Source organism: Crassostrea angulata, chromosome 9 (genome assembly GCF_025612915.1).
Source record: "Crassostrea angulata isolate pt1a10 chromosome 9, ASM2561291v2, whole genome shotgun sequence".
NCBI classification, from domain to species: domain Eukaryota; kingdom Metazoa; phylum Mollusca; class Bivalvia; order Ostreida; family Ostreidae; genus Magallana; species Magallana angulata.
The window spans coordinates 35,769,026-35,871,259 of NC_069119.1; the positions used below are offsets into that span (position 1 = coordinate 35,769,026).

At 33.4% G+C, this 102,234-nt stretch overlaps 5 protein-coding genes, 2 long non-coding RNA genes and 1 pseudogene across 15 annotated transcripts in view; 3 read left to right on the plus strand and 5 right to left on the minus strand.

The window, feature by feature from the left end:
- Window positions 1-7,996: 7,996 nt before the first annotated feature.
- Window positions 7,997-10,197, minus strand: LOC128163804 (uncharacterized). Its single transcript, XM_052827472.1, has 2 exons — window positions 10,127-10,197; window positions 7,997-9,836 (listed from the first exon to the last, which is right to left on the minus strand). Exon 2 carries the CDS (start codon window positions 9,823-9,825, stop codon window positions 8,149-8,151), a length of 1,677 nt encoding a protein of 558 aa, XP_052683432.1. The 5' UTR covers window positions 9,826-9,836; window positions 10,127-10,197; the 3' UTR covers window positions 7,997-8,148.
- Window positions 10,198-14,762: 4,565 nt separating this feature from the next.
- On the minus strand, window positions 14,763-23,000 carry LOC128163403 (uncharacterized). Of its 2 annotated transcripts, none has more exons than XR_008240784.1 (3): window positions 22,811-23,000; window positions 15,408-15,859; window positions 14,763-15,102 (listed from the first exon to the last, which is right to left on the minus strand). It is a non-coding gene; the product is annotated as an uncharacterized LOC128163403 (long non-coding RNA). The 2 variants fall into 2 exon arrangements; XR_008240783.1 differs by having other exon boundaries at window positions 15,403-15,859.
- On the plus strand, window positions 16,368-31,318 carry LOC128163402 (leucine-rich repeat flightless-interacting protein 2-like). Its single transcript, XM_052827010.1, has 12 exons — window positions 16,368-16,699; window positions 23,741-23,827; window positions 24,148-24,201; window positions 24,325-24,423; window positions 24,858-25,028; window positions 25,977-26,069; window positions 26,344-26,491; window positions 26,777-26,826; window positions 27,926-28,034; window positions 28,263-28,342; window positions 28,780-28,884; window positions 28,993-31,318. The coding sequence occupies exons 1-12, from the start codon at window positions 16,616-16,618 to the stop codon at window positions 29,095-29,097; spliced, it is 1,185 nt and encodes a 394-aa protein (XP_052682970.1). The 5' UTR covers window positions 16,368-16,615; the 3' UTR covers window positions 29,098-31,318.
- Window positions 31,319-33,144: 1,826 nt separating this feature from the next.
- On the plus strand, window positions 33,145-35,044 carry LOC128164115 (tripartite motif-containing protein 3-like; annotated as a pseudogene).
- A 7,680-nt stretch (window positions 35,045-42,724) lies between these two features.
- LOC128164116 (uncharacterized) lies at window positions 42,725-55,677 on the minus strand. Its single transcript, XM_052827863.1, has 7 exons — window positions 55,521-55,677; window positions 50,242-50,388; window positions 48,450-48,563; window positions 46,947-47,120; window positions 46,095-46,318; window positions 45,614-45,846; window positions 42,725-42,919 (listed from the first exon to the last, which is right to left on the minus strand). The coding sequence occupies exons 1-7, from the start codon at window positions 55,570-55,572 to the stop codon at window positions 42,883-42,885; spliced, it is 981 nt and encodes a 326-aa protein (XP_052683823.1). The 5' UTR covers window positions 55,573-55,677; the 3' UTR covers window positions 42,725-42,882.
- A 9,983-nt stretch (window positions 55,678-65,660) lies between these two features.
- Window positions 65,661-73,966, plus strand: LOC128164121 (uncharacterized). Its single transcript, XM_052827867.1, has 5 exons — window positions 65,661-65,755; window positions 69,080-69,237; window positions 71,363-71,455; window positions 72,041-72,223; window positions 73,672-73,966. Exons 2-5 carry the CDS (start codon window positions 69,099-69,101, stop codon window positions 73,896-73,898), a joined length of 642 nt encoding a protein of 213 aa, XP_052683827.1. The 5' UTR covers window positions 65,661-65,755; window positions 69,080-69,098; the 3' UTR covers window positions 73,899-73,966.
- LOC128164124 (uncharacterized) lies at window positions 71,303-72,096 on the minus strand. Its single transcript, XR_008240902.1, has 2 exons — window positions 72,011-72,096; window positions 71,303-71,471 (listed from the first exon to the last, which is right to left on the minus strand). It is a non-coding gene; the product is annotated as an uncharacterized LOC128164124 (long non-coding RNA).
- Window positions 73,967-81,532: 7,566 nt separating the features above from the next.
- LOC128164102 (integral membrane protein GPR155-like) overlaps window positions 81,533-102,234 on the minus strand; it is a 25,287-nt gene continuing 4,585 nt past the window's right edge. Inside the window, exons 1-18 of one of the 8 annotated variants that reach the window (XM_052827843.1) lie at window positions 101,437-102,234; window positions 99,884-99,956; window positions 98,795-99,648; window positions 97,730-98,044; window positions 97,088-97,202; window positions 95,944-96,109; window positions 95,150-95,305; window positions 94,475-94,558; window positions 94,039-94,256; window positions 93,623-93,716; window positions 93,003-93,291; window positions 91,297-91,350; window positions 89,340-89,659; window positions 88,885-88,980; window positions 88,088-88,152; window positions 86,481-86,528; window positions 83,825-83,965; window positions 81,533-81,862 (exon numbers count right to left, since the gene is read on the minus strand). The exon at window positions 101,437-102,234 is cut by the window's right edge and continues 324 nt beyond it. In XM_052827843.1, the coding sequence (XP_052683803.1) occupies window positions 81,628-81,862; window positions 83,825-83,965; window positions 86,481-86,528; window positions 88,088-88,152; window positions 88,885-88,980; window positions 89,340-89,659; window positions 91,297-91,350; window positions 93,003-93,291; window positions 93,623-93,716; window positions 94,039-94,256; window positions 94,475-94,558; window positions 95,150-95,305; window positions 95,944-96,109; window positions 97,088-97,202; window positions 97,730-98,044; window positions 98,795-99,194 (2,796 nt within the window). In that variant the 5' untranslated portion in view covers window positions 99,195-99,648; window positions 99,884-99,956; window positions 101,437-102,234 and the 3' untranslated portion in view covers window positions 81,533-81,627. Of the gene's footprint in view, window positions 81,863-83,824; window positions 83,966-85,295; window positions 85,514-86,480; window positions 86,529-88,087; window positions 88,153-88,884; window positions 88,981-89,339; window positions 89,660-91,296; window positions 91,351-93,002; window positions 93,292-93,622; window positions 93,717-94,038; window positions 94,257-94,474; window positions 94,559-95,149; window positions 95,306-95,943; window positions 96,110-97,087; window positions 97,203-97,729; window positions 98,045-98,794; window positions 99,649-99,763; window positions 99,957-101,436 lie in introns of those variants that run through there. The other 7 variants (XM_052827842.1, XM_052827841.1, XM_052827840.1 and 4 more) reach the window with 7 other exon arrangements.

The window sequence follows — 102,234 nt, forward strand, 5'->3', positions numbered from 1 at the left end:
ACTGTTGGGAGCTTAATTAAAAAAAGCGTATTGAACATCGGGGCAAGATTGAAAACATCCCCCAAGGAGGAAGGAAAACATCCCCCAAGGAGGAAGGACCCCCTTGGTGACAGCAAGGGACTATAAAAAGTTAGAGTGGTTAGTAAATGTTAACACTGAAGAAACAATTTACAAGACACTACATTAAAATTCAATGAGAATAGGGAAAGACCAATATCAAAACGTACTTTGCAGTTTCATTTAATTACATAAAAAAGGATAGGCCTTATACCGAAAATCAGTTTCAAAGAAGAAAGTAGTTGTTATAGATGTGAACTGTCGGAAACGTTTGTCTTGGTGCCGTGAAAAGTGAAAACTGACTGTACAGAAGAGAATATATACTGGAATAAAGTGATCTTCTCAGACGAATCTAAGATAGTGTTGGGGCAAGAATCTTGTGTATATGTGTGGAGAAAGAGAGGCGAGGGCTGGAGACCTTATTTTGGTGAGGGCGCGGAAAACCAAGCCATGTTACGATGTGATGGTCTGGGGATGTCTCATGCACATGCATGGAGTCGGCACTATTTCTGCAGTAGACGGTAACATTAAAGCATATAAATATCAGCAGATACTAGATGACAATTTTTGGCCCGTTTTAGCCCGTCATTTTCCAACTAGAAAATATGTTTTCCAATACGACAATGCCCCGGTGCAAAGTGCGCGTTCTACCCAAGATTATTTACACAGAAATAGCATAAGAACAATGAGCTGGCCGGCACAAAGCCCCGACATCAACATCATTAAAAATAATTGACTTTTGATTTAAAAAAAACTTCAGGGAAGAGTTGGGAGAATAGAAAACAAAGAAGACGTGTTCCATGAAATCCAGCGCATCGATCTGGACTGAGATCACGTCTGAATACAATCAATGTATATAAAAAGCCTATATCAGACAATTCCTCGGCGATTAGAAAGTGTTATACGACCGAAAGGTCATCTTACAAAGTATTAGAGACGCGAAGTTTTAGATATTAAAAATAGTTTTAAACATGAAAAGTGCAGTTTGAAGAGTGACCTAATTCCGTCGCGAATGTAAACACGCCGCCATTTTGTACGAATACTTATTGCATCAAGAAAAAAGGTAGGCCTAACACAAAAAAGAAAACGTAAAATTTTAGCCGATAACTGGTACAGTCCGGTACATATAAACTTTTTCGTTTGCACAAAGTCTGGTTTAGAGGAAATTCGAGACATTCCGTTCCAAGTTCGCTGGCATAATAAATTTCCACAGGTATAAACCACACTGTACAATATAAACAGCATTTGAACAAACCTGTACTTTAATATCTTACATGGGGAATAATTGGCTATCTAAATTGGTAAAAATCCTTTGTTTTTCTCTTTCCACGTCTTTCTATGACCTATCAAGTCTTCCTGCTCTTCAATTTGGCAAGACTATCGTCTGTTCAATATACGTCACAGTGATGTTTGTCGTTTCGACATCCAACAGTTTCGACCCCAAGTCGTTTTGGTCCCGATAAAGAATAATTCAAAAATTTCAACGTAGAATAATTATCCCTCTTGCTGTAGAATAATTGGATTTTTCTGAAGAAAAAAGACCCATGGGTTATTTTTCTTCGTGTTAAACATGTGTAGCAGGTCAGTACCGTATAGGTTTTTTATCAGTACTTCGCGTTGTGTTTTTTTTTTGTTTTGAGACTGAATTTGACCTCTACATTAAGAATTAAACTTTACTAAATTATAGATAAGGTATGAAAACGACTTTAATCTCAATATAGATAAACCAGATATAATAAGCCAAAGTATATGAAAACCAAGATTAACAATCCTTCATAAATTTATTATCATTTAATATTTATTCATTTGATGAGATATCGGCGCTTCTGACTGGTCGAAAAATTTCTTTGATACCTGAATAATTTAATTCTGCTTGTAACATGCTTTCTGATTGGTTGAAAAATTTATTTTATATCGTATAAAGAATGTTGCCTACGTCATAGTAAGACGAACGTCAACAACGTATTAATCCGCCTGACGTTACGTTTGAATTTTGTGCAATTTGATGTCGTTTTATAGAACAAATGACTGTTTTTATCAACAACTTATAGCAAAAAAATTAAATTATAAGGAATGAATTCATATTTATTAGTTTTATACGATATAAAATGGTTTGGAACAGTTTACGCTTTTTTATAAACCGCTTCGCGGTTTATAAAGCGTAAACTGCCCCAAACCATTTTATATCGTATAAAACTAATAAATATTGAAATCATTCCTTAAGGACGTTGGATCCTGCGATTAAAAGTCTCTAAGTTTTTTTCTAAAGTATTTTTTTAATATCTACACATATATCTAAACCATAATTCAAAACAAAATTATGGGGTCTATATGCTACTTTCGGTGCTACGGTGTATTTAATATGACCTTTCTGCACTGAGAGTACAAATTGCACATAAATCGCTTTTCCCTCTATAATTTTTTATCGAAATGAACCATGGTATCAAATACAAATTTACATTATTGGAATTAATAAAATTAAAATTATCATAATGAAAAAGTTTGCAATTTCTTCACCTTATTGATATTTTGACCTTTTTGCACTGAAAAAATAATATTCTTATCCATGAACGATTCAACATGCAATTAAATAATTTAAAAGTCTCAAACCTTTTCTCAAATTATGACAGACTTGTCAAAAGAAACTTAAATATTCAAAAATTAAAACCAAAAGTATGGGTCTATAATGTAAATTTTCAGATATGGCCTGAAATAAGCTAATTTTAGGGAAAAATTGGAGTTGATTTTTTCTTTACTTTTATGCACTTAAACATGCCAATATATGTCGATCGAAATATTGAAATATTGTTGAAATATGTTTTTTGAAACAATACGAAGATATCCCAATGCATAAACTATCTGAAACTTTTGTCTGCACAGAAAACAAAAAAGCTAAAATTACGGTACTCTAAAACAACTGAGTAATGAAAAATGTTCATTTTCTTCTTAAAAACCTTCCGCCACAAAATATAGTCCCTTACTACACTCTCTAAATATGGAATTTTTTCTTCACTATTTTATTCGATAGAGTTTATTTGGCATTGTAAAAAAGGAATTTACAAGTAGAATCCATATATGACACAGAATTTCCAGACTAGATGTGACACAAAATGGCTACCCAAAATCAGAGGATCGAACCTCTTTAAATCAATAAAATTTTTGCCGGATCTACTTTTCTCAACTGTTCTGATCGAACACTATTTATAGAACGGTAATTTCCAAGATAAACAATGTCAACAAAATGTAAAGTTGCGTCTGTTTTATTGTCAGCAAACAAAATGCAACCTTGTGAATATAAAAACTTGAAAGTTTAACCTTCAAAAATATATAAAACACATTGTTTGATTCACGAAATAGAAAATTAAGCGTCTTCTCACGATTTTGTCTGCTTGAGATCAATCAACATTTACAGCAAGGCTGGCTGTTCCTTTTTGCAGGAATATTATAACGAACATATAGGCCTATAAACTTTCACGGTAACACTACTGTTCAAATTTGGTAACGATAATTTTTAAATTTACACACGTAGATGATCGGTTATCAGAATAAGCGTCGTAAAGAAAAGCTATGAGTACTCAGTAATGCATCAACTTCTTCGGCGCATTCCAAGCGGCAGATATACCATTTAAGTACATCACTGGCTATCTAGTTACCACAGCGTTTACAAAAGTCGCTTATACATACTATTCTTTGTCGACATATCAGCTATTTTCGTCCACGATCGCCTTCCCTTGGATGGTTATGTCCAGTTGCATATTCCAGCGATCTCACATGAAAACTAGTTTTATTACGAGTTTTTCTGCACAGTGAATAATATCACAAGCTATCGCATGTATTTTCCTTTCGTTTTCAATTCAGCCGGTTCAGATTTTAACTCACTATTTGTGTTTAATCCATTAATTCAGCACAATAGCTCTGCATCAGCTGAAGGCGAGTCCATTTTGAATATTGTTGCTGTTGTTGTTTTGTATTCATACGCTCCGCTTCATTTACATTATTTACATTTCTGATCAATGACACTTCACATTTTTTTATTTGAAAATGTTTTATTAAATGATAAGAAATGAAGATAATAATTTTTCTATTGATCGACGTAGCAAAGAAAAAATTGACCGGAAAACTTTTTCATCAATGCGCTACGCGCATTGATGAAGTTTTCCGGTCATTTTTTTCTTTGATACGTCGATCAATAGAAAAATTATTATCTTCATTTCTTAAATTATTTAATATTTTTTCATTTGATGAGATATCGGCGCTTCTGATTGGTCGAAAAATTTCTTTGATACCTGAATCAATAAAATTTTTGCCGGATCTACTTTTCTCAACTGTTCTGATCTAACACTATTTATAGAACTGGAATTTCCAAGATAAACACTGTCAAGAAAATGTAAAGTTGTGTCTGTTTTATTGTCAGCAAACAAAATGCATCCTTAATTGTGAATATAAAAAATTGAAAGTTTAACCTTCAAAAATTAACAAAACACATTATTTGATTCACGAAATAGAAAATTAAGCGTCTTCTCACGATTTCGTCTGCTTGAGATCAATCAACATTTACAGCGAGGCTGGCTATTCCTTTTCCAGGAATATTATAACGAACATATAGGCCTATAAACTTTCACGGTAACACTGCTGTTCAAATTTGGTAACGATAATTTTTAAATTTACAAACGTACATGATCGGTCATCAGAATAAGCGTCGTAAAGAAAAGCTATGAGTGATGCATCAACTCCTTCTGCGCATTCCAAGCGGCTGATATACCATTTAAGTACATCACTGGCTATCTAGTTACCACAACGTTTACAAAAGTCGCTTATACATGATATTCTCTGTCGACATATCAGCTATTTTCACCCACGATCGCCTTTCCTTGGATGGTTATGTCCAGTTGCATATTCCAGCGATCTCACATGAAAACTAGTTTTATTACGAGTTTTTCTGCACAGTGAATAATCTCACAAGCTATCGCATGTATTTTCCTTTCGTTTTCAATTCAGCCGGTTCAGATTTTAACTCACTATTTGAGTTTAATCCTTTAATTCAGCTCAATAGCTCTGCATCAGCTGAAGGCGCATCCATTTTGAATATTGTTGCTGTTGTTGTTTTGTATTCATGCGCGCCGCTTCATTTACATTATTTACATTTTTGATCAATGACACATCACATTTTTTTTATTTGAGAATGTTTTATAAAATGATAAGAAATGAAGATAATAATTTTTCTATTGATCGACGTAGCAAAGAAAAAAATGACCGGAAAACTTTTTCATCAATGCGCTACGCGCATTGATGAAGTTTTCCGGTCAATTTTTTCTTTGATACGTCGATCAATAGAAAAATTATTATCTTCATTTCTTTAATAACAAAATAAGAACACAAGTCAATAGCAAGTACTTAAAATCCCCCAACCCTAAAACCTAACTTTAACAGGGGCCTCAAATAGACAGACGAGACGGGGACTCGGGAGAAAAGTAGCTATAGTCTGTCCCAAGATATTTTTGCTGCATATTTGAACTATTTTTAATAAAAATGCACATACCTGTGACTGAAGTGCAATTAAAATCGATGGGAGGGAAAATTCCCAAGATAACTTTATTCACACATTATCATTTTTCCCTCGTAACAATTCACAGGAACGAAAACAGATTTCCTACGGAGATTTATAATGGGGAATGTTGACATCTTTTCTCCATTCGGAAATACTCGGGACCCCTCGCGCAATTTTTCAACGTTAGCATCCGGGCGTCTTCATCTCCTTGGCAATGGAAAAACCTCGTAGACTTTTTATTTTTAGCCGTGTACTGATACCCGACAAGCTAGAGGGGGCGTTTCAAAGGGGAAATCTTGGGATTTTTTTATACTATTGAATGAACATCGTCTGAACCAAGAGGTATTTATTAATATTGAATAATTTAAGAAAATATGCGGCAAAAATATCTTGGGACAGACTATAACGAAAACCAGCTGTCTCCCTCCCTCTCTCTGCTTGGAGAAAAGTAGCTCTTACACGACTTTTTATATGGGAAAGAACAATAGAGAACTGTCATTAAAGTTATTGGCTATCGTGTAAAGTGGGCGTTACCAAAGTAATAGAATAAATCACATCGGGATCGGAATACTAATAATAATAAATATAAACGAAATCCCGATCTACCACATTCCCCCCCCCCCCCCCCCTTAAAGACAAATGCTATGCATTTGACTAAAATTAAGTAGTGCATTTCAATCAAATTCCATAAAAAAATATACATTATACAAAATAAGCAATGACAAAATTTTGTTTTATAGTGTCTTGTATCTCGAAATAATTTTAATGTGTTGACGCTCGTAAAAGTAAGATACATGTTAATGTAACTCGTTAAGATGACAATCATACCCCGATTCAATACGTCAGTATCTTGTTATAACGGAAGGATTTGTATTTTTAACGATATACCCCTTCTTTCACTTTATGTTTATTTGAAATATGAATTTTAATTTCTATTACTTTCTGTAAACTGCTGTAAAAATTACAATCGTGTGAAGACTTTCTCACAAATAATTTAAAATTATGCTATAAAACTTTAATCTATAAGGGGGTCATTATTCTACAGGGGTCACTTTTCTTCATGTAGAGTGTGCTCATTTTTATGAAAATGACACTTATTCTTCAGGCAAAAGGGTCATTTTTCTACGAAGAATAAACTTTCTAAGCATGAAGGCTTTAGTACATGTAATATAACAATAAATCCATGACTCAGTCGTTGTGTTGGAGCGTTAGGTCCTCCACAATAGGTCTAAATGTTAGATCTTTTGGTTTAATACAATTAATGTATGCCTTATTTTGCGTTTTGATGGGATTCGTAATTGGTTTTGACTTCTTAGTATGTATCTTAGGAAGTCCATGAAAGATAAGTTCCCGTAAATCAAAATCAGTTTTAAAAAATCAGCTTTTTGGTTGTTATATTGGAGGAAACCTGGTCTTTTATTTATCGGTTTACATTTTGATTTCTTTTTTAATCATTGCAAAATATTTTTAAGCAATTATAAATACCATTCAAAAAATGAAACCTGTCTTTTATGGACCTCCTAAGATACATATTAAGTAACAAAAAAAACACTTTAGTCCAACACAACAACTGAGTTATCTTATGGATATATTGCTAAATCCTTTTTGCTCAGAAGTAATAAGTTAAGTTTATATTGATGTACCACTTCACTTTAAAATCAATCTGCAAGAGTAGGCCTCAGTAACTTTGTGGACACTTTCCATTGTTTGTAGGGGATTGAGGGCTCCATGTCAATAAACCAATATGTTATACAAAATTGATGTACATTAGATCATATGTAAGAAATATATACTCATTATAGTCGTTTAAGTGACATTCAATACTCAATAGATAAATTTGTATTTTATGGAATTAAAACACGGCTATTTTAATATCAGTAATATATTTAATATAGTTATAAACACTGATACAGGTGTTTTGTTTTGTGTTTACATGAAAAATGACAATAACAAACCGTCAATCATCTCAAAAAACCATGAAACGAAATACAAATTCAAAGCAGAGCAACACGGACCTCTAAAAAGATGGAGGATCAGGTGCCTAGGAGGAGTGAGCATCCTCTGTTCACCAGTCACACCCGCCGTGTGCTCTTTGTCGTAATCGGGAAAAAAAGGAAAAGTCCGTAGACAATTAGGTGATTATTTATGGTCTAACAATTAGTATGAAAAATAGGTATAATAAGTATAAATTAATATAATGAATATATCTACAAGTTGTGTACACTTACGTTTATACAGTTTGATTGCATACCATATATATTATGTTTACACATTTTAATTACATGACATATATATATATATATATATATATATATATATATATATATATATATATATATATATATATATATATATATATATATATATATATATATATAATATGTACTTTACATGCAGCAATTTTGTTTGCATATCGCAAATCTATATGTTCTCTGTAGATGTAAATTGTCCATGTATAACATAACTCAGTCATATATATGTACCACATGTTTAAAAAGAGTGTATGTTTAGATATCAAATGCACATGTTTAAAAACAGTTTATTCACATGTAATACTGAATTTTCTTCACATTTCCTGTTTTATATTCAGCCACATAAAGATTGTCTTTGGTGTCCACACTTAAACCCCGTGGAGTCTGTAAATGACAGTTGTCAATGTAGCGGAGGAACTGTCCGTCCTGATCTAGGATGTGGATACGGTGGTTGTTAATGTCTGCTGTCAGGATCCGACTCTGGCTGTCTGTTGTGATTCCGTATGGTACAAATGATCCCTTGGTAGTAGACGGAGGACCACTGTAGGTAAATCGCAGTTTCCCGGCCTGATTGACCACTACTATTGCATGGGCTCCATTATCGGAAACACAGATATCTAGGTTCTTGTTTTCAGTGATGTATTTAGTGTCATTAGATGAATAGAGAGGTTTTCCTCTGTCATTGTATTGAATAATTTGTGTCTCTATAGAGCCAGAGTAACGCACAACTTTTGTTGGTTTATAATCATCACTGTTCATGATAACTAAGAGTTCACCAAAGAAGGTGCTACAGACACCGAGAGGTTTCCACCCCTGTAGTGTGATCACTGTTTGTATCTGTGCATTCATCATCTTTACTTTATTTACAGTTTTATTTTCTTCATCAGTATAAACAAGATCTCCATTCAGTGTCACTGCTATGTCTAGTGGCCGCATCCTTGACTTGGTTTGGATGGACATTACTAGATCCCCCCAGATGTTGAAGAGCTTTATCATGTTATCACCACCACGCGTCCATATCTCTACATCATTTAGACACGCCACACCATATAATTCATAGTTATACCATCTCTTAAGACTTGTGATGAGCCGGGGTTCATCTATCAGGGACCGGTCTTGGGTAGAGGACTCTGCTCCCTGTATCGACAATCTGTAGTCTTGTTCCTCTCTTGGTAAAGATAATTCTGACAGAGAACCAAACTGCTCTATCATCTGATCTGTATTGATTTCCTTAGGCCTAAAGTTTGGTAAGGACACTTTGAGTTTAGGGGGCAATCGTCTAAATTCGGCATTCCTGGATTTGTGTTCGGAGACACGACACACATCTTTAGAGTCTAGTAACTTCTTCACATCAGCAATGCTTTTTGTGATTTCAGAAATTGTGTGTGTGATTTCATCTTCCGCTTTAGTTAGGACAACCAGATGTTTGGACTCCATTTCCTCCACCTTAGATATTAAGTTTTTGATGATAGTGTCTACTTCTCTGTGCCAGAATTCTCCATGTTTGTTGATGGCTGTTGACAATATCTTAGAGATTTTACCAAGATCATCTTTTTGCACTGAGATATTGGATGCCATCTCTTTGTATTTGGGATAAATTGATTTTTCTAATTCTTGCAACTCTCTTTGTAGAACTTCTTTCTTGATTTCAATTGTTTTCAAAATACTAACTTGAGAGTGCCCTAAATGTTTCCTTGATAAAACACACAGTGTGCAAAAGGGAATGTCACATTGTTCACAGTGGAGTTCACACTGTTGGTCAGGGTGTGTCATACACTTAGGATAACTCAGAGTGGTCAGATAATGTTGTAGTGACACCACTTTATGAACTATGGACGAATCAGAGAAATGTTTCTCTACACAGTCTTTACACAGATTTATATGACAAACTTCACAGTACATGGGGGCATCAGAAGTTTTACACAGGGTGCAGCGTACAACATCCTGGGCGCTGTTCCAGGGGTCCATTATCAGGAAACCTTTTTTAATAGGTAAAAGAGGAATATTATAATTTCAATATACCTATATGTTTATGATGGATAGTTTTTAAACTGTTGATACTTATGCTCATTTTATCTTTGTCAGATAAACAGGTTTATTCATAGACCGTTTCTAGAGGTTCCGTTTTATTCATTACCATACATTTCTAGATTTACATCATCAATGTTTGAAATTACAATGGCAGATTATAAAATAAATTTTGTTCAAATAATACATGTAGTTAAATTTTTTTACTCGAATAATTAATTAAATCAGTCATAAAACTTACCTTATCCTATCCCAAGTGTAAACTGCAAAGCGTCAAATTCCAATATGGCCGATTCCAGTATTTAATGTTCCTGGTCCGGCAGTGCAAGAGATAAGGTTATTGATTTATATGACATATTCAAACTTGTTTAAAAACCTAGTATACTGATATTACAGTCCTGAAATCAGGTTAACCAAAGTACTCAATCAAAAATAGTTAGGCTGATCTCTGTTGAACAAAGTAAATTCAACATTTGATTTAAGTGTAAAAACACACAAGGGCTATGTTTTAAGATTTTTTGAAGTTGCTTTGCAGGCACGTAGCATCGTTTTTGGAAAGTGGGGGGGGGGGCAGACTCATCCAAAAAATCTTGACAAGCAAAAAAAAAAAAGAAAAAAAAAAAGGAAATTATGACTTTCCCATAATCTTCAAAATCCAAATCCGTGGGGGGGGGGGGGGGGGGGGGGGGTGGATATAACTTCTAGTTCAATCCTAATTTCCTTATTTTCATTTAATTTTTTACATGCTCCCAAAAAAGTGGGGGGGGGCCTACTCCTTGTTATTACATTTTTTATATGTAAATTTTAAAAAAAAATGGGGGGCTGCTGCGGAGAAAGGTGGGGGGGGGGGGGGGGGGGCCAGGGGGCCCTGGGGTGGGGGGGGGGGCAGGCCCCCCTGGCCCCCCCCCCCCCCCCCCCCCCCCCCCCCCCCCCCCCCCCCCCCCCCGATGCTACGTGCCTGCTTTGAATTTGTTTAACATGCTTAGTTGCTATTAAAAAGCAAAATGTAGCGATGATATATAAAATTTTATATGTTTAGATTATTCAATCATATATCACAGTTTATTCAAATGTATTCTTTAGATTAGTATGTATTAACACGAGCATATTTAATTTTTAAACAAAATATCTAGGTCTCGAATTATTATATAAATCCTTCGATCATGCATTGGAATATTTTGAAAATTGTGTATTTATAGCGTATGTATATCAAGATTATCGCTATGTCTTGTAATTTTCATTATTTCCATAATATTGTCATAAAGAAGAAAATCTGTTACTAGTATTAGTTTTCATGATTTATTTTCCTAAATTCGATATATCAGTCCATGCGTGTTGTATATTTTTACGCCACATGACGTCATAATTCAAAATTACATAGCTTCAGGCAGATGATAGATGTCGAATTAAAAAGTAACAAAACAATGCAGTTGAAAAGTGTAGAGTTGTTAAAGTAAAGCATTTGTTTACTGTTGTTTTATTTTTATTTTTTCATGAATTGATAAAAATATGCTCAAAAATAAAATGTTTCTTAGTCTTGTTAATCTTTAAGGAACTTTCTCCGTGCGTAAACTTGTTGACGTCTTGTAGTAAATTTGTTGTGCGGCTCACCATTACAATTTTTATTGAAAATATTGAGGTTTAACAAAAGACGTGGTAAAACATGTGATAAAAAGAATCTCTCATGATTTGCGATAGTATATGACTTTTAAAAAAAAAAACAACATATATACCATCGCAAATCATGGGAGATCATATATAAATCATGTGAAAACTGCCATGACTGCTTAAGAACACGACTGGTAATCGTGAAATTTTCTAGTTTTGATTTATTTACGGTTAGTTTGTTTAACCTGAATTAAAACATTATTGTATCTAAAGGAATCTTGCATAAAAACGATCATTTCAGACCAAAGTCAGTCGCATTAAAAACAATTTGAACCATTATGGATATTCCTATGGAATTGTAGTCTTCTCCAGTAAAACATCAGATATAAAAAAAAAAGGAGAGAACTTCATTATTACAGCTAGCATTAGATAGTCCCTCCTTGTATACCTTTTAGAGTTTGGAATTCAGTAAATGAAAGTGATATATTTGTATGCATGTATTGTGCTTCAGAAATATCCAATAATTATAACCCCTTAAAACACTCACAAAAAGATGTCTAAAAATGTAAAGAAATTTTATTTAAACCGCCTAGAGCAAATTCAAATTCGGAGACAGTTCAAATTCAGAGCCAATTCATATCCTAGGTCAATAGTCTTTGTTGTACCGGAACTGAGTATGTCAAATGAAAATTAAAACAGAAAATTCAAAACGTTCTAAATTAGTATGTAAAATCAACTAGTTTTTTCTTTTAGATTTAAAGGTAAATCTAATTTATTTAGTACGAATAATGCGTTTATTTTTAATAGATTTAATTTGCATGCAAAACAAACATGTAGAACCTCCTAATTATTTACTAGTAGTGCTTTTTCATGTATTGACTACAGTTTCGATCGATTTTAGGCAGAAACAAGCCAGATCAAGAAATGTTAACATTTTTATTCTCAAATGTCCAAGATGGCCGCACATCCTCCTTAATGACAACAGATGATAGAGAGGTTGTCTGTTGTCGTTGTGTTCGGTACCCTGTCGAGTCATCTCTCTAGTCACGTACAACTTTTGTTTGTTTACCATCATTGTCCAACCGAGGTCACCGATGGAGGTGATACAAACACCTTCAGGCCTCCACCACGGCAATACTTTCTTCTTCTCCCTTCTTGTCACTGCTACACCCATTGATCTGTTCCCTGGCTTTGTTTTGATTAACTTCACTTGTTCTCCCTTAATGTGTAAAGTATCATTACGTTGCCATTACCACGCGTCAATATTTCTGTATCATTCAGACAAGTCATACCGTATAAACAATCTAATTAAAATTATATGTTTGATCCGCTCGCTTGATCGCGTCAATATTTCTGTATCATTCAGAAAAGTCATACCGTAGAATCATTAAATTTCGTGGGGGGCAATTTTCGTGGATGGCTTAAATTTTACAGGTTCGTTGGGACGTAAATTCGTGTATTCTTATATACATGTATCCACAAAAGGAAATATGACTTTATTACCCTAATTTATCAATTCGTGGAGGATACTATTTCGCGGATGAGAGGTACCCACGAATTTCGCGAAAATTGAGCCACCACGAAATCTAAAGATTACACAGTAAACAATCTAATTAAAATTAGATGTTTGATCCGCTCGCTTACTTTTTTATAAGTAAATACCGTTTATCCTTTCATCAACTCGAGATTGAGCGTGGCAGATTTTGTAATATCCATAGAAATGAGAGAGTTTGTAGACTATGTTCACTATTACAGATTGAAGATGAGTTTCATTTTATTTTGATATGTCCATTTTATAAGAAAATAAGAAAGTTGTATGTAAAAAAAATATTATTATGAAAAGCCTTCTGTCTTTAAACTTATTCAAATACTTTCAACAAAGAATATGAAAGAGTTTTTGTTTTGAGAATATACTCTTCATTATCCTGTTTACTTTTGTCATGTACATTTCGCAGACTGCTATGTGCACACGCAGTCTAATACAAGATTATGATGGTCTTTCTTTTTTGTTTTTTTTTTTGTTTTTAAAAAAATGTTTACATATGTTTGTTCACTTTACTTATGTATATCTGTTAATCCTATGAATCGTATGGTTCTTGGTAATAAACAATACAATACTTGCTACACAATGGGTGCGTTCAGAGTATTTCTAGTAGTACCAATACCTGTTTGCAAATGGTAACAATACATACTATTGGTGCAATTGGAACCATATAAACGAGTTTTGGGGTACAAATAGTGGGAAATTTACCAATGTTAACAATGGTACCTTTGGTGTACCATTGTTTACACTGGCTGCATGATTATTTAGCGGAAAATGTCAAACCAAGATGCAATATTTTCGCCTCTTTGATCATTTTGCACCAAATGGATATATTCAGAAAAATAATTTATTTACTATAAAGTATTTTTCTTCTAAAAATTTTTCTTCTCCTGCAAAAGTTTTAAACGTGCGTAGATCTTTGAAAAACATGGCTATAGTAAGTCATTACTATGTGATTACTATAATACCATCAGATATACATCCGATGATTTTAATACCGTTTGTCCAATGATACATTTGAAAGTGAATGCTATGTTAATGCCAACAACAATTCAAAGGACCCTACCCCTAATGTTGATAAAAAAAACTGATCATGTTTTGTGGAAACTACGTTTGAGAGTTTCGATTTATGGCTGGTCGGTTTTAGAGCATCTTTAAAAGAATTGTTTTATAAAGTTCCGGTATATTCTCCATCTTAAGAAATATTAAGGCCGAATAGGTAGCTTACATTACAACCAAAGAAAACTCAATTCCAAAATGTTTTTGTGCCTTAGATGGCGGTCATATTCCAACCAATGTCCCCATAACACCTGCAACATGCCTACATGAACATATACGGAAAGAAATTTTATTCAGTTGTTCTTTTTGTATGCTACAGTGCTTATGAGGAATTGTTCCGCTACATCAAGAATTAAGGTGGGAAAAGCTGTGAAATTAATTAATCTGTTGCCTTCAATGCATACACAATATCCGCCATTTTAGTGACGTCATAAAAAGTTACCATCGCTAACAGAGCTCTAGATCGTCTGAAGAAATGTCTACCTATGGTAATTTTTGTCGGCAACACTGGTACCGTTGGCATAACAATGGTAAAAAAAAATTACCAGTGGTAACTTCTGTCTGCCAACGGCAGTACTCTGAAGGCACTCATTACTGAGTAGCGAGTAAGCGAGAGGATCAAGCATCTAATTTTTATTAGATTGACCGTATAAATCCGTGACATATTTTAGCTGTGATGACCCGGGATACATCCATCAGTGATCAATCTGAGGGAGTGGACTCGGTTCTATGGGTCGAAGTGCAACACATTGTAACATTGTCTACAACGGAGTTGAACTCTGTTCACATTGTTGATGCGGTGATTGCCACACTCAGTATAGTTCAGAGTGATATTAAATATTGTTTAAGTGACATCACTTTATGAACTTTTGAGGAATGAGATAAATGTTTCTCTATACAGTCTTTAAACAGATATGTATGATAAACTTCACAGTACATGGGGCCACAGACTCCTGACACAGGGTGCAGCGTACAAAATCCTGGGCGCTGTTCCAGGGGTCCATGGTCTAGAAACCAATTTTAGGAGGTATATGAGAAAATCTTTATAATCAATATATTTCTCTGATACATAACAATGTACAGAGTATATACTGGTATATCTACTAGTATACATATGTTTTATCTTAGTTGATAAACATCTTAATTATTAATATGTTTCAGAGATGTTGTGTTATGCATTACCATACATTTGAAGATTTGAAAGTCATGGCAGATTACAAAATATATTTTAGTGCAAATGGTGTTTTATTTTTATGACTTAAAAAGATAAATAAAATTATTTTTAAAAAAAATTCTTAAAAACTTACCTTACCCTTTCCCTTGGGTAAACTACTAACTTCAAAATCCAACATGGTCATTTGCAGTGTTCGCTGTTCCTGGTCCGGATATTTGTTTAAGAAATAAAGTGATTGATTTAAATGTCAAGTACAATCTTGAACTTGGATAAAGAAAAGTTTCAGAAAATTAATGTCCTGAAATCAAGTAAACAAATGTTATTTAAAAACTGAGCTTATTCTCTATTAAACAAAGTAAAATCCAATGCAGTAGATATATATATTAAAACATGCAAAGATTATGTTTTATGATTTTTTGAAATTAAAAAAAAAATTAATTAACATGCTCAATTACTGTAAAAAGCAAATTTTTTTCTCAAGGACCGTTTGGTTAGAAAAGTTGAAACTTGTGTGGAAGCATCCTCAGGTATTGTAGATTCAAGTTTGCTAAATCGTGATCCTCAGGATAAGGTTGGGCCACTTATATGTGCTGAAAATTTACATTGGATTAAGCAGTAAAAAATCTTTAGAATATTGTAACGTGTTTCCTTAAATCTTCTTAAAATCCATATGGCCAGAAAAAGAGAACTTGTGTGAAAGCATTCTAAGGTAGTCAATAGACTCAGGTTTGCTTAAACCGTGTGGGGATGTTGGGGACACGATTGAGCGGAGAAATTACGATGGAATAAATAAAGAATTTTTTTTTAAATCTTCTTAAAAACTGAAACAGCAGGTTGGATAAGACAAACTATTTTAAAAACCCTATGATATTCTATTTGATCCGCGCCTTGAGTCACCAAATGGACAAACGGGGGATAACTCTAAGAAAATATAAAATATCACGGCATTCCCAATTTGCCGTTTGTGAATAAAAATAGTACGAGTTTTATTTTCAATTTGCCGTTAGCGTTAGTTCATAAATTATTTCTAAATGATTGATAGTCTTTGATTGAAACTTTTTTTTGTTTAGTGTTTTACGACATAGGCTATCATAAAGCGTTTTCATTTCCGGTTGGAACCCCCGAAAAAAAGAAAGATGGCTGAGATATATTGCGGAAGAGAAAATTCGAAAATGAAAGTCACATGCACGGCTTTACAATATATTTTGGCGTAACGGGATATCAGAAATATGTTTCCATATCTTAAAATTATCGAATAATGTAAATTGATTGTATAGTTTGGTTCCGAAACATTGTAAAAAGTTAGCTGTACTTTTTTTTCTGCTTGATAACACCCATTTATAATAATGAGCTCTACATCTGGGAGACAGCGGGCGTCCACTCGACAGTACTCGGCCGAGGAACAAGCCCTAAACCAGATTTCTAAAGAGGTAAGTCTGATAGTGACTACGTTTGAATGGTTGTACTGAATGGTTATTTTACATCAAACACACCTGCATAGACTGAGGGAAAATGAGAGAAGCTGACTATATTGTTTTTAAACTTAAAGACAATCACCTGCCACATTAAAATCAGTGCCCAAACTGTAAACTAGATTTCTAAAGAGGGGAATTCAGTTGATGGTTATACAGGATGATTATATTATGGTTCGTACTCGTGCAGACAGAGAAAAATTGAGAGAGCTAAGCTTAATTTTAACATGTAGACATCAACATAACACTCAGCACTATTATCATCAATGAAGTGGACTATGTTCATATAGCTGATCAAAGTAGAACATTCTTCATGAAGTTTTTAGACTGCATCCCAATGATCCCAATGTCTTGAGAGAGAACACTCTTTCATTATTAAAATGCTGATGTCCTACTAAGTTGTCCAAAAGACAGTAAGATTATTCTAACAATCCATTCATTAATAGCGAGCTCTACCGGCAAGGCGTGTGTGAATAGAAAATTCGGACTATAGTTGCACATTCATTCAACGGATTTTTTTTGCGTCAGTAAATCGGACCAGTAATGCATCGTTTTAATCGTCCCAGTAGTTCCCTGTAATCATGGCAATTTTTATCACTTCACACTCTCACAAGAATCAGCAAGACAAATTTAGACAGTAAAAACAATAACGATGTAAGCGACATACAGTCAATGTTACCTCTAAAGTTCACCTCAGTACACTTTCAATCAAAAATAATCGTGTGACGTCACAAACGTTTACACATTGATCCGATATATTTTTTCGGAGTCAGTAAATTTTGACCCACAATTCATAGTACCAATGGTTTCCAACCTCACGTTCCAACATCACGTTCTCCTGAGAATCAAAGTAAAACCTTTGAAAAGCTTATAAGATGTGTAATTTTAAGAACATCATGCTTTTTAAGTAAATAAAACAGTATACTTCGCATACTTTTATTTCTCAGGGGAGTTTTAAAGAGTAAGACGACACTTGACCAACCAATCGTAACTACTCGGCCATTTCCGTCACCGCAAATAACTATCTTTTTATCGGTTACGGAAAAGGGCGAGCGTGATCCGAATGTTAACCAACGTCAGCTTTGACGTCACAATAAGCACTGATAAGGGGAAATTACTCTAATTGAAGTTATTGTAAATCTGCTGAAATGACCAAAATCCTCTTAAAATCTTGCAAAGGCTAAGATAAAGAACAGCTGACGAATAAGGACATTTCTTCAGATACAGGAAACAGTTGTAAATTGCACTAATTTGGATGAATGCTCACAAATATTTTATTCACTATATTAAATTACGGTAATTTCCTGAAACGTAACGTTATACGTAGCAGCGCCTTTTTTTAAAGGGGGTGGGTGAGTGGATGGCAGCCTCATCCAAAAAATCTTTGCAAGCAAAAAGAAAAATAAATCATGAAAATTCTAATCCTTCAGCTCTTTAGCAGTTCAATGGTTTCTTTATTTTCACTTCCATTTATTACATGCGGGGGGGGGGGGGGGGGGGGGGGGGGACAACACCATGTTCTTTTAACATGATAAGCAAATATTTTTAAGCGTAAATTAAAAATAAAATTAAACATTAATTATTTGTTTTTAAGTGGAGGGGCATATCCATGTTAAGTCGATTTTCTATGTATAAATTGACAAAAATGAAAAAAATTTTAGCATGGGGGGAGCTCTATGATGAGTCAAGTTTTATATGTAAGTTTAAGAAAAAATGTCTACTGCAAAAAAAAAAGGGGGAAATCAATCATAATCACAATCACTTTAAAAGAGGAGATGCAGTGCAATGAATATATATTAAAATCTTTATTATTTAACAACATTGTATCTGAGATTAAACTATTGTTCTACATATAAATAAATAAATTATAATAAATCTTATAAACTATGAATAATGAAAATTTACTGAAAAATAGGTATGTTTTATGTTTTGGCATTCAAATTTCACGTTGTTAATTTTATTTTATTAATTTATTATAATTCATTGTTTGATCACATGCTGTGCTCGCCCTAACGGTCGCACCGTAAAACATATTACTATATTCATGATAAAAATAATAGAAAATTATTGTATGAAGTATCTTCATGATCTCATAAACTTTTTACGAAAAATCCAGCTTACGCTCTGAAGTCTTTCATACCCCCTTGCCTGAAGAACATAATGAATTTAATGATTATAATCAGATGTCAGCTAAAACTGTGTATCCGCAGAATGAGTGGATCAAACCCATTTGTTATTGATATTTGACCATAAGATTTAACACAGGTACTTGGTATCCATACCATACCAAAGAGTTAGTTCATACTATACCAAAGACTTTATTTAGAATTACCTGTAAAAACAAAGTTTTATTTTATACCAATAAATTCCACTATCATGACTTCAAGATCTGCATTTATTATTATCGTTATTAAAGTCAAAAGGCATATAAGTTATTGTCACTTAGTATATTTAAATGTAAACTGACTCCTCAGACTTACCATTAAACTTTTTTTTACTGTTTAAACAATGAGATATAATTGCAATATGTAGGTGAAATGACATCATTTCAATCAATTTCTATGACTACCAAAGTACAATGTACGTGTCGTGTCAATGATATGAATATTTCGTATTGCATTGTTTGATAGGTTCTAATTTTCTTTTTTAAATTAGGCTAGTTTTAAATGTTGGTTAGGACTGATTACAAAAACTAATATAATTTTTCCTGACATGATAATGAAACAAACCTGATTTTAAAAATGTATCAAACCGAAAATCGAAGCAGTGAATCGAAAATGGAATCGGACATAAGTATTAAGGGTCCTCCACACACCTGGGAAAAGTTCTGCCCATTCTTCTAAATTACCTAAATATATGGATTTTAGTATGTGTTCGATTTGAAAATGACCCCAAAAATCTCACTGTTTGGGAAAAAAATCAACTTTTAAAATTTTACTGCTGTTCATGAAAATAAAAACCCCTGCAGTATTCGAACCTGGACCTGAGAGTTGGTAGACTAAGGAACACCCACTGCGCCATAGAGATAGACAACAAATAATGGTGGTATAAACTGTTTCACAATGGGCTAAAATTGCCATGTTGTGACATACTGTCATAAAAAGTAGAAGTCGGGATGTCGAGAATCCTTAAACAGAATCAATGTCTCGGTGAATCATTTCAGCCCTAACAGTTATAAGTGGTAAATACAATCTTCTCCTAATGTTGTGCTGCATAATATGTTACTTCTAAAAAAATTACATGAATTAAATCAGGTCCACATTGATAACAAAGAATTTATCAGGAGTATGTTTATGGGATGAATGATTGTTTACTTTGATATTTGTATGAAAAATTCATCTTTTGAATAAGCTTCATCCTTACTTGGTTAGGAATGAATTCTAAAATAGCCCCCGCCATTTTTCATCTTGACTGTGTTTTGTGTGTGTTCTTTTTTTTTTTTGAGGGTACATTAAATATATGTTATTCTACTTTCAAGTATGATGGACAGTGTTGTCTCTCATTTTCAGTTGTTAATGTGTTGTTATTGATTTTGATCGTGTTGATCACATGCAATCAGAACATTACGATCCTTGCCTTTCTGAAAGTATATTGTAGTCAATCATGTAAAAAATGAAAAGGAAGTGTGAATTTTTACAAGTCAATGATAATTTAACTATGTAAAAAGTGACTTCCAACTGATTTTTATGGTAGCCATTTATTTAAAACAAGGAATCATTTAGTCATGTATTATTTGCACAGGGAGTAGGGGATCAAACACCCTTTCTTCAATTTTAGCATTTTCCCTCCATCCTTGCACTGAATATATTAAAAAAATCACTCCAACTTTTTTTTGGACTGTACAAAATATTTTCAAAACATATCCTGGTTGATACTAGATGTATTCAAGTGTATGAAGTGTTCAGATTTAAAATTAAATCGAAAATACAAATTGAATTGTATGCATAAAATGCACGGTCAGATTCAAATTGTGTCAACATTGCCACCCCCCCCCCCCCCCCCCCCCCCCCCCCCTCCCCAATTAATTGTTAAACTGACTGATTTCAGACTTGATGTCTTTCTCATCTACTCCTTCTTTCTCTCCATCAGTGCAACATGAAACCTCCTTTTTTTTTTATAAAATTTTAACTGATGTAAGAAAGTTTTTAATCAAACATGAACTTCCTACCAGTACATGTGGTGTAAATACAATTGTAGAAAATATATATTTTGAACATATTGAATAAGTTGTTTATCTCTGCAGACATATAGGAGATATGCACCATGCATTTGAGTGCACCTTTATTTCCTTGATGTACTATGCAGATATGGATATTTTAGAGAGAGAGAGAGAGAGAGAGAAGGGGAGTGAGAGAGAGAATTCACTGATACATGTACCTTTTTATTATTCCCCGGATTTTGAATATGAAAAGTTTGCAGTGCTTTTTTTCTTGTAAAGATTACCTGTATATATATGTATGTTGAATCTCTCTTTGGTCAAGACTTTCAATTTAAAATGTCGTTACCCATAAAGAACCTCATAAACTTAACCTGATAATGTCAAAATGGGGGGGGGGGGGGTGTTGAGAGGAGAGTAGATGTGTAAGGAAAGGGGGCGGGGGGTTAGACTATGTTAGAAAGCTACATGTATTACCGACATCATGAAGCACGTACAACAGCATCTGATGAGCTCAGATGTTGCTGATTAAAAAATCTTATTTAATATAAAAAGTAAAATGTCTTGAATGATTTATTTTTAGAAATTTATCTGTGACTTTTATGAGAAAGTGCAAAAGATTCCCACATCTGAAGATGTGTGCTTTTGCTGTGATACTAGTGAGACAAAAAGCATAGGAGTTAGATATTGAATGGTCATGTATAAACTGAATTTAAGCTTACACCATCCAACACTCACCACCCTGAGCGAGAGAGAGAGAGAGAGAGAGAGAGAGAGAGAATAAATGTTGGCATTTACTATTTTAGTGTTTCATTACCAAGATATTGATTACAAAACTTCATTCATATCATCACTCAATCATAATGTTTTGATCCAATTGATCCAATGAATGATGGCATGCTAATTTCATTACAACGTAATGCAGTCTGCTGCGTACATAACATATCCAGTCTAATTTAAGGAGTGTGGAATTGGGCTGTTGAATCTAGATTAGAATTTATCAACCCCATGTTTACTTTGTCGTGCCAAGTATATACATATATACTACAGCAATGAATTAATATCCCTAGTCTTGTCGAGGCCGGTATACTTTAGTATATATATACGTATATTGCCTGCATGGGCTGGTAATCTAGATCCACTAACAACTCCCTGAGCCAGTGTTATACAGTGTCATTAATGTGATGCCAGACATTCAGCCAACATTATCACATGTATAAATACACCTGCACGGCCTTATCCAAGCTGTGTGCAATTAATTCATTCAGGAGAAATATGAGTGGCTTTTTTGGGGGTGTGGATCATACAATGGAGGGGATCTAGATTTTACCACTTTATGAGGAGTTTTGATGGGATCCTTTGGGGAGGGGATCTAGATTTTATCACTTTATGAGGAGTTTTGATGGAATCCTTTGGGGAGGGGATCTAGATTTTATCACTTTATGAGGAGTTTTGATGGAATCCTTTGGGGAGGGGATCTAGATTTTATCACTTTATGAGGAGTTGCGTTTTATATGAGTAGTGTGGGCAGGGGCTTCATGTGCGGGAAATGAGTTTTTATCTGATTTTTTTACTGCAAGATAACATGTGTTGTGGCGATGATAATTCATCAGCTGTTATCAGTAAGTCATAATCAGAACATCTGTATACCGCCATTATACAAATCATTCTTTTATGCTTGTGCAATAAAGCCAAGATGTTGTGTTTTGATAAAGAGAAAAATTAAAGGAAAAAGAACTGTTAAATCATTTGGCTTATATTTCACTGAGTTTTTTTTATTTGAAAACAGAACACAGACTTTATCAAAGAGAAACAGAATATGCATACATGTCAAGAATCAGATTTCAGTTGAAGTGTAAAACATTAATTGCAAAAAATTGACAAATGCTGTATGAATATTGTGATTTACATACCAGCAAGCAGGTTCTTTGGTATTACGTCATTCAAATTTACATACAATGCGTCAGATGTTTTATGGTTGTGTGTTGATGTAAACAAATGTCTGAATTTGTACCTTGATGAGTCATTCAACCTGTGTTATAGTATACAAACATGTAACTATATATATACATGTATGTGTATGTTTGTCAATTGCATAAGTGGATCAGGAAAATTTGTATTCTAGAGAGTGTGGTGGAGGGGGGGGGGGGTTCAAGAAATAATTGAGTTACTGAGTTTGCCAGTAGGCATTTTTTTTGGGGGGGGGGGGGGGTCCGAGGCCTGGCCTCTTTTCAGTAAATTTACTGTGTGAATTTTAATAGATTTGAATTTTTCAAGGGGGTGAGTCTGGGAGTCTGGAACTCTCTGATAACATCCCCCTTCCCCCACCCCCACCCCACAAACCATGCTCTTGATTTAGTCATCTCATAGAACAGGTCCTTGTAGCAATGGAAGAGATCAAACACAACAGTACAATGTAGTTGTACGATATTGAACATGAAGTACATTAGAAATCTCGGCTAGATCATTTAGCCATCAGTTCACTGTCTCATCTGGAAGCTCATGATTGCAATGAAGATTATTTACATGAATCTTAATTACCATTCCTAAGTGATAATTGTCAATTATACATATAAAAATGCCATGTATCTTAATGATTATTATTCATATGTGACAATTGTCGATTATAAATTAATATGAAAATGTCCTGAGTCTTGCCAATTGACATGTATTTTTATATCAATAATCTTAGCAAGCTGAAGAAATTAAAATGACATGTATTTTTATATCAATAATCTTAACAAGCTGAAGAAATTAAAATGAAATAAGTACAAGCATCTCTATCATTTGATACCGCAAAAGATGAAGGAGTATTTTGACATATTTCTGTTCTTTTTTAACAGGCAGAATCCAGACTAGCTGCCAAAAGAGCTGCCAGGGCTGAAGCCCGCGAAATCCGAATTAAAGAAATCGAGAAACAACAAAAACTAGTAAGTATTAACACTCTGAAAGTCAGCAATATCTTATAAAGAAAGAAAGACAGAAATCTTTGTTGGGGGGAGGGGTCTATATAGTAATTTTAATTGCCAGAGTAGGGGGGAAGGTGGTGGGGTTTAAGAGCCTGAATTTTGGTAATTTTTTTGATGTGGATTTACCGTAATTAGTTTGAACGGTTTTAGACCAACACCCACCCTCTCTTACCCTTGGCTCAATTAAAGGTAAAAATGGATTCCAAAGTATTAAAGTATTAAAGTTTCTGACAGAGTAAAGTACTGATGATTGCTAACAAAGATTTTGGATACTTTTACAGGAAGAAGAAAGACAGAAGTCACATGATGTGTCCTCAGAGGGCCAGTCAAGTAGGGTAAGTATAAACAGAAATGTCAAAAATATTCATTTGTGGTTACTTGTAGTATGTCATTTAGATTCACGATTAGCTGCTCACTGTAACCATGCTTTACTGTATGACGTGGGTTTTCTCTTGTAGGTGCGGTCTGACTACAATGATTCTCGCAGAGGAAGTGACGATTCCAGCTCGGCCACTGAAGATGCCGACACGTCACGCGACCATCAGAGAGAGATGCGGGTAAGTACTTCCCTAAATAATGAGAACTACTGACCGACTATCTGTATTTATTGTGCGATCAGTTTGACTGTATATTGGTACAAATTTATTTAAAAGACCAATAACATGGCATTTTCAGTTCAAAACAATACACCACAACTTCACTTTACTTATATACATGTATAATAAAAGAAATGCTACACTTTGTTTGATTGTTAGTTAAATATTATACTAGTGTACAAATTAAAGGGTATGGCCACATCTAGACTTGAACTAGAAACCTTTCAGTTTATAAACAAATGCTTTACCGACAGAGCTTAAGGGTTATCCCACTAGTTCTTTGAAACATGGCTGTACTAAGCGTGTTATACATACTATTACAATATATTAAGAATATTGGTGTTTACAATAGAATTCGCAAGTTTTGTGAAAGTTTGTGGGCTTTAATTTGTCAGGCCAAATTGCGAGAGCTGGATGAGAAATACAAGAAGGCGATGATGATGAACGCCCAGCTAGACAATGAGAAGCACAGCCTGGTGTATAAGGTGGAGCTGATGAAGGATCAGGTGGAGGAGATGGAAGAATCCTTCACCCAGCTACAGCGGGAGTATAAGGACAAATGTAGGGTAAGAATCCCATGTAATGATCCCAAAAATCCCATACAAACTCTACAGCGGGGTTTAAGGACAAGTGTAGGTAAGAATATCTTGTAATAATCCCAAAATCCCATACAAAGGCTACAGTGGGAGTATAAAGACAAATGTGGGTTAAGAATCCCATGTAATAATCCCAAAAATCCCATGCAAAAGCTACAGTGGGAGTATAAAGGCAAATGTAGGGTAAGGATCCCATGTAATAATCCCAAAAATCCCATACAAAGGCTACAGTGGGAGTATAAAGACAAATGTAGGGTAAGAATCCCACGTCATAATCCCAAAAATCCCATACAAAGGCTACAGTGGGGGTTTAAGGACAAATCTAGATTAAGAATCTAATGTTATCCCATATGCAGATTTGTTTGATTATGGACAAGTGTAGGGAAGTATCTCAGATACATGTACTCCCAAACACATCAAGAATTTATAGATAAATGTACATGTAGGGTAGGTAATCAAGAAAACCCCATACACATATGGCATATAGAGACAAATGTAGGAAAGTTATCCCCCTTAAAAGATAACACATCCTACATAATCCCAAGTACATGTAATACAGTGTACCATTAATCCCATACACATAAATAACATGAGTGTTGAGACAATTGTAGGGTAAGAATCCCAAGTAATCTCATATACAGAAGGGATGTAAAGACAAATGTAGGGTAGGTATTATTGTAATCCAATACATAGAGGATGAATAGGATGTACATTGTACATAATAGGTGTCATAATGATCTGACTAATACTCAGTGGGAATGTAAAGAAGATAAGTGTACCAAATAATCCCAGTTCACCTCACTAAGATGTGAATTTGTAATTACAATTAGAAAATAAAACAAATAAATGAATATAAAATAAAAATTATTGCTGTTTAGATGTGTTGCTGAAGTTTAACAAGATGTGTTTTATGTCCAGGATTTAGAAATGCAGAAGAGGACAGTAAAAGACATGGAGTTTGACTATAATATAGCCAAGGAGCAACTAGCAATAAAGGAGAAGTTGATACAGGTGAGGAAGGATTATTAACTCAAACCTTTTCTTATCTGGCGGCTTTGTGTCAAGAACTGCAGTTTAGTGGTCGATACAATAGTACATTCTAGAGACATAGATATTTACCGTAGTCCAAAAATGTTTTAGAAAATTAGTGTCATCATGCGGAAAAGATGTACTCTGATATTATAAGAGAGGACTAAGGTTAAAATTCCATGTGCATCGACATAGGAATGCATTAGTCTTCTTTATTTTCTGACAAGATTTAAAATTTATTTATTTTTTGTTTCAGGAAAGTGGTTTAGTTATTGTCTCTTCTGATGAGGGAGTTCTCTCCCTTGAGAAATGTCTTCCAAACGGACAGATTCCACAGGGAGGGAGTTTGTTGATATCAGCTGACTCCGCAGAATTGCTGGAGAAGGCAGGAGTAGGCTCCCTTGGTAAGATTAAGCAGATAAACATTATCAAGTGTTCCATATGGTGGGCATTTTAACAATAGTACTAACTAGTTAATGATTTAGTTCCACTCTCTCTGAAATAAGACAAAAAATTATTTTAATTTGTAGAAGATACCGAATAATACCTAAACATTTAATGTCATATATTGTAGTTTTCTTAAGAACGTCTTTAAGTTTAAACATACATTAATGTCAAACATTGCGATGATTTTAGAAGTGTATAAATTAAGAAAAACATTATAATTTTATTGCATTTTATTTTTTCAGATGATCGATTACGATCCTTTTTAGAGGAAAAGACTAATTTATTAAAAGAAGTAAGTGATTATTATCATAAGTCATAGCTATGAATATGATGATATGCATCTATGCAGAAACATTTAATCGTAGAATTATTCATTTGAGGTTTGTTTATTTATGCCAAATATTTGATGAAAATGAGTCTAAAAGCGTAACTTTTACTGGTATAGTAAAACACTCTTATACGAAGTGCCAGGGATGGGCGATTTTAATTCGTTATAAGTGTAATTAGTTGTATCCGTTAACATTACAACATGTAATAAAGTCTCGGAAATGAAAATCACTTCTCAGTAAGTGTCAAATGAATTCATTATAAGCGTGTTTGCTATAACCATGTTTTACTTTATATTCATAACCTTTCTTTAACAAGGCCGCGTCTAATTATTTCTACCCTAGATATTTGATGAAAATTCTTGTAATTTAACGTTTTCCCTATATTTTCTATATTTCTACCTGAGGAATTTCTTTTTCCCTCAAATACAGTCCCTGAAACCTCACAGTGGGCTCACCATGCGTTCACAGTGCGTTCACTTGGGATCTACATCTGCTTCGTTCGCGCCTACTGTTCACAAAGCGCTCACCATCTAAATTATATTTTAATGAAATATTATGTTTTAATTGATCAAATGTTTCTTAAGATGTCTTGTCAATCAATTCTGACTTGTATATAAAATGCATTTCCACTTCTGATAATTGAACAACTATTCTCTTTGGGATATTGCATAGTTTATAATACTTGGAAACTATGACATCTAAGCCCTATTATGGAATTTTCCCCATCAAGATCATCAAATCTAGTATTTCAACAAATAAAAGTAATATTTAATGTTCATTTTGTTTAAAAACACAGCACAAAAGAAAGTTACAACTTTGCACCTATGGCTGCATGAAAATAAATAGAATAAGACATGCGCACTGGAACTGTACTCAGCCTTGTTAAGGGAGTTTTTGTCACTTAAATTTAGTTTGTGTAAATAAAAAAGTTGAATGAAAATCCAAAATTCTTATTATTGACAAAAGAAATTGTGATATGCATTCAAGATTGACCAATGCTACTTGAAGACATATCATAATTGGTATTAACTGATTCAGACTATATTGATCAAATATTTTCAGATAAAAGGTTTAAAAGATGAATTAGATGAAGAGAAGTCCAAGAGGGAACACAAGACGTCGTCAGTTCCCCAGATGAATGGCCCCGAAATGCAGCTTTATGAAGTTCAAAGTATGCTCAATACTGTATATCCAGTCTTTCTTTTCACTTGTCATAAAATTTGCAAAAATTGGGTTAATCTATAATCTTTTATATTGAAGCATTTTTTTATTGAATTTCTTATACCATACATTACTATACATACAAACATTATGTCTGCATAACTATTGTATTTTTGTAATGTGAGAGTGATAATGTACAAGGCGAAAATTTAATAATCATGAACTCGATTTCTTTTAGGAGAGGCTAGCAAACAGATTCATGAATACAAACTAAAGTTACAGAAGGCTGAACAGGACATCACAAATTTAGAGGGAACAGTAAGTACATTCAAGTTAATAAAAAAAAAAGTCTTTGAATGGCTAACTTTCATGTCACATTTATACTTTGGCTGGCATCTTGCTGATCAAGCTTGTAAATTTTCCTCTTTGGGCAACTAAACAATATATTTGGGAAAATTTTTATATCTTAGGAATTACAAATTAGAGGAGGCTTTTAGTAGTAGTATATCTGTCAGAAAATCAATGTTTATTAGATCAAATGCCCAATATGGCAAGTTATAATTGGATGAGTACCAGTAATGAAAAAATCTAAGCATGTTGACCTCAGTATGGCAGCAAATGAAATAAATTCCTTCTTTAACTCTGTCTATTGAAACCTAATTATTTAAAAGAATTTGTCTCAAAATTGTAATTTACATATTCTGATCTTTAATCTTAGGAGGGGATATTTCTGTAAATATCATTTTGTTGTGTAGGTTAACAGGTTAGAGACGCAAGTCAAGCGATACAAACAGGAGTCAGAGGATTCAGAAAAACTGGAAGACGAGTTAAAAACGGAAAAACGAAAACTCCAAAGAGAGGTTTGTTATGTATTGTTATTTTATTATGTAATGAATCTAATACTAAGATTTGATATATTTGGTTCATTTTGACCTTTAATGTTTATACACGTATTCCTTTCATTTCAGCTTCGAGAAGCCCAAACACGTTTAGAAGAACTAAGTAACCAAAATAAACACCTACAAAATAGAATAGACAAAATGAAACAAGCTCGCGCCTTAGCAAGTCAGTAACCCACAGTGATGAAAAACAACTTATTTTTTAACAAACTTCACAGTGTTTCTCGATGTGGCTAGCCTTGCTCCTAACAAGTTGCGTGTTACCCATGGAAGAATCGCTAGCCAGAGTTGCTTTTTGCCAGTCGTGTGATCTTGGTCATGTGGACTTTTTACTATATTGCCCTGTGATTGGATTGAAGGAAAGCGTCTCAGAGACCAGGATTGTTTTTTAAAAACTGTTGTTCCAAAGTATACTTCCTAAAGAAACCAGTTCCGCATTTTGCATATTTTCATCGAAGAATCATCCATTTAGTCTGTTTTAGTCCATTATGTCTGATATGGGAGAAAAAATATTCTGTTTCATATGGGTTTCACTTTAAAAGTGAAATGACTATTATTATTATTTCCTGTCATATGTATGTTTTTATTGTATTTATCATAACATATTAATAGCAATATCGGGAGAGAAATTGGACCCTTAGTTTTAGAGAGAAGGCGGTGGATAGATTTTACTTTGAATAACTGAAAGCTATTTAAATCATCTATAACACTAAAGGTTGTCCATGCCTCATGTTAATGTGTCAGAGTACCTGTTAAAGCATTTGAAAAATATTTGGTAAAGAAGATCAAAAAGTGAACACAGCACTGTTTCACATTGCAACTCTTATAGCAGAAGTTGGTTATTTTATTAATTCTGACACCTGATGCTTGTATTTTTGCACGGTTTTAAGTATTTGCTTCATAAGTACTGTAAAAGAATCTCAGTTAGAGAAAGTTAAGGAAGGTTCATCAGCCCTCGGGTAAGAGCCATAAGTGTTGCTGCAATTAACGCGTTGTTAATTGTTAATGATTCCTTAATGAAAATTTCAGGGCCAAGTTTTTTAAATAATGCCCAAAAATTTAAATATGGTTTTTTGTGCATTTTCATCATGGGTAAAGTTTTTATTCTATTTTTATTGAAAATCATTATACCGGTACTTAGTTTTTTTTTTCTTTCTTTTAATGTTGATGAACCTTAATATAAATATACTCAAAAATGAAATTATCAGTCATAAGCTTGAATTGCAAAAAAGGTTATAGTTTTAATCAGAACAAAAGAGAAATATTTCTTAGAAATGGACAGTCTGTTCACTATCCTAATATAACCTTGACATAATTGTCCTCTAACCAATGACCTTGAGTAACTGCATGTATTTTTAGAAATACGCCTTGAACCGTTTTAATGATCAACTTCTATTTACTTCAATCGCCATGGTACATGTACAGGCTGCAGATACTATACTATGATCTAGGTTACATTAAGACAAATAAAAATATTGAATCATTGGATTAAAAGTCTGTATGCATTGCAAGAGAGGTAGTTTTTGTGAAGCTAAATGAATACAAAATGAAACTTGTCTAAATCTGGAATAGAATATCTCCCTCCCTGTGGAATCTATCAATTTGCTATCAAATCAATTATTATTGACACAGAAATCGCATGGTTTAAAACTGATATGTACCTTCATGTATTTTGTGTGGTTAACATTTTCTGAAATGCAGAATATAACGTTAATAGGATATTAGAATGAATTAAGTATGTTGGAAATGTTTTCTGGGATTTTGGACGGAATTCAAAGTTGTCCAAAAGCTATTCCAAAAGCCTCGAATTTGTTATAGTACTTAAAGTGTGACACAATATCTAATTGGTATTGTGTTGTGCAAGATGTGAAAATGTACAATTTTTGTTGTACTACAGATTTACTGCTTTTCTGAGGAGCGTTTGAATGCCTCTTATATTCCGTTGCAATAATTATTTTTTCTGCTAGTCCAAATCGTTGAAAGGCCATCTTCTGTAGAGAATTCAACAGCCACATGTTCGTGTATTTAGGTGTAAAGGGTTTTGTTAAACGAAATTTATTCTTCAATGTCTCTGCCCTTAAAAATGTTATTTAAAAAATGGTGCATTTGTGTAGAAAGAACAGGCCAGATTTGTTCACTGGATCTTGTAAGTCGATAATATTTCTTTAGATGGAGTTCTCCGTTTTGTTGTGTAGATGTTTTAAGGGAAGAAAGTATATAGTTGTCAGTCAGAATTTGTCTCCTAATTTTCTTAACTGTCTTGACCTTTCATCTCACAGAGTAACTGTTATCTTACAAGTATGGACACCTGTATCCAATGCGACGACCGATATATGGAGTTTTTAAAAATGTATTCGTACAACAGAGTTTGTTGCCAATAAAAATCACTGCTTTACGACGAGTTTTTGTTGTTGACATTAATTTGTATTTAAATCTCAACACCATTTTAAAATGGTAGTTAACAAAGTTGATTATTACATGTGATGCTAACAAATAATTATTACAAAGAGCGTGACAAATGGAATAACAGAGCATGATTTGTTTTTTAAACCCTATTTGGTACCATGCATCTGTTAAAACCTTGATGATGTATGTAGAAAATCTCTGTCTGCATTGCAAATATATATTTTGAGTATGACTTGACTGTCACAATATTTAAATGTTTTCACAACTTAAGAGAGCTCGATGATTTTTAGACTGTATTGATCGCCTTTATAAGAACATCCTCATATAAATATAATTCAAAATCTATGGACTTTTTCTTAAGGTAATAGAAGTTTGTAGGTAAAAAAAAAAATATCTTGAATATAGAAAAGATCTTCTGGTACTGATCCTTCTTAAGTTTTGGGAACGCAACGCAAAGCTGAATGGTCAACAAATTACTCATTAGATATGCCTTAAAGAATGGAAATACTTGTATTTGCTTTAAAATTGTGAATATTTCTTCATATCTTCATACAGGAGTTTTCGTAAAGAGAATTTAATACGGAACATGTATACAGAACCACGAGACGTTCTGAATTTCGAATAAATATCATTACTGAAATTTGTCTAAGTAAAAAAAAAACCCTTCCGATGGAGAAAGAGTTGCCGGTATTGCTCGATAGAAGAATGAGTGAATATAACAGTTTTGCAGTACATCATTTTAACCCTTTGCATTTTTACCTGAGACTTTTTGAACTATATATATATATATATATATATATATATATATATATATATATATATATATATATATATATATATATATATATATATATATTGATATATCTTCAGTTTGTGAAGTTTTTTTACTGATATTGTATTGTAATGCACTGGTAAATATTGGTCATGTCGTTTAATCCTTGAAATATGTCCAATTATGAGTATATATGCACGCAAAAAGTACCTGTTTATTATATCAATGTGGTATAAAAGGTATCTACAAATAATAAACCACAATGATTCGTCAACGCTTGCCCAATAAAGTGTTTATCAATAAACTTATCAATGATTATCTATGCAGTCACTGATTTCATTTGACACTTATCAAAGATTATATACCTGCATAAGCGCTGCATATACTGGGTCGAGTGAACTACGGAGGGTGGACGTGGGCAGGTATTGGGGAAATATCAATTAAAACCTTCGTAACTTCTAACGAGGTCCTAAATACTTGGCTGGAAGAATTTGCAATATGTTGGATTGAGGTTTGTATTCACTTGTATTAACTTTAAATGTATAAACGTTATTTTTAAAAAAAATATCAGTATTGTCGATATTTGCAGCATTACGTTTTTGTGTTGTTTAACAAGGACTTCAGCTGTTGCCCATTCGAATGCACTCAGGCACATAGCATCGATTTCGAAAGGGACGCGGTGGGGGAGGGGGCAGACTTATCCCAAAGTTATTTGGGTAGAGTTGGCATGCGAATACCAACTATAACACCACCCTAGCCCCCCGGGGTGTTGCGTGCCTGCTTTTTTTATGAACTTGAATTATACGGAACAAACAGTCTTAAAGCTGTCTCTATACGCACACTGTATACAGTCCCTTTTATGTACACGTTTATAAGTTCATTTTTGTTGCTTTAAAGTACACGAGCGGACATTTTTGGTAAACGTTTACATGTGCAATTATTTTCTACAGGCTATTGTCACTAAAATCTTGCAAATTTGTTTATTTCCACAGAATGTCCTATACATATGGTGTCTGACAAGGTGTCTGACAAGGTGTCTGACAATGGACACCCAGCACAATGCCCAGGATGCGTTACGATGTCATCTCTGTGAGACATCTGTCCCCCCTTTGCACTGTGACATTTGTCACATACATCTATGTACAGCCTGTGTGGGGGAACATCTCTTAGATGAATCAACAGAACACAAAGTGGTACCATTTAAAAAGAGGGGATCCACTTCTAAATGTCCAACACATCCATCAAAATATTGCGAACTTTACTGTGAAGAATGTGACATTCCTATTTGTTTGCAGTGTATTTCCTCTGGTGACCATGAACAGCATAAAAAGACTGACTTTTCAGAAAACTTTGAAAAAAATCTTGAAATCTTACAGAGAGATTTACAAGAATTAGAAAAATCCATTTACCCCAAATATCAAGAGATTGTGTCCATCTTATCCGTTCAGAAAGCTGATCTTAAAGAAAACTCAGAGAAATTGACAACAGCAATCAACAAATATGGAGAGGACCTACACAGGGAAATAGACACATTTATAGATAAACTAAAATCTGATCTTGATGAAATGGATTCCAAACTTCTATCTGTCCTCAATAAACAGGAAAATGAAATCACATGCACCATTACTGAAATCTCACAAAGCATTGCCAATTTAAAGAAGATACTAAACTCCAATGATGTCAGCCTTGTCTCTGCCTACATATCTAGAAATGCTGAATTCATAAGACTGCCACCTAAACTCAAAATTTCTTTGCCAAAATTTATCCCTAGGGAGTTCAACAAACAAAAGATTTACGTACAACTTGGTTCACTCTCAGTGATATCTATTAAAGCAGACAGGCACGGCTTCACAATGGATTTTCCAGGCGCTGAGTACTCTCCTCTGGACAAACCGCTAATTGATGAACCTTGGATCACCACAGAAATAAACACCGAATATGGAGGCTCTAATGGATTATTTAGTGTATCCTGTCTGAATGATGTAGATATGTGGACTTGTGGTGTTGACAACATCATGAGGCTCTACAACCTCCGAAGGGAAATAGTGAAGACAACCCAAACCAAGTCAGGAAACAGGCCATGGGACATAACAGTGACAAAGGGGGGAGATTTAGTTTATACTGACTACTTTGATGAAACTCTGAACATAGTGAAGAACTCGAAGATACAGACAGTGATCAGACTACAGGGCTGGAAACCTCGCAGTGTCTGTAGTACCTCCTTTGATGACCTCCTGGTTGTTATGGACAGTGATGATGGTCAACCAACTAAAGTTGTACGTTACTGTGGCTCCATAGAGACACAAAGTATTCAAAACAGTGAAAAAGAAGAACCTCTTTATTCACCAGGTGGCACAAAATACATCAGTGAGAACAAGAACCTTGACATATGTGTGTCCGACTATTACGCCAGTGCCATAGTAGTGTCAATCATGCTGGGAAGCTTCGGTTTACCTACACTGGTCCTCCCTCTACGACCAAGGGATCATTTAGTCCACGTGGAATTACCACAGACAGCGAAAGTCGGATTCTTACAGTGGACTGGAACAACGACAGTATCCACATCCTGGATCAGGATGGACAGTTCCTCCGCTACATTGACAACTGTCATTTACAGGGTCCATTTGGTATATGTGTTGACACAACAGACAATCTTTTTGTAGCTGAGTACTACACAGGTAAAGTAAAGAAAATCCAATATTGTATGTAAACACTATTACAAGAAAGCATATATTGACGCAAGCGTCAAATGGGCCGCTAAAAATAATTATTGTATGAATCATCATTGATTGTTTACATTAAAACACACCAAAGAGAAGAAAATAACGAGTTTACTAATTTTATTGTAAATTAAAATATATTTTCAGCAACGCGTTTTGAAGTTTAACATTTTACTTTTATTATTAAGAATCGAGTTCGTTAGCATTTCTAACGGTAATTTAATGACCATTGCCATAGTATGAAGTATATGAGAACATAATGATTTGTATGTATTCTAATACAAAGTTCAACTCATCATTATTCTCTTTGAGATTATGTATTTCAAATCATTTCTATTTTTTGTTGCATTGTATTTAATTAAAACTATATGCATTTGTTTATATGATTTCATAATAAAATAGAAATAGATTATTTAAAAGGAACGTGTAAGATCATATTCACATCCAGTAGAAACTGTACAATTTTAAAGGTAAAACTTAAGCCGGATAATTTTTTTCCCTAAATTGAATTATAAATCTTATCTACATTTCCGTTAATGAAGATAATCATGCTGAATTAATTGCATGAGGTTCTCAAAAATATTTTAAAAAATAAGGTGAGCTCAAATTTTCAGGTCTCTCATATTATTGCGTAAATAATTGATATTTCATGAATCAAATGTATCATTTATATAAAATTTTATGTCATTCAGGTCTTTAGTAGGTCCAGCATACCAATCCCGATACATTGTTTTGACAAGAATGAAAAACTCCAAAATTTTCCGAATAGATTATAGTCTCGATAAAAAGGCACCTAACACGACAGTCTATGACCTACATTTACAAGTAAAACAAACAAATGTGTAATATTTTTTAAATGAATAAAACATTTTTCTACATGCAAATTTACTTTAAATTCATTAAAAAATAAGCATTTTATTGATATTATAAAAATAGCTATCCCGCAGAAACGATACAATATCTAAATGTATATCAAATAACAGACCGCCTTCTGGCGGCCCGTAATAACATTAGATAAATTGTACGTATACTAGTAAATTATATTATACTATAATAGCCTACCTCTTCTATGCTTATATATTTTATTCTATGACTTTATTCTATGATTCTACAATAAGTATTTCATGATGTTGACGCATTCTGTGTTTGATTTTTCCAGTCGTCGGAAAATTGCATACATGTAAAAAAAAAAAAAAAAAAAAAAAAAAAGTTACGTAAATGTAAGTTTTCATCTAGTTTTGTAGTTTGTGGTGTCTGCATTCTCACAACGTCAGGGGTCTTGAGGTCGCCGATGTCCCAGTTAACTCAGGATCCCTAACGTTGTGAGGATGGGTTCTTTGTAAAGTGTAACATTATCTAAATGGGATAAAATGGTCATATCGAAGAGATATGAGAGATTGCCAACATCAGAATTAGTTTTTGTTTTGTGACATATTTGTTAACAATAAAAATCAAAAACACATCTACGGCTTTGTTATCTTTATAAAAAACAATAAGACTATTAGGTGAAGAAGATGGTTGACAATATCAAAGTAAAATGGTTTTTAAAAATACTATATTTTTGGATATTAGCACTAAATTGGTGTCTTAAGTTAAAAGTTAAATGACGCAAGATATTTGAATTTTTTCCATATTATTTACTTTTGTTTTTGATACTGCTAACAAAACTTTTACAGTACTACATCGATCAAAGTCAATGTCTTATACAAATTTTGACAAAATGTTCATTATTGAGATACAACAAGTAAGCTAAATTGAATACATTCATATTGATCAATTTAACCATTTAAAGATTGGTAAACATTTTGATTCATTGAAATAAAAAAGACATACGAAGGAAGTGTTCATCATTGAGATACAACCAGAGGTGTAAGCTAAATTCAGTGCATCGATATTGGTACTAATTTAGCAATTGGTAAATTTAGAGATTCAATGAAATAAAAATGACTTACTAGGGAAGTCATAGAATATAATAAAACTTTACAGTGAAAGACGAAAGCCATGTATAATTATCAAATTCAATTATTAAATCGGTGACAATTATATTCCAATGGTTAACAATTATTCGTAAGAAATAAGATTTTTTTTAAAAACTGGCACCAGATACCATCCTTCCGACCGAGTGAAACGATTATTTTTAATACATGTTTTTGATTAATGTGAAATCAATTATATTTAATTTATTATTATCTCGTCACACTTGGCAATTGCAACAACTAACAACAATCAATTATCTCTCTTGTGAAGCATTGTGAATAAACCATCAGTATCTTTTACACTGAGTTCAACTGTAGAGTACCATATTTTAACTATTTTTTCAGGAGTTTTGATATGTCAATTTTCGAATTGGTTGCTTCACGTCTGACTATAAAGTAAGAAAAATAGCAATTTTCTGAAAATCAAAGTTATGATAATGACCCCACGGTATACTTCATACATACAATTATTATGTTATGTTCCTGTTACAAACATAGACTAGTCTAATTTTAATTTGTACATGTAAATGTAAGTCGCCTTTTAAAATACATCAGTTTGTATCATTAAAGAAATTCGTGACATAAAGGCGTACCATGGAAATACATTACAAATGGAATCTTTTGGTGAGATACATTTTTCCTTTTGTTTCTATCATTTTTATAAACCTACTTAATATAACTTGTATGTATTTAAAAAAAAATAGAGTTTTTGTTCTTAAATATCTATTTAACAAAAAATACTCACATTTTTACATTTTTAAAATCAATTTGATATTGATACAGTAGAATATTTTGGTCCATCCTTTACGTATTGAAAGAAACAACACTGTAAGTCCGCAGCAGTTACAAGGTAAATCAAAGTACTGACGGAAGTTGATTTTATTGATTATTTTTATGCTAAAATCAACGATATGTTATTTGTTTGGCAAGTAGTTCCTTAACTGTTATGTGAATAATATTGCGCACATTCTTTTCTAATATGAATTTTTTGGCTTTTCCAAGAAGAATTCCGAGCTACACGTATAGTATGGTAAAACCCCACAAATAGTCATCTAATTTGACGTAGAACATAGAAACGTATCATTTATATAAAATTTTAGGTCAGCTGAAATTTTCAAACAAATTCAAATTTTCAAGCCTTTTACATGTATATTTTTGCGTAAATAATTGATATTGGGTGACATTTCATGATATTTGTCTACCACATTTCAAATGGAAATATAATAATCACACACACAGAATCATTTTATTTGACACAAAACATCAAAGTGCACAATATTAATAAATGTATTAAGTATTCTACGTACTCTATTTCTCTACTGCATAACACATTCTAGACAAGTTGTTCACGACAAGCATAATGCTCACATTGTTGATGAAATGACATATTTAAGGAATCAATCTTTGAGTATTATGAGGTGATAATTTTGGTCGGGCGTGATCAAATCCAACAAAGCCCGACGGACCTTATGATAGATTTGATCACGCCCCGACCGAAATTTTCACCTCATAAAATTCAAAGAATGATTCCTTATTACTTGTATTTATATGATTCTAAACCACCGTACGATTAAATATTTAAATATAAATAAGCAAAACCCACTGGCACCTCAATTTGGAGTCATTTGAAGTTATGGGTTACATAGCACACAATCGATACGTAGTGTTATCACAGGCAAAGACACTGGAAAATGTAAATATTATCCTGTAATGACAATTCATCTCCTTTCCAACATTGTTCACATTCAAAAAAGAGTTAAATTGTCATGAATAAAACGCAGTGTTAAAAATTATTGCCCTTGGACCATCCCAATCATAATAACATAAGCGTTTTAAGTCTTATTAGCATACATTCATTTGAATTCTTGCAGTCTAGAAATTTTTTTCATAAAAGTAATATAAAGCGCTTTGTCAACACACTTTGAAAAAAAAATTTTTTTAGAAATCTTTCAAAGAGTGTTAAAATTTTGGACCAAGTACATTGATTTTTTTCCAAAGTGCGTTGTGAATTTACATCAACATTTTTACCAAGATATTAAATGCGCTTTGAAAAAGAGTATGTATAAATCCCAAAATATGGACTTCGTTCTGAACTGATTTTGTTTTAGTCGGAATAAATTTGTTTGCTGACTTTTTTTAATATGATATAGCATTATTGGGAACGGATACAATTTCCAGTATATAATTATAATCACTAATTAAAGAATGCACACGCATAGTCTCTTCCCAAACATCTTATTAATTCCATAAACTTACAAATGTGTATATATGCATGTTTCTAACCATAAAGCTTCTCGAATTCAAGTCAAAATTGTTTTAGTAGTACGATTTATAATGTAAGATAGTAGCACGAACTGATTGCACAATTGCAACTGGACCCTGCACAGCTTTTTTTTTTTAAAAAGTGCATTGGATGGACAGAGATTTTAAGCACTTTGAAAAAAATTCAACGTACTTAGTGTTCAAAGTGCGTCGTATTTCAGCGCCTTATCACAAAATTGCTAGTTTTTTTTTCAATGTATGGGATGCGACGGCTGCAGTCAGCACTTTACAGGTGAGTCACAGTTTCGAATCATAACATGAATACAGAAAAATATTTCAGAGAGCTATTTTTTTAATATATATAATAACAGTTTAATTTTTTTAAGATTCATTATATATTGAAATAATAAAAGATAAATGTCAAATTAATATACTGATTGCCGATTATCTATCTTTCCTCTTGCCTTACATATCATGGCTGAGGGGAGCGAAACCATTCGGGGTGAATTAGTATCGGAGCAAAGCTATTTAGGACGACACCCGTATACATTGTCATTTATCTTATACACCCGGTCATACCTGAGGGATCTAGCAATAAGTTGGATTAAGGTTTATAGAAGCTATTATATGAGAAAATTTTCGACTTTTAAATAATTAAGATTCTAAACAATACATATATATGATTGCAGTTTCATTTTCTTGGATACTGTTGTATAAGGTTGGGCATCGACAATTTTGGCAAGTTTTATTTCCAATCATTTTTTGGTATCGATCACCTATTTCACCTACCTAAGAAAGTATTCAGTAACCATCGATTTTGCATAAGAGTTTTATCTATGTAAATTCATTTGTGGGTCGGCTTATCCACCACCTCCTCGTAAATTAATCAGTTTTAGAGTTTCAAGCTTTATAAGGAATTTTTTAAATGTAAGAAACTAAAAAGTAAAGGACACTGGCCCTTCAAATTTAAGACCCGTAAGATAGATACATTAGAACGTATTCATTTAACATTGTTTTTCTGATCATCATTAGCGGCAAAATCGTGCATTTAAAATCACGTCACAACAATCGAATATAAGATAAACTACTTGAGATGAATTGTTTAATTTTGTACGACGTTTATCAAGTTCGAAGTCCTTTAAGCGAGTATTATCAAGGTGTTTTCAGGGCCTTATCAATGCACAATCGTTGATATCCTATGTAGGTCCGTATCTTTACACAGGCAAAATAGTAGTAGAGTTTTAGAATAGAACTTGAAATTTTCTTATGAATATGATAAGTATTGTTTAAACAATGGAACATTTTAATTTCAAATAAAAATTTTGGAATGAAACATCCGATTCAAAACTCTCCTGTGGTAGGAACGTAACCAATAAAACTAGGTCATATTAAAACATTCGTAAAAAGATTAGTTTTACAAGAATACACACTAAATTTAACCCAAAATACTTGTACATGGGTGATTTAAAGTTGATTTATATTTAATTTACGCATTGCATACATATTTATTTTATGTGACAAGTCTCGTGTGATCTATATTTTAAAAATCCGGGGTTTTATTTTTTTTTTTGGGGGGGGGGGGTTGGGGGTGGGGGGGGGGGGGGTGAAAAATAATCTTTCTTTCAAAAAAAGCCAGTTATTACCAATTTGATCTAACTCTATGGGATCATGCACTTACATGAAAACTAATAAAAGATATCATGTTTAGCTTTAATTGTAATTATTTTTTCTTCAGAATTATCTAGGAAGCCTATTAACACTTACAATAGATCCAAGGACTTGGGCCGAGGATGTATTCCGATGTCATCTCTGCGAGACCCCAGCCCCCCCCCCCCCCTTTGTCTTGGGACCTTTGTGATATACAGTTGTGTAAGGCCTGTGTGGGGGAACATCTCTTAGATGAGTCTGCAGAACACAAAGTGGTGCCTTTCAAAAAGCGGGGATCTATTACTAAATGTAAAAGACATTCATCGAAATGTTGTGATCTTTATTGTGAAGAATGTGACATTCCTATTTGCTTTCACTGTATTTCTTCTGGGGAACATGAGCAGCATAAAAAATCGAAATTTTGGTAACTTCTGAAAGCAAAAATGCAGTTCTGCGGAAAGATTTAGAAGAATTGGAGAATTCGATTTTTCCTAAGTATCAAAGGATCGTGTCTAACATCCTAGATCAGAAAGCTGATGTAAACAAAAACACACAGAAATTGACCTCAGCGATTGATAAACATGGAGAAGAATTGCATAGAGAAATAGACACAATTATAAAAAAAAAATGAAATTTGATCTTCAAATTATTCACTCCAAACACATGGATAACCTAACTAAAAAGGAAAACGAAATCACTAACATAATTACTGAAATGACACAACGCATTGCCGATCTGAAGAAATTACTGGACTCCAAAGATGTCAGTCTTATCTTTGCCTACAAAGCAACGAATGCTGAATTTAAAAGGTCGCCTCCTGAATTCAAAGTTTCATTACCAGCATTTACTTCACATAAGATCAACAAAGAAGATATTTATAAACAGTTTGGTTTCCTGTCAACATCGTCAAACAAAAACAAAAAACACAATTGCTCAACTGGTCTTTCGAAAACCAAATTATCTCCATAGGGCAGATCAATTATTGATAAACCACATGTCATCGAGTGTATATACACGGAGACTCAACTTTTAAACAGTGTTTCCTGTTTGTATGATGAAAACATATGGGTAAGTGATAACGGCAATGCGATAAGGCTTTACAGTCTCTCTGGGAAACAAGTTAAGTCAATCACAACTACTTCAAGAAGAAAACCAGAGGACATAGCAGTGACAAGGAGTGGGAATCTTATTTATACTGATAAAGAAGATAAAACTGTAAACCTAGAGAAAAATGGACTGATACAAACAGCGATCAGACTAAAGGGGTGGAAACCTCGAGGGGTCTTTTGCACTTCCTCTGGTGACCTTCTGGATGCCATGGACAGTGATATTGAAAAAGAAGCAAAAGTAGTACGTTACGCTGACTTCACAGAAAAGCAAACTGTTCAGTACGATGACAAAGGAGAGCCACTTTATAAATATGGCCTCATGAAATTCATAAGTGAAAACAAGAACCTAGACATATGTGTGTCTGACTCCGTAGTAGTAGTGGTGAACCAGGCAGGAAACCGCCGCTTCACCTACACTGGTCGTCCTTTTCATACTAAAAAACCCTTTTGCCCATTTGGAATCGCTACAGGCAGCCAGGGTCGGATCATGATAGCAGATTTTAACAGTACTTGGATCCACATCCTGGATCAAGACGGACTGTTCCTCCGTTTTATTGACAGCTGTCATATAGGCGGTCTATACGGGTTATGTCTCGACAGCAGCGATAACCTTTTTGTGCCAGGATTAACGACAAGTGAAGTGAAAAAAATTCAATATTCCAAATAAAAAAAATGTGTTCCTCTACATCATACATGTACATATAATATTAGGAGTGAAGCGTTAAATCATTGATGACCTGAATTTGAGATGGTATGAGAGAGGAGACGAAAAAAAATGTGGGGGAGTTCCAGAGTTAAGCAATCTTCGTGACGCTGAATATTAGCATTGCGGTACAGAATGAAAAAAGAAATTGTTGTTTCTTTGAGTCTGTGTAGAAATGGATCTCGTAAAGAAAACAAATCTTAAGCTAATTTTTAAAAAGTCATTTATTAACAAAGCAAGATCAATCCCAATATTCTAGGTACATCCACAAATGAAAGATAAAAAAAGAGTATTTATGGAGGAAAAAAACCCTAATATTTGCATCTAAATTTTACGATTTCCATTTAGTAGCTACACGTTGGTATCATCCCATGACTTCAAATGGTGATTTGGAATCAACGCTGTATAAAGAAAATAGCAACACAAATTACATGAAATATATACATAAATAAGCAGGCATATTAATTTCTTACTAGGGTTGGACACGTAAATACAAAGGAAGGAAACATTTTAATATGTTTTATCTCAATTACAAAAGGTAAAATTTTCTTTGACAATTAATTTTTTTAAGCAAGCTGGATCCGACCTGTTATAATTATGATTAAGGAAATTGTATGTTTAATTATATGTTTATTAAATTCCTAAAAATTGAATAAAATAATTCATTTGTTTAGAGCAATCATATTTTCAATTTTTCTTCATAAGTAAGATAATTTTTTACCAATTTTTCTGAAAAAAAACTAATCACAAATTTAGTTGTGAAAAAGTCTTTTTAAAGATGTGAAAATGGTTTTGTGATCAAACTCTATGAAACCAGACAAGACATCATTCTGGTATTAAATGATAAGATATATTACAGGCATGTTTCAATAACAGGTTTTTTTTTATTGGATCATATCTTAAAGATAAATCATTCGTAACTGCCTCGACAGCCTTAACTATGACATTCATTTCTAAGGTCGTTTTTCTCTTATCATTGCCAAAGAGAATTTACTTGAGTCTAATTTGGAAGTCAGATGTGGCATAAACTTTGGAATTTAACCTATTTAAACTGCACGATAAGAATAATTACATCTGTGTCTGATTAAAGAGGGAATAGGAAATTAAGGACTGCATGCAAAAGGTGTCAAACAAAGGTGGGTATATGTTTCACATGTACATGTATTCATTAGGTGTTTTGTCGCGTCAAGTTATAGAAAAGAAAGAAGAAAAAGATTGATTTGAGTCTTTAGATTATGAGGATCTTAATCTTGAAGGATCTCTATACATGTATATAGGGGGGAAAAGAATGTAAAGAGGTTTTTTGAAAGAATTTAGATAAAGCATATAATAGGATAATATTAAATAACAATCACATTCAAACAAATAGGGAAATACAAATGATTTCTTCAATTAGACTAAACCATGTTAATGTTAAACAAATTATTATGATTAATGTTATCTGGCTCTGTAATGCATGGCGCATTCTAGTCAAATTAATTCTAAACTACAAGCAAAGCACAATGTTATATCAGATAACAATTAAACATAAATATAACTGTCAATATACATTGATTAAACACAAAATAAGAAAACATTACTATATACAACAGCACACTTGATTTAAAAAAATGGATTCACATAGCGTAATAAGAGTTAAACCGACATTATTCAACAACAGTTATATTGTTCGGAATTAAATGACTTTTTATTATCAATTTTTGTCCTAATAATAAGTACCTTGCATTTAATTTGAATTAAAAGTATCAACTTACTTGAAAGACTTTAAATGATTTTTAAATAATAGCTAATTCCTTGAAAATATTTTCATAACAGAATTCAGTAAACTTTCAATTAACAAATCAAACAAATATATCAATTGCCCCGTAAATAATTTGCAGTGCATCTACATATTCAATAAAACATGTATATCAAATATATGTTACAAATAGAATGTGCATATATTACATGTACGATTAAATGCTCTTATACAAAGCTGTTTGGCAACGTTTGTTCCGCAGCCCTATCTGTTCCTACAATCCCATAATCCTCTGTGTTTATTTAAGGACACAGATTTCATCCTGCAAAGTTTGAGACATCATAGGACGAGGTGAGCGCTTGACTGCAACAGAACATTAACTTCCGGTTAAAGATGCGGAAGATTACCAATTTCTCAACGTTTTTTTTTGTTTTATCAAAAAGATTATTGAACAATTGAATTGATCTGAAATTCAATGCGTCCAAGGAACAGAATATTTTAGAAAGATAAGATTTTTCTTCATGATTAAGAAAGTGAAGCAGAAATGTATATAAATTTGTGTAAGTAAATAAATTCACGCCTATAGGTCAGAGAACCTTAACATTAACATATACCAAAACCCATAGAACTGGTTAATCCAACATATAAAGATAGTTCACATTCAGCTCGGGCAAGAATACATGAATATATATGATTCAAAAGCATTCTTGTTAAAAATGTTCACTAACATCTTTGGTTCAATATGAAAATTCAGCTCGGGCAAGAATACATGAATATATATGATTCAAAAGCATTCTTGTTAAAACGTTCACTCGCACCTTTGGTTCAATATGAAAATCAAGACACGTAGTTCTGGTGCTTCTGTAGCATGCTTATCTTTCCACAGTGTAACACAATTCTTCACAAGATCAGCTCAGCTTAGCATTCGCACAAAAATTAAGCAAGTTATAAAAAAGAGCCATGCATACTGAGAAAAAGTTTTTCCCCGGTACCCCTATGAATGTCAAAAATGAAATTTCATCATTTGCGATAGATAGGGGTGACTGTCCACGTGCGGAATCGGGGTTATTCGAGTAGGAAAAACTTTGTACCTCTGTACTCTGTAATAAAGACTTTGATTTTATTCATGCACATACAAATCTTGTATCTAAATATAATATGTTAACAGCTTTTTTGTGAGTTTAAGCAAAGCAGAAAAAGTATGCACTGTTAATGATTATCTTCAAATAAGTTCTAAAACTTAGCATACAATTATAGTTTTTAGAATTAAATTATAGTTTCCCCCATAGTGTGAGACCAACAAGCATATATGAGATATAAAGCCATGCTAATTAGTGTCTACGAAACAACTCCTTACCTATTAGATGAAATGGCTTTTTTGACGCCTGGCTTGGTTTTTGGTTGGGCAATCCGGACCACCTTCCCCAGTCTGGCAGACACGCCCTTAAGGATGTCGCCCGGGCACATTGGACATTCTGGGCAAACGAAGAAAGTCTCGGGCGTATAGGTTTTGACTGGATTTCCACACGCTAAAGGAAATGGACACTGCTTTGTGGGACAGACCATGTTCTGTAGACTGGGCGATACACCCTAAAATGTGAATTACAAATTGATGGACAAATGATATAATACTTTATATCATGGATAATTCTGATTACTAGTAATGGATGAAGATATAGTGTGACGGATGGATGGATCATGGAACAACTAGAATACGCGTATACATCTTACATGATATATGCTAGAATAGGATTACAAAGAAAGGTTATTGGTATGGATGTATGGCAGTTAGATAAACAGTTTGTCTGGCATACAGACAGACAGATAGACAGACTTACAATTCCATCCTTGGCAAGCTCAAGCATCTTTGCCACCGGTAAGTTGGGGTTCAAGTTGCTTGGCTTCAAAGTTTCCGCAAACACCGACCCCAGGTTACCATTGGGAACAGTTTCTATGGCAGCAGATGCAGCAGCAGCTGCCTCCTTCTTCTTTCTCTTGAGCTGGAGCTTTTGGATGAGGTCAGCAAGAGACTGTTCACTGCCTAGCGAGGTCGAGGTCCCACCTGGAAGTATTTATATCTATATGAAGGGTTGCCAAACATCAAAGCAGTTAAATGTGTCCTTTGTAATATATAATAGTCATTTTTGAAATAATGTAGTTTAGGCTTAACTTTTATAAAATGAAAAGGAAGAATTTTTAATTTATCAATCTCAATAAAATTATTTTTGAAAAGTTTGACTAAAGGTGAACATCACTAAATTTTACAAAATAGCAGTTTTCTCTTGTTGAATCATTTTTCATGACACTCAAGAGAAGAAACACCAATATTTGCAACCCTTAAAGTAACCACGTATTATCATGGAGTTCTTTGAACACGAGTATATTTAACATACGACTATCATTATTGGTTTCCTTTAGTAAACGTTTTTACCAACGTTTTGAACGTAATTTCAAATATTGTCTTTAAGGATATAATTATTGTTATTCTTACTTTTGACTGGTCAAAATGTGATTTATTTAAGAAGCTTTGTTAATAAAGTGGTAAAGGGGTTTTTGAAGGAATATTTCTTTCGTTCATGTGCTCTGTTTAAAATCGCCTCCTTTAAAATAAAACCGCATTGGTGTTATGCTAATTCTGTCCATAGTGCTAACAAAAGCCCCCATCCCTTCCCTTTTCCCCCTGGATTTACCTATGGACAGGTTAATGGTGGAGCCAGCCGCCACTGGTTTGGGGGTGGTGACGGGTTTGGGGGTGGTGGGTGGTATGAGGTCGTTTAGCTGACTGAGCTGGGTCAGGGTGTTGACATCAAGTAGTGGCGCGCTATTCAGGTCCACTAAAGCACTCAACATCGCCGGGTCCACACCTAAAACATGTGGCATATAAAGTTGTATTGGATTCTCATCATCTCAGAATTATTTTTGTGTGTTTTGATTTTTATGAAAAAAATATGAAATTGAATTTATTATTTTCAATATTGTGTGATTATCCAATTGTATAATTCATCAAAAAGGTATAACGTATCAATTTATAGAAATGTTACCAGTATTTTTTACCTTAGTTTTTTTTTTGTTTAAAGTTATTTTAAAAAAGCTTATGATGTTTCATTGTAAAGATGAATAATGTCTCAAGAAATAAATGTATAGAATTCATACTAATATGTTTTTGTTTGTTTTGGTTTGTTTAAATTTTCCCTTTCCTTTTTATGCTGTTTGGCTTTTGTGTCATGAATCAAGCTCCATGTATGATCGCAAACAAGGAAATGATAAATAGCTTATACAGTGCGAGCGCACTTTGGTTCTAGCGCGACGTATCGCCAAAGACGCGTTTCAGATTAATCGTGACATACATGAAGGGTTTTGTCAAAAACAAGTGTTTATCAACAACAGCCACAAGAAAGACGCCGTCATCTGAAAAAAACTTTAATCCGTCACCTTAAAATAACTCTAAACGACAAACAATGTGATGCAAGCTAATTGGGGGGGATTAAACAAAAATGGAAACTACGTATTCCTACAATACAAAGGATAACGCATTTCTCTGAAAAGAATTGACTATTCCTAAAGGGGGATAACAGGTTGTAGGGAAATGATAACAGAAACATAGCCATAGGGAGACCGATGGTATTCTACTACAAAAAATGGATTTCCTCAGCAAAGTATGACGGTCTTTACAGAGAGGACATCGTTCATAGATAATGGACCGAATTCATGCGTAAAAAATAAAAATAAATCCATTAAAAGGATAGCAAATATGTAGACAAAGGATTGAATTTACTTACAGAGGAAATCCAATGGACAAAAGGAAAGTATGTTGTAAAACTAAGGACAAGTTGTTAGAAAGCCAGGTCGCTAAATATAGGATGAAATTTTACAGACGAAGGATGACAGAACTTTAAGGAAGGGTGACGAAACCCACAAAGGATTATAAAATACCTAGATAAACGATAAATATTTCCTTTACAAAAGAGGACAGCCTAAGGCAAAGGATGACAAAATACCAACAAAAGGATGACGAAATACTTAAATAAAGGATGACATATTCCTAGACAAAGAACGACAGATTAAATCATATACTGAATCCTGCCTGAAATGTTGCATGCACTATACTTCCACTATCCATATTTCATTATATATAGCAAGAGCAAACAGACATTGGCTACTGATGAAAGATTATGGTTGCTAAGGTAGTACACCTCCGGCCGAGACCCCGCCTCCTCCTGACGTCAGCAGTTGCCTCATGGTGGGGTCGGTCAACATCTGCATGGGGTTCTCCATTAAAGACCCCAGATTTAATGCGCTCTCACCACCTATCAAGAAGAGGAAGTGGATCAAAACGAGGCTGCACTACATACGTCCATACAGCTCCAGTTTTTCCACTGTACAGGTATATATCAACTCAGAGTTTCCAGTCTTGACTGACTCAATCAAATATATATCACAAGAATGTAGACAGGAAGCAAAAGAACAGATCTTGATTTGAAGAGATTTGAAAGGTTTAACAGATATTGACCTAATCCACTCTAAGCTGATTTATATAGTACATGGTAGAGTCATAGGAATTAAGAATAACAGTATTCAATTCAAATGCACATACAAAAATATTGCAAAATATTTTTTGAGAAAATGCCATACATGGTCTTGAGCATGATACAAGGAATAAATGCTTTTGGTATATTGATGTATCTACGTAGGGTGCATTATGGGTAAAACCAATAGTAATGGCCGCGCATGCTATTATCACCACATATTTGCTATTCACTTCTTCACTTGTGTTTTTTATATACGCTATTTCTTCCACTAACAGACACTTTTCTAGAAGCACTACATAAATGATTTTGCTGATATATAAATGAACCAGACTGTAGTCGTGCTATTTATTCCTGTACATATGGTCAATATCATAAACACATGCATACTGTTCACTGCAATACATAGTCTAGCTTTATGCTTTAGCTTCTAATATGCACTGTTTACACGTTTGTTGTTGCCAATTAGAACTTGATATCCATTGATATTCCTACTGGGTATACTAATGAATTAAAAATAACTTTATCAATTCACTATTTAACACTTATTCCATAAAACATTAACTATTCGCTGCTTCAAATATGCAATACCATTTACTATCAAGAAAAGAGAATTTGCTATTTATTGCTACTCATGGACCAACTTTAGGCAATATGTAGTCTTATAGGTTGTTGCTAATCAATCAGTGCCATATAATGTACATTATTATTATCTTCGGTGAGGACACTTTTGTTTGATCCTCGCCAATAGAGTCTAATCGAAGAGAAATCTTTTTGTAGAAGGGCATAGTTTTGGCAATAATCTGATAATCTTCTTTTTGAATTCTGTTCATCTACATGTTTCTTAATCAACCAGCTAACGGTATGTTGTTGCTACGATACTCATTATAGCCAGACATGCAACAAATTATGTACACCCTGAAAACCAAACATCTAAAAGCAATAAAAATAGCATTTCATTAACTAACAAAGGTCGCAATACCCCCTGAATACGGGAGGTAACTCTTGTTGAAACGCTTTAAACTCACTTCATTACTAAAAGAGATTTTTTCAGCAAGAAGTGATAAAAGTATGTTATACCAGTCTCAATTTACATTTTTCTTAAGATTTCATTTCAAAATTATAACTAAATGAATAGATAGAGAGGTGTTCCGCCCTAACAAAAGTAAAATGTAAAGCTATGTGAATGCGTACGAACTAATTACTAAAATTACTAAAATAGTCTGCATCATTTAGATGCATTTGCATTGTAAAGATAAACACAAACGTTTAAATGATACAGACTACTAGAACTGCCGACTAACCTCCCAATCCTCCACCCACTTATTACTAAAATTACTGAATAGTCTGTATACGAACTAATTACTAAAAATTCTATAGTAAAATAGTCTGAATCATTCAGATGTATTTGTGTTGTGTTGTGGTAAACACAAACGTTTGAATGGTACAGACAACTCACCTCCCAATCCTCCACCCAGACCGCCGAGCCCCCCGCCGAGGCCCGCCATACCCCCGAGTCCCCCGAGTCCCCCGGTGCCGCCTCCCATCAACATCTTGCTCATCGTGGGGTCGCTCAGGATCTCGCCCAAATTTAACTGGCACTCTCCTGTAATAAAAAATAAAAAAGTTAGGATTTTGATGTTTTAAACAATTTATGTATTTCACGTTACATACAAAATATAACCAATATTGCTGTAGAAAAGATTTTATGGTTCAAGGCCATTAATACTTCAATTACAGTTGAACTTCGATATATCGAACCCTGAAATTTTACATACAATTGATATGCCGAAGTGATTTGTAAGGCCCATTCCTTTTTTTTTTTTTTTTTGTATTTTAACCTCTATCTATTAATTACTGGGATATATCAAAGTTTTTTAAAACAGTTCCATCTAGTTTGAGGTAACGAAGTTTGGCTGTATATAATGGTAAAGTGAGATTGGGGCTACAGCGAGCTTGTCTATGTTTTACAGCCGGGGGTCGAAGAATCAAGGTATAAAGATAATTTATTTTACACCTGATTGAATACTTAATTAACGAGTACGTCTAAAACATTTTCAATTACTATTCCGATTTAGGCTTAGACAATAGCAATTACAATGCATTTTAAAACATATTTGCAAGAGGTTGTTGGTAATTAATATATAACCAACTCTTAGTTCAAACGAGGCATTTTGATTGATACATATTTTCAGATATGTATACTTTAATTAACTGCAGGACCAAGCATTCACTGATATGTAGTAGCTATCGTGTAGCTTAGTTTTGGTTTTGCTGACAATCAGGTGTTTTATGGAAAATTGTGTGGATTTAATTACTGCAAACAACGCACCTTTTGCATTTTACTTTCTTTTAAACTGTAAAGGATGTATCAATTAAATCCGATATTTAAAATAAGTAACCCGTTTTTGCTACAATGCATACTGAGAATTTCAGTAATTAGAATGTTGTTCTTCCTTTTTTTTCTTCCCATATAAAAAAGAGTTCTTTTGGCTCAAATTATTTGACGTTTAATGATCTAAATCATCTGTTTTATATAGAGAATGAAGATAGGAAACATTCCAGTATGACAGCCTTGTATACAGAATCTCCATTTTTGTGCAATAAAGCTACTGATCCGATTAAAATCAGAAAGAGAGAGAGAGAGAGAGAGAGAGATCTTTCTCTATATGTCATTCTCTTATCCCCTCCTTCGTGGCTCCCCCTTCACCCCCCCCCCCCTCTCTCTCTCTTGTTCTTGATATTTTTCTCATTTTTTTTCTTTTTCATTCACATTTTTTACATTAGTTGTTTTGTAGAATCTTTCTGTCATGCGTTGAAGAATGTTTGGAAATGACATTTTTGATGCTTTTCATAAACGAATTTACATACAAATTGTGTGCATCCATTTGTCTTAGATAATTCATCTGAGGCAATACTATTGCACAACATGCTATATAATTTGGATAAATACTCCATTTTGCAAAATTTCCCACCAACAAATGTCATTTATGGTCCCCAATATCGTATAACCTCAGTATTTGCACCTGACATTAACAACCGAACATAAATACATAGAAATAGGTTATATATCAAGTAATTAACACGTCTCCCAAGATTCCACCACATTTTCCCGGGCCTTATAATCACAACTTTATACCAAAAACCAACAGATTTGCACAAAAGTAGGTCACTGCACGCCGTTTATGTCTTGTCAGGGTCCTGCAGGCGCTTTGACGTTCTTCAGCCATGCACACGCTTGATGTCCGGTTATTATGGCGCTCATTTGTTTGCATCTAATCACCTTCACGCACACACGAGCATGTTACAGTTAACTGCAGTATTTTGTGACTTCTACTTAATGAATTGACGTACGAGTGTTAAGTGGACACGGGAGGATAATGTCCGGACTTTATGCAGTTGACCTCGGTTATAGTGGGCTGTTCATGGTCACAATTTTATCAAAAACAAATGCATAACTTATCTATATCCAACAATATCTACTTTGTTTACGAGAATACTCAGATTTTATGTCACTGAAAAGTTATTGGAGGCTTTTAACGATAAACCATTTGTTGTAGTTGCCCAAATCAAAAAAAAAATCTGAAAATAATAAGTGTACCTACAACACTGTGTTATTGGAAAAAAGATGTGTTTATGTTATTTTTTAAGCGTTATATTTTTATGCAAAGAAGTCTTGATTTACTTAATATTAAAGACAAGATGTTGTGATTAATTGAAGTTTGCTCATCCATATTCGTATTCGATTCCTGAAAATTCCAACAGCTTACTTCTTCAAACATCTCAATTTCATGTACATATTCTGATCGTCTTGAGTTTGAAAATTTTGTTAAAAAATTTTTAAGGGTAATATCAGAACAATATACAATGTATACTGCATTTGTAGGAGAAAATTAATCAAAACCGACAAGAGCACATAATACCAGCATATAACATACATCAATTTTAATTAGATTCATTTCAATTGAAATTAGGAGAGCTGGATGGACGTGGCCATTTTTGGGTTACATTTATCTCCTTTAGAAGGAGAGCTATGTATGAAAATAAGTGTGTAGGAGAAATGCAAAACTTAAAGCTTAAATATATTTAGATTTCTTCTTTACTGGATAATAGTTTAAGACTGACTAAATAATGTATTAAATAATATGTCTAAAATTTAAAAGCAAATGTGATGGTTATTTAATGGTTAATTTTTTTACCAGTCTTTTTTTCCAGTCTTCTTAAGAGGTGAATCTAAACAGTCTACTACAAACGAAACCACATCCCCAGTGTTGCATTAGGATGACAACACGGCACAGCATTTATTGACGCTCCAGATCTTAGTACATAAATTACACATAAATATATCCACTGTATCAGTCGTTCCATATGCTTGATACATGTTAACATCCTCTCTATGTACATTCTTCTTGTCAAAAAACGGGCACCTGCTGTGTCAGAGGAGACCAATAACCACACACATCCCTATACGGTGTCAAAATTCACAACATCTAAGGACATGTACTGAAAATTTGCTCTTTCGAGATATGTAAAGGGGCGGGTGGTCAACAGATGTACACCACAGATCTACTCTCAATTATCAGATATGAATTAATAGCTAAAGTTATATCAAAGATTCCAAATGTATAATCTTTATAGTTTGAATGATTTCCTTCTTTTTCTACGGGGCTCATCTTCTCAGCGGCCGTCCAGCCCTTGTAAAACACAGATCCGATGTGAGACTAGAGGATTTGAGGAGACGCATGCCGTTTAGAAAAGCAAGATTTTTTTTATTCTATCATTATCAAAACTTAACCCCCTCCCATAAGGGCTTATTTCAACCTCCCCCTAACCACCTCTTCTTGTTTAACAATACCCCCTCCCGTCAGCAAAATAATTTTGAATCCACGCCAGAATAAGGTAATAGTTTTGTACAATTTTAGACAACTTGAAAATCTGTTAAAATATTGATAAAGTCTCAAAATGTTCTATAGCTTACATGTAATACACAGCGAAAATCATATCTTAAAGGTCCATACGGGGAGATAAGAAATCTAAAGGCAACGTTGTGATTCCGGTAGCATTTGTTCCAGACTTGCTCTGTGTAACCATTGTGGTTTGTTCCGACGTTTGAAACTAAGGATCTGTGGCATGGTAGACGTTGGCACAATCAAGTTCTGTCATGTTGTCACTTTAATAGAAGCTCCGACCCACGATCAGTACTTTTCTATCAAGCAATGATCACTTTAATTTATATACTCTTGAGTCCTATAGCTATCTTATGGAACTTAATTTTATGGTTTATCTCATTAAGAGTTTAAGCAGAGAGAGAGAGAGAGAGAGAGAGAGAGAGAGAGAGAGAGAGAGAGAGAGAGAGAGAGAGAGAGAGAATGGGGAGCCACGAAGGAGGGGATAAGAGAATGACATAAAGACATATAAAGAAAGAGCTCTCGCTCTCTCTCTCTCTCTCTCTCTCTCTCTCTCTCTCTCTCTCTCTCTCTCTCTCTCTCTCTCTCTCTCTCTCTCTCTCTCTCTCTCTCTCTCTCTGCCTGGGTTTGAATCCATTCATCACTGTCTGATTTTCGTCCCCGTGAATAGAAACTCGTATAAATGCTTTTTTGATACGGGAATAAATCCATCACATATTTGTCACGTCCAGCATGAAACCATTTTTTATGGTTTGATGTCCCTCTTGGCCACGGTCAAATGGCTCCTTAAAGGTAAACTTCTTCAATGTTTCACAAAAAAGGTACAAGTCCAAAAATGCGCAGGTTAAAACAAGGTTTTAAACAAGAAGAAAACAATCCCAAACCTGCTGGAACAGAATTCTATTCCAAAAACAGTTCCTCTGACAACAAAATTGAAATCAAAAAGATAAAATAATTCCAAGTTTTAATCTTTAAATTTCACATTTGATCTTCACAGTCTGTAATATTTTCTAGACGGTATCTGACATACAGACAGTTAAGTAAATGTTGAGCAGTTTAGTCTTTTCTTTAGTTTAATATTTATATTTATCTGCTCCAGTAATCCAAATGAAGTGACGTGGGGAAAAAGGATGCAGGTGATATTGATCCCACAATTTTAGCGATATCTCAAAAATAAAAGCTCTACATACATTGTAGCCTCGAACAGAAATCCTAGCTTATAGAATGATTCTGTCGCTCATCGGTATGTCAACAACGTATCAACCTTTTTCAAAATTCCGGCAAAGACTGAACTAACCATGTACAATCTGCAAGAAGTATTGCCAAGTGAAACCATCTGCTTCTTGATTAATCGTTGACGTATATATGCTGTAAAATCCTATATGATTCTTCTTTGACATAAGCTAAAAGTTTCTGAATTAGGTTAGTTTGTCTTTAATAAGCCTACTTAATGTGGTTTCTTTTAATTGGCAATATACGCCAATATTAATATAATATTAAATTTTCTCCACCTTGAGAAATTTTGCCCTTTTATTTTTACTTTTTTTCTACTTTACAACTGTTCTCTGATTTTCTTTTAAATTTGCTTTTTGCAAATATGTTTCAATAAGACAAAATTTGTAACAGGAAATGTTATTTTAGAGAAATACTCATATATTTTAAATACCCCCATCCCGAGAGAGAGAGAGAGAGAGAGAGAGAGAGAGAGAGAGAGAGAGAGAGAGAGAGAGAGAGAGAGAGAGAGCACGCTGTGTGAAAGTCATCTCCACCCGCCACCCCATCCACCCACTCCCAATATCCCCACCCCCTATCCGTTAATGTACAATCTTACCTAGGTGTAGAAGAGACACGAGCAGGAGGATGAGAGGGGAGTAATTCCGCATGTTTACAACACCTGTGTTGTCCTGTCTCTTGGCGATGGTAGTGACCTGTGGGCCGCGGTCAGCTCCTTTATATATATACACACAGAACCCCTGGACCCCTTGTCTTATTGTGTTCAATTTTGACAAGTCGGAATACAAGGCAGGATATTAAGAAGGCTCGATGGTCGCGGCCATGCATTTTTATACTTTTTTATCTCTTTTGAAAGGAGAGTTCTAAATCAAACTATAGGAACATCTCCAAATTTAAAAAGTAAACTGTATTGATTTTTTTCTTCACTTCACCTTATAGGGAAATACTCTAATTTTAAAGGTAACATATAAGGGTAGTTTTCTTGATAAATAGTATTTTTTAGCCAAACTATAATCATTTCTTAAAATTTTAGGCAAATTTGATGATTAATTTGTTAACAATCAAGCCTCCTTAAAGCTCTGTGTAAAGATTTGAGGAAACATTTTAAAGCTACTTTGTATGATTTTTTTCATGTTGTAAATATTGATTTTACTGGACAGGTTATAAAATACAGAATATACAACGTGACAACCATCTAAATACATATAAAAGCATGTTAAAAAAAATTGATAAAAAAAGAAAATACTAGTATCTTATACTTAAATTTTATATCTATGGATAAATCATTGTAAAAAAACATGTTATCTAAGAAAATATTAAATATGTAGATATTCAATGTTTATCATAAACATATCATGTAATTTCAATAAAATACTATTATCTAAAACTTTACATTATCCTAATATCAGTCATACTGATCTAAGGTAGAAAAAATCATTGAACCGCAAAAATATTTTGTAACCAAAAGTCAACTGGATTTATATTTATAAATAAGTTTAATCAATTTGCATACAATTAATATATATAACAAACAAGCATCCCTACTGCTAGTATATTCGTATATAATTGTTATATATTGCGCAAACCTTAATATCTATTAAAGCCTTTTGTCCATTTTCGTACAAAAATACAGATCTAAAAAACAACGATACTTAAACAATGCATAAAAAATAAAACCTTGATGAAGCATCCCACCTTAAATGTCAAATCTATCACAAAAATATAAGCTAAATACAGGTTTATCGAACACGCCAATCTAAATCTGCATCAAGGCGTGCATTGATGGACTCGACCTAGGTCCTAGGTCAAAAATAGTGTCACAATGAGAAATGTACTTGTTGTGTGTTCTTGATCCAATCGATACTGGATGTCATGAACATATCAATGTATCTGTGTCCTAATGAATATTCCGATATAATTACACGAGCATATATCAACGTAATTTGCAAATAAAAAAGTCGTGGTTGGCTCTCGATGATTTGATTGACAAGTATGTCCAATACATTTGCCAGCGAAAATGCAATGTGCCGTATGTTCAAGACGGCGTACAAAAAGTCCTTCCTCCCTGCCTTGAATATGAGAGAAACGATCAATTACAATTTGATGAATTCTCAATATCTTTTTAAAAATTGGATTTCGATCCGCTCGCTTTTTCGCTATGTGTAAAGATTAAGCGAGCAGATCTAAAATCTAACTTTAATTAGATTCATTAAATCTCTTTGTAATAGGTCAGAAACATGAATATGTGATTGGCCACGAGTACTAAGAAAAATTGCGCGATGTATTTCGAGTGTATTCCGAATGAAGATAAGATGTAAACATTCCCCATCATAAATCCCCGTCAGGAATCTGTTTTCGTTCCTTTGTTAACAAACATGGCCAGCATAACGAAGAAATTATAGTTAGGTCATATTACACAGATACAAGGAGAGCAAATGTGTGAAATTACAGCAAAGTATCCTTAAAAAGTAGGTTAATAAATTCATGCAATCTTATTCCAAGAGACTCCTATTCCAGAAGTGCATATTAACTATTCCTCCATAGTAGAAAAATCCACAAAGAGAGCGAATTGCATCCATGGATCAATCAGTGGGTAAGGATTGCGATTTAAAAAAATCCAATAACCACTGTTTTCGCGCCGTCTTATTTTCGCCCTTTTCCACTTGCCAACAGTTTCGCCCCGTTATGAATTCGCCCAGACAAAGTTGTGAATAAGAAAGCAAGATGATTTGAGATATCGGAAGTCGCCCAGTCTTAAATTCCCCCTCTGACAACGAGGGCGGAATGGGCAAATATAAAACGGGGGGGGGGGGGGCGAATATTTCCCGGTATACAATATATTTTCTAACGATAATTTGTTGTAATTGTATTGATCACATTGTCAATTTCATACAATAAATTTTTTTTCGATGTTTCATTCACAAATTCCTCCATGGACATGTGTATAGAGTTGACTTCCATATTGCATATTTGAATAGAACTGACCGTATTACCGTACGAAAACATTGCTAAAGGTAAACCACAAATAGGGTGAATTAATGACCCCATAGCGTGCAGTCGATGTTTATTTGTGGTTTTATTTAGCCACACTACGACAGAGAGTATATGTCATCTTTAACAAGAGCTATAGGCAATATGCTCAGATATTTTAAATGAATGTATGTGTAATGTTAACCTAGCTCTGCACAAATTGGACATTGATTTTTCTCCTTTTGGTTGTTTTTATGTTGTATATTTTTTTACACCGTATAATGCTGGTACCAAAAAATGTACACGTGCCTTTGATTTGAGTTATTATTATTTTAAGTTACCTCAATACACCAAGACGTACCTTTTAGTTTTTAAGACAACACGCCACTTTTAAAGAGTTATTCGAATGTGATGATAGCTCAGTGGTTAAACTACCGGGCTTGTAGCCCGCATATCACGGGTTCGAATCCGCCCTATTTTTGCCTCTGTTCATATTTACGAAATAAATTTTTAAAAATCATATTTTTCGCAAATTTGATTTATAAGGTTCTTATCCGTCATGCAATCCATCACAATCAAGAAATTTCTGTTTAATTGAGAAAGAAACTAGAACCATTTTAACAAGATCTTGGACGTTCGGGAGGATGTAAATATCTTTTTCGTGCATCAAAACAAGTTTAAAGGGACGCTGGTTTCATGTAAAATAGACGGAGATTTATGGTGTTCCGATGGGGCCACTTCGACCTTCGCACTTTCGCCTTTAGGTCGAGGTGCAAGAGTGCGAAGTTGCGAAGGCGAAATTGCGAAGGTGCGAAGGTGCGACGGCGAAGGAGCGAAAGTGCGAAGATGAGACGGTGAAGCGCGAAGATGCGAATGCGAAAGTGCGAAGGCGAAGAAGCGATACTACTATCGCTCCTTCGCCATCGCAACATCGCACTCTCGCCTTCGCATCTTCGCGCTTTCGCCTTCGCCTTTTTATAATTGTGGAGCTCTCTATCGTTTAAAGACAATTTTAGCTGTATAAAAGGACATATAAGTAGACGATGAACGTTTTAGAATTTATTTTCAACAGCCTGTGCAGATCCATAACTTTTTCTAAGGAAAGGGGGGGGGGGGGGGTTCGAGATATATATTAGAGATTTTATTATATATAAGTAATAAAATTACATTTTCCGGGGGGATGGGATCCGGACCCTCTCTCCCCCTTTACTGCATGTGTGAAGTTATTAATATTGGATTTTCCGGGGGGCGTCGCACTCTCGCACTTTCGCCTTCGCAACTTCGCACTCTCGCATCTTTGACCTATTAAATGCGAAAGTGCGAAGGTCGAAGTGAAACCCTTCGGAACACCATAACTAATACAGTGTACCCACAAACTTCTACAGAGCGACTCCATTCGATGATGCTCACACAGAAACAAAAAAGAAGGTTAAAAAGCAATTTTCTTATGTAGCATCATTATTTAAAGACTGCGGGGGGGGGGGGGGGTGGGGGTGAACATACAATATTTTGGTTAATTTTTTTTTAAAAATAAGTCCGGTTTTAAAATGATAGGACAGCAACTAATGTTCGCAAGAAGAAGGGAAGTAGTAGAAAAATGTATGGCGAGAGCGAGCAAAATGCAAAACCAAAAACAAAACAAAAACGGTTTGCTCCCGTTTTGCACTTTGAAAATCTGATCGCGAAAAAATGTTGGCAAAACTGAATTTTTTTAAAAGTTAGATAATAATCATTAAAAAATTAGCAATAAATCGTTTCAAATGATAAAGATGTGGAATTTTTTATCAATTAAAAAAAAACAGGTAAATATGAAGTAAGACGTAGAGTACATATGTATACATGTAATTGATACCAAGACACAATTCAGGCCGATTGTTTTGTTCCAATAAATTATCAATTTGTGCCAAAAGGGAACGCATCAATAACATTTTGTGGCTGTCAGACGAATGCATTCTAGTACAATGTACAGGTGTAGTAATTACAACAGGTATGGCTGACCAAGTGCGTATACCTGTCCATCCCCAATGACGTACAAACAAACGATAACTATGTCCATTTATCAAATCTCGTGCATGCACTTTTAACCTCAGTCTTTGGTTGGGGGAGGAGGTCGTGTTTTTATCAATTTATTTTCAGCAACAAACACAATAAAACGTACATGTATTATCTTTTGAGAAGTGGATAGCCATAGCCAACTACTCAAAAGAAAATAGATAAAACGTAGAAGCTCGCGTTTCAAGGCTGATTTCAAGTTTGACAAGAAGATTCTTGTATATTTACATTTCAAGTGTCTTTGCCTGTGATAACATTACGTATCGATTTTGTACTATATAACCCAGAATACAAGTGACGCCAAATTGAGGCGCCAGCGGGGTTTGCTTATTTATATTTAAATATTTAATCGTACGATGGCTAAAAAATATATAAATATAAGTAATAAGGAATCATTCTTTGAATATTATAAGGTGATAATTTCGGTCGTGGCGTGATCAAATCTATCATAAAGCCCTTCAGGCTTTATTGGATTTGATCACGCCCCGACCGAAATTATCATCTCATAATACTCAAAGAATGATTCCTTATTCCTTATATAAAGGTGATTCCAATCTATGGGCATTGCACGATTCAGTCGATATAGGTTTGTTCAATGAGGCTCAGTGGTCTACAAATTAACCATCGAATCTATGTAAAACTTTAAGAAATGATTTGCTTACCTATAAACTATTATAAACTAAAGAAAAAATCAATAAATTTTGAATTTTGAATTTGAGTATTTTCCTATACTTTTGTATAGAGCTTTTCTTCCAAAGGAGATCAATTTAATATAAAAATGGTCCCGACCATAGAGCTCTCTTAAGGAACCTTGCCAAATTCGTTCATTGGAAAAAGCAATTCTCACAAATGAAATAGCATTTTGCCACTATACATATCTAACAGAATGATATTTGATTAAAAAAAAAGATGTTTTGATTTCTTAATGAAGTGTCATGATCTATATATCAACATGTAAAATATACATTTTACATGGTGATAATAAATAGGACATCAAAGTAATCAAGTGTAGCTTTGGGAAAGATACTTATTAGAAAGGCGGGATTGAAGGACAATGGTTTCAACTAAGAAATGTGTGTTTGACACTAATAGAGTTAATGCAATTACATAACAATTAGCGGATTAACGCAGGTGAATAAATGGGCGTTTACCTGGACGATGGTCAGTTAGGATCAAGAAATATATTCTCTGATTGGGTGATTTATACATGTCAATTATTTAGAGGGTCACGCCAGTAATATAATATTATATGTTTTAGAGATGATTGAAGTTAGTTGAATAGAGTCAGAGTTCGATAGATAGAGGTTAAGAGTCAAGATACAAGTCGTCCGTCTAATCCGTTACGTTTTCCCTCACTGTCATATGTAGGTTAACATTAAGTTAGAATTATTAATAAGCGCGTTCCCCCTTTTTTAATGTGTACGGAGTGGAGAGTAACTGTTTGTATAATTGTGTTATTAACTGGAATAAATGTGGAAAATACAGCGAGTGTTGAGCTAATTCCCTAGTAATCGCCCGGTACAGAAAATACCCCATACGGTACAAACCCGGCGGTTATAATATTCTCCACCAATTGTGACCGCGTAGATTTGCACGGTGCTAGGGAATTCTTCTGGATCTGCATCGGTCGTGTGCAGTACGAACCGGGTGAGGGAATGTTGGCGTAAAGGGTATAAGGTTGAGGCGCGCTGTGGGCCGTAAGCTAAAACGAAGGGTAGGTTTGCCGTATTCCCGAAGGTCCACCAGTATACAGTTCCAGAGAAATAAACCAAGTGATGAAGGATTCCGTATTTATTGGTCGAGATTCAACGATGGCAACATTTTAACAGACAGACATTTTACAAACAAGTCGGATATGGCCAGTAGTGGCCTCCGGACTCTGGGTGAGTCGGACGTGGCCGAGGCTGGCCGCCGTATTCCAGACTGTCGATTGACAATTGTACAAAACTATATAAAGGAATCTGAACAATGACTATAAATTGACAGGTGATGACATAAGTAAGCTGAGTGAAATATTGACAGTTATCAAATAATTAAATAAATTCAATGAGTCTTTGATGTCCAAGACATGAAAAACTGATAATTGCACAATGTTGTTTTAAGAGATTAACAGTCCTTGAGACATGGCACTCTGTCTCTTTGAAATCACATATAGAGTCCGAAAAGTGTCAATCACTAAATAAATAAGTAACTTTGTAAGAAATAAACTGTGAGAAAATATTACGAAACAGATGTTGAATTTTAAAAGTAAAGTCCAAAATAAAGTTATAATTAAACAGTGAATTTTGCACGGTGATAGTTTCCCACCGCTCCGGGGAAAACACGTCCTCGTGTTTTGAATGGAATATCACATTTTGTTTTCTCTGTTCTTTGATTTTCTTACACCTGTGACGGACGTTTGAGGACAGCTGCAGTTTCTACAGTTGACCGTTGTTTCCTGGTGATGAACAGAGAAAACTGTCTGCATAGCTCATGGCGGCTGGAATTTTTGTTGTCCATCGTTGTTACGTTGAGACTGAGTTGATGTTCAATGGGGGAACTCGCTGGCCGAAGAGGTCCAGGATCTGACTACTGCAAAATATATGCAGCAGCCCCGGGCGTTGTAATTACCCTTAGGATTCATCCACCAATTATAACCGCCGGGTTTGTACCGTATGGGGTATTTTCTGTACCGGGCGATTACTAGGGAATTAGCTCAACACTCGCTGTATTTTCCACATTTATTCCAGTTAATAACACAATTATACAAACAGTTACTCTCCACTCCGTACACATTAAAAAAGGGGGAACGCGCTTATTAATAATTCTAACTTAATGTTAACCTACATATGACAGTGAGGGAAAACGTAACGGATTAGACGGACGACTTGTATCTTGACTCTTAACCTCTATCTATCGAACTCTGACTCTATTCAACTAACTTCAATCATCTCTAAAACATATAATATTATATTACTGGCGTGACCCTCTAAATAATTGACATGTATAAATCACCCAATCAGAGAATATATTTCTTGATCCTAACTGACCATCGTCCAGGTAAACGCCCATTTATTCACCTGCGTTAATCCGCTAATTGTTATGTAATTGCATTAACTCTATTAGTGTCAAACACACATTTCTTAGTTGAAACCATTGTCCTTCAATCCCGCCTTTCTAATAAGTATCTTTCCCAAAGCTACACTTGATTACTTTGATGTCCTATTTCTTTGTTACAGTTAAGACGTTTGATAAACATTAATTTACATTCTATCACATCACAGTCAGGAGGAATTTCACGATAATTAAGAAGAGTAAATACGTTAATTTACCAACAAGCTAAACTATAGAAAATGTTCGCAACATGTAAAATATACATTTTACATGGTGATATATATATCATGTAGTGGGTTTTATTTTCGTAAAATTTTGATTTTAATTTTGTTCTAATAAATTTGTCTCATCAATATGAAAGAAATATATAGTTTCCATGTAAACAAATCAGTACAATGTTTTATCTTCTGGTTCCGATAGCTTTATGACGAAGTTGACATGGTGAAAGGGCTTTACACCATTCTATGGCGGCGGAGAGGTCACCACCACAGAAGTCCGGAAAGGCAAAAAAAATAAAAAATAAAAAAGATTGTAAACGAGGTCAACGGACAGTAGAGATATCAAAAGTAAAGATTTAAATAACAAAATACTTTCTTTGGTGATTCATGCTGGTATGAAGGTAGCATTGCAGGGAAACAAAAAACAAATAACCCGCGTTTTAAGAACTATGTTATTTTTCTACAATGGTCGCTACCTCCAAAACCCGCATGAATCATCAAAGAAAGCGTTTTATTGTTTATATTTAAATTATTTCTGATAAAAAAAAATATCGATTTAATCATTATGGGTAAGTAGAATTACCTTAAATTTTGTTAATGTACATCTGTATGCAAGATACAATAAATAGTAAATTTTTCTTACATACGAAGTTATTATTTATTACAGTCATTAATTGTTTTCTTTTTAGTTTTGCTGACGGTTTCGACCAATCGATAAACTGGTTAGAATTGAATCAAGTAGCTACATAGCATGTATATTGCGAATTGCTTAAGGTGAAATGGGACAATTCCATGTTGTGATGTATTTCCTATCGAAATAAACAATAAAATCAAGTATTACTAGTATTTTATAAGTTTTTTCTTTCCCAAGTTTGGCACTAAACAGTGTGGCGCAATAGGTTAGAGCATTAACTGCGAATCTGTAAGTGATGTGTTCGAATCCCGCGGGGGCTTTTATAATTTTACCTTTTTTTTAAAAGATTTCAAACATATTTTTTGGACGAGTATTGTAGAATGTGAAAATTCTAAATCGATGAAAGTATTTTGATTGTAATGTACTTATCCCATACTACCTGAAGAAGGCTGAATGGTCAACAAATTATATCTATCTTAAAATTTATGATATGATATTAAAAGATATACCTATTAAGTTTAAGAAAGAAAAAATCTTAATACTATATACTAGTAGCTTTAAGATTAGAACTCTTCATCTCAAGGAGATGAATATAGTCAAAAAAGGGTCACAGTTATCAAACCTTCTAAATACATTTTCACGACTACATCACACGGACATGACAAGTTTGGATGTATATAGAGAAGGAAGCGAATCAACAGGAATATGCTACTGTATAGCCAAGTTATAATATCGGATCAGATTATTGCATTAATGGGCGAGTTGGTACACATAAATTCTGACTTTTGACAGTTCACCGTGGCCCCGAGCTTTAGTATACAGTAAAACACTGTTACAGCGAATACACTATATAACGGATTCACACTTTCAGTGAAGTCAGTTTTATACATGTATTTAATTAATTTGACGTCTCTAACGGATGCATGGTTAGTTGGATTTACTTTAAAAGGGGGAGGGGGTGGGTAGAGGCACTGATTTGGAAAATTTACTCTATCACGGTGCCTACAAAAATCCTACCGTTACGTATTAAAATGAAATATTGTTGATACATTGAAGGGTCTTTTTTTTGGTCTGAAAATGGCATTTTTCATAAATTAGAATCTGTAGAGTTTCGAATGTCAACATGGTGTGTAAAAAACATTGTTGAAAAAAAGTTGAATTCTGCAATTATAGAATTACACTTTTTGAAGAAACGTATTTATACAGCTTCAAAATGGTTTGTTATGAACGATTTGACTGTTATTTTCAATGCAGCTTTATTAATTTTCTCCAAAATCGTTTTGGAGCGATTCTGCAATTTTTGTAAGCACTACATTACGGGTATATGGGAGGGATTTTAATGTGGTGCATGAAGGCCTTTCCCCAGACAAAGTTACATTATTCCAACTCAGTGAAATTAATAGCATTATTATAGGCTTAATGCTTGGTTATGCAAATGTCAACAATATACGGTGTGTCGATGTATCTATTTCGTAAATTTATGTCCGATATCATATGCAATGTCGACCCGTGCATGCACGGGTAAAAATCTAGTTGAATAGGGAAAAAAACTTAATTCGGAAAGCCATTTACATGTACTACTACATAATCTGTCGCCTATATTTTGGTAAGGTCATCTAATGATATACAAAAAAAACCCCCAAAAAACAAAACAAAACAGAACTTCATTCGAAAAGCTCGGGCTTTACAGGGTTGTACACGGCTGGTTTTCGCGGGGTGTTGGGTAAGTGATGCAACCTTGATCCACGTGAGATGTCATGCTCTCCTGGGGGCCATCCTTCTACATGGAGATGGACTTCGGGTCTCTACGACATGTACCAGGTTATACATCTTTACAGCATTCATCGCTAGGACTCCGTGGTGGAGGTGAGAATTTATGTTCTTTTTATTTGTTTTTATTTACCTACAGTGTTTGTTATATGAGTGATTTATTATACTTTATCAAACTAAAAATAATGTATTTCACCATTTTGATAGAATTTATTGTAATACAACCCTTTTTAGAGGGGGGGGGGGGGGTGTTTTATTTTGGGTTTTTTTTTTTGGGGGGGGGGTTGTTGTTGCTTAAATAGGGATTGTTTTTATTAAAGTAGATGATTTTATAAATTAATTGCATGAAATTTAAAATAAGAACGTTTTGCTAAAGCTATGCGTTAAGAACAAACTTTATAAATTTGCTTTGACCAAGATTAGTGTTAGATCTTTTCAGGATTTTATCACTATTGCTTATTTCTTAATCTAGTAACTCATAAAAACTTGATCTTGTTTATATTGTATTTTATTGATTAACAAATTTGAAATTATCAGCTGATAGAAGTGGAATTATTAACAACTGAAAATTATTTGAAAGAAGGAAACAATATTCTAAAAAATTGAGAAGGTTTTCACCAATCATTTATAATACCGGGAATTTCATGACAACAAGTTTTATAAAATAGGTCTTGCTGACCTTTAATCGGGAAGTGTTTCACGTAGTGATTATATTATTTTAAAAAATCTGAAAAAGTCGCATGAGATTATGCGGCACAGTAACAACTTATTTCAACTAAAATTTACAAAACTACATAATCCAGGGGTTCCAGAGTGACCCTTCTCCTTCTTAACTCAAACTTTTTATGTTCATAAAGTAAATTACCACAAATATGCCTTTGATCCATCTAAAAAACATTTTATTTATTTTGACTAAACCCCCCCCCCCCCATCCGGGCAAAATTTGCTGGATCCGTGCATGATTGTAGTATTGATCACTACATGCCAAAAAGCTGTTATTCCTTATCTTAAAATATTTATTATATTCTAATCTGAAAATGTCTAATTTCCAAATCTTAATTTTTTTTATTATATCCTAATCTTATAATGTTTATGATATTTTAATCTAAAAATGTTTTGATTATCATATCCTAACCTTATAATGTTTATTATATCCTAATCTCAAAATGTTTATTATATCCTATTCTTAAAAAGTTTATCATATCCTGATCTTAAAATGTTTATCATATCCTAATCTTAAAATGTTTATCATATCCTAACCTTATAATGTTTATCATATCCTAATCTTAAAATGTTTATGATATTTTAATCTAAAAATGTTGATTATATCCTAATCTTATAATGTTTATTTTATCCTTATCTAAAAATGTTTATCATATCCTAATCTTAAAATGTTTATGATATTTTAATCTAAAAATGTTGATTATATCCTAACCTTATAATGTTAATTATAATCCTAATCTTAAAATGTTTATTATATATCTTCATCTTAAAATGTTTATTATATCCTATTCTTTTAATGTTTATTATATCCTAATCTAAAAATGTTTATTATATCCTAATCTTATAATGTTTATTATATCCTTATCTAAAAATATTTATTATATCCCAATCTTAAAATGTTTATTACATCCTATTCTTAAATTGTTAATTATATCCCATTCTTAAACTGTTTATTATATCCCATTCTTAATCTGTTTATTATGGCCTAATCTTAAAATGTTAAATCCTATTCTTAAAATCTTTATTATATCCCATTCTTAAAAAGTTACAATATCATATGCTTAAAAATGTTTTTATATCTTATTCTTAAGAGGTTGTTATTTTCAGAACTCCTTTTTTTCCTTGATTTAATTTCTCGCAATATAACCTACATATAAATGATACAAGCGGGAAAGTGCATAATATATATACATCTATAAACAAACAATTTATAAAAACACTTTTTATTATTAAGAGATGTCTTATAACTGCGGGTGGATGAGAACCAAAAAAAGAGAGAGCAACGCGCATGTCTAGAAAATGTTGTCTGAAAAGTTTACATTGGTTTCCTTACGGCTGCTATAATGTACCTGCACAATATCTCGTTACATAATTCTAAGTGTTGCCCGTGCAATGGACAGTTATATCACAAGGTGTTTTCCATAATTAAAGATGTAACAGTCATATCATGTAGTGTTACGAAATTATACGGTTTCCAGATGAACAACCAGGGGCTAATTTGATCGGTGTCTAATTTTGCAATCTCGGCAGTTGGTTATGGTATTTCACATATGCATGTGTACGTTCCCTTCCCAACCACTGACAGACATTTTCAACAATCTTCGCACAAGACAATTTTAATTGAATTATTTTGAAGTGTAAATAATTTGCTCCTTTTTCTTAAGGAAATAATTAGGAAATAATGAATTAAAGGTTTGGCGTTCTGAAAACTCTAATAACCCCAATAAGTCCAGTTTACACCGTGTCCACAAAATTAAATCCTTTTCAGCCATGCTTAATGAATAACTGATGCACGGAAAAGTCAATCTAAAAATCATTAGGAGAAAAATTTGCAAAGAACACCTTACAAAGAAGAATGTATGTTTATAAAACAAAACCTCACGATTCAGGAGCATTTTGTGAACTCACAATTGCTCCTATAGGGTTCGATGGTCGATATGTACATATAACAATATTTAGACTGTTTTGATCTCCTTTAGAAGAAGAGCTCTATATAAAAATATAGAAAAATACCCCGACATAAAAATGTAAAATAAATAGATTTTTCCTATGCTAAATGATGGCTTATTGCTAAACTAATCATATATAAAATTTGAGGTGGATCTGATCGTTAATTTGTTGACCATTCAGCCTCCATAACTTTTCTCTCAAACTGAACAACATCGGGGGGAGAGAGAGAGAGAGAGAGAGAGAGAGAGAGAGAGAGAGAGAGAGAGAGAGAGAGAGAGAGAGAGAGAGAGAGAGAGAGAGAGATGGTAAAAGTCGTGTCGTGTCCGCACAATACTGGTATGGCATCAGAGATAGTACCGAAATTCAAGGTCTGGAGAAAGTCTATATTTCTTTCTTTAAAAAAAGAGCAATTCTTCTGAAGAAAATACCGGTATGCAGTTTACGAAGGTCAAAACTCGTGAAACGAATACCTAAGTAAACCAGTATGTTATATAATATAAAAGTAGGTCCATGCACACGATGAGCCCTTTGGCTAGAGAGAAGCACAGATCAGGGTGTAATATTACACTTTCGTGTACTTAACATTGGGTAGGGTTAGATTGGACCGAATTTGTAGACAGGCCCAATACAACTCGTGTTGCCAATAGGAGCAATATGGCAATGTTCCACTTGTTTCGATTTCCATTCTTATATGAATGTGATCTAAAATTTTGATTATATAATTTTTGTCTTGAAAAAAAATTGCAGATAATAGGCAGACGACACAATGAGGAGAGACGTGATGAAATGTCTAATTCTGTGCTTGGTGATATCACAAATGGTTATTTCTACCGCTGCTCTGACAACAAACAACCGCATCCTCCTGAGCACCGCGGTGGTCGGCACTGCTCTAGCGTTTTCTGTCTGTAAGTATATATACATTCTATGTTTCTTGATATGGTCGCACATCATTGTAATTCGGGAGGCTGGATGGTCAATAAATTAACCTTTAGAGCGTCCTTAAACTTTGAAATCTGAGATTTTTTGCCATAAACTAACATTTAGTAAAGAAAAATATCCAAATATTTTAAATTTACAATTTGATCATTAAACTTAAATCTTCATTTATACAGAACTCTCCTTCTTTAGAAGATTAAAATAGTCTTAAAATGGCTACGACCATCCAGGCCTCTTAAACAGTATTTCTAGGGCACGATTTGTAGCACAATGTTTTGCATACTCTACACAACACATTATTCTAGTTCACGATGTTTTTTTTTTTATCATACTTCAAATAAAACCCCCCAAAACCAATTCTACTAAAACGATTATATAGTCAAAGATTGTATTATGTATGGAGGCTGGACGGTAGACAAATTAACCATCAGTTCTACCTTAAATTTCCAAATACTGTGGAATCATTAGAGTTCGTGGTGGCTCAATTTTCGTGGTTTTCGTGGGTAGTCCTCCCCCACGAATTTAAATCCTCAACAAATACAATTTAAGAAAGATTTATCTTTGTTACTGAAACAGTAACCGACGCATCCACGAAATGACATCCTCTAGAATGAACAAAAAATTCACAAGTTTAAATGATTTCACAGTATAGGATCAGTTTAGTTGTGAACTATCATTGAGTCTTATTAATTAGTTTATCTTTAAACAGAACTCTTCTTAGAGATTAAAAAAGTCTAAAAATTGGCCACGACCGTTCAGCCATCTTAACCATTTGATATTGCATTACAGCATTGCAGTTAAAAGATGGATTACACATTGCTTTTTATCATGCTGCAAATCAGCATTTCGAACAAAAGGATTTTATGGATAGGATTTTTTAATATAAAAAAAAATAATTAAATCTATTCTGCAAATAGCACACTGTACATAGTTAACCATTTTACTGCAGTGCAGCTTTTTAGTGAGAGGAACTATTAAACAGCGATTTTTTTTTAAATTATACTTAAAAAAAAATTGTAGAGAAAGTATTCATTTGAAACACATTGTAGTTAAGCGTACTCCAATGTGGTATTTTAGTGAAAGGATGTATTGAATTATATATTACTTTTTATTAGAGATTGCAATCGATTGCAGAACTGCTAATCGGTAAACCGCAAATCGTTTCGACGGGTGTCCTTAACTGTCACTAATTTACCATCGTCGGTGACCCACGTGTGATTCACATCGATTCTCTCCATCATGTTTGAGGAAACTTGTGGACTCAAAACCGTGGTTTGCGACGATGCTAATTTACATGTAACTTCAGATACCAGTGATTTAAGTTTCGAAATATAGGAAATGAAATTTCATCAAAATGTACAACTTTATGTATTTAAGACGACTTACCGATTTCTGATTTTGTAACCGGTTACCTTCGTTCCGACTGAGTGACCGGTTAACCGGTTAGAAATTGCCATTCCTACTCTTTTTATCATACCTTGTGAATATATTATAAAACCCCGCAGAGATGACGTGGTATGACTATGTCACCATCTCCTATTATCAAACGATCAAGAACAGCATTAATCCAATTTTATTATTCATTGTAGAGGTTTTTAAAATGTGAAATTTCAACATTAATTTAATTTACAGGGGTTTTAAATCAAAACATTTGTATTAGCCGTATCATTAGAAGCATAGAGTAAGATTATAATTATATCATTAACAAACTGTAATAATCAATTACGGTGAATCATTAATACAGTATATATATACAGTAAATAGGAGACAAAATGTTCGCAGTGGTATCATAGATAGCTATTCTTTTTATATATTGTGAAATCATTAAATTTCATGGGTGCCAATTTTCGTGGATGGCTTAAATTTTACAGGTTCGTGTGGACGTAATTTCGCGTATTTTTATATATCTACAAAAGGAAATATGACTTTATTACCCTAATTTATCAACCCGTGAAGGATGTTATTTCGTTGATGAGAGGTACCCACGAATTCCACGAAAATTGAGCCACCACGAAATCTAATGATTCCACAGTAATAATGGACAACAATCATTCAACTTTTAATAACTAAAGACTTTTTTTTGGTTTTATTCAGCCGGGGACTACGTGTTCAGTGTTGAGGAGTTGGCGCTACTGTCTGCTGGCATCATGTTTCTGTCCTTCTATAACAGAGACTCGGCCACATCCGGTAAATCATATTCGATCTTTAAATAAAATAACTATGCAAAAGTGAAAAACCATGTTTCGTAATATTAATATTTATCAGAATATAATAACAACCCACTATAGTCCATGGAAATATATTATCATAAATTTTAGTTTTATTTATTGAAAAACAAATGTGTATCTTTATTTTCACTACAAAATGACATTCAAAACTGAATTTTCGACAATCAATTATTTATCCACAAAATTGCATATTTTTGCCTTTGTGTCTTATGTACTTCAGATACTAGTATATCATTATCTTTCATAAACAAGAATTGAATTGCTGTTTAAAGAAACTCTTCAAAATGTAGTGAGCCACCTTAATCATGTAGTAATTAGCCACCTTAATCATGTAGTAATGAGCCACCTTAATCATGTAGTAATGAGCCACCTTAATCATGTAGTAATGAGCAATCTTAATCATGTAGTAATGAGCCACCTTAATCATGTAGTAATGAGCCACCTTAATCATGTAGTAATGAGCCACCTTAATCATGTAGTAATGAGCCACCTTAATCATGTAGTAATGAGCCACCTTTTAAATGACGTAGTCCTGTATTTCTAGGCACATCCACATCCACGTGCACGGCGCCGGACTACATTCAGGATTCGCTCCTGGGCTGCTACCGTCTCCAGGTCGGGGCGCTTCTGACCTACGACCAGGCCAAGCTTCTGTGTCAGGCCGATGGGGGGCGACTACTGCTGGTCAACTCCGAGGCAGAGGCCACGAGGCTCCAGTCATTATTAAGTATGTTTCCCTGTAATAAAAGGGACATGGTCAAGATATTAGTTAAATTCTACTTTTTCTGTTTTTAATATTTACAATGGTTTAGGAATGCATTTCTAATCATCAAATGAAATTTGAGAGTCAGTCATAGAGTTATAAGCAATATACAGGGATCATCAAAATTCTTTGTCATGTAAACAAGACTTGTGCCCCGTTTTTGTTTACATGGGTTCAATATATATATATATGTACCAGTAAAAATCTTTTTTCAAGCTGATTTGTCTATCTTCTTATTCATTTTAAGCATAAATAAACAGTTCCGAACGTTTAACACATTAATTTTAGTTCTATAAACTGGATTTTTAACTTCAACATTCAAAATGTAAACAAAAACTTTGTTTACTTAACAAAGAATTGTAAGTTATGTAACTTGCTTATAACTTAACGAATGACACTCAATTTTTGATTGCCTATTAAAAATGCCTTCCTGAAGCATTGTAAACATTAAAATTGGCAAAATAATTTTTTACCCAAATTGTGACCATGCCCCTTTAATTACTAGCACTGGTTTTAAGACCAGATAAAAATTATGATTACTTGCACACCAGATATGCAAGCAATATATTACGTAATCATATCATATGATGTTTAAATATCAAAAATGACCAAACGCCATGCTTTAATTCTACCTTCTTTTTAAAGTTGGAACTACATTTTTGCGCATAGAACAGTTTCACCGCTTGTTTCATCAACATCCGCTGTCGTGCACCGCAACTACATGTATATATAGCCTAGTCATTGCTTGCGCAATGAGCCTGGATGAAAACCAATCAAGAAGATTGAATGAATTTACGACTTTTGGCAATATTCTTTTGTAGACAATGATAATTTTTGCCAAAATATCATCGCTAATACTTTCAGTTAGATGTGATGGGTAATTTGTTGACCCATCCAGTCTCCTACTATTTACATTGCGCTGACAAGGACCGGTTTACATTACACGGTAACACAGACGACTTTACAGAAGTTTTCATAACGCGTTAACACGCACGGGGTTGGTTCTGTAGAAATTCCGTAACGCGACAGGTGTGCGACCAAAATTTCATAACGCCGTACAGAAAAATGTTTATAATGCGCTAACAACGCGCTTGTTGGCAGAAATTCAAAGCATGCATACGCGTGTGGTTATTCAGTATGACTGGGTACCTGTCTGGTTTATGAGATAACAACCGTAATACAAATTTTATAAGTGCTAGCTTTATGTATGATAAAAAAATGAAAAATTGTATGATATTGAGATTATTAAGCAAACGTCTTTTTCAACGTACTTCCGCGACGTAAAATGTTTTCAAATAAGTAACATCAAGGTTTTATGTATATACATGTAATTGTAAAGATTTGAACGACAAAAAATTCTTCTCTATACCAAAATACCATATTTTTTATTCCTTATTATTTTTTTTTTGCAGTGTCGGCCGGAATACAAAGACTGTGGGTACAGGGGACACGAAGTGCAGTCGGGACGCCATATTTGGCTGACGATGGGACACCCTTGCCCTACACAGGACCGACGGGGGTCCTTAATAACAATGAAGCAAACAGTGTGCGACTGAGTTATGAGTCCAGTAATGCGCAAACAGGTTTCGTCGGTTACTCAACCACTGACACACTAAACACATTTATTTGTGAAATCTGAATGCTCCAGGAATCTAACGATTATGTATGAAAATGGATCAGTATTTTATAAGGTAGCCCACTACATAATTTTTTTTCGACAGCTTAACAAAATGGCGAATAAAAGGTGTACTAGTACCATTTATTTGTGAAATCTGAATGCTCAAGGAATCTAACGAGAATGTATGAAAATGTATCAGTATTTTAAGGTAGCCAACTACATAATTTTTTTTCCATATTTAGAAAGACACAGCAATCATTTTTCTTAAATTTACGTATAAAAAATTGAATCATCATGGAGTTGCCCCCGCCCCCCCCCCCCCTTTTTTTTGGAAGTAGGCAAAAAATTGAAATGAAAATAAGGATATTAAGAGTGAAATTTAAGTTATAGATACACTACAGCCCCCCCCCCCCCTTTCACGGATTAGAGTTTATCGGGGTTTTTTTGCTTGTGAAGATTTATTGGATGAGTTTGGTTTTGTTTGAAAAAAAAGATATCAATAATGTAAAAATTCATAATGATGATATTAGTGCTGTCCAATGAAAGGAAAAGGATAAAGCAAAGAAAAGCAAAAATACTACTATTGTAATAGTATCTACCGTTACTTTATGATATACTCGTTATTTCTTAATGTATACGTTCATCATAATATCTTGTACGGACATTTGTTTGCTTGTTAAATAAATAAGTGTTATTTTATTATTATGCGCATTCTCTTCCTGAAATTTGACGACACCACTTTGATAAAGTATGTCAAAGAAAACCAGAATTATTTATTACCGTCTTCATTTATTTATATATGCATGTATATGAAAATGTTGTACTAGAACTTCTATTAAACTGAGAAAATATAAACCTCTTATTCAGAAATTTAATCCCTCCTGATATGGCTGTCGGTGTGGGATCATGTTTTAATCTACATGTAAATAACAGGCAAATGTGCATACATAAACTACAAGGCACGCGTGCTGTTGGCTGGTTGATCTAGATACATGTACACCGATTGCTGAAACCAGTTTGAGGTTTGATATCTTAGAACATATGTGTAGTTTTAAATCTGTATAGATAAGAGATGACAAGTTTACCTGTTGTTCGATTCCAACTCTAATTATGATAATACATTTAAATATTTAATTATTCATTCTCTCTCTCTCTCTCTTTCAATCTTGCAAAAAGTATAAAATGGGTATTTTACAACTTTCGAAACATGGGAGGCAATTTCATTTGGGGCATTATGCAACCATGCAAGTTTGCTTAAGAAAGTTTAGAGCAATAATAAAGAAAGACAATATCACTTGATTTTTATCATCTTATTTTCCAAGCAAGGTCAGGTCATAGTCGATATCTCATCCTTAAGCTAAAGATATAAAATAACACACAGCTTTACTAAATAAAAAAAATGTTTTTTATTTTCAAGAAAAAATATATAATGACAGAAAGATCTTTAAATATCTGAACAGACAGTTATGAAGACCAGGTGAGCCTCCTATGTATGTTGCAAACACCTTTAAAGGTTGATTATTCCTTCATTGATTGTATTTATCAGTCTATTGCCTTGAAGTTCTTGTTATATACATTTGAATACAATGTATATGAGATTTTGCTTCAGTGCAAATGAGTTTACATTACAATTTAAATCATGATCAAAGATCACTCAATTGAATCATAGCCATTATTCATAAGAATGGCTTTTTAAGCATATTAATATATACTTTTATATTTCGTAATTTTTGTAAGACAATTCCTTGTATCTCAAATTGTAACTTTTTCTTTAATAGCTTTTGACTATAAAGAACTAAATTTTCATTTCCTCTGAATGCTTCTAAATAGGGAGACATAATGATTATGAAGGTTGAAATGGCACTCAATACTGGTACCAGTTAACAAACACAATATCATGTAATTCAGAATTTTATTTTTTACAGATTCGAACATAAGGCGCTAGACCTCAATCATTGTCTTTAATGCAACAATATCAATAAATGCTATAGCTAAGCTGTGCATATTAAAATACAGTAATTGAGCATTTGGAATTTAAATTTGAAAATAACCATTTGCATGAAAAAATCTGAGATGAAAGGATATTATAATGTTACCCATACCATAGAATTGTGAGCTCTGTGTCTCACCTAAAACAGATATTCAAATTTTAGCTACCTATTAGGAAATCCCCCTGGAAAAAATTCTATTAAAAATATAAATGGCAAAAAAAATTATAACAATGCCCTTTTAAGCCTTGGGATTGGAATTAAGACACTGGAATATACAATATTGATAATCTATTAATCTATTATTTGACCTTTTGTAAATTTAAATACAGTTGAACTTCAGTATCTCGAACACTGATATCTCGAATACAATTGATATGTCAAAGTGATTTTTAAGTCCCAAACACTTAAACTTTAAGTATTTTTCCCTTGATATCTTGAATACTCGGATATCTCGAAGATTTAAACCAGTCCCATCAAATTCGAGATAATGATGTTTGACTGTAAATCTAATTTTTTGCATCTTAAACATCAGGAGGCAAATATATAATTATGTAACCAATTAAATTGATTAAAATAAACAGAACTCTTTTGTAGGCTGTGTATAAGAGTAAGTACCTATGTCTAATCAAAGTGTCCTTTGTGAAGCAGTGGTTCTAAAATCTTGTCCAGCCTCAAAGACCTAGACACAAGCCACTGTAGACAGTCATGTCCCTTAAGCAATTCTAAATGCCATGAACACTTTGAACAGGATGAATAATTGCAAATATAAATGTAAATTAAAGCAAAAAAATGAATGTCAAATCTTTTTAGATGTAATCTGTAAATAATACAATGATAATGTAGATGATATCATTATACTATATGACATCAAAAAAGGCCGGACAGGTCATCTTCAGTTCTCTCTGACTGGTAAAAAAATGGAGTTAATGTGAAGGAAAGGTTAGCTTTTTTTCTGAACATAATGGTGCTAAAATCAGGATAGAAATACTGAGGATTCCATAAAACACTTCAAACAGCATTTTCACCTGGGAAAAACAAGCAAATACATAATGTATGGGACAATGTATATGCAAACTAAATGCATGATTCGGAATGAAATGTGTACACTGTAGCACTGGACCATACATGAGCACAGTAATTCGAAACTTGATAACAATATCAGATGGTTTACGCCCACTTACTTCGTTTAGCAAAACACACAACAAATAAGATGAACAAGGGAAAGCAAACAGAATATTCTATGCTATAATCATGGTACTTTCCCATATCTTAATGTGTGCATATCTAATCAAACATTTTTTGGCAGACCTGTAACAACCGTTAATGATACAACGCCGCTTAATGATATAAATAGCATTAAGCGTTGCAATTGCAACGCTTAATGCAATAAATTCTTGCATTAAAAGTTGACATGTTCAACTGTTAATGATAAATCGCCGCTTAATGATAGAATTGTATCATTAAGCGGCACAAATGCACAGCAGCCTTAACGCTTAATGAAACAAGCAAATATCGACACCCTCAACCGCTAATGATACAAACTTTATATCATTAAGCGTTGCAGTCGCAACGGTTAATGATACAAAATTGTAAAAATGAATGGAATTAAATCTTTTTATTTTCTTCAATTTGCTCAATAATCCTAATTTTAAGTTTTTTTAAAGATCAATTCTATGTAGAAATCAAAATTGTATATAGGAGTTCCGGCACGCATAGTCACTAATTATCTTTATATTGCATACAATGATACATATTGATGTATTCAGTAGCTAGATAATCGCCGCTTAATGATGAATAGTAATAAATGACTTAGTTGTGTATCCATACTGTATTCATACTGGTATAAGAAAATTATGTATGTAGACATAGTTTAATCTAATCATTTTGCGTAATGGATTTAAACAACAATGATTCAACAAACATTTCTCTTAAATTTACATGAAAATACTAATTATGATGTTAGCTGAAATACTAGTACCCTTATTAATTAATCCATATTTTAAACATATTTTTAACAAATTGTTTGATAAAATTTATACCATGTACATTGAACAAAATTTTGAATGAAAAAAAGCAGATGATACTGTGACCAAATAACAGAAGCGAATGCATACACACTTCACATGATTGTCTTTATACACAAGTATATTAGCGCATAAAACCTTGAATATGTAGATTGTTTGAAACCTTGCATGATTGCCTAGGAGACCAGCTGCTTAAAGGAAGCGGGATGAAAAGTGCTACAGACAGGGCTTTCCTCGTCATATAACTCACGGACTGATTAGTATTCTATTATTTATAAACTAAAGAACTATTTTTATGGATCATGTTATCAAGGAGTTCTAAATTTTATCTTTTAGTCTTTGGTTATTTATTCATTCATTTATTTTGTTATTTATTTTTTCTTTTCTTTTTTTTTTTGGGGGGGGGCTACATCCACGTATGCACTTAGGCCAATGTAAGTGTGTACTGTTGTGCGAGCTCTATGTTTTGGGTTTTCAGCCACAGGCGATTTGATAGAGGGAGGTGGTGGAGTTCTACTCGTTATGCTATATGGACTTATTATGAATTTCTATATCATTAAAATAACCATAAAGTTTTGTTTCATATTGTAAATTTTGAAATTACTATAGGCGAGTTTGAATTGAAAATTATCATATGATAACTGGACACAAATTAAGTTCAAACAAAGAGTAAGGTATTTTGTGTGTGTGTGGGGGGGGGGGGGGGGGGGGGTAATTACGCGGCTTTATTCATCCGGTAAGTTAGAAAATTACTATTTGTTCGATGTATGAATAAAATTTATGGATGAAGATAGGTACATGTATTGCTATAACCGAGTTTTTCTGGTGTATTATTATGTAGGTATTATCGGCATGTATATTTTCATTTTAAAATCACCTGTATTTTTTTAAGGACGATGTCATTTAATGACACAATAAACAAATATTTTTCCTCTCATAACACCTTTGTATTCATACCTACTGATCCTGTTTATTCTTTTCATTAGATATGTCGTTTTGTTCCCCAACTGTGGATCAAAATTCGGTAAATGTATTTAAAGTCTATAAAATAACTATATTAGATTAAATAGGAAGTTTTGAAATCTTGATTGAAAAATGTGATACACACACTTTTAACTTGTCTTGCTTTCAGTGCGCTCAATATTTTGTTCAAATATATTTGTAGGTTGCACTGTGACTAAGCATTCAATTGCGTAATTGTTTTGGTTAAATGACATAAAGCGTTCAGCGTACATGTATATGCTAACCGCTTAAAAAGCGAGAGATTTATATTTCCGGTGATGCATAAACTGTAAACCAACGTTTATTCGCGTGCGAGATATTTTCATGAGGTCATGAGAGCTTCGTAATCGCGAATATTTCAAGCCACGAACGATTCCTTGTCGTGTGATTGTTACATGTATAACAACAGAGGTAAGGATAAGGCTTGGACGCGAACATTAGTCGTCGCGAAACAGTTTATCGGTAAATAAAGTCCCCGCGTCCATGATCACGTGGAGTCGCAAAGCCTGAAAAGAGACGCGAAGCGAAGCAAAGTTACGTGTATTACCATCACTCTCTGAAGCTAATATCGTGGTACACAATAAATATTATTACTTGCGTGTTTAAAGTGTTTATTTGGAATAATTTGTGTTCAATAAATATAATGGTTTTGTTTGTTTTGTTTTTTTTGTGTGGAAAAAAAAAAATATTTTGATAGAGGATCATGATGTAAAGAATCAGAATGCGTCACGTTGCATGGCAAAGATCATTACATCAAACTCCATGCTACGCATTTCTTCTGATCTGATGATCTGCACCTGGTAACTCCAAGTAATCCGGCCCTTTTGAACAAGTTACCGAAAATTAAAAAATAAATAATTAGTTTGATTTTGGTCATTAAAAAAGTGTTTGGTATTAAAAAAGAAAATGCCTCTTTTATATACATGATTATATTACGGCATTGAAGGGCCAGATGAAAAAAAGAATTATTTGTTCGGATCGGCCAGATGAATTACATGTAGTACGGCGGCGTGGATGGCCAAATAAAAACATAAATAATCTTATTTGTTCGGACGAATAACGATTTGTTTGGAAGAATTAAGATTTGTTCGACGAATTAGGATTTGTTCGGACGAACAAATTATTTGCTAATATATATGAGAAGTAATTTAGACATTGGCAATGATGTAGATCAAGAGAAGGGGGGGGGGGGGGGGGGGGTCTCTGATCAAGCAACTCCTTTTCTTCGAATAATAAATTGCTACTCGTAAATGTTATATTGAATGACATTTATACAATATCTGGCATCTTTTGATGCCATGCTCAATTCTCAAAATCTATCATAATTTTGCAAATTTTTTTATCGAAAGTAATATCATTATTACAGAGCTTGACGTGCAGAAACATTACAGATACATGTAGTAAATTAAGATATTGTGTCTATAAATATCAAAAATCGGTGGTTATACATAGTCACCGATTTTCCTTATGTTCTTATTTTAATATCTTAGTATTGGTATAATTATATAAAGATGCAAGACAACCTTGAACTGTTGCCATGGAGACCGGTTGTCATGGTAACAGAGGCACAAAATTGAAAATGGCCGTTTTAAGCTTTTTTGGAGACAAATAGCATTAATGATTTGAAAGATTAAACATGTTCTCAACTTTCATGTAATATCAGTTGAAGCTGCATTTTAGCAAAATAAATGACCGTTGCAATGACGTTTTGAACAATTAAATATTTCTGCATTATTTTTTTTACTTTATACATATTTCCTTAGCAAGGTCAATTTAACGATGCTCAATGATGCTTGAATATATTTGATAAATAAGTAAACATGTTTCCCACAAATGGCAACAAAGAATGGTTAGTAACATGTTTTAATTTTTATATGACGGGCATATTTTAATTACAGCTATTCATCTATGAGTTTGGTTCAATAAATAGGAAAATATATTTTCAAAATAATGGAAACATTCTTTAGAAGCTGATTTGCCCACCAATATTTTTCTATAATTTGAAAATTTATCAATAGTTAATTCAAAATTTTATATATCATAACTTTGAAATTACTTTCTATATTGCTTTAAAGTTGATAAGATTTGCCATTTCTGTATCTTTGGTCTCCGGTACCATGGCAACGGTAGTCCTTAGCAAAACAAATTTATTTTATCTAGCTACTGAATACATCAAATGTATCATTGTATGCCATATAAAGATAATTAGTGACTATGCGTGCCGGAACTCCTATATACAATTTTGATTTCTACATAGAATTGATCTTTAAAACTAAAATTAGGATCATTGAGCAAATTGAAAAAAAAATAAAGATTTAATTCCATTCATTTTTACAATTTTGTATCATTAACCGTTGCGACTGCAACGCTTAATGATATAAAGTTTGTATCATTAGCGGTTGAGGGTGTCGATATTTGCTTGTTTCATTAAGCGTTAAGGCTGCTGTGCATTTGTGCCGCTTAATGATACAATTCTATCATTAAGCGGCGATTTATCATTAACAGTTGAACATGTCAACTTTTAATGCAAGAATTTATTGCATTAAGCGTTGCAATTGCAACGCTTAATGCTATTTATATCATTAAGCGGCGTTGTATCATTAACGGTTGTTACACAGACCCAATGACTATAATAAAAGTTTCAATGATTACATGTCAAAAACATTGAGAGACAAATCTAAAATACAAAAAATAAATAATCTAAGCAAAAATACTAGCATAAATCACAAGTTCTCATGTGTTTTCTGTTATACTCCTTAAAATGGCCTCCTCATCATCAAGGAAGAAATAGAAATACGGCAAGTCGTGAAAATGGTGTTCATTTTTAACATGTGCTATCACTCGACCAATCAGAAGCGTTCTCCCATACTTGACCGCTTCACCGCGGTCGTGAACCAAACCCACTTCTATCAGCCAATCACACATCTCCAGTCCTGTGAACACATCCTTGTACTCCCGGAAATTGAATCTACCAAAATACATCTTCTGTTAGTTAAAAATAAGTGGCAAAACATTTTCAAATAATTATTAATGTCCAGTTAAACTCATTAAAAGTTTAAATTTTCAGTAAATAAATTCAAAAGTGAATTAAACTTTGTAGAACAGTTCTTTAATGCTATTATCAGTCAAAAAAATAAAATTTTAGTAAAAGTCTTAATGCATCACATATTTATGTTTAAAACCTCTCTAAAAACAATGCCATTTTTACTACAGTATCAATTTTTTGTTCATATATAACCATGACCTTTAGTTACAATGTACAGAACTGGTCATATACACTATGCCCTCTATTGGGAATAAATTACAATAACCTCTTTCATTTCATCATCATGACCTTACTTATTTGATCACATGACCTTGACCTTATTCATCTACCCGTAAACACAGTGACCTAGATTCCTGTGATGTAGACTTCATAATTATACTTGCCAATCTCTCTAACTTAAATACTTTTTTTATATTTAACAACTAGATTTTGACCCGTGCGTGCATGGGTTGACATAGCATATGGTATTGGACATTTACGAAATAGATACATCGCCACACCGTATATATTTGTTGACATTTGCATTACCAAGCTTTAAGCCTACAATAATGTTATTAATTTCAATACACTCTGCTGAGTTGGAATAATGTAATGTGTCTGGGGAAAGGCCTTCCCCACAGTTAAAATGCCTCCCATATATTCGTAATGTAGCAGAAATTTGCAGAATCGCTCCAAAATGATTTTGGAAAAAATTGATAAGTTGCATTGAAAATAACAGTCATATTGTTCATAACAAACCATTTTGAAGTTGTAAATACCCTTTCTTCGAAAAGTTTAAGTCTATATCATTGCAGAATTCAACATTTCTTTAACAACGTTTTTTACACACCATGTTGACATTCGAAACTCTCGGGATTTTTTATAGAAAATGCACTGTGTTAGAGTTATCTCCCGTATTTTCTTTGATGAACAGAAAAAAAAAAATTTCCAATGAAAATTTACACGCATTTGTTTTATTGTCTCTGAGTTTTATCCATGCAAAAGTGATATTGTGGAGACAAAATAAAGAGCCTCTCGTGATTTAGTGCGAATGTAATGCGCATGCAGAAGATTATAAAGGACTATATATGATAAGGGCCTAAAATGGCCCCCTAAAATGAACATCATCATTTTACTATCATTCTTTGTTTTCTTAGTACAGATATGTATGTGACGTGTTTACATAATATTCATTTTGGTTCAAGTGCCCACAATTTAGAAATATGACATTGTAAAGACAACCTTTTCCCGCCATTTTTGCATTTTTAGCGTAAAACAGCTTGTTTTCAAGCAGTTTTTCCTTCCGAAAACATAGAGCGCATTCTTAAACAAATAAAATATATTAATCAGAGATGTATATCGCCAAGACTAATAAGTGACAAAAAAATATTCCTTGTTCAAGCATGGGCTCAATATTTCCCATTCGTAAATAGATAAGAAAAATGTCAATTTTTGGCTGATTTTGATTGAATTATAGAAATGGCGTCACTTCTGACGTCATATACTGCCAGTGAGTGCAAATAAATCAATTACATAGATGATAAATTTATTTTATATCAATTCTTCTAAAAAATTAGTTACCATTTTATTGTACCCGAAACACTTAAAAAATGGCGAATTATGGGGGCCAAATTTAAATCTTATCATATATAGTTCTTTAAAAAATTCAGATGATTTCCGGAATTTTTGGAGGAATTTTCGTTGATTATTAATAAGCGAAGCTTGATTGAGAAAAAATAAAAACATATTGGTAATCTTCAAGTACCAATGATGTTTACATGTAGAATATATAAAACAAAAGACAGTACTCTTCCGATTAATCGGTATTAAAGCCAAAAAATTTGAGTCCATCATTTTAATATAGTAGTACAGAAGTGTTGACACAGACTGTCTTTAACTTCTTACTTTTGGTCTCTGACAATCTTTCCAGCACAGCTCTCTTTATGGTACTTTACGAACTGTTCACACAAATGAACTGTCTCTTCGTCTAGGTCCCCTCTCTCTGGAATTTGCACGACTTCCACCCCATACAGGAAACGGCGCCACCTGTCGCAAATCAAAACAAAAAATAAATACAGAGACAAGGACAATGTGGATTAGAAGAATATCTAAACCGAGTCTGAGAGTGTAAATCCTTTCAAAACATGTTTTTTAACAGTGTACAAGTTCTAATGAAAATTCATCTCTTTAAGTTACAGACAATTACAGCCCTAAATTTAGTGAACACATTTAATATTTACATGAATTTAATTTAATAAAATTCACATTTCTTTGAACCATATAAGATATTGATCAACATTTAAAACTTTTTTTTTTTTTTGGTTTTTAAATTTTTTGCTAAAATTCCACAACCAATATCTCTTTCCAGTGAAGCTTGCGACAGCTTAACTCACTGACAACCTAGCACCATACCCTGTATGTACAGTAATTGCATTAAGGTGCAGTAGACCAAAAATGTCAATACGAGAGACATTGGTACACCGTAGATTTTATGGTATACAGTTAGATATAACTACGGTACCGTAGTTAAATCTCTAAGGAAACCGCTGTCTGTTTTGTTGGAAGAAATACGATGGTTTTCATGACAGCTGAACGAGATTATTTGCACGACAGCAAAGCCATTGCTGATACAATACAATACAAGAGAATACAGTCATTTTACAACGAAACAACATACATAGCATATAACATATACATTAAATCACATGGGTGTATATACAGCAGGATAATGCGTTTGCTTGGCTAAAATTCATCTCTGACGAACGAATTTACAAGGGCAGACAGTCATACGTATGTAAATGGGCCATTCAAATTTTTTTTGGAATACTATGGACGCTTTGTGAATGATTGAATAGTTGATATATATACTATGTTTAAGGAAGTGCTAGAACCATTTTAACAAGACCATGGACTTTCAGTAAGATGAACTATCTATTTTTAGCATTAAAACAAGTTAAAAGTGATGCTGGTTTCAATCTCAAGTTAAATATGCATAGATTGCGTAGTCTATGCTTAAAAGCCGGACAAATCTCGCTGAAATCAAAGAACCAAACTGAGTGGCCAACAATGAAATAGACACCCACCTATGTCACATTGCTGTTTGACACAACTACCCAAAGTCCATGCTCTCGTTAAAATGGTTCTAAATATCAGCTGCATTGCTTCTAGGTAAACTGGGATGATTTATTTACCCACTACTTTCAGTTTTTATTACTGGTTAAAAAAAGAAAGCGCAAACATTATATATCTGATTCATTTCAAAATTACTTCAAAATAGAAACATTGTTTCTAGTATTATTATTTCAAGTATTATTATTCTAGTATTATTATTTCAAAATAGAGACATTGTTTCTATGTAAATTGCGATGTTTTATTCACTCACCACCTAAGTGTTTTTTACTGGTTTGAAAAAAGAGAGTGTAAACATTAAATATCATAAAGTTATAAATATTTCCAAAGAAAAAGCTTCATTCTCAAAGTACTGAGAAGTCAGACGGACCCTTTCCTTCATGCAAGCCACACCAGCAAACCAGACCATTAAAACAAAATCGTACTCTGTCCAAAGATGTTTTCTTCCCAGTTTGCTTTCGGCACCTGATAAAATTTATCAACACCTTCAGTTCTATCAACACTTGGTTGAAAATAATATCTTTATCAGAATCTGAGTCCTCCAGATGGTGAACATGTGAGCTATGTGACATTTACTGTTTAGTGGGTTTCTATGATAAATGGGAAACAAAATTCTGTGTGATCATCGATTATTTTAAAGAATGAGTAAAAGAGCTGATAAAAGAGAGAAACAATCAAGCCTCTAATACATATGTATACATGTATCAAATAAATCATTTCATTCTAACGAATCCTAAAAAAAAAGGATAAATGAAACATTGAAATTCACAATTTTTAATACAGACAACAGACAATATAAAACATTTATGGTGCTATTGAGGTCAATATGATGATTTAGATACCCGAGAAGTACAATATTCACAGTGGCCAAGGCACGGTGGATATTGTACATGGTTACTTTTGCCTTATTTTTTTCTCAATCAAAGTCACAGTATTATCTCTCATTTTAACATATAATATAATAAGTACAACAACTTGATTCAAAGTTAGTGCACCTCAAGATGAGATAGAATTTCTAAGCAAAATTGAGATTGGAAAAAAAAAATCACTTTAAACATTGAAATTCTGAGCAGAAACAGCAGCATTAGAGAAAGAGAAGAAATTCTTAATCTAAAAATTACCAGCATTAATTATATTGCTAATTAAATTAAAAAGAGAAAAGCACCTTCCTTAGAAAAGAAGTTCCAGCTTATTAGTGCAAAACAAACTTAATTTTTCATGATATGGCAATCAAAATGAATTAAGAATTCAAAATCACCTTTAGTTTTAATTAAATTCAGAGGAATATCAAATGAGTGGGCTGTTCATGCATTCCCAACAGAAATTGCGATGAAAAATAATCAAATGTTTTTTGTTTTTTTTTCTCACAACGACATCGACAACATAACATAATAAGAATCGAAGATAATGTACAACATGTAACCATGGTTACCTCAGACAAAGCAGGTTCAGCCATTTGATTCGGACGTTTGTTGTCAGACTTGAGAGTGAAAATGTTATTAAATTTAATTGATTAGATGTTAAAAGGCCAAACACAAAAGTATGAATTCAAATACATTCTGATGATTTATGCATGTTATATGAATGGTTAAAACATGTTACTCTGCCCAAAGTTAATTCTTCGTTTAACAAATCCTTCAAAATAACAATCTACGATGGAGTGTGATAACAAAAACAAATTTTTAAACAAGTGTTTCTTCTTCTTTTATATAATGCAAATAATTATAAACTAAGCATTCAACATACATGTAAAATAATATGAGATAGGGATTTTTTGTTTTTTAAATTGTGTCGTTTAACAAAAAAATCAGTTTGGGCAGCCTTACATGTTATATATGTGTACAGCGGTCATTTTCCTTCAATTCAGAAAAATGTATTAATGGTTTCATCAATATTCATTAACTACCAATTTTTTTTTTACAATTTTATTGTTTAATTGATCCTGACCACTATTAAGTCAGATCAAATAACTAAATGTTCGTTGAAGTACAAATCCTAATAACATATTGCATTGATAGGATTCTTGGACAAAAATCTAAGTATCCCTGAAGCTGTGATTTTCACTAAATCTACAAAAACTGATAACTCTGTTAGTGAAAGCCCAGTATTATAAAATGCAAACTCAAAAAATATGCAAATCTGGCTACTAAAATTTTTTTGGCACGCTACCAAACTAACAAACTGGCCCACATATACTGCAGAAGCAGAAATATTCGTTGAAGATTTGATTTCGTTGGCAGTGTAAATCAATGAAATTATATCCACGACGAATTTTTCACCCAAGTATTCATAAATAAAGAGTTGAACATGATGCATTTTAAGGATTAAGATAGGACAAAATTAAATCCCAACAAATTCTTTTTTGGTTTGAAAACAACAAAATTTTAACCCAATGAATATATTTGCTTCCACAGTATCCCCCCCAAATTCCAGTAACTGTAGCTTCCTAATTTTACGCGAGAACTTAATTTTGCAATTCAACAGGTTTGCATCAAATCATGAGAATTTAAAATTGCAAATGCCAAATTTTATCATTTTTTCATTCAGTTAACATTTGTCTGAAAAATAAAAAAAATATTTTAAAATCTTGTAGATTTTACATGTATATTAATTCCTTGCGTTTAATTAATTAGGAACCCACAGTACATTCTATTTCACAAAATATCTATGTACTAAATTACCAGATCCCTTTAAACTATAGGATATGTCAAGACACTCTCTCTATGAGACTTAATGAGACCATCCTCTAAAAAAAAATTTTGTTCGGAATTGCTTCTTGAAGGTTTCTAGACCCAAGAAGGAGGAAAGGGATTTTGTTTTAATTTTTCAAACTTGAAGTTTAACTAAAAAACAGGTGAAAATGAAAATTTCCATATGAAAATTTGTATCTTTATTTTTTGCTAATAAAATTTTAGGGGTATTTCAATGAGGCGGGAGGCAATTCCAAACAATTCATATTTTATTTTGACCTGATTTTAAGCCATAAATCAGCTAGCATGTACATTTACTTGGTTATAAAACCAGCAAAAACTCTCCTACCTTCTTATGAATGGAAGAAAGATGTATTTGGTGTCAAAACCAAATATGGCCAATATAATGAAACCCTGAAACCAAGAAAAGAAACATTAGGACATCATGAACAGTTTCGCTAAAAAATAATAAAAACAGGAAAAAAAACCCAACAATGACGACCTCATTTTACTGTACAGTAATGTATTATATTTGGCATTTCGCAAAAAAATTAATTTGAACAGGTTTGCCAAGTTTTGATTTAATGCATTTATGAATGTACCAAACTACCAATTAAGTAAACAGATATAAATGCACAATTTGAGTTAACAAAAGCTGCTCTCTACCAAAAACGCTTATAATAGATTCACAGCCAGAAGTAATAAGTTGACAATGATTTCATTGAAATGTTTCCTGTCCATAATTAAATATCGTTTCACAGAAAGAAAATAATTGAGCAGTGACTTTCAAATTAAAATTTGATAAGTTACCCGTCTGTTATTAAACGTTTCCCAGAAAGAAACTAATTAAGCAGCAACTTCTAGATAAAAATTTAATAAATTATCAGTCCATGATTAAATACTGTTTTACAGAAATAAATAAATTGTGCGGTGACTTTATCATATACACCAATTTGATAGATTACCTGTCTGTAATTAAATACTTTTTCTAGGAAAGAAAACAATTGAGCAGCAACTTTTAGATAAAAATTTGATAATATAACCTGTCCATAATTAAATACTGTTTCCCAGAAATTAAAGAAATATAATAGAAAGAAATTAAATGAGCAGTGACTTTAATGTAACATTAATATCTTGATAAATTACCTGTCCGTAATTAAAGACTGCGTCCAGGAACTCCATTTCCACGTATATCCCTGAGATCTGGTTGTTAAACAGTCTCCATGTACACAGGAACAGACCCTGGAAATTATAATAAAAAGTTATTCAGTGAACAGACAATCACACTTTCTTGTACATATTAATACAGTGGCTAAGGGCTGGAATTCATATTCTGGACAACAATAGTCTGTTTTTGATAACAACTTGGTAGAACTTTAGGGACAAAGTTAATCAGTTAAGACCAAAACTTCTTGTACAAATTAACATAAAGGTCAGCAGTTTTAATTTTCCAGACATTTGATATTTTTTCTGTAGTATTTTTAATGGGAGCCAATCTTGATGTAAATAACCCATATCCTTCATACACATTAATGGCAAATTTTTACAGATAAAAGCAAAATTTTGTATGACCTAAGAGATCCACCATAAAAAAAACTCACAATGAACATGGACAGCAGTAGCAGCACCAGGAGAACCAGAAAACGGTTTGTCTGGTACTCGTCCTTGGGACAACGCCGTGGCTGATTGACACGGACTCCGTCATCACCGATGGCGACGTTTGCCACGGACGACTGGTATGCTCTCAGTCGCCCCATACACTGCCGCCTCTGTTCGCGTGAACACGATCCGTATTTACAGGTCTGGTCCTCGGTGGAGCGCGTCAGGGTGAGATGAGTCTCGGAACTACTCTCAGAACTGTCCGATAAAAGGTTACTGCTCTCCGACGGGAAGGGAACTATGTCCTCAATGCTTTCCTCCACTGTAAGAGCAGAAAACAATGGTTAATGATGATGACTGTTATAGTACTTAATTTTACATAATTTCTTAGCTGACTTTGTAAATTTAACCTCCTTGTCTCTTAATTTTTAGTCTTTTAAAAAAAAGTAAAACCTTTAAAAGATACATAATATACAATAAATATTCTTTATTTGAAAATGTCAAATACACAATATAAGTATAAAATTTCTCTTTCTTGAGTTTGTACTTGAAAACTGATTTTGAATTATGATGTTACATCTTAAGGCTTTGTACACTGTAATAACCATTATAGCATAAAAAAATACATAAAACCTTCAGTAAACACCAAACAATGACTTGCTTATTTAACATGTTGATATATAAAATTTTGTAATATTAACGTATTAGTGATTCAATACATGTGTCTGATATGCAAAATGTCCTTGGAATCTGTGGCATTCTGTGCAAGACTTAGTGGGATTTCTTTATAAGCTGTGCAAGTGTGATTACAAGATGCTGTTATTCAATACATGAGTGGATCTTTACGAGTGTATTTTGTTGATGACGCTGATCTAGCTGTCTATGATAAGCTTTTCTTACCCCGTCCCGAAATTGAAAACACATGAGCTAAAACAGCATGAAAACATTCTCCAACAAATGACAAGGCCGTTAATCTAGTAAACAATAAAATATGTAATATCTCTACAACTAACACTAAATAGTCTAATAATAGCTAGAGTCACTGATCCAGAAAATAGATAACCTGCTACCACTAGAAGGGTTCAAAGTTCACATATTTTACCTTAGGGTCAACTCCAAGCAGGTTATGCTTAGCAACCAAGCAGAGTCTAATTAGCAAACAATTATTAGTAGACTAAGCATAATTAGCAGGTTTTTATCATTTATTTTAGGTAAGCTGTGTGTTGCCGTAGTCTATTAGATAATGTGTACATACTCATAATATGGGATTAAACTAAGCTGATTAAAAAGGCAAATAATTTACAAATATGATTTAGTATGACCTGTACATTTTCTTCTGAATCAATAGATAAGTTATAAATCTATGCGTATTATGAATTTTTAGTTAATATAATGAAAGCAAAATTTTCCTCTTTTAACAATATTTATGCGTCAATTGGAGTATTATTGGTGTATTATATGTATATAAATATAAAACCTACGTTGAGAACTGAAATCAGTTTATAAATTAACGCTAGTAGCATTGAAATAAAATTTAGTGAAAAATACAGTTACGGTAAATATAACCACTGGTGATCCAAAACTATATTAAGATTAATTTATTTAGTTAATTTCATGATAGTTTTTGTATCTATGGAACTCAAAATCAATTGACTATATCCCTTAATTCATTAGAATCATAATTCATTGTAATAATCATAACACTTTACAAAAACTTCATGAATTTTTTTTTGAAAATTTTCTTATGGATTCCTCAAAACTTATATTTTATTGTAACTTTTGTTAAATCTGTGTTAGTATTAAGCAGGCACTGTAATGTGTCTTAAATCTTAATTAGTAACTTGTTTTAATCTGTGTTAGTCCTAAGCAAGTGTTACTGTGATGTGTCTTGAGATTCTATTAGTACACTCCCAGGCTATAGCTACTCTCTATCTAACTCCGGTTCTACTGTTCCTTTACCTTGTATGTGCTGAGGGTTTCTGGTTCGGACTTCGGGGTGAGACCCTCCTATACCTTACATTGTAAAAATACCAAACGATGACATATTGTCATATACAGCACTATATACATGTAACTATACCTTACATCGTAAAAATACCAAACAATAACATATTGTCATACTCAACACTATATATATGTAACTGTAATTGTCAACATTTCTAGGTGCCTATTTAAAAATGAATACCGGTACTCAAGACTCAATACTCATGAAGTAATTCAATTTACATGAATATTCACCTGCAAACTGATCAACTCAAAATTTTGTACATACGAGGGTTGTTCGGAAATTATTGAGACAACTCGAATATTTTCTTTTCTAATAGACAAAATTTGGTGAAAATTGGCATAGACACTGAAGAAACGCCAACAAATAATAAAACAAAGTAATATTAAAAGAATATTTAACATTTTGTTTACGACGGTAGATAAACAAGTCGATGGTCGGGGTACCCGGCGCAGCCATGAACTCGGAGATTTGACAACTTAAACATCTACTTTATAAGTGTCCGTAGAATTACAGTTAATGATAAAAGAAATCAAATTAAATATGTTCATTTTTCTATTCTTTGCGACAAACTTTTGATTAAGTTTCACTGATGTTCGAGTTGAAATACGGATATGGTACACATATATTTACCAAACAATAGAAATCTGACAACGACTTTACAATGAATTTTGACGTCAAGGCGGCGCACTGAAAACCATCAATCTGGTGGAGATCTCAGAAGAAGACCTTTTAAGGCCACGCAATTGCTTAAAAAACTATACGTTGACAAGACAAGGTATAGAACTTCAGTTCATCATATTTTTTTCACTGATTGTTTAACTAGAGTTAGGCCAAAGGGAATAATTATCAAGTACTGTTGACACACTAACTGTTGTCAACAGTTCTAAAATATATAAAAAATGACCACAGGAGACATTCACAGTAATTAGACTTTCGGGTAAAAATAACTCGATTTTTCCGCTAAAAAAAACAAGAATGAGAGATAATGTAAATGATGACATCATGAAATGAAAACAAAAAATTAGAAATAAAGAATAATTTTTATTTACGTTCGTTTGTAAGGTGTTTAAAACACAGGAGCAATAAGAAGCGTTAAAATGACGTTGCGAAAAGTTTGTGCGCCGGGTCACCGGACGAAGGCACGTTGGTCAGCTTACCAGGAATGATCTATTCATGCCATGGACCAGAAACTTTTCACATTGAAAATCTCTATCCTGATTTACGTTTTGGTGAAATTACAAAAGTTTATCCTTTTTACTAAAAGAATACGAGAAAATGTCTCAATAATTTCCGAACAACCCTCGTATATCACAAAATAAATGGGGCATGTCCAAAAATTGAGCTGAAATTTTAGAATGATATTTTATTCTCAATATTTATGCTGTTTACATTGGTTAACAATGATAATTGTTTTGGTATGAACATAGTAACCAGTTTCAAGTGTTTTCCCCATGACATTTTGTTTTAAACAACTTGAAGGTACTTTTTTATTCAGCAAACTAACATAAAATTATGTTAAGTGGGTTTTTTTTGGTCAAAAAGAGAATTCAATTCTAAAAATCTTTGAAATGAAAAAAAAATCTTAGATTCAAAATTCCAGTACATCCAGTTAAACTAAAAGTGTAGAGCAATGCTGAATACACTGCCTAACCCTCACCTCCAGTACATCCCTGGTCGCAGTCATTACAAGCGTTTTTGTAAGAAGTGTTGTGATTGGTCGACTCAGAATTGATCTGGATCTGACAGGTTCTGTCGGCTCCCAGCTTGGTGACCCTGCCATTGATCTTTCTGACCTTGGATTTCATTTTACCGACCTTGATGGACTGCTCGACATCTGGGTCGTCTGTGGCGAGCGGTTTGTAATCACGGCCATTCCGCTGCTTCAGAACGAGGCAGACAATGGTGACCACACAGCAAATTAAGATGAAGACGACAGAAAGGATGGACTAAAAAATAGAAAAACCTTGATATTAAAAATTACATAGTAAAAGCATAGGTTAAGAGATTCATTCACTTTCCTTCTCCGCTAAAATCAAGAGGAACTCAATCGTAGACAAAGGACTGGAATAAATAAATTATGATAGATCTAGAATGAATATGGTAAACGAAGAATACATTTAGTTACTAATCTTATAAGGGAAAACAGAAGGATGATGAATCTTTCGATGATTTTGAAATCAAAAGAATGTTTATCTAACAATTTTATCATAGATCTTGAAAAGTCAAGTCCAAAATATTTAATATGAACAGCATGAATTTTGACTTAAGCGAACTAACCTGGTCTGTTCCATAGTGGAAGGACGGATCAATCTCGTCGTGCATGTGGTGCTTGCCAAACAGGAACAAGATTCCGGTGAAGAACAATGGAGCACTGTTATATAGAAAAACTTAAATCATATATATAATTAAGTTATAATCTACACAAACTCCTGATACCTATCTTTGAAGAAAAGCGGAGCACTGTAAGAGAACAACTCAAGAGTTCCTACCTATTACACAAATTCTTGACTTCTCTAAAACCCTTATATTTTTATCTGGTATAACTTATTTCAATTTATCTGTAAAAAAAAGGTGTTGAGTCTTTCGACTGATACGTACCAAAACCTAAGAATCACCAAATGTATGAGATAGGCGTTAGTTAATTTTAAGAGTTTCCATACCACCTTAAACTAAATCATCTATTAAAAACGTACCCAAAACCCAGTAGGTAGAAGCATCCCCTGAACCTGAGGACGAAGCAGAGACTGCGGCAGTGGATGAGATACAGGGTCACCGCGATCACCATGGCCCAGCACCGCGTGGCGAGCGTGCCCGCAAGGATCATGGTGAACTCAATGTAGTGCTTCCATGTCGCCATATCCTCCTTACAGTCTTTGTAGCTGTAAATCACCATACCCAAGCACGAGATGAACTGTTAAACGATACAATAAACATTCATTATACATAAAATAATATTATACCATCTTTGTATAATGGTAAAACACAGTCATAGCAAACACATTTATAAGGAATTCATACTTAAAGTCAGTTTTATTCTCAGACCCATTAGTATAAGAACTTATCATAAATAGAACTTTCATTTTATAATGAATCTTTATAATGAATCATTAATTAGAACTGTTTACTTACATGAGACAGAATAAGACAGACTAGAAACTGGTGGGGTATCCTCTTGAACCGCTTGCTGGCGATCATTATGATCAGCACCCACACCTAAAATCATAACGTAGAACTTATCAATCCAAGCATAGTTATAAAACTCTCTCTCTCTCTCTCTCTCTCTCTCTCTCTCTCTCTCTCTCTCTCTCTCTCTCTCTCTTTTCTGCCATCATTATGATCCATAACATGGAACTTTATAATAATAACTTATCAATCCAAGTAAACAATTATAAAACTCTCTCTCTAACATCATGATGATAAATTGACAGTTGGTATTGAATTATAATTTCATTTTTTATTTTGTACAGTAGCAATACATGTACTATCTAATAAGTAAAATACATTTATCTACGGAATTAAAAATTTCACTCTGTTCAAAACTGGACAACTTTAAGTCATCTTGAAAATTGTATCAAATAAACTTTACAAAATTAATCAAAAAAAGCAAAATGTGGATATTCTTATAAATTTAAAGCAATCTTGCTGATGATGCTGGCATTGAACGAGGTCTTGAGCAAAATCATCTAACTATCTTATAAATAATTATCAAATATTCATCTGCAAAAGCTTTAAAAAATATCTCAATCTAAGAATAGCACAATCATTTAATCAATTTAACTGAGAATGCCAGGTGCCATCACTTACACAAGCGACCATGCTGATGACGCTGGCGTCGAAGGATGTCTGGAGAAGGAGATCTTTGTAGTCCATTTCACTGACCACCACGACACTCAGCATCCGCGCGGACACGAACATCAGGGGGGCCGCCAGGAACGTCCCCGCCACCATACCGGTCGCCACCTGAAGAGGTCAATGTCCAAAAAGTATTAAACTAAACTCTGAATTATGCACCACAAAATTTATTTCAATACACTTTATACAACTTATTATATGATCTTTTGCAGCGATTTTTTTCTGAATTATAAAGCAGTCCACATTATACTTTGAATTCATTATTGTGTTTTAAATTCATCACATAACCACTAACAAAATGATGTGAAAATAAAGGGCATTTTGTTGTCTTTACCATGTTTACCCATAGGACTCTGTCATCGAGAAAAAAGAACCGAATATATGGACACTATAGATATACTGCACACGAGGTGACTCGTCTTAATTTTGCCTGGTCACACTAGTAGACGACTTCTTCTTGTTTATTATTAAAATTTGTCCCCACATATCGTGTTTACGGAGAAAGGACATATTACTTTATTTCTAAATCAAATCCGTTTCTAATTCCCTTCTGATAAAATCAGCATTTGGAGAGAAATTACACCAGGAATTCAGGAAACAAATAATGTAAACAACTTCTAATAAATGTTTGGATCACATAGATTTTTATTAAACAGTCTTGCAAAGTTTTTTTTGCATGTTAATAAAACTTAAACGTGGTTAACAGTAACCCTGTATAAACAAATATAGTGAGATCATATACTGACCAGATCCGTGGCTGTGGAGTAATGACTAGCATAAAGAAAGACAGAGGGCGCTGTGGGGAATGTTCCGTACAGGAAGCCAAACATGGCGTCCGACGTGGAGTTAGTGTTGTCACTGATCCGCTCGATTCCTCCCACGACCAGCCAGGTTACCAGGGGCAACAGGAGTCTGTGTGATGGAAGAATATTTACATTATACACAGTTTTGTTTGTGGAAAAATATTAAGGACGATATGTAGTTTGCACCTTCTGCTCATTTACATAAAATACCTACAAAATAATAATGGTATCACTTCAACCCAATAACTTTCAAATTGATTATTCCTAAACATAAACAACATGAAAAATTACTATTATGTATACATGTACAGAGTAATAATAGATCACATAGCTGTATTATTCTCGACTAGATTATGCTTTGCAAAAATATTAAAGATATCCTTAGTCCTAGTCGAGCCTAATCCTGCCACGTTTAACACAGCTGATAGTCCCATCACATCTGTCATGTTTATCTGCCTTCAGTGTTAGGATATATGTAGGGAAATTTGCATTAATAAGGCTATATATTTGTTTTTTAATGGTTAAGATTTGTCCCAGTGAACTCCTTTGACTTATTTGGAGATTTGCAAAATAATTCGTATTCCCTCGTATCATTTGGTTTAATTTTCCATGATACATTACAAACTTAAGTGCTGTAGACTGAGAGATTTCACTTTCATTTTGTAGTATGATTTTACTCTAGATTAAATTTAAATTTGTTTCTTTACCTCACGGACAAAAATTTGAGTTCAAACAGATTAAAACCAACTGAAGAACAAAAACATTCTACCAAGCTGTGCTATCTCCAATAATTAGATGTAAAATGTATCCTTGACAAGTTGTATTTCTATCAGTAGAATCAGAGCTTTCATAACAGATATTAATATCTTATCTAAATAATATCATACACGTATATACATTTTACACAAATCAAATATTCTAAGTCCTCTTTCAAATAAAATGATGAGTTAAAGTGATGAAAAGTATTCATGGTATTTGTCAATGATAATTTTTACCCCAAACCTATACAAACCTCCCTTCCATAGTTTTTACTATAGGATTAAATGAGTAAACCATAGCAAACAAACAGCTTTATATAAGACCTTACCCTTTGGCCCCTATCAGCAGCAATGGAACGACCATAGCCAAGCTGATCTGTCCTTTGACTTTTCCGACCATGCTCATTCCAAGGTAGAACAGGGCAGATGCAGCAAAAGCATCACCTGAATTCAATGGTGAAATCCTTCAACACCATGTGACAAGTGTTTTTTTTTACGATGGTAATTTTTTTGTTTTAGCAAATATTTCAATATAACAAAAATTGAATATCAAATTTAATTACCTTAAAAAAAAAAATATTATTAAATTCCAAAAAGTGACTTCGCAACTAAAATGAGGTTTACTGTATACATAGTTATTTTCACCCTGTGTAATTTTCGCCCATCTACACTTGCAAACAGTTTTGCACCGTCTTGAATTTGCCCATTCATAGTTGTGTTTAAAGAAAGATAATTGGAGACATTGGAATTCCCCCAGTCTTAAATTCGCCCACTGAGAACGAGGGTGAAATGGGCGAAAATAAGACAAGGGCCAATATTTCCCTGTATACAATATTACATCATAGGCATGTTCAGCAGAGAGAGCGCTCACGACGAGCGCTCCCCAAAATTTGTGTTGTGGGTATATGGAATTTTGGCGAGCGCTCACTCTGTTGAACACACCTCATGTTTAATGAACATGATATACTTACCAAACACATCCAATATGTCTGACAAAACATCTGGAATGTTCCTGTGAAACACAAAATTGCCGATGATTCCTATGACTGTCATGAACACGATGGGATTGGTGACGACCCCTTTGATGACGTGTAAACCAATGGACAGAGGCATACACGACCCTTCACCTTTGATCTCTACAGAAGAGTTCTCTGCTTCCCGCTCTCTGTGGTTCTGTATTTCCAGCAGGACAAACCCGATCGGATTAAGTACGATCACTGAGATTGGAGCTATCAGGTAAATATACTTCAGGTACTCAGGGTGTGTGTCTGCATACAGAGATTGTACTGCCAAAAAAAAAAATTGAATAATCAGAAATTATGCATGACTGAAGTTTTATACTTTTATTCTCTGTATCTTTCATCATTACACACTGGTAACTGCTCACATCCATGAACAGTTCAACACTGGAATAGGCTATTGGGGAACATGTTTATAATGAATTGGTGCTCACAGTAAAGTGATTTACATTCCCCACGACTTTAGTACATGTTATAAATTGGAGGCATATAATAGATAAAACAAATTATGCTTATAAGTTATAACAAAGCAAAATTGCCTATCCCTGGCACAGTTGAGTTCATTATATTAAGCATGTTTTGCTGTACATATGCAACAGCACAGCACTCCAAGTACATAGTTTCAAAACTCTAGACATGCTAGATCATGGTTTACATGGCCATATTTCATAGAGTTTTCATTTCTACTTCTAAACAAGAAATTAAAATTGATAATTAAAAAATTTGAAATTGAACAAATGTTTTAAAATTAACAAGTTTATCATGATAGAAGTGATTTTTGAAATGTGCCAAAATTAATATTTTCATGTAGATTAAGTAAGATAAATCAGGATGTTATTGCTCAATTGATTAACACCAATCAATACCAAACTGATCTCAATTTTGTTTTCATTGGTTTCCTATTCAACTTCATTTATCAAAAGGTTCATAATTACAGTGCATTAATGGAAAATGCATTTTTTGCAAAAAAGGGAAAACAAACATTTTTTTTTTAATTTAAAATTTTTCAAAACTTACATAATGGAAAACCAAGCGCAAAATCATTGCTCTGAGTGGCAAAGATGGCAAAAAGTCCTGCTATCCCATAATTGCGAGGTCGTTTGATCAACAAAGAGAGGGCCATCACAAGAAAGAAGACTACAGACTTGGCGATAAGAATACACAGCAAAAATATCCAGTTCACATCACCAAAGTTCAGAATACACATATTCTTGAACAATAGCGCCGGCAAGCAGAATTTGGATACAAATGTCCCGATTCCCTTTCCTTGAGCGGAAGTGATGACGTCCCATCTTCCTGCGATGTATCCAAACAAAATAATCACAAAGCACTGAACGATGGCAGGGTATAAGTTCTCTATGGACACAGTCGCTCCACCAGTAGAGGGCGCTGTCAAATTGGTCGAGTTAGCTTCCATTGATGGCAATTCTGTTGGTGTTTTTTTCCCCCTAATGATATTATTCAAATAGAGCGCAGGAAATTTTTTTCCCAATTATACTTTCGTTTTCTTTGCTTCACTTTTATTTATCCACTTAAATTATTAACAGCTATATTTCCTGTCTTCAAGCATGCACAGTGATCCTCTAGTCAAATTATAACAGACTGCAGTGTGAATGTCCGTTAATATATGAGCATGAACATCCTTGAGATAATGTTTCATCATTGGTTTTTTCTACACCTGTGGTTAACAGTCGATGTATATTAACGTTATTCATTGTTCGTGGGTTTTTTTTTTTTTAATTTTATTGGCTGTCAGACAGTTAAGGACAGATGGTACGGTAGATCCTCACAGCAGATGGGTGTACATCAAAGTACTTATATATTTTAGACTGATCTTCTGGATCCTTTAATCTTTATAGTTGATAGAAGATCTAATTATAAAACCAAAAATATAAAATTTTCACAAGAAGTCTAATTATAAAACCAAAAAAATAAAATTTTCACAAGAAGTCGAAAATTAAATTAGTATCAAAATCAATTAATCACTTAGTCTCTACTTTAAAGTACAATGTCTGTTCACATTGGAAATAATCTTTTGCTGAAGGGAGATAATCATGATAATCCTTGTAGGACTTTTCGATTCATATTTGACCATTATTGATTCACCATCTCCACTGGATCAAATAAGACCCCCACTGGATTTCCAGGCATCTTCTCGTCAGAATGATGTTAATCTGGCCTACAATGAACAAAAATAAATTCTATTACCAATAAATATATCTAAACCGGAATGTATTAATTATGGTAAATTAGATATTATTGTTCATTTAGACATTAATCCATCCCATTCTTCCATTTGTAGGGTATAAACTACCAGTAATTATTGTGCAGGCAGTACATGTATCTACATTTAACTAATGAACGTGTGTTATGATAATGTCAATAACAATTGGTAAAAGAAAGACATTTGAGGATAACCTACTTGCCAATATGTAACACTTTATATAATGTTTTTTAATACCTGTATTAATCATGATAATATATATGTATCACTTTTATATCCTTGGGGAGCATGAAATGTGACTCGTAAGAGATCGTGAAGATTCAGTTTGAATCAGCATATTTTTTTCATCTAAATGTACTGAAATTTTAAACTATGTATTAATCTGTTCAACATCTAAAAGTCAAGGTTTTTAAATTGTAACCTGTGAAGTTTTTTTTTTTTTTAACGAGCAACCTGTCAAGTTTTACTTAGTTATACTAGTAATGTCATTAGTCAAATGGATGAGGGATGTTTAGCCCTTAACATGCTATAATAATTATATCTACATGCCATCGTAAGTAATCTGTTATACCGGTATGTCCTCACGATCATCGAACCAGCTTAAAACAGGTGACATCAGTCTTTATCAGACAAATACCTACTTAACCGAAAATTAAGATATCATAGCTAAAACTTAAGAGGGCATTAACATATCCTAAGTTATCTTATAATCAAGAACAACTACCAAATAAATTTCAGGGATTCAGAATGCATATTATTTATATTCTGACAATATATACGTATTTATTTTTTTACTGAATGAAATTTAAAAGCAGGTTTGAAGATGATGACAGAATACTCAGTTATTAAGGTTCTCTGATTAGTCAGCCTCAAAGTATTTTTTTCATCATAAAAATGTTATTTATCCTTCAAACTTTATAAATGGAATAAATTAAAAATACATTTTTGGATAATATTTGTGCATATTACGAAGTTATTGCAATTTTGGCCATAATGAATATAATAATTATAGAATAAATATAATGTACAAGTTGAGATCAAATTAGAAAAAAAAGAAATGTACTGGTGCATCGTTGGCTCGAACCCCTTTACCTCCAAATAAGTAGGTCTCCGTAGAGCCACTAATTTAAGCCCAGCAGTTGAATGGCTTAGCATTTTATTATAACACTTTTAGACTAATTAAATTTGTCAATTGATATACATTGTAAAAAGCAGATTTATGGTATGAATAAAAAAATTCGGGAATTAAAATTTAGAGTCATCGAACATTGCTGAGGATCAGAGATCGTTAACATGGTTAATGGACCCCATTTGATCACTATGCCTCATTAATCAAGTTGAATTCACAGTGAACAGAAATTTAAACTTTAACAATTCACAATATTTAAAAGATACATATATGTAAAAGATTGCAATATCTTGAAAATTTTCTCACCTGCAATTTAGTATAAATGACAATTTAATATTGAACCTCACAAAGTTATGTTAATGTACACAAAATAGTCCATATAATATTTACGCTTTGGTCCTGCACATGAACAATAATTGATTAAACTCCAAACATATTTTCATAACTGTGAGGCACGTACTATTGTACACTCTGCTTATGGTCAACGAAGCACATGTGTAAACATGTGGTCATTATGTGTTCATCTCCATGCAATGATAACAGAAGCACATGTATCTACCTTATATATACTGCAGGCTGACCATTTGATAACAGGGTTTATGACATGTGGAGAGGGTTATCGTTTAATTCCACTCGACTTCAGTTTGGGTCACTGACCATTAACATGTCTGGCCTTCTTCTACATGTTCCATTGTCCCAACAATTCCAATTATTTATTTTCAAAAATAATCAATACTAATTTAAACTCAATAGCAATGTGTAATTGATTTTTCATACATTGCCAATTTCCCTATCACATGAATCATTAACCAAATTCTTCTTGGGGCATTTTTTGCAAAATTGGCAGATAACTAGTTTCTATTTTTACACTGTACATGTTGTATCTGAACTTTTAATATCCACCTGCCCAAAATCTTGACAGATATTAATCACCTATTCCATCTATTAAATAAATATAAAATATCTAGCAGAAGAATCCAAAAATGTGTTTGAGGTGCCAAGTACTGTACATGCAGTGTAGATAAATTCCAGCTCAACTGGTTGAAGTGTACTGATAGTTGTAGATTCTAACCCCAGTGTTACGTACCCCACATTTCTACATTG

What these genes read in the sequence shown, in the direction of transcription:
- LOC128163402 (XM_052827010.1), top strand. Translation starts at nt 16,616, where the DNA reads ATGAGCTCTACATCTGGGAGACAGCGGGCGTCCACTCGACAGTACTCG. An exon ending in TAAACCAGATTTCTAAAGAG is followed by an intron (nt 16,700 to 23,740) that starts GTAAGTCTGATA and finishes CTTTTTTAACAG; the next exon opens with GCAGAATCCAGACTAGCTGC. An exon ending in ACCATCAGAGAGAGATGCGG is followed by an intron (nt 24,424 to 24,857) that starts GTAAGTACTTCC and finishes TTAATTTGTCAG; the next exon opens with GCCAAATTGCGAGAGCTGGA.
- LOC128163804 (XM_052827472.1), bottom strand. Translation starts at nt 9,825, where the DNA reads ATGGACCCCTGGAACAGCGCCCAGGATGTTGTACGCTGCACCCTGTGT.
- LOC128164116 (XM_052827863.1), bottom strand. Translation starts at nt 55,572, where the DNA reads ATGCGGAATTACTCCCCTCTCATCCTCCTGCTCGTGTCTCTTCTACAC. An exon ending in AGGCGGGGTCTCGGCCGGAG is followed by an intron (nt 47,121 to 48,449) that starts GTGTACTACCTT and finishes CACATGTTTTAG; the next exon opens with GTGTGGACCCGGCGATGTTG. An exon ending in AGCTTGCCAAGGATGGAATT is followed by an intron (nt 45,847 to 46,094) that starts GTAAGTCTGTCT and finishes TTCACATTTTAG; the next exon opens with GGTGTATCGCCCAGTCTACA.
- LOC128164121 (XM_052827867.1), top strand. Translation starts at nt 69,099, where the DNA reads ATGAGGAGAGACGTGATGAAATGTCTAATTCTGTGCTTGGTGATATCA. An exon ending in CAGAGACTCGGCCACATCCG is followed by an intron (nt 71,456 to 72,040) that starts GTAAATCATATT and finishes CTGTATTTCTAG; the next exon opens with GCACATCCACATCCACGTGC. An exon ending in GAGGCTCCAGTCATTATTAA is followed by an intron (nt 72,224 to 73,671) that starts GTATGTTTCCCT and finishes TTTTTTTTGCAG; the next exon opens with TGTCGGCCGGAATACAAAGA.